The sequence below is a fragment of the Spea bombifrons genome, chromosome 5 (assembly GCF_027358695.1).
Source record: "Spea bombifrons isolate aSpeBom1 chromosome 5, aSpeBom1.2.pri, whole genome shotgun sequence".
NCBI classification, from domain to species: Eukaryota; Metazoa; Chordata; class Amphibia; order Anura; family Pelobatidae; genus Spea; species Spea bombifrons.
In genome coordinates this window covers 5,439,518-5,583,696 of record NC_071091.1, presented here as the reverse complement: position 1 = coordinate 5,583,696, position 144,179 = coordinate 5,439,518, and the positions used below count along the sequence as shown (strand labels likewise).

Below are 144,179 nucleotides of genomic sequence, written 5' to 3'. Positions count from 1 at the left end.
GGTGGCCTGTCAGAAGATGGTGAACGGTTACGCCACGACGGAAGAGCTTGCTGGCAAAGCTGCCATATTAGGGGGCCATGGTATGAACCTCCGAGCTCAGACTTGGACATTAAACCTTCCGACTAGGTTTTGGATATAGGATAGTGAATGCCCGATGTTTTGGGAGTTGGGAATGCAGATCCGGTAATGTTTTCCCATTTCCATTTTATTCCAGTTACCAAAGCTCTGGGACCCAAACAATTTCAGCTGCCTTTCCGAGCCCAGGATGATTTATTAGCGAGAGCCATGACTCAGGGGCCAAAATCCGTGGATGTCCCCGCGTCGTTACCCACCCCACCCCACAACAATCAGGAGGAGTTAAGGTGCAGTAATTCCTGCTATACTCATGGTGGATCGGATTGAATGGGCTTTTGTAAAGCAAGCTTTTGTATTGAAAGGTGGTCCGCTAACATGCCTTCTTGGGGTCTTCCAGGGTTCAGGATCACTGTGATGCCAGGGACAGCCCTGACAGCTTTGTACCCTCCTCATCGCCTGAGAGTGTGGTCGGGATGGAAATCAGCCGGTACCCGGACCTGTCGCTAGTGAAGGAAGAGCCCCCGGACCCAGCGCCGTCTCCCATCATTCCGATGCTGCCGAGCAGCACAGGGAAAGGTAACGCCGTCTGTGTAAATACACGTTGGGCTTTATTCACTAAAATGGGAGTTCCCAGGAGAGTGCAATCATTTCAGCTCCGGCGCTGGGCTTCTCCATGATTGTGCCCTTATAATGCAGAGTTAAAGCCGTGAGATTTCCTGACAGCCGCCTCCATTCATTAAGTTATACGTGGATAATTTCAGTGGATAATTTCAGTGGATAATTTGTCCCCAGGAGGGTTTGCCTTTTTTTTTTGTAACGTGTAACTTATTCTTCTCTCGCTATAGGCTCAGAGGCCAGAATGAAGAGAGAGCCCCCGTCAGGGCCGCTGTTTTTTGGCTCTCAGTTTGTCCCGGCGCCGAATGGGCCGAAGTCCGGTCTGATCTCTGTAGCGATCACTCTGCACCCCGCGGCGGCCGAGGTACGCGACAATCGAGAGCTTTTCCCGGGGGTTTTAAACCCTTCCGTTGCTTAAACCAATTCTTCGTGGTGTATTTATTCCCAACGTGCCGTTTGCGTTTACCCTGCAGAATATCAGCGGCGTCGTGGCCGCGTTTGCCGACCTTCTCCAAGTTCGAATGCCCTCCAGCTATGAGGTCAGCAGTGCCCCGGAGGCGCCGTCGGTCATCCTGATGAACGGCCACCGAATTAACGCCGGCATGGACTACAGACAGCTATTAATGCAGCGCCATAAAGCAGGAGCCATTCCGCCAGCCAGGTTAATCGGCTCATACGGAGTGAAGCCACCGAATCTGCCATTCATACCAACGGACAACGGTACGTCGTCTCTGCCGTGCCGTACTCCTCTGTGTTTAACCCATTTAATATTATTTACAGATAGAAGTAAGCAATGTGTAGGTGTTAGCTGCCCCCATGGTGAGTGGCTTCATATCTTAACGTCCTGTTCTGAGGATCTGCGTGATTATTCCTCCCCATTAAGTTATTTCTCCTGTTTTTGGTTCGGGGAGGTTTGGTAAGGGTAGGAGAGGGAGAAGGCGAGATCTCAGGGGCAGGAAAGTGATCGGATAATGTTACTGATGCCACGGGCGCGATTTGGGTTAATTCAGAGGGAATTTCTCAAGCCAAGCCGTTGGCATCTAGCTGCACAGACGTGAACTTGCTGAATTCAGCTTAAAGCGCGTTCCCGGTGGAGTCTTTTGGGTCTCGGCCGGGTCTTTGTACGTCTGTAGCTGACGAATACGCAGGTTTTTGCCTCCTCTTTAATGAAATCTTCTTCTTTAATGAAACTTAATTGAGTTATTAAGTTTTGTGTCTGTTTTCTCAGGGGTCCCAGGATACAAACTTCACAATCCGAGTATGAGGGATCCTCCTGTGCGCAAAGATTCCTGGTGTAGTCACTGCAAGGTAGTGGTTCTGGGAAGTGGTGTTAGAAAATCACTCAAAGACCTGAGTTTTCTGAAACAGGTACACAGCGTTCACCGGACACGGCAAAAAATCGTTTGAACTAAAAGTATCTAGTTTAGATGTCTCATGCTGGCCCAAAATAATTGCTCTTATCGTTCCATTAATAAAATGTTCTGAAAGCGTGTTTTGTGGTCTTTAAGTAGTTAAACCGATGTGTGATAGACAGGCGTGTGTTGTATTGTTAGTTTAATAAGAATACACACATATGTTGTCCTCAGGAGTTTCTTCAGAGTCCAGGAATGATGAACGGAGAAATGGTCTTCTGTAGCAACAACTGCTTCCTGATGTATTCTGCCGCGCAAGCAAAACACGGGGAGAGCAAGGTAAGAGAAGCCCTCTGCGGACGACCCCAAAGCTGTGTGAGATGCTCTGCGCGTGCTGCGCTCGGGTTTGGGGGGTATTTAATGTAAAGTATTTTGAAGACTCATGGGTTTGCGTAACGGTTTCAATGAGTCCTCCAGCCATAAAAACCCAGTTTAATTGTTTGTCGACTTGCTTCTTTAGGATCACTCCGTAACGCTGCCATCTTTAAAAGAGGCCCATCCGAAATCATGTCATCAGTACAGCAACAATACTTCCACCCTGGACGTCCACTGCCTGCCTCTGCTGCAAGACAAAAACTCCCCTCCGTCGTCACCCCCCATATCCTTCCCGCCCGCCGCCTTCGAGACGGCCAAGGTAGAGGCGAAGCCCGACGAGTTAAAAGTCACCGTGAAGTTAAAGCCCCGGCCGAGGGCCATTCACGGCGGGCTGGACGATTCTCGACCCTCCGGTAAGAAATGGAAAGGAATGAGGTGGAAGAAGTGGAACATTCAGATCGTTATCCCCAAAATGCCTTTCAAGACTCAATGTGAGGATGACATCGACGAATTCTTGAGGAGAATGGGAACATCGCTGCGGCCGGACCCCCTGCCCAAAGACTTTAGGAAATGTTGCTTCTGCCATGAAGAAGGCGACGGAGTCACAGATGGACCGGCGAGGCTTCTCAACCTGGACCTGGACCTTTGGGTCCATCTAAACTGTGCTCTTTGGTCCACCGAGGTCTACGAGACACAGGCTGGTGCCTTAATAAACGTGGAGCTGGCATTGAGACGAGGTCTGCAGATGAAATGTGTGTTTTGTCACAAATTCGGAGCCACCAGCGGTTGTCACAGGTTAAGGTGCACCAATATTTATCACTTCACCTGTGCGATAAAAGCACAATGCATGTTTTTTAAGGACAAGACTATGCTTTGCCCCATGCACAAGCCAAAGGGAGCACACGAGCAAGAACTTACTTATTTTGCGGTCTTTCGAAGAGTTTACGTTCAGCGGGACGAGGTACGGCAGATCGCGAGCATCGTGCAGCGCGGGGAGCGGGACCACACGTTCCGCGTGGGGAGCCTGATCTTCCACGCCATCGGTCAGCTGCTCCCGCAGCAAATGCAGGACTTCCACTCGGCGGCGTCGCTCTACCCGGTGGGCTACGAGGCCAGCAGGTTATACTGGAGCACGCGCTACGCCAACAAGCGCTGCCGCTACCTCTGCTCTATTGAGGAAAAGGACAGCCTTCCTCTGTTTGTCGTCAGAGTCGTCGAACCCGGTCATGAAGACATGCTGCTCACGGACTCTACGCCCAAAGGTGAGGAGACGGCGGCGGCCATGTTTCTAGAGGCTGTTCACGGGGTTTGTCTTCTTTTCCCATCGGATAAATCGGTTAACCTGTAGATCACGGCACAGCTCTGAGTGCTTTGCAGGCGTCACGTTTCGTGGTGTTCGCCGTGCGGCTGTGAAAAGCGCCTGTTGTGTAAAATGTTCCTCTTTCATGCGGTTTTTGTGTTTTCCTTCGCTGTAGGTGTTTGGGACAAGGTTCTGGAGCCCGTCGCAAACTGCAGGAAAGGTTCTGAAATTCTAAGGCTGTTCCCGGTGTATCTGAAAGGAGAAGATCTGTTCGGTCTGACCGTCTCGGCTGTCACGCGGATAGCAGAATCTGTACGCTCTCATACTTCACGTTAACGCTCGGAAACAAAACTTTTCTTTAGTATTTTTTTCTCTCCTTTCTCCTCTCCATAACCTCTGGATCAAAGATTTTATTTTAAGATCCTTTGGTTATTTTGTTTCTCTGGTTTATTGTTGAATTTAGCTCTTTTCCTTGTAGAACTGTTTTTTTTATTTTTATTATTTGTTTTCTCAATTGTTGTCTTTGATTGTGCAGCTACCTGGCGTGGAAGCCTGCGAGAACTACACCTTCAGGTATGGCCGGAACCCGCTGATGGAGCTCCCCTTGGCCATCAACCCCACTGGATGCTCTCGCTCAGAACCCAAAATGAATTCCCATGTCAAGAGGTTTGTGTTAAGGTATTTTAATTTAATTTCACATTGTACAGCTCACGGATTCTGGCAACTCTAGCTTTACATGTGCTCGTGCGTTGCTTACAAACCCTCCGTACAGGCCCCGTACCCCGCACAGGCCCCATGTCTGTCTGCTTTAGCCTGCTTCGTGTTTGTGCAGCCAACATCTCTAAACAGAAGACACCTTTTGGTTTTCTTTCTTGTCTTGTTATTTTCTGCGTGGCGATGCGGGGTCCCTCAGGCCGCACACTCTCAACAGCACCAGCACGTCCAAATCCTTCCAGAGCACAGTAACCGGCGAGCTGAACGCGCCCTACAGCAAGCAGTTCGTCCATTCCAAATCCTCTCAGTACCGGAAGATGAAGACTGAATGGAAATCCAACGTGTACCTGGCCAGGTCCCGGATTCAGGTCAGTGGCTTCACAATCGGGCCGACTCTCTCCTGCCGATCCAGAAGCATAACTTTTGTGTAAAGGTCCCCTCCTTAGATTGCGTCACTGACCCGACTTACAGCAGGAGCTTTCGTTGCGTTCGATGTATCTGTTGCTGTAATACTTCTCGTCTTTCAGGGTCTTGGGTTATACGCTGCTAGAGACATTGAAAAGCACACTATGGTCATTGAATACATTGGAACCATAATACGCAATGAAGTAGCCAACCGGAAAGAGAAGTCATACGAGTCGCAGGTACGGCGGCTGCGCGATTATCGGACAACCACGTCCTTGAGATCTTAAGCGCTATCCCCTGTAATTCTGTGTTTTGTTTCGTATGTTGTGTTCCAGAATCGTGGTGTGTATATGTTCCGCTTAGACAACGATCACGTCATCGATGCCACGCTGACTGGGGGACCTGCAAGGTACGCAAATCAACCAAATCGCATGTATGGAGTTAAATGATTCAGAGTATTCGCTTCTCTTTGTAGGGGACTCAGCTGTGGCCCCGAGCTTCTCTGCCCATCACCTACCGGTACTTAGTGTTACCAGACGGTGGTTCCTCGGTGTAACTGTAAATCCTTTCTTTCAGGTACATCAATCACTCGTGTGCTCCTAACTGTGTGGCTGAGGTGGTCACGTTTGAGAAGGGACATAAGATAATAATCAGCTCCAACCGGAGGATCCAGAAGGGTGAAGAGGTACGTCTGCATTCAGTCAGAGCGAAGGAGAGATCTCGAACACTCTACTGTAGTATTATTTATTGTTTTATATAGCGCCATCAAATTCTGTAGTGCTGTACAATGGGTAGACAGGACATAACAAGTAGAATGTAACGTAACAGTTTGACTAACAGAGACAACAGGTGAGGAGGGCCCGGCTCAAAGGAGCTTACAGTCTAGAGATTGAGATGGAGCCAGTTTATAGAGTTCCCTGGGGATGTATGTTACCCGGCTGCTCGGAGGGCGCAGAGTATATAACGCAGCGTATAACGCGTATCCCTACGTTCTTTTTACAGCTCTGTTACGACTATAAGTTTGATTTTGAAGACGACCAGCACAAGATTCCGTGCCATTGCGGTGCCGTTAACTGTCGCAAGTGGATGAACTGAACGCTACTCCGAGGTTTTACTTGTCCCTGATATGTGACGCAGCGTGCAGACAAAATATTCAAGGAGGGCGCCGGAAAAGGTTGGCTTTTCAGGAAAGCCCCGGGCGGTCCGTCGGTCCAAGAGTCCTGCGCCTGTACTTAGAGCTCACGGAGGCAAAAAGTTCTACTGGTTCGAGAAAACAAAGCAGGTGGTTATTACGTGAATGTAAGACTGAAATCACCAGCGGAGTGAGATGCTCAAGGTGCTGGACACAGCCTTATTTGAGAAAAAAAAAAAGGGGCAGGTCCTCTAATTTAAATAAAAAAAAAAAGAAAGAAATAAAAATAATTCAAAAAATACCTAATTAAATGTAGACACCACTGAACAAGGAATGTACTGAAATGAATTCCCTAGGGATAGCGCTAAGGGAAAAAAGTAACTTGCACTAAAATACATTTAAATACTTGATTCCATGAGTCAGTTTATTGTAGTTTTTTTTTTTCTTGTTTTTGTTTGTTTTTTTTTTATTTCTGTAAAATAAGAGAAACTTTTTGTATTTATTATTGGATAACTGAATGAAGCTATTTTTTAAAAGAAAAAAAAAAAATTAGAAGAAAGCCGAGCTGCTGCTGTTCCTGCAGAATTAACAAACCATGTTACTTTGTACAGACTTGTAAATATTTTGCATATAAGAACAGTATAAAAAAAAAAATAAAAAATAAAAAAAAAACATAAAAAAATTAGTGATTGACCAAATGCAGCCAGACTCTGCCGCGGTTTGGGTGCTACTTTTGAAACTATGATGGGGATGTTACAAAATGACCTTTAAAATATTTGCAGTTTTAGGTAGCGATTAATTACCGAATTATTGAATAAAAAAAATATATATATTTTTGGACAGGGTTAACTGTGGTCTTTCTGTTGAAAACGTACTGGATAAAATGCGTGCGTGTTTTTTTTGTTGTTTTTTTCGCCCTACAGCATAACATTAAATGCTAATAAATTTAGATTTTTTTTATCGAAATCTCATCATTTTGTAACATCCCTGTTTCTCAAAGTCAGGTTTTTTTGTGCTTATAATTTTGTGATAACTGTGAATAATTGCTCAGACTACCCAGACGAGGGCTGATCCTTTTCCTTTATTTCTCTTTATTTTTTATTTTTTTTCAGAGTGGAAAATTTAGTAGTCAAAATAGGTCATCATTTAGCTTGTATCATTTAACGCAATGATAAAAAAAAAAACTTATAGAATGGGAAAATATAGCATTTGCTTTAGGTTTAAATAAAATGTTGAAAAAATATTAAAAGGATAATTTACAATTAGATGTAAAAACGCTTGTAATTGCAGGAATTATGCCTATAAGGATTGGAAAATCTAATTTAAGAGTTTGTAAGGATTTTTTGTTTACATTTCTTTAAGTAAAAAAAATTATATATTGTTTTGTGCTTTGCTTGTAGAGACACAATAGCATTTTTTTTTCCTTTTTCTTTTTTTTTTTTAACACTTAAAATTCCGGTACTGACACTTCACATGCTGAGTATAAAACAAAGCTTTCGGTGTGCACAATGGAAACGGCTGTATGCTCTTGAAATATTCAGTCGCACAGTCTTGTAATGTATATGGCATGATGTATTTTTTATCTTACAGAAGAAATCAATTGTATATATTTTTTTCTCTTGATAAACAGCTGTATGTTTCTTGAATATTTTTTCTTCTTGTAAAATACCCCGACATCTTACCAGTATTTGTCCTACGGTTCTTTTTTTTTTCTGTCCTGTAAAATAGTATCTAATGTTGGCAACAGAAAGATTTTTTTTTTTTTTGAGTATAAAGAGTGTTATGGTTTTTTTTTTTTTGTTTTTTTTTGGAATTTGTGGAAAACAGATTTAGAAGATCAGCATTTACAAATAAAAATATTTTACAACTATAACAAGTATTTGAATTTTTCTTTTATATTTAATGTATAAAAAAAATTTATTAAAAAAATCCACCAGAATTAAAAGTTCAAAGACAATTGGAAATCATTTTTTTTCAGCTATTCAACACAATACGTTATGAGGAATTTCTGTCTCTCCACTCTGCAACTTGATGATATTTGGTGATTTATTCATTAACCCCCAGATTTTACATGCCATGCGATCACCAGACTTTTGTTCGGGGTGATTTGTAGTGAATGTCCAAGGCTGAGATTCTCTGGGTTTAGTTTAATTTAAATAAAATCTCCCCTTTTCCAGCTGTTAATGCACCTTCCATTTTTACAAATGTGTTGTAATACTTTATACACAAACGTGAAAATCGTGCAAGAATGAACGTCTCATTAGTTACAATCTACAGTTTCGGCCCCACAGCGTAATTCACTCACTAGCGTGATACTGTTAATTTTTGTTAATATGGCGCTTGTTAATTTCGTGTCGCTGTTAAAAAAAATTTATAAAATTTGTGTACTAATTAACGCTGTGTACTAATTAACGATATTAGAAACACACACACGATATTCAGGGACAGAAGGAGAAGGGGGGTCCTGCTCTTGTGAGATCACAATCCATTAGAAGGTTGAGGGGAAGCGATCCTTCCCGGCTCAATTACAACTCGGTGTTTAGTGAATAAACTCCATAGTGGTTCAATAATACTGGTGATCATATCTCTGAACTTTGATGGAGTATAGATTTTGGTCCTTACTGTTCATTTCTGTTGCTATTAAATTGCGAGGTTAATCTTTAAACGTGTTCCAGTTCTGAAGCTTCATATTAGGTAAAATCCGAACGTCCTCAGATGCATAACCTTTTAGTATGTTTTATGGAGGAAATTCCTGCTAAGGCCACTTTCCTGCATTTCATTGATTTCTGTTAATTCTTGGAGAGCGCTGCAGCTGTCCGATTATCGAATGCGATGTCTGAAAAGTTATGTTATTGGGTGGCTCAGAACACGCGTCGTACTAGAGATTACTGCGTTTGACTGGTCTGCTGTCTACTGGCTTTTCTTATACTCTAATGGATTGGTTAATACAGGGCAGTAGTAGTCTCTGAGTTTCATTAGCGCAATACGGAGTCTAGTGAAGGGTATGATACTGTTTATTGGGCCGCGATACGAGGTTGTAGAGGCACAGCCTCGGCAGTTTCTTCTTCACACCTGTTTTTCTTATTAATGTAGCAACTTTTCAGCTGCCGCATCTTCAACAACTGATGGAGAAAGAATCCTCGGAACTGCTGTCTACAATATACTGATCATGGTTCCTCATGCTAGAGAACTAAACGTGTTGGGATTGTCCGTTAATACCACTGCTCCGAACCGAACTACTGTTTCAATGCTTTATGGGCTAGCTACCCAATAACCATACCCACACGTAGGGCAAGATGTTATTTTTAAGCCAGTCCCCTGAAAGACTATTTTTGGTAAATGAACAGTACGGTTTTTTTTTTCTTTTTTTGGAGGGGGGGGAAACCATTGTTGTCTTCAACGAACTTTAAAACAGAATGCCGTCCCCGCACCGTGATAAGCGCCGCCGTTCCATTAGTTTAGCATAATTCTGATGCTGTTTTTTTTTTTTTTTGTTTGTTTTTTTAACTAAAACATGATTCAATAGTGCCCAACACCCCTGATCGTTTTTTTGGTCAAACGTTCAGGGTAAAAGTAAACAAGAATGCTGCATTTCTGGCAGTAATAGGCTGTCATCGTGTAACAATGCATACAGCAGGGCGGTAATAAGAAAAGAGGCAGGGATTTATTTGCCGTCCTGACTCGTACAAACTTTTTTTTTTTTTAAATTAAAGGTTTAAGAAAAAAAATTTTTTGGGGGGGGTGCGTCAAACAAATTAAGGTACAAGCTGTATAAAGAATATACCGGTATTAAGTGCTTCTAAATGCAATTAGTATAATACTGGTATCTGATGAGATGAATAATAAGGAAGAGGAGAAGGAATGTAAGTCTACCAGCATCATTCCGATTCTCTATACTACACAAGGTTTATTTTGTAATTAAATTTGACAATTTTGTGCGGATTTCCGATAACGAGGGGGACTCCCAGCGACACAAACGAGAAAACGGCAAAATCTCCAAAACGTCATTAAGATTTGTTAATTCATTTGCTACATTTTGGCGCTCTTTGATGAGGTTATAGGGGAAGGGACTGTGTAGGAGGTTACATATAAATGACTGACAGGTAGAAGAAGCCAATAAATCGGGGATGGTCCAACAACATGTGGAGAGACTGATGGTGTTAGATACTATAGTTCACCTTACTGGTTCACTAGGACTGCAGCAAATTTTTTTTTTTTTTTTTTTTTTTAAGAAACTATTTCTTTTTGGGCCCTTTTTCAATGTAAAAATAAACTTAGGAGCCAATTTAAATATTTCCCCCCTTTAAGTTGTGCCTTAGTACCAGCAAATACTGCTCCTGAATTGGGTTTATGAAAAACCACGCAAAACTTCTAAATTCTGAAGGGGTAGAGACTACAGAGGATTTGGGATCCTAAACACCACCACCCTGTCACTATATATTGTTACTGAAATGGGAAAGGATGGGATTTTTTTTTTCATGCAAAATATAAAATAAAATAACCAATAATATTTAGAATTTTTATTACAAATCTTAAGCAGTGACAAAAAAAGTAAATCAATCCATACATGTGTATTAAGTAGCAAATTTATAAACTTTCATTTACAGCTTTATTTGCCAATCTGCAAGAATAATTAATTCCATTTTCTCGACTCATCACCCGTAAACAATTAGGCAGCTTTGCTTTTTATTAAGTTCTAAAATAGGGAGGGATCAGTGAATGAGGCCCGATTCAAATTTCCCAAATATGTGAACATTACGGAGAACATCTGCTCTGTGAAAAAAAAAAATGTAGAGGTTTTTTCAGAACTTCCTAACTTATTCTACATCCAGAGCAAGAGATCGGACTAAAGCCAACCCGCGAGCATCATGGCAGCTACTGTAGTGTCCCAGGGAGCCAGATTTACGGCCCCGTAGTACTATAGAGGTTTCTCCCAACTTCCCAGAGCCAAATCTCCCCCTTGTGCCCAAAAAACAAAAGTCTTAAAACGAGCAAACTTACGCTAAATGTAGCCGTGTAACATGAGATGAATCACAGATTCAAGATAAATAAAAATATAAGTATTATATAACACTGGCATGCCAGACCCCCAGTAGGTTTCCTTTGAACATTGTATTGAAAGTAACATTTTGCTCCAGAACAGCTAAAAATGGTTTTAAAATATAAATGAATATGTAACAGGATCTAAAAGAAATGGATTTATCGACTTAAGTTTTTTTTTTTTTTTTTTTTTTTTTTTTTTATAAGACAGGCTACAAGGTAAAATTATAACAAATTAAAATGCTCAAATTATGACATAAAATTCTTTACATTCATGTAAGGATTAAAAAGCAAATACGTCGAAGAACTCCTCTGTACGTCTGCATGTCAAGTATTTGACAAGATGGAGAAATTTAAAATAGCAGCTGGGACTGATCGTGCCGGGAAGGTTTGGCGTCAGAATCCGTTAGCTTCATGTACGGAGCTCGACCTCAGCTACGGAAATCCCACCGCTGAGCCGGAGAGCCGTCGCAGATAGCCATGGACACGTAGCCCTTGTGGCTTGTCGGGTCGATGATCTTCAAACATTGCCCAACAGACACTTGGTACAGACGGTAGCTTTTCTGGGGTGAAAAAAAAATGTTAAAAATGGAGGCCGTTTGTTCAAAGTTTGACTCAATTCAAAAAACTAACAAAAACAAAAATCATACGGGGTGCTAACAAAGTGCAAATCCATCAAACCATTAAGCAAACATACAGGATTGCAGCATAAGACGGTACCGATTGGTTCTCATTTACATTTAAATATAAAAAGTTCAATAGTTTTTTTTTCCCTTGGTCTCGTAGAATAACTAATCCCACCGACGCCAGCCACCGACGGTCTCAATATAAAGGTTAAAATCACTACCCGTTTTGGTCATTCTTGCTTTCCCAAACCTTTTCTCCCCATGAAAAACGAGAGAAATAGAATTTGGCGCTTTGGGTCAGAAAGAACTTACCCCCAGCACCCACTGCTGCGACCCCCCGGAGCCGTGGCATTTCATAAGACGAGGAGGATCCGAGGATCGGGTCTCTGACATATCCAGGCAAAGCAAGTTACTCAGAACGAGTTCGTTTTCTTCGTTATACGTCCAGATCTAACGGCAGCAACGAAAAAAAATGATGCGAGCATTAAGTCAGAGAAGGGAATTACATCATCATCTCTTTCTCTGTTAGGAACAGGTATTCACAGTCACGGAAACAACGCCGGAGGAGAGATTGTTCTACCCGCCGTCACCGACTATCCTCTAACAGACGTACTTATCGGATACTCCTAGCATACGATTTCCAAAATTTTGATGCAGTCTTCGGTTTTTCTATCATAAAACCCAATTCCTTAAGCGCTTGAAGCCCGTTCAGATATCCAGGGAAGGCAACAACGGATTATGTGAACACCGTGCTAGCCAGGAAAAGACTAATGAGGCCGATTAATCAATTAGTGGTCAGTGTGGTCAGGAAGGCTGACATGAGCGAGGAGTGCAGGGTAACCTGCGAGCTTTCCTCTGCTATAGAGAACAGATATACTTCATCTCTTATTGTTTTCAGAACGCCTGGACGAGCAGATCTGACTGTTTAGCGAGTTAATCTGCGGGACACCGTGTTTTCTTCCTATAGCCTTCACGCCGACGATACGTCAAAGTCCCGCTGCTACGCTTGAACCGTATAAAAGTCCTCGCTAGACCCCGACAGCCGGCTCACAGCCCTCACGGTGCCACAAACTCATCAAACGATAGCCCTTCCTAAATATTCACCTGGACAAGACGCTGATGCCTGCTCTGACGGACGACCATCGCTAAAGTTTCTTACCCTCCAACTTTACAAAATAAAAATAAAAACTATTTCCAATAAACATTAAACAATAAAAACAAAAACACACTCGACTAGTGTTGGTGTTGAGCGAGGGTTTTAAGAAATTGTATCAATCGACAAACACCATTCAGGGATTGAGGGACCCTACCTGGTCGGAATCGCTGAAATCGCATTCTTTCACCACCACCAGCCCCGCTTTCTGGCTCGGATGACCCTGCGCAGCCAGGCACTTGTTGGTCAGCACGTTGATCAGCTGAAAAGGAACAGACATTTGTGACTCGGCAGGCGGATTCAGATGGGATCGGTGAAACCCTCATCAGCTAAATTAAGTAGCGAATTGGACCGCATTTCCACTACTAAATCACGTGGTTTAATGCTTTCGTGGGTTACATTCAAACGCGTTGGTGCCGTACATTTGTACTTTTGAATTTTTTTTTTTTTTTCTGTGATAAATAATAAAACGTGAAGAATGATCTTCCCCCGTGAAGCCAAACCGGTATTTGTTACCAATCCCCTTCAATCTTTAGTCATTATCCTCTCTCTAAATCCAGCAGTCCAAGACTATTTACCTCCAATGTATCACTAAATTTATAAAAACTATACTTTTTGCCTTAATCACCGACAGTCTGTGTAATGATTTTGGAGACATTAGAGGTTAGAAAGCACTATTTTATCTCAAGTGAGCCGAGGTATGTGGCAGAATGTGGCATAATTAGCATTATCTAATCGATTCCAGCTTTAAGGCAAACCCTCCAACCCTCCATCACATGCAACGATAACAGACAGGTACGTTTTTGCTTTTCGTGGTGTCACCTCCTAGAAATGCATTGGTGTGGAATCGACAGAAAGCCCCCGTATGCATCGGCCCTCTGCCCCCCACCAGCTATTTTCTGCACGGGAGATGTGTTCAGCAGGATGTGCAGATCATATACTTGGCACTGGTCCCCTCCAGCGGAGGCTCGGTGGGATTTGTTCAGAGCCCCAATAAAACAAGTGCATTGATTAGCATCCACTGTAGGCCACCCATGCTTCAATTAGCTGGCACGCAAAGTGTTAACCACTGCCAATATATTCCTTCAGCAAAGAGGAGGAGCCAACCTATAGGGAATTAGCATCTCGGTGACACTTTATTAACAAATAATTATTTCCATATATTGGGTATTTTCATTCTCTCTCCTGAGGGGGCTGCAGCTCCTGCTGGTAACTCTCAAGGATCTCCACAGAACCACCATGTGTCACGTTACTGACGTTATCAGTCCCAGCATATTCATTTTCCTACATTTGAGAGACTCGGGTAACAGTGAAGCGAGCTAGATCAGCTTTACTGGTCCCAGTTTAAGAGCAGTCTGGTGGACGATACAGAAAACCTGTTTATGTTGGAAAACTGCAACATTGTGGATGATCCTGCAGATTATTATTATTATTTACATCATTAATAAACATTTAAGTTCAGTAAGACACATTCGTGAAAACAGTTTCAGTTATTCTCCCCGCATCTCTTACCCTCCCGCGCTGGATGATTTTGGGTCTTTTGGCTCCTCTGTTGACAAAGACCGGCGGCTGGGCCTTTGCGTTTGGTCCAGAGACTTGCATCTCAGGGTATATATTGTCCAAATACCACTTGAAGGACTTGCATTTTAACCTGTTCCTCAAAGCCACTCTCTCACTTATATCGCCATAATCTCTGTTCCTAAGTTCTGGTCTAAGTGCGAAATATTGTTCCTGTGAAGCAGAAAAAAAAACAAAAATAAATAAAAAAAATACGATTTGCCCCAAACTATGCATGCAACGACACTACAGGACGATTCATGACTCTCACCTTATATTCATCCATCCACACGTGCGCCAGACGCAGAGAATTGTGCGCCATTGTGTCCTGGCCCCCCGGTGAGCCATAAGGACGTCTTTTACGGAAGATATGGCCGACCCTGGAGCACGGGACGATCAGCAGGCTGCCCCCGCACATCCAGATCTGAAACAAAGCGCACCGTTGGTGTAATTACTGCCAAAGTTTCCCAATAAACTGATGAATAATTATTTTTGCCCCGCAATAATACATCTGGTCTCTCTGGAGGTACCTAAACCCAAAACGCTTGCCAGTTTTCTCTGGTTAATCTTGGGCTGTAACTTAGTGACCGTTTGTGAATAAAATCCTAAATCCTGTAGTTTTATTTTAGATTAATACCTGTCGGGAACCCGACGACTGCCGTATTATCACTAATTACACCCAATTATAAAACATGCAGACTGAAGCCACGTTTACCCGGAACGATATCTCCAGGTTCTCTCCTCCCCAGATGTCCATGCCGCTGTCATACTGCCCCAGGGTATTAAAGTATTCTCTGTGCATTGCAAAAAGACCCCCAGCCATAGTCGGAGACCTGAAATAAAACAAATTCATTGTTATTATGTAAACGGGGAGGGGTGGACACAGCGCAGGTTTTCCCAGGTGATTTACGTCGCTTATATACCGTCAGTGTTCATAGTCTGATATCGTTCATATTGATTCGTCTAAACACTCCCAGGAAGGCTCCCAGCATTTTGTTAAAAGACACTGGTATCCCAGGTTGTAAGAATTCAGCCTCAGGATAAGTCACGATGATCCCAGAGAAAATCAAATTCCTTTTTTAAAAAGATTTTTTTTGCCCCTTTGGGAAAATATTGGATCAAAATTTAATTTTTGCCCTAATCTGGATCAGCAGATATAAAGTACAGTGAAGGGGGAAATACAGGAGAGCTTCGGCAGCAGGTGTTCAACCAGCTGTATGTGAAAATGGTATTCTATGGGATCAGTCAACAGAGAATACGTTCCACAAACATTAATACAAATTAGGGGTTTTTAATTGGCTGAAAAAAAAACACATATACACACACACCACATTCAAAAGTTTGGGGTCAGTTAGACTTAACGTGGATCAGCGAACACAACGTGCCATTGAAACACAGGGGTGATGGGAGTGATAAAGGGCCATTGGAACACAGGGGTGATGGGAGTGATAAAGGGCCATTGGAGCACAGGAGTGATGAAGGGCCATTGGAACACAGGAGTGATGGGAGTGATAAAGGGCCATTGGGACACAGGAGTGATGGGAGTGATAAAGGGCCTCTGTACGCCTATGAAGAGATTCCATTAATATCAGCCATTTCCAGCTACAATAGTCATTTACAACATTAACCCCGTCTGCGCTGGATTTCTGATCCATTTCATGTTATTTTAATGGACAAAATTAGCTTTCTTTTAAAAACAAGGGAATTTTAAATTGACCCCAAACTTTTGATTGACAGTGTAAATGTGTGTAATATTATACATCGTTGGTGGACGTGGTATATCTCCACACAGCATATGCATGCGTCAGCTACCCAGTGTAACCTGTCTTTCATTAATGTTCTTCAAGCGAACAATTTAAGAAAAAAAAGGCACATTTGAAAGATTAATGAGAAATTGGAGAGATTTATACACAACCTTATCCTATAAAGAAAAGAATTTTATTTAAATCACTTTCGCTCTGCGACACCGAAGCTTACACGACTGCCAACAGAAGCACATTTTTCCAGAAATCCGTCCAGCTCGTAGCTTCAGAACACTATTCCTTTCTCTTAGGAAAAAAAATAGGCTCTTAGATTCCGGGAGAAGCCAAATGGCATTCGCGCCATACATTAACGTTGCCAGAACACACTGCCGGAAGAGCCGAGTATACCCCGCCGGCTTTCCGTCTGTCTGAAGAGTACACCCGTTACCGAGAAGGAATCGCTTAATTAATGTTCTGCGGAGTAAAATAAATACCCCACACACACAATTTTCCATATTTTAAACGGCCATTTAGGTGAGGCTACAAAGCAGTGGCGGCTACTTCCATTCAGCCAATGTGAGTGGTTGAGGTTTATAGGATTTGCACTCCAGCAGCTAAAGCCAGTTTCGTATGACTGCCAACGCAAGCCACCGTACGTACACACACACACACACTGATTATAAACTTTACACCATTCAGACCCACCATGTGGACTAAAGTCTTGGAAGCATATCCAACAGTCTGGCAGTCCACACATCTGCGGACCCCAAACCACGGAGCGATCCCACCTGGCCTACGAACAGTCCTATGGAGTCTAATTAACAGAGGCAGTCAAGCCAGGAGGGAAACATTTAGCCAACAATACTTATAGCTCTAAATCGGCTTTAGAAAGACGGAAGAATAGTAAATTTGGGCTCACTGAACATTAAGGTCTGCTGTTTCTGGTGCCTGAATAATTCTAGGGATGTCTTTTCTTATATTTTATTTACACCCGGGATATAACGGACAGAGGCACGGTTTGGATCTACAGACACCTATCGCCATTCTATATGATGCATTCATACTCTTTCACCTTCTAAAAGCACAACACTCACCGATATTTAAATAACTCCCATCACCCACACTCCAGACACAAATCACAAGGGGTCAGGTGGAGAAAAACATAAAACAACAACTCTGCTTGCAGGACATCTCGGGTAGCCTTATTTTTAGCTTCACTATTTTAAGATGACCATCAGGGATAATAGATACAGTCTCACTTATGGATATTTATTGCACACTAGTTAAATCACGTGATAATAGTTTCACAGCACGTGCCAACCATAACACAGCTCCATTACCTAAAAGGCGTAGTGAATCCCTCAGGTCCTTCTAATTCCACCAAGGGAACAGGGTCCCACTTGAAGTGCAGCCCCCAGTTAAAGCCCCCGCGCACAACAGGTGAGGAGCTGTAAATTAACGTGTCGGCGCTGATGATGTCGATGACTGGACACACCACGTTCTTTCGGTTCTCCTTGATGGGAGTGAGAAGAGGTTGCAGCCACATCTCATTCACCTCGCAGTGACTGTCCAGGAACACCAGCACATCGCCTGCGAGGACGGCAAAACAGTGAGACCTACACTTACACCGTAACAAAACTGAGAACCAGAACAAGATCCCGATTACAGCAAAAGAACCACCTTTCCCGATACTACGTTAAATATGCAGAACCAGTAAACATTTATCCACGGTGTCGGCAGATTTCAATAACCAATACAGGGATTACCGGTTCATTGGAAGAGAAAGGGTTAATACATTGTAAAGGGGACGGTATGCGAGTTCCAGGTAGAGCAGTAGCTCTGCTTTGATTAAATAATCTTTGAAACCTAAATGTCTTCAAAACTTAAGCACAGAATGAAAGATAAAAAGCATAAACCCTAATGCTGGCAGATGTTGTGTGATCCATGTTCATTCCTGGGAAGATTCGTGTATAGCCATACATTGCACACGTGAATAATATCATGTATGCACGTATAATCTCACCCGTGGCGTGAGATGCCCCAACCATCCTGCCGCGAATCAGCCCCTCTCGTTGCTTGTTCCGCACAAGCTTCACCTTTTTGGGGAGGTTCTCTTCAATGTAATCATCTAAATCTTTCTTTAAGTCATCTAAACAAACAAAAAAACAGCAAAAAACTTTTACAAGCTGCACAATTGTATCAATAGTACTAATGTTCATGAGAATTAAATACCTTCCATGCGGGGATCTCACAACATGCCTTTCACCAGATCACCTGTACGTCTATTATACATATACACACACACCCCTCTTCCGGTCGGCCTGTTCGGCTGTAGCCCCCGTTAAAAGGTACGATCGTGCCACCCACCCAGGTCGCTGTTATCATCCACCAGAATGATCTCCTGCAGCAGGTCGCCCGGGCTGCGGTCCAACACGCTGTGGACGGTCCGTAACAAAGCAGAAAAAGCTTCGTTGTAAAAGCAGATGACGACGCTCGCGAGGGGCAGATCCCGAGGGTACGTTTTCTTTACACACCTGCCAAAAAAACCAAAACGCACGGCAGCAGAGCGTCAGGTCGCGGTGACACACGGTGACCGGATGTAGGATTTATCTTTGTATTTTAAAATACAGACAATCGGAACGAGGGTTCTGATTCCATACCATTAACACACCTGTGTTAAAGGTACATAACAGGTATAGCATATGAAGCTGCGATTCCTCGAACCGATATCGTTTAATAACCAAGTCCCCGTCTGCCTCTATCACCCCGTGAAGACTCAGAGCCACGACCGTATAATAAAGAGTCACTCACTTTGAATCCCTTGTGTCGGGCACGTCGCGGTGGTAGCCAAGTCGATTGCTGATTAGCATGTTAAAGGCGTGTTTCTGATATCCCGTGTCACGCACATCCTGGTCTCTCTCGCTGAATATCATGCCTACAACACAGAGGTTTCATTAACTCAGCCAGGTCTAAAGTCATTTAATAAATAAATTATATGACAGCGAAGCAACTCAAAAACCAACAGATCCACTAAGTATCAACCCAAATCGATTCAAAATTAAAGTCAATAATGCACATATTTAACGGAGCAGAAAAGTATCCGGCGAATTATCTGTGAGGGACAACCATTGATAAAATAATTCAATATTCTATACATGGATACAAGAAAAATGGGTTATTTTACATAAATGTATCACAGCAGACAGTTCATGCAAAAGAGGCAGGAAAAAAATAAATAAAAAAACGATGACGTTTGAGCTTCTTCCATGTAACAAAGTATTTAACGTCCTCGTATTCCAGCGTCGACACTATCAATAAATACGATTACCGAGCCAGATAATGCAAAAGAGACCAATGAACTTTCCACAAGACAACACGGGAGAATCCGGTGCCGGGGATTAACCCCACTTTATACGCGCTACTGGATGCTATTTTCAGCAAAGATATAAAACTTTCAATTATAAAATTATTTCTATAGATAATTTATTAGTGGTATGAATTACCCTGTGGAACTCAAACAATAATATATATATATATAATTTACGGTAGATGGTAGAAGGGTCCCCTACAGGGTTTAAATAACCCCTGGATCACGTGCATTGGATCTCGGGCCCCCACGCGGGACACAATACACGCTTGTGCTACGTTATTAAACAGTCAGGAGAGCCAAGAAAAGGATTGTAAACAATCCGCGCAAATTCCTGCTAGGAGGAGATTCAGCGAATCATTAAAGCCCCGCCGAGTCCAGACCCCAACTCTCTGCTACGCTCCAGTGTCTAGATTGCTAGCTGCGTGGGCCAGGATATCCAATTTACTGTTACATAATAATAAAGTGTTTAGGACGCCGAAGGAAAATATCGTTAACGTTAGGAAAACGGAGACATATTGGAGCCGCCAAATGCCCTTCTGTACCAAATGTTAAAAACGTCTATTAAAAGCCTTTAATAACATTAATGACACAAACAGCAGCTCGAGTGACGTACACGCTTCGTATAAAAATATACACAACGCAAAATCTGCCGGCCGACCCACTCCTCGCCCCCGTCTAGTCGCCAGTTATTCCTGCCATAGAGACTCAGACCTTAATCGGTCGCTGGTCCCGTCTTAGATTCGAGATATCCATAGCCTCGACCACTTTCCCACCACCCTCTCATTGCATCTAAGCCTCCGACGCTCTAATTCGAGATTCCGACCTCTCAGACCATCTTTTTAGTTTTTTTTACCCATTTCGGGAGAGAAATCCAGACTGTTTTCGCCTTGATCTCCGACGTGATTCCCCAAGCGATCGTCCTCGTGGATCTTCTGAGCTTTGTCGCCGGCGATGAGCGACTCGCGGGAGAAGCGGGGATAGATCTTTTTCGGGTATGGTTTATAGGGCTCGAGCCCCTTGATGGGCACATGTCTGGCGCCTTGGCTTTCTTCGCTAAAGTTGAAATAGATAAAGAGCAGAAGCGTCCAGGTCACAGAGGTGAAGAGGCAACCATAACAGAAACAGCGAAGCGCGGCGCTTCCCATTGTAGCCCTAGCATCGTCGAGGATCCATTCTCAAGTCCCTGCGGAGAGAGAGGGGTTAAAAAAAATATATATATAGATTATATATATATATACACACACACACACACACACACACACACACACACACACACACACACACACACCTATCAGACCTCACAGGGGGGAGCGGGTTCAAAAATGGAAAAGCCACCTGGCAACTTCATGGTTAAAATTAAATGAGGGTCCAAAGCAGAGGGAAAGTTAAAATTCCCCACTGGGGCTTATGGGGTTAATGCATTTTACAGCCCTCGGTGCCTGCAGGGGTTAAAGTCTAAACAATGCAAGTTGCAGCATTCTGACACTCTGCATTTAACCCCTTCAGCTGATGGCAGCATTTAAGTTAAATCTTCAGGCTTTAAGCGCAAAAGAATTAACCCCACGGGTCACCCACAATCTGAGCCACGCGTGACAGGAGCCGGCCGGGCACGGCTGCAATGAGGCGGCCCCCACAGAGAGGACGGACTGCAGCTCCCTGACCGCCAGCGGCTTAACCGGGGGCCCCCAGAATGCCGGAGCCACACCGGGCCCCCGCGGGCACAGCTTACCTGGTCCCTTAGTAGACTGTTCTGAGGAAAGAGTACACGCAGCTCCGCCCTCCCATTGACGTACAGACCAGACCCCGCCCTCTGCGCGATGTTGACAAGCTCGCGACCCCAGCTATGTGTATGAAGCGTGGAACGTCATAAGTGGGCGCGGCTTGTGGCGGTGGGCGCGCTTGGTGATGTCACGCTAGTATCAAACGGGGTATGCGCTCGAGTGAGTGAGTGGGTCGGTAGTCGGCCGGGAGACGTAAACGGAATGCTAAAGGTGTGATTGCCTTTTACAAAATGGCCCCCGAAACACCCTAATTGTTAAAGGGCTGTGCGGGCGCAGGTTCTCCAAAGCCAGACGTTCTGGGGCCCCTGATTCGGGACTGTCACTCAGCATTGTTCAGGCCCCTCACTCCACCCCGGCATCCCACAGTTTGTCCAGGGCCCTGTCACAGAGCTGTGTGGAAGTGGGGTAGGAGGACAGTGAGCACCTGAAGCCCCACCAGGTTAATATTGACCTTCCTTGCAATCTGTAACGTTTGTTCCCAGTACATTCCGTGCGAATCTGTTTCCACGTCCCTTTTTCGGCAAAAAAAGGACCTCCAGCGACAAATCAGAAACGTCGGGGCCCCTAGGCGGAGCAGACAGGCTGCGGATAGGATGCATATAGATGTATAGATATGCTTTTAACCTATTTCTAAACGAATCTGAATACTGCGGGTGAGCAGATTTTATGTGTTTACCACGCAGGTAAATTGTGTTTGTGAGCAGAATTGGTTTCTTCTGGTACCACATTACATTACATTTGTGTGTGTGTGTGTATATATATATATATATATAGCTCCAACAGATTCCGTAGCGCTTTAGAATCCCAAACTGGTACAAAAGGAGAAGAGGGCGCTGCTCTTGGGAGCTTACAATCTATTCGGTTGGGGGGAAGGTGAAACAGGAGAGGACGGCTTGGAAGGGGATGAGTTGGTCGGTCCGGATCAGCTGTCGAGGTTGTTTCAGATGGTTTGATTAGGATGCTGGCTGAGGGTTTTTGAAGGAAAGGTTCTACGCTTCTGGATAAAGGTGGGTTTTGAAAGTTGCGTACGGGAGAGAGAGAGTCTGATGGAACGGGGAAGGGAATCCCAGAGAAGGAGTGCAGCGCGGGTGAAATCCTGAATACGGGAGTGAGGAGAGGTAATGATGGTAGAAGAGAGTGGTTGGGGGGGTATCTGGATAAGAGGGTAGAGAGAGATAGGGGGACAGAGTTTTTAAGGGCTCTGTAGGTCAGAAGGTTACATTCTGGGGGGTTTGTAGAAGTATTATTAAACGCTCATCTACAGACACCAGACAAGCCAGAAGGTTTGTTTTTCGTTCACGGTGCTGCCACAACCATGAGGGATTCTGGGTAGGTGCATGCAAATAAGGTTAACAATTATCACCTTTGCCTCTTAAGCGGAAGGGTTTCCATCACCTTTACCCACCATAACTTATGTACTGGGGGTATGGAGAGTCAGTGGAGCGATTGGCACAGAGGAGCAGCAGATGAGGAACGGTGACAGAGATTAATCTAGCGGCGGTGTTGAGGACGGATTGGAGCGATGATAGGCGGGAGAGGGGGAGACGAGTTAGTAGGGAGTTGCAATAATCCAGTTGGGATATCACCAGGGAGTGGATTTGTATTTTGGTCGTTTCTTGCATGCGATAGAGTCTGATCTGTCTAATGGAGACACATTCTAATATGGGTTTTCAGGGGTTAACAGACTGTATGAGCAGATATCAAGGTTATGGCCTTTTAACAGTTATTTGTTAAGAGACTGCAAGGAGGTAAAAAGAAATTCAGCCGCATCAGACATTTAAACCGTGACTCCTGTGCACTGCCGGACAGCATGTAGAATGTATATGGATTGCTCCGTTTATTTATAGCAGTCTATGGACTCAGGGCTCAGCTACTCTAGTCAAAACTGACCTAGAACGTATTGGCAACCCTAATCAAGAAGGAGTCATACTAACCAGCTGTCTTAATCTGGTTGTCTATTCCAATCAATGTCCGAACAGACTGTATTAACAACGCTCATGTCTTTTGGGTAAAGCAATATTCCAAAGTTCTGGTGCAGAGTGTGATGTTGCATCACCGGCGCCCGCTGATGATGTCACTGCCCTGACAGTGAAGGGCAAAAAGTTAAAGGGTATCTTCAAAGGAGAGTGTCTGCGTGTGCTTTCTGTGTATCGCAGTCCTGCTAAGCGGTCCAAAAAATAAACAGCTGGATCTGCCTGAGTACGAGGGTCACGGTTCAGCTGCAAGCCTGGCCTTCCGTAACAAGGACCCACCATCCTGTCACTGATTATGGCATTCTCCCCAGCAATGAAAAACCAATCAGGGGTTAATTTATGACCGTGTTTAACTTTTAATTATTTAGGGGTTGGTAATAGCTTATTTTTTTGGGTTAAGTTGTTTAGAAATTAAGCTGTCTCTGTTAACATGGTACCTACAGTGAAACATTCAATAATAGTGCAACTTAGTATTTTAGTAACTTTGTATCAGTTTGTTTTACTTTCTGCCCCCTTTGCAAAGAGGAATATTCGTATATTGTATTTGAAATGTTGGAAATATATCTATTAGAGGCTAAACTTATATGCATCCATTGTGAACCACTTGGGGTTTATCTGCTAAATGTTGGGTTTATGTTCCTTCGCTCTACTATACAGGCACATCCCCGACAAGCCTCTGCTGCAGGAAGCATTTATCTGGCCCTGTAACATGGATAGTTAAGTCAGTGAGATATCGCCAAGCTCTCCTTATAGATTAAACTATGCATCATACGGGGTCGGCTCAACTCTTCATGCTTGAGAAACAAAACACATAATGTATAGTGAAATGAGAGCGTTAAGTCTCCCTTTAGTGAATAAACCCCATGGAGTCTGCCCATTCTGTAACATTCAGCATCCAAGAGAATGCGGGAAAAAGTATAAAACCACATATATACCCTCTATGTAGGTGCAGACAACACCCCCATTGTCTTTAGGATTGTGTTAACCCTTCGTGTGTGCACTGACCTATGTATTGAAACAAGATGATGAGAGGTTGTAGACATTTAGCATGTTTAATGTGGCCCCGTTCACCTAACAAAGGTTTTTTTTTCCTGCGGTCACAGATGGGGTCGGTTCGGTGGCCTCAAAGGATACTTCTGGGTTATCAAAAGGTACTGGAAGATTGAAGCTAAATCCGTAGGGTGGAGACAACCAAGCTTGGGAGCAAATAAGGAAACGAAACGCGCTGGCTCAGTCTTCACGGCGCCAAAAGCATAACGGGGACTTTCTACAAGGGGATTGCACAATATTTATCCGTCGGTTGTGACGACCGTCTATGTAGCAACAACCGAATGGTTCTCGTTGGTGCAGTAATTTGATTTAAAGCCACATGCTCAGACTCGGGGGGGGGGGGGGGCATTCCTGAAAGATCCCACAAATTGTCATTGGACGTGAAAGACGGCCGGATACTCGATCTATTCTTTTAAAGGAAGCCGAGAGCAAATAAAGTCAATTCATGTTAACGAGGAACGATTGAGCCGGGCCCTCCTTACGTCTTGTTTCTGTAAGTCAAATTGTTATGTTATCTGCTACTTGTTATGTCTTATTTAGCCGTGGTACAGCGCTGCTGAATTTGATGGCGCTATAGAAATCAATAGACAGAGCAGTGCCCCACGTTACAAATATCAACTCCTATCAACCCGCTGAACTCATTCACAGCGTGTTAACCCGACGTGCAGGGCTGGCCCAAGGCAAAATGCCACCCCCCCCTATCTACCCTTCCTCTCCCTCCGTCCCTGCCTCCCCCCCCCGTACTTACCTTTCAGCAGTCCTGCGGCGAGTCTCCCTGTTCGGTCTCGGTGCCGGCTTGTAATGCTGAGCGCCGGAAATCTCAGCATTACAAGCCGGCACCGAGACCGAACAGGGAGACTCGCCGCAGAGGAGAGAGGGGCGCTGAGCGGGTACTAACAGCATGGTAAGCGAAAACCACTCGGCGCCCCTTTCTCTCTCTTTCGCTTAAAAAAAAAAAAAAAAAAAAGGGCTTGGGGGCGGCGAAGTGCCGCCCCTTCAAAAGGGCCGCCTGGAGCGGTTGCCCCACTCGGCTCCATTGTCGGGCCGGCCCTGCCGACGTGCATGAGAACAAAAGGTAAAGTAGTAAAAGTCTGAGGACTTGGTTACTTTTGGTGTATAATAATACATAAAAATGTCTCCCTTATGTTCTTTTTCTGTAGAAAGTGCTATAATTAGAATTATTGTTATTGCTCAATCCGACAGCTTCCCCAAAAACATAGTTTCAACCCTTATGTTTCCAGATAAGACATGGAGTATTTTTCTCACTAAATCCGTGAAGCTGAGCAGCTGCTTTAAAATACGGGAAGCTCGGATCTGTAGAACAGCTGCGAGCTTCAACCACTGGCGTAACTACAGGGGCCGCGGCTGCGATGGGGCCCGTAACTCTAGGGGGCCCGGTAAGTCCCCTTGTTCTTTTGTCCTCGTATCGTTTCAAAATAGTTTAGAAACGTTGCTTCTTTCTAAAGTATTTTGATCCAGCCCGGGGAGACAGAAGCGTATCAGGGTCACATGACGTCACGTGACCCCGGGGTGAAACAGATAGCAAGCTGCGAACACGCCTGTGTAATTGTGTGTGTAATTTGTGTTAGCATGTCTGCATATGTGTGCCAGAGAGTATGTTGTAAGGGGGAGGCACAGACAAGTTGTTTGGGGGGCAGTGATGGCACATACCAGCTGTTGAGGGGGCAGTCTCTGTAGAGACTGTTCGAGTAGTTACAGCCATGGTGTAAGATTTAACCGGGAATCAGGTGATCGAGAATTTATGTTTCTCCTGCGCCGTATAATAGATTACTAGATCTGGTATTTTTGGTTAACATACTAGTTATACTAGTGAGTGCAATTAATGTTTGTCTAAGTGGAACAGCAGTTCTAACGTTAAATGTCTCATGAAAGCTGCTTGAACTCCAACCCAGGTGAATAATGCATGAAATAAATGATACTTTGCGCATGTAACCATGGCACTTTTCAGTATTGCTGTATCTGTGCCGTCCACATTACCAGGTACTGGGATAATATGAAGCACCAAACCCCCCCATTTTTTATATATTTTACTTATGTTAAAGCGATGCCCCGGGGTGGGCTTTTGTCTGCATGCCAGCTTAAACCTTTTCTGAGTAGTCCTACAGACACCCAAAATGAGCCAGAATGCCCAGAGCTCCAACCAATGAGCCAGCCCTGAACATCAGCCTGGAAGCAGCAACACACGATGAGGAAGACTGACCCAGCAAGTTCAGGACAATTTGCAGCTATGGTATTTTTCTTAGATTAATCTTTAGCTGATATAGCCCGGGGCCAGTAGATTAATATTAATTATTAACTTTTCTCTCTTCCATTTTAAAAATGTTACAATGCAATTCACATTTTTCATTGATATTAAACAGTTTTGGATAATCTGCCACCGCATTAACATCTTACAAAACACATTTTACAGATTTCTGTGTAATGATTGGATGTTGGAGATGCCAAGAACCCGTTTTTTGTATTTAAGTTTATTATACAAAACTGGTTATGATAAAACAGACATCAACCTGTTTTAGCAGGAATACAAAGATCAGTAATATTGGTACAGATAGACGATAAGCAGTACTGCGACGCAGCGCAGGGCAATACACGTTACAGTACGACTTCAGTTTACGGAAAGCTCAGTAGAAGCAGTGTACACTTACATTCCCAGATGTGGCACATATGGTTAGCACTTAGTGGAACATAACCTGGGGAAATGGGGGGGGGGGCCGAGGAGAACGGGGCTAGTCTTCAGCCTCTAGACTGTCCTTGAGAGAGTAGTCTCTCAGCAGGCTGTGGATAAGCCTGCGGCAGTCACGGACTGTGACCTGCTCCCTCCTCAGCACCAGGCGGTTCCTGGCAAACCATAAAGCGTCCTTTACGCAGCACATGAGGCGCCAAGCATCCTCAATGGCGGTCTCCGTGTGCGTCCCTGGAAAAAGTCCGTAAAGTACCGAATGGAAGGACAGGTACTTTCTCTCGATAGAGTCCTTGAGATCCAGCTCCAGGGCTCTGAACAAGGCCTGTGCAAACGGGCACTGCCAGAACAAGTGGAGGGAAGTCTCCTCCTCCACAATGCACTGTGGGCAGTGTCTATATCTGCACAGCCCCCTGGCATGCATAAATGTCCTTAGGGGGAGGCCTCCCTGAATGGCCATCCATGCAATGTCTTTGTGCCTGTTGGTTAGCCTGCTCGACGACACGTTAGCCCAGACAGTCTTGGCTGTGGCGTCGGGGAGCCCTGGAATGTTCTCGATAGTGTCCTTGGCTCTGATGAGCTTGTGGATCACACGGGGTAACCACAAGTCTGGTTTAACTCCCTCCAGTTGGTGCTCCCTTACAAATTTGCCCAGGTCCGAGTAGAACCAGGGCATGGTCCAATTGTAAGGGATGGAGCTGTCCCACTTTTCCCACTTGAGCTGCCTCCACAGGGGCAGCAGGAAGAAGCGAGACATGGAGTTTCCAGCAGAGCCTTTCACTACGTCTCTGAGAGTCCTGCGCACGCAGTTGCACACAAAGAAGGTCCTCAGCATGGTAGGGATGTCAGGCACTCCTTTGCCTCCCTTGCCGGGTTCCTTGTACATCACTGCGCGCTTTACTCTGTCCATTTTGGAGCTCCAGATGAAGTGGAAAACTGCTCGGTTGATGGCTCGGTGAATGGTGACCAGCAAGGGCCACGCCTGAGCCACGTACTGCAGCACGGGAAGAATCTCGTTGCGCAGCACCAGCACTTTCCCTTCGATGGTAAGGTCTCTGAGGCTCCACAGCCCAAATTTCTGCTTTACCTTGTTGAGTCTCTCCTCCCAGCTTTTCAGGGCCGCGCCGTCTCTGCCGAACCAGACTCCCAGGATCTTTAGGAAGTCGGTTTTGACGGGAAACGGGATCGGCTCAGAAGTCAGGTCCCACTGCCCGAACAGCATGGTCTCCGACTTCCCGCAGTTGACCTTTGCGCCTGAAGTTCGGCTGAAGTCCTCGCACGTCTGGACGAGCGCTCTCACCGACCGGCGATCCGCGCAGAAGATGGTCACGTCGTCCATGTAGAGCAAGCACTTTATCTCATTCTTGTCTCTGCCCGGCGCGGTGATCCCTCTGATCTCTGGATTTCGTCTGATGCACTCGGCGAAGAGCTCTATGCAACAGACAAAAAGAAGAGGTGAAAGAGGGCAGCCTTGTCTGACCCCAGATGCCAAGAACCCGTTGGCAGTTGTGACCCCTGTGACTGTTGGGTCGTGCCCTCCAGGAATGACCTGGGACTGTGGCAGCTGCCCCTTTTGCCCCACGTTAAACACGGCCCTGCACTCAGGAAACTCTCCGCTTCAGAGACAGCCTAGAACTGAAGTTCAGGGCAAATTTCTAAAGGAATCAACATCTCCAGACTTAACGATTCTACAAAGGGGGTAGTAGAAGTATTATTACACACTCATCTACAGACACCAGACGAGCCAGAAGGGTTGTTTTTCCCTCAGAAATCTCATGGTGCTACCACAACCACAAGGGATTCTGGGTAGGCACATGCAAATAAGGTCAACAATTATCACCTTTTGCCTCTATATCCGCTTTATACATGGATCCCCTGAAAGTAATCGCCCGCTGTACAGGACAGCCTTTAGACAAAACTCGGGTGAGAGCTGGTTCTCCTGGAGCTACTGTGTTCATTGCGAAGAACTCCACAGCCTCTGATGTGTTTGAAATATTGCCATCTGCACAGACATATGGGAATGAACTTTCTGCTGGAATTATGTGTTTTTTTTATTGTATCCAAAAAAAAAAAGAACTTTTGCCCTTTTGCAGCTGCTAACGCTTTCCCGAGCTTGAAAATAATCTTCAATCCAGGAGGATAAAAATAACCAAAAACTGTGCTTTTCCTTTGCCGTCGGTTCAATCAGTCATTCAGCCTGCTCTACCTGCGCTAATTAACGCGGAAGACCCAAATAACAGAACGGATAAAAGTGTATCAGATTACCCCAGAGTTATTTTAATTTCTCAGAGGCCCCTGTCTTTTCGAGAGAGTCATTTCTAGTTGGCAGTCAGCTGGAGAAAGCGGAGATCTTTGCTGACACAGACAGCGCTCCCTCCCACCGTGTGCCATATGGGTCCCGCCACCTGACCGCCATTAAATAATGAGCCCTTTTCTCCTGGAACTTACCTGTTTTAACCCTGAAAAATATTGGTCTGGAGTACATAACATGCAAAAAATCCTCTGATTCCATGTGTTGTTATCAATATTGAATTTATATTAAAATACATATATTTTAATCTAAATACCAGAAATCAGTGGCATAACTACCTGCTACCGCTTGTTCCCGTCTCTTTGTGCCGCTCCAAAATTGTTCAGGTCAGAAGGGCTCTTTCTAAATAATTTTAAACCGGCACGAGAAGACAGGAACTGAAAGCTGCAGAAGAGGTAAGAGGGTGCAGGAGGAAGGGGGTATGTATGTTTGCGTGTATGTAAGCATGAATGTCTATGTATAGATCAATGTGAATGAATGAATGTATGTGTATGCATCAGTGTGTGTGTGTGAAAGCATTTGTGTGTTAGTGTAGATGTGTATGTAAGTCTGAGATGGAGTGTGGGTTGTATGAGTGTGTGTTAGAATAAGTGTGTACGTGTGTGTTAGTGAGTAAGTGAATGTGTAAGCATGTCTATGTGTGTTAGCATATATAACTTTGTGTGTGTTTACTAGTGTGTGTTGAAGAGGGCAAGGGGTAAGCAAGGCACAAACAAGCTATTTGACGGTGCAAATAAGCTGTTTGGGGGCACTGACAAGCTGGGGGCAAAGGTGGTATAGGCAGGCTGTTTGGGGGTTAGGATGGTGCTGATAAGCTGTTCGGGGCAAAGGGGAACTGACAAGCTACTTGAGGGCAATGGTGGCACTATGGGACATGTTGCTTGGCGAAGTTGGGGGCCCCAGGGCAATTTTCGCACTGGGCCCCTGTGGCTTTTATTACCTCCCTGTTAGAAATATACATAATTATTTAGCACAACTACAAACTTACAGGGCCGTATTTCTGAAACACAGACAGAAATGGTTATTTGTAAATGGTATAAAAAATAAGGTGAGAATTAATTACGTGAACCAAATAACAATAGATGTACAAAACAAACTGTACAAAACAGGTAAGAAAAAGGCCTAAACACCTAAATTTCAGAGACGTAAAATAGGCTCCTGCGGAGCAGAGGGGCCCTAGCTCTCACGGGTCTTTGGCACCTTGGTCCATTTGCCAAAATGTAATCTAATCTGATTTCACACATGCACGGCGCCATATTCCAAGGAGCTGCCATTTAAATCCAAAACAGGATTATAAATTGTAATTTTTTTGTACTCCGCTGCTGCTAAAGGCAACGCAGAGAAGGGGCCATATCCCCATGATTTTGGTGGAAGGGGTGATATTAAACATACAAGATGTCACCTGGCTGAGCAAACTGCAGCGGGAGACGGACAAATATAATCGGAATATGCTCGTTTCTGCTGCCACCCAGAGGCACTTGCTTGTAACTACAGTAATTAATGTTTCTACATAAATTATTATTTATTGATTTATATAGTGCCGTCAATGAGTAAACAGGAGGTAACAAGTAGTGGATAACATAACGATTTGGGTCAAATATAGTATATTTGGAGATGAGTGAGGAGTCGCTTTGAAGAGCTTTAAAAGTGATTAAAGAGTCAGGATTTTGAAATGATTGGTAACAAAATTCAATGTTTATGGACACCAGACCTAAATGAAAAAAAATGTTTTGAGAAACATATATATATATATTTATTTTTTTTTACCGTTACCATACAGTGCTTCAATTTTCAAAATAAGGACAATAAGACCCAACCATACACGAGAGATTTTTTTGAGTCATTCAAGGAAAACAATCGCACCTTTCTTAAACCCGAAAATATTTTCTGCATCATTTTTAGGTAAAATCTCTTTCGTTAGGGGGATCCCTTTAACTGCTAATGATGTCGTATGATATGGATATCGATAAACTTTTTTTGTTTACAACATACAACTATAGCTTGGCTTCCTTCTCATCCCACCTATTGTATTGTGGGTCTGAATACCTGTGACTCAATGTGTCAGTTCTGTGCAGTTATATCATAGAGCCGATCAAACTGAGATGCCCGTATTTTACATAAATAACAAACTCATTGCTCATTCCTGGTAATAAATAATTACACAATTCTTTCGCAACAGATGTCATTGCTGCCAGCACCAAAGTATCCACTTTGCAAAGTTTGAATTAATTCACACAAAAGAAATAGTGTTAGGGTTAGGGTGTCCGTGAACACAGACGTGGGGTAAGATAGTCCATTGCGTTTAGATCAGTTATCTCTCAAATAATTATCAACCAGCTACAGAATAATAAATCAGTTGAATGGCTATATGTGGTATTGTTTCCTTTGTCCCTGTCATTCCCAATATCCAGGAGACATGACAATAGCAATTCATTCAATGGCCTCTAGATGGCAGCAAATTCAAATAAAATAATTATTCATAGAACCATAGAATTTGAGGGGCAGAGAAGCCGTCTAACCCGCCCATCGTTCCCGCTGTAAAGACTTAAAATTTACCCAAACACAGTCCCACATTATTCGATATCCGAAGTTCCAGAGCTGGACAAATCCGTCGGAGACATTTTACTTTTCAGAAGCCAGGAAGGGCGTTAAACACAAACAGCAATCTAAAATAGCACAAAATTAGCATCAGCAATTATTTTAGGATCCACCGCTTCACGGTTTTTGGGTCTGCACCAGGCAGTCAATTGCGATAAAATATCCCACACAAGGAATCTTCACCGATACAACATTCTATATACGGTATATTCCTAACCAATTGTACAGCACTGGGGCTGTTTCCGGTACAGTTTCTTAAGAAACTTAATAGAAAATGCACATTTTCACATCTATGACGTTCTTTTTGGAACCCTGGTTCACTTGGTTTTGAGGGCGGCAACTCCCATCACCCTCATCATCACGGGGGGGGTGAAGGAAGATTGGGGGTCAGTTTAGAAGCCGATGGGGGGGTCCTCTACACTACAGAAATAATTTCACAGTAACACTAAATAAAGCACACAGATTTCTGCCTTGTACAGCGTACATGTTTAGCATTCTGAGCCCAGTTTGGCACTCTTAGGGTTAAAGAGAGGGGGCAGCAGGACCAGAATTACACTCATGGTAACCTTAGGTACAAAGACCACTTGTATTACCATGCGCTATAGGGGGGCATATACAGAAAATGGACAAACCCTGGACAGGAGTGGACACTCCACCTTTAACCCCATCTAATAAGCCTCCCGTGGCTCTAAGAACACGGTGTTCCATGTACCTAATCTGCCTAGTGGCTAATCCAGTAATACATATTTTACATACTAATTAAAGATGCCATTCCACCTACTTATATTTAACACTATTATTACTAAATGCAGCATTCAGGTTTTACTTGTCATGTGACCAAAAAGCTGAAAAGGCTTCTTAAAAGTTTCTGTGTTGTTTTTATATGATGGGCTAATAATGTATTGTCTAAATGGAACAACGCCTTTAATTGGTAGTATGTTTGAACAATCCTAACTTTTTCTTAGTGATTTTTGTTTCATTTAAATTCCACTAAACCCTAAAAAATGGAATCAATTGTTATATCACTGACCGGAACATTAAAAGTGAACCCTTATGGGGATGCCATTTACAGGGGGTATAAATCCCACGTCCCCGAAGAGAAGGACAGGATCTCTAAAAGTATAAGAAAAGCTCATTATTATACTACTGGAGCGTTTCAAAAATAAAGATTAGTTACATCTAAAAGGGACACTCCAGACACTTCACACTTTAATGCATATGATAGCTAAGAGGTCCCTTTAAATTGACATAGTGTCCCCTTTAAATGCATGGGGGGGTTGTGCAGAATCCCCCCATATGTATTTGCCCCTTTCATGACCACCAGTGCTGTCTCTGCAAATCCCAGAGGGGGCGGTCTAACGAGACCCCCATGCGCCTGCATCAACAGCGCTCCTGTTGGTCGTCTGCGACATTTTACTTCTATCCCTTTAAAACAATGTTGTTGAACGCTACGTTCCGTTCGGAATGTTGCCATCTGCAGCAGATATTACACATTTATGCTAATCTCCAGTTAATGATTTTCTGCTTTACTTTAAGCCGCCTTTGTCAATGTTTATTTTAAGGAGCTGATTTAAGGCATGTTGACTAATTAGAAAGTGTGCAGAGGTAGTAAACAGAGATTAGAACCCCTTCAACATATTACACTTTGGAATATAATCAGGTGATAGGAGCTCCCGCTTTGCAAAATTTTTCCAATCTGTCAGCCGCATCGATGAGTCTCTTGGAGAGTTTTATATTCCAGGACAGTGACGGGGAAAGTTTTTGGGGTCTGAATGGCCAATTTTCCGCTTGAAACCAAGTTGCAGACCTCAAAGTGCCGGCCCCTGGGTTAGTGCAGTGTTTTCACCTTCCAGAAAACCACAAAGACACTCACACACATACTCACTCACACACACATACTCACACACACATATACTCACACACATACTCACACACACACATACTCACACACATACTCACACATAAATAGTCACACGCACACATACTCACACACACACATACATACTCACACACGCACACATACTCACACACACACATACATACTCACACACACATACATACTCACACACGCACACATACTCACACACGCACACATACTCACACACGCACACATACTCACACACACATACATACTCACAAACACACACACATATACATCACACAGCTTGGCATATACAGCTTATTAAGGAAAGAGAGTTTTTCTTTATCTCTCCATTTTCTTAATATCTCTCGCTATCTCTCATCTTTCTCCCCGTCTCTTACCTTTCTTAATCCCTGTGGTGCTCCTACAGACCTCTTTTTCAGTGCTCCATCGCGGTGCACGCGGCTTCATGATGTCATATCCTCAGCATCAAGCACGAGGGAGGTTTGTACGAATAGACTTCGCGCTCCCTTTATTTTGGGCCAATTGAGTCGTCAACCTGGTTCAACATGATTTTTAGCCTCTTCATGACCGATGACATCAGGTACGCCATGGAACGTCTAGAGCACCAATGACGTGTCTGGTATGTCATCTGTAAAATATGGTCCTGCGTTGCAGCTATTGTGCTGATCTCAAGGTCACCTCTGTAGCAGACTCATTACCGGAGTGGTCACTCTACAACAGATCGCTTCTGTGCATGTGATCGCTCCTACAGCCAATCACATGCATGGATACAGTTAAAGAGAATGGTAAGAAATAGCAATTCCCTGGGTCTCAAGACCAAAATTGAAAAATAAAAAATGCATTTTAATTTTTTTTTTCTTATTTTTACCTGACCCTAAGGGGTTAAATTTGTTTCTATGTAATTTTAATATATATTGGGTAGTTAATGTGATAGAGGTTATTTTGGGGGTTTTTTGTTTCCACTTTTACAAGCTCTGGGTAATTTATATAGCTGTTTATAAAATGTGTAAAATGTGGATAAATCTTTTTTTAATTCTATTTTTTTTTTCATAAAAAAAACCCCAAACAATGTCATATATATATAAATATGGTTTCAAAAAAATGTCCCTAATTGTTCTGATATAATTTGTGCGGGTAAACAAGCAGTAAGTGCATCGCATTACAATCTTGACTTAGGGGGTGTGGTCAGAGGCGTGGCTAGGAGGCAGCTGGCCGACATCACCGCATTCCCACCGATGCCCGGCAGCGTTCTATGTGCCAAGAAGAAATTTTGCATGGAGCCGTGTTTAGGTGACTTGCAGGCCTGTAAAGCCATTTTTATACACATTATCGGGGCTTTCAGGGCCGAAGCACCCTGCGATACCCTCATACCCAGCAAACATTCTGACCTCCTAGAAAAAAAAGGACATGGGGGATTTGAGATCCAAAAAGGGACTGTCCCTCCCAAAACAGGGAAACTTGGGAAGTATTGAACTGCAAATAAAACATACGAAAAAGCTTCAGTCGCCCCCCCCTCCCCCGCTGTTATATGTTACGGGTAATTCATCCTCCCAGCTACCGAGATCCAAGCACGGCGCCGAGAATTGTGTCATTAGTGCTATTGTTGTTTAACGCTCTCTGGGATTGGGTTCCGCTTCTCTGCGGTTTATCTGCCAATAATCTGAAAAAAAAGGAGATCATCGCTGAGAATACAAAATCAACATCGAATGGACGGGGCCCGAAACAAAGCTAATGGTTTAATCCCAGGCCATTATAATCCAAGCCACTCTCAGCGATGAGCGGAACACACCGGAACGAGCCGCACCGATCGTCGTTTTATTAGGATATGAAATGAGGTTTTCGGCAGGCCAACAAATACAGAATGTTTGGCGTTCTAATCACGCGCTTTCTAAATGTGGCAGGAGGATTGATTGTAACTCTAAAAACCTGAATGCTCGGTCGGTAGTAAAGGCTACAACCCCCCCCACACCTCTCTCATCTCTCTGGGCCTTATGTTCGTCCTCGCCCCGTTCCCTTTGTAAGGCATATTACACCTTAAGATTGTAAGCTTGCGAGCCGAGCCTCTCCACCTAATATATTGGTTTGTCTTGGTCTGACGGCTCTCGTCTCGTCAGGCCCCTTGAATATATATATATTGTAAAAACCGCTATATAAATAAAAAATAATAATAAGTGCGTAATGTGGGGTCAAAATTATGTACAGAGAACCCTCCATTTTTATTAAGGGAATGGTAAAGATGCATTTTTAAATAAAACAAAATGTATTTTCACATCATATTCTGCAAAGTAATAATTTCTCATTTCTTGTCAGACGCTGAGAGCCAAGGCTTTAGTTTCTTGTGCTGCCCCAGGGCCTGAGTAAAATCATGTGCCCGCTAATTTAACTTACCCCACCCCTTCCTGTCAAGGCCACACCTCTTCCACGCTTTCCTCTGTAAACTGCACCCCATATCTTTTGCCCCCTTCCTCTTTAGGCTCCACCTCTTCCTCTCAGATAACAAGTGCCCAGACAGCTTAACAGTGCCATCTTTCTCCCCAAACAGCTGAACGGTGCCAACTTTGTCCCCAAACAGCTTAACAGTGCCCAGACAGTTGTGAGTAGCCTTGTGTTTAACCACGTTCTATAAACGATATGGTCCTTTAAAAGCTTTGTCTTTGTCTTAGATTAAAAACTGTTACCATGGAAACTGCCATCTACACAAAGCTACCAGTATCATTTATCTATTCATGCACAGGGATGGGGGTGTTTTTGTTGGTTTTGTTTCAGGATACACTCCTAAATGGTTACTGACCTAATCAGCACGGCGGTTCCTCAGTGTTTGAACGCTTTGGTATATAATGGAAGTCTTGCGCGAGCAATCAAACAACGCATGGGACCTTGAGGAATGCGCTGGTGATTGGGTAAGTGATAGGGTGAGCACAACGGCCATGTTTTTAAGGCCAACTGTGGAAGGTGTAACTGGGTTATTGATTCTCCTAGGAGGGAGAGCGGCAGGGAGAGCAAGTGTGTGACTATGTATGAGTAAATGTATGGAGTTAGAGTGAGTGTGTGACTATGTATGCGTAAATGTATGGAGTTAGAGTGAGTGTGTGACTATGTATGCGTAAATGTATGGAGTTAGAGTGAGTGTGTGACTATGTATGCGTAAATGTATGGAGTTAGAGTGAGTGTGTGACTATGTATGCGTAAATGTATGGAGTTAGAGTGAGTGTGCCACTATGTATGCATAGATGTATGGTGTTAGAGTGCGTGTGTGACTATGTATGCGTAAATGTATGGAGTTAGAGTGAGTGTGTGACTATGTATGCATAAATGTATGGAGTTAGAGTGAGTGTGTGACTATGTATGCATAAATGTATGGAGTTAGAGTGAGTGTGTGGTGTGGAGAGTTTTTGCATATATGTAAGCGTATAGTCTCAGAGTAAGTGTGTGTGTGTGCACGTGTATTAGTGTATGGTGTTAGTTTGTGTGTGCTGGTATATTATTATAATTTATTAATTATTATAGCGCCATCATATTCTGCAGCGCTGTACAATGAGATGATGTTAGCATGTGTGCATGTTACTGTATAGTGGTAGAATGTGTGTCAGTGTCTGAGTGTGTTACTAAATAGAGTGTGCAATCCGTAACGTGTGCCTGAATACATTTGTATCCTTTGGAATTACTCAGGTAAATGTTGCAAAGCTGCAACTCCTATGATCCGCAGCCCAGCTTAGGCCACTTAAGGGCTTGCGTAGCACCATGGGATTTCTAGAGCGGATGTGTGTACCAACGTCATGGAACAAGGATACTAGGACTATTGTTATTTATGTATTGGCTGGTTTGTGTATGTAATCATTAATTAAAGGGGGACATCCACTGATATTTTTATTACTAGGATCAGATAAAAATACATTTGAAAAAAATATTGCACTATTTTCTTTTTTAAAACACTTCTAGATTCTCCCCCAGAATATAATGTTTTCAGGCAGCTGCATATTAGCCATTTTTATGAGTTCTCACTCTGTTATCTGAGCCCCGATCTACTAAACACCCTTATACTGCCTGTGGGAGACAATAGAATGGCTTAGTCTTAATCGCCAGCCAGCAGGGCCGGCCGAAGACTTAACGCCGCCTGGGGCGAAGTTTAAAACGCCGCCCCCCTCCCCCCGCCGACGCCGGGGGGGGCGGCGGCATTTTAAACTTCGCCGACGCCATTATCTACCCCCGCCCCCCCCGGTACTTACCTTTAAACAGTCCTGCGGCGAGTCTCCCTGCTCTGCCACGGTGCCGGCTTGTAATGCTGAGCGCCGGAAATTGACGTCACTTCCGGCGCTCTGCATTACAAACCGGGACCGAACAGGGAGACTCGCCGCAGAGGAGAGAGAGAGAGGGGCGCTGAGCGGGTAAGCGAAAACCACTCGGTGCCCCTCTCTCTCTCCTCCGCTTCAAAAAAAAAAACAAAAAAAAAGCGCTTGGGGCGGCAAAGTGCCGCCCCTTCTAAAGTGCCGCCTGGGGCAATTGCCCCAGTCTGCCCCATTATAGGGCCGGCCCTGCCAGCCAGACTCTCTGATTAATAAAAGTCTATGGAGGAACGGACTTCATTAGCATCGTCATAAAGCATCAGCTCAGTGTGGTGTTTGAGCCGGGAAAGTCACCCAAAATATCACATGACTGACAGCAACGGCGGCTCCAGGTCTTTTTAGGGGGGGGGGTTATATTACTGTATACAGTGCTGGGGGATATTACTGTATACAGTGCCGGGGGTTATTACTGTATACAGCGCTGGGGGTTATTGCTGTATACAGTGCTGGGGGTGATTACTGTATACAGCACTGGGGTTATTACTGTATACAGCGCTGGGGGTTAGATTACTGTATACAGCTCTGGGGTTATATTACTGTATACAGCGCTGGGGGTTATATTACTGTATACAGTGCTGGGGGGTTATATTACTGTATACAGCGCTGGGGGTTATATTACTGTATAAAGCGCTGGGGGTTATATTACTGTATACAGCGCTGGGGGTTATATTACTGTATACAGCGCTGGGGTTATATTACTGTATACAGCGCTGGGGGTTATATTACTGTATACAGTGCTGGGGGTTATATTACTGTATACAGCGCTGGGGGTTATATTACTGTATACAGCGCTGGGGGTTATATTACTGTATACAGCGCTGGGGTTATTACTGTATACAGCACTTTAATAATTATTTTTATTCTGCATGTTTTTCCCAGGGATGCCAACAGACCGGATCTCTCTAAAGGAATAAATGTGTGAAATATTTGTAATTATTATTTTGAAGGACTTGCCGATCTGTAATAAACATGTTCCCCGGCCCGTTCACGCTGTGTTCTTATATGTATCTTCTGCATTTTCTGCTCCAGAGATGCTGAAAGCCTGAGAATTTGTTCGCGGGGTAAATTGACTTGTTTTGACGGTTTCGGGCCCGGCGTGCTTTGTTGTAGTTTACTGACCTGTGCACGATTTAACAACGCGATTAAACATCTGTTCCACGTTCACTGATTTTGCTGTTGGAATTCTGCCCTGCAGGTTTTTCTTCACAATGGGAAATTGCCCCATCCCATGAAAAATAAACATCTCGCTATAATCCAGACACATCAAAACTATTTGGGTAAGATGGGAACGGAAGAAATCAAACACAGTTCAGGCTGTGTGGAAAAGAGCTACTGCGTAGAATGGTAGTAGTAAGTACGTGGTATTGCATTCCAGCAGAGGTAGCTCCAGTTTGCTTTAATAATATGCTGATCCTTTTCTTTCTATTTAAACAGTCTACATTGTCTCGAATGATTTGGTAATAAAGTTGTTGGTACATATCGCACTTTGCGTAGTATACTGTTTCGTTGTGATGTCATATTGTTATGTTTTACACGCTTATCTCCTTTCTCCACGCGGTTGCAGGGAAATGACTCTCTTTATTATCACTTAAAACAATAGTCCAATTTGTTTGCTGTAAGGGGCCTAGTAAGAAGCCTTGCCGGAACTTCATTACTGAGTTGCCGGCGGCGTGACATGCCGCCGGCAGATCTTGTCAGGAGGCAACGCCAGAAGTGCTTGCATTTCTTTGACAGAATTAATAGGTCCTGGCCTTGTTCTCAGTTTAGGAATAAGGTAAGGCTGTGTTAAGATAAGACTGTCCGGTGAATATTGAACTCCTTATGGACATACATTAAGTACTCTCCCTATTCTTCCTACCTCTTCCTTTATCTCTCCTCCTTTTTCATTATCCCCCCCTTTCTCTTAGCTCTCTTCCTTTTTCTCTTTATCTCTCCCCTCTCTCTCCATCTCTTTTTATCTCTCTTCTCCTCTTTCCCTTTATCACTCTTCTTTCTCTATTTCTCCCCCTCTTTCTCTCTCCCCTTTCTTACTATCTGTCCCCTTTTTCTCTCTCTCTACCCTTTCGCTCTCCCCTTTTCTACTATCTCTCCCCTTTCTCTTACCTTTTTTTCTCTCCCCTTTTCTTTCTTCTAAACATAACGGTCCTATAGTAGCAGCAAAAACCCTGTTCCCTCACGGCGTGTGCAGCTTCAGCGCTAAATGCTTGGATATGGCATCATATCCTGGGATTCCGCATCAACCTCCGGCACGCAGACGTCTGTAGACCCCCTTCTCTTTGGGCTTGTTAAAGGGAGATCCATGATCTACTCAAACGGCCCTGCTCCTCCAGAGGCGAGCGGTCCAGTCTTATTTCTTTCATTACTATGAACTTTGTAAATGAGCCGATCCTGAGACCCTTAAAATATGAACCATTTAATGGCTCATTGTGATGGCTCTAAGAGTGGTACTAATGGAAACCTTGACCTACTTAATTGAGTCACCTGCACTCAAGCAGGGATATCAACTATAACATATGGTAGCAAAAGCACAAATTGGGAGTCTTATATACAATGACAGCGGGGGAGGGGATAGAAAGCAGTCAGTTACAGACTGTGTGATCTTGACAACCTGTCCCTTTACCCGGAGACCTTAAAGTTGGGGTAAAAATCCCTGGGATTTAACATGTTTAGTCATTTCTCTATGCATGAAATGGCCAGCTCAGCTTTTCCTGTAGGGGTAGCTCACATAGGATGGCTTTTATCAATACCCACCTATTAGCGATACTAGAAAATATACAAACCCCATTCAGTTAATGACAGTAAAAATGTATGTTGTAGATCTTTGGTTGCGTGCTGTCCTGTGTCCTGGCCACGTCTGTGAAACTATAAGCTTCTCAGGGAGTGAAACGGATTATTAAGCCATTAACCGGCAAAAGTCAATAGAACAGAAGAAGAACATGAAGAACACTATGTTGATACTTAACATTCCGTGTTCCAGAGTCCACATGTTCCCCCAGGAGACCCGTGTCTCAAAAGCCGACAGATTAACGGAACATCTTACTGACCAATCCCCCCTGTCCCTTACCTAAATGCATATTAAAGTCATTATTTAGTACATTATTACGCATGCTTTACTTTTTAACCAATAATGGATAATGTGCATGATAGTAATAGCTTAAGGAGGACAACACACGTGCACTTTCTGATGAAGCATACTTGAGTATGCCTTTCTTGCTAGGTAATCATTCATGGGCGGAGACGATTGTTAAATATATAGAGATGATTCTGACAAACCTCCTTATATATGTGCATTTAACAAAAACCCATGGAACTCAGCAGACATTATTATTATTATTTATATAGCGCCATCACATTCCGTAGCGCTGTACATTAGGCTTTTATATAGTGTACCTTTACACTGTATCATTCCATTGGGGGTTATGAATAGCCATTCTGGTACAAAGTAGTCTCATCACCATAAAAAAAAAATCATTTATTTTCACTCGCTTTTCAATCTTTGCACCAGGATCTCATATATATATATCTATTTATGTATTTATATATATGTTTAAACCCTGGCTACGTGTTAATGTCGTCTAACAGTACATAGTCCATATTGCAAGCATGCGCAAAGTCTATCGAGGACTCTGTCCATGGTACTTACAGGCATGGTGGAACATGCAATAAACACAATGTACTTTCTGTTCCATTTAAATGAATGGTAATGGTTCTTGAGCCCTTTTCTGTGAATTTAAATGAACGTACACACATATATATATGTAATTACATGTGGACGGTAGACAAAGTAGTTGGCCATGGAAACTTTGTGCAGCAGATGAAAGACGCATCATGCTTACTTCCCTTCGCGAATGGAAGATGTCCAGCGGTGCCATCAGCTCGGCATAGGCAGAAAACAGTGGGACCCTGAAAGCAGTACGCCCATCTACTGTCCGGTGAAGCCAGGTCCGAAGTGGTCTTCATGGAACGCTTGCAAGGCCAAGCGACGCGGCTGTTCACAAGGAACGCAGGAACCGGGGTGCAGAAAAATGGCAGCAGATCTTCTGAACTTGACGAGTCAACATTTGAAATATTTGGCTGTGGCAGAAGGCAGTTCGTTTGCCGAAGGCCTGGAGCGCGGTACAAGAAGAGTGTTTGCAGGGAACAGCGAAGCATGGTGGAGGTTCTGCAGATTGAGTTGGGGATTTGGTCAGAATTAATGGTCTCTTGGATGTAATACCAGCAAAGAGGCATCTGATCGTCCCAAATGCATGTCACTAGCATGACAACCCCAAACATACAGCCAGAGCCACTAAGAACTAACTCCAGCATAAAGAAGAACAAGGAGTCGTGGAAGTGATTTTGTGGCCCCCAGCCTGATCTCAACATCATCGATTTTGTCTGAGATTACATGAAGAGAGAAAAAGAGGCACCTAAATCCACAAAAGAACCGTGGTTAGTTCTCCAAGATGTTTGGATGGCCCTCCATACCTTTTTTTCTGTAGTTCCAGATTATGTCGTTTTAATTTATTGTACAGCACTGTGGAATGTGATGGTGCTATATAAATCAATAAATAGTAATACTAACATTTAGGGGTTTTATGAAACATTTGCACCAATATATACAAACCCAGCCACTTCTGTACATATCACGCAGCGGAAAATGCTGTTTCTACAGCATCAGGCTTTGCAGGTAGTCTTTATGTAGGTTCACCGTGAGACATCGGCACCGTAAACTGGCGCAGTTACAACCGTAACGTGCAACAATTTATATTCAACATAAAGCACCAGCCTTACACCGCTAAGTGGATTAATGGGTTAAAGATAGGGTGATCAGCTGAGATTTGGAAAACTGATCTGACAGCGCCTGTCATTACTATCCGCGTCTAGCGCCACCTACTGTTCATAATACCGCCCTGCACCCAAATGGTTAAAGAGAATTGCGCAACTAGTGACTGCCTCGCAAACATATTTTTTTTGTCGTTAATGTAAATAAGTGATATATAGATAATATATTTTATATGTATTTGGTTTTACACACATACGTGTCTATATAACACATATACATGTGTCAGCGGTGTATATAACACGTTTAAAGAAATCCAGGGGCTATATAAAGAAATAAGGCGTGTATATAACACATACATAAATCAGGGGTGTATCTAACATGTATAAGGATATCAGGGGGTGTATATCACGATCACTTCGTTTGCAGTGTTCTTACGTAGGTTCAGCAGGAACAGTCCATCGGTTGCTATGGTGATTGCTCCACATTTAGGACTTTGCAACTTGCCCTCTACACATCGCTCCCATTATGTAGCTGGCTCTATACGTTTGTCTTCTCATATATATGGGCAGCTATATGGGCTGTGACGCTACGCAGCAGCCTTTGCTGTCAGTTTCTTGGGTAGCTGGGTAGGGCGGGGGTGCTGATTAACCCTTTACTGGTGCCCCCAACACACACAAACTCCCTGCTATTAAAATGCAGGGTAACGCGTGGCCGGGAGGGGGGGGGGCTGCCGATTAACCCCTTGTTTTCTGGGCTATGGATAATGCTGTGTGATGCCTATTAGAACGCAGTGTAATGGATTGTCTGGGGGCTGCTGATTCATCCCTGGCAGTGCGATGATGCCAGTGTACCCCCCCCCATCCCCTGCTGTTGGAAGTGCCCATTGTGCTGCTGTGATTATTACACGAAAGTTGTGTTGACTTCCTGTTTCGGGGCTGGCTCCTGGCTGATCTGCGTGTTTTGGCTTCTCAGATGTCGGGGAGAACGCGTGGGCGCCTCCCCTCACACGGGGGGCGGATTTGGGGATTTGCGAGGCTGTTCACTATGTGCGCTGCCGCCGCGTACACATCGCGAGTGTCACTCCTGAGCTGATTAGCCCCGATCCCTCCGGGCTGCGGATCTCACGGCGCACGGCGAGCTCCTTCTACTGCCCCGGCGGCTGCCAACATGCCCCTGCCCTCCGGCACTGGGAAGCCTCGGACCTCCCCGCTGCACGGTGTGACATTCAACTAATCACCCCCCACCGTGGCTTCTGTCTCTGCCCCACTTGGCACGTACTGCACCCCCTACCCTCTCCTGGGCAGAACTCCCCACCCCAACTGGGGCAGGAAGGAACCCAGGAAGTTTATGAAGGTTCTATTCTGAGATCTTTGACTTCAAAGTATGGGAAGCACAGCCATGGACACAAAGAAGAAGAAAGAGGCTTCCAAGAAGAGCAGCAGCCAGAAGAAGAGGATGCTCAGGGTCCACATTCCTGTGAGTGGCACTTGTGTGTGTGAGTGTGTGAGCTGTGCACCTCTGGAGCTGCCCCTGGGCTCCTCTCCCACATTGGGCTCTCACTTGCCCCTCTGTTGTGATACACTATCCACCCCACGTGCTCAAGGCGTTGGTCTACTGATCAATGGCAACAATGTACCCGTGTAACCCATGGTTTGCCACAGCAGTGGCTTTTTTCCCCCTGCCCTCTTGACTTAAAGGGGTTAAATTAGAAGCAGTTGGTTATATTTCTTGTTTTGTGCTTCTCAGAGCTGCGGCTTGTTCTCTATGCCCATGTGGGCTAACAGTGTCACACCCCCTACTGAAAGAGTTAACACACATAGTGAACCCCCTGTTTCGAAGACCCCTATGTGTCGGTCGGTGCCTTTTTTTCGTGGAACTGCTTGCTACTCCTGGGATTATTTATTGATTTATATAGCGCCATCATATTCCGCAGCGCTGTACAATAGGACATAACAAGTAGTGCATCACATAACAATATGGACTTACAGAAACAAAAAGGCCTCGCTCCAAGGAGCTTACACTCTATGGAGACAGCCAGGGTTGCTTGGCATTATCTGGCCCTTTGTTCCTCCCCAGCCAGGAGGTACCCTGTTTCCTACGCTGTGGTTTGGCTCACCTCTGTTCCTATTAAAGGCACCCTCCAGCCATTATATACGCGTTAATGCATATGGAAGATGAGCGGTCCCTTTACATCTTCATTGACCCCAATGCATCTGCCTGCATGTGATATACTTACTCCCGGTCAGCTGCGAGCGGGGGTCTGTCCAGCCCCTGTGTGCCAAAATTGCTCTTATTGATTACAATGTGAGCACTTTTTTGCCACTGGTTATCTGCTTTAAGCAACCAATCACTGGCAAGAATCGTTGGACCACAGAGGAGCGGGGCAGCTGCAGCTTCTACTCCAGATGTTTTAGAAGAATGCATATTTAAGTACTCGCATAGGGCGAGGGTTACTCACGCAGTCATTTAACATGCATTCTTCTATAGCAGGGGTGTCAGAGACATTAAACTGTCCCTTTAGGCTGGAGAACGTATATATACCTCATAATGTACGCTGTGCATCCATCTGTCCATCCCTGTAAATACTACATTGAGTAAGGAGCAACTGTTACTGGCGGGGACCTTGTCTGAGTAAATACAATTAATTCCAACTTAACGCAGCGCTTAGTTTGTGAATTAACAACTAAACTGTGAGCATAAGAGGCTTCCTTAAATACCCCGCCAGGGGGGAAATTATTTTCAATTTATGCTAAACCCAGTTTAGGTTTGTTGGCTTCCTACAAATATATTTCTACTCTATTATTATTTATTCTTTTATATAGCACCATCATATTCCCCAGCGCTGTACAAAGGTAAGGAGGGGCCGGCTCAAAAGAGCTGACAGTCTAGAGCGCTACGCAATGACACAGTGAACCCCAGGCCCAGCCGCCGGTCATCAGATTGTGACACGGCGGTCTGTTGTCACAAAATAGGATTTTTGTTCGGGATTGTTACTTAGTGTAAAAACATTATGAGTCAACAGGTGATGTCATAACCGTGGAGTACATGCCTGGCCCTGCGCATCAGAGTGTTGGGATGGATACACTTGTGGCGGGCAAATTACTTAAAAATGTGTCAAATCCACACACAACCTACTCAGCAGGAAAAGAGCATTTTTGATCCATACATTTGCTTAGAAACAGAATTTGCCAGCAGATCGGCCCCATTCGGCCCCTTTCTCCTGCTGTAAAGACTCAAACCTTAATCAGTCGTTGGTCTCTTCGTAGATGCAGGAGCCGTATGTCTATCCTGTGTATGTATTAGCCTCTGCCACTTCTGCTGGGAAACTGTTCCACATATCTACCACCCTCTTATTTTCCTGCACTTTTCCTGAGGTTTAGGTGCAGCCCCTGTTTAGTCTATCCACCGCCATAGGTAAGCGACATGGAATCGCGTCTTCAGTTTGATCTCCTGGCCAGAGCGGGAACTCGTTTTTTGGTAGACGTTTCTAGACACAGAATGTCTTCCTTTACTGCCGCACACAGCCGGGGTAAGCTGTAGGTAGCTGCTACAACTCCCATTATCCTCTATACCCAACATTTATCAGCGGGAGAGCTGCCTCGGTCCTGTTCATTACCCTGAACTGTTGAGAAAAAGGAGAAGAAGAAAAAAAACTCAGAGAGGAAAATAAACATTTCAAAAATTCACTGGTTTGGAAAAAAAAAAAATTCTGGCAGCCAAACAGGCGAAGCTGAAATCAACATTCGTTTAAAATAATCCTCTGCGTGAAGCAGACCGACGCTCAAAACTGGGCTCTAGAACCAGCTGCTGGACTCCAATCCCCATCATCCTCATCTAACCTAGAATTCTGTTAAAAACCTCAACCATTATCTGGATGGCAACAGAGGAACATTACAGGTGCAGCCTTTGACCTGTTGTTATGTTGCTGTCGGTATGGCTGAGGGTGATGGGAAGTGTAGTCCAGCCCCAGGTCACGGAGTGGCAGCCCTGGCATTGCGGGTGGCTTGCGCTGCGTCATTAGGGGCATTCCTTAGTCACCGGCTGGCAGCGGGGTAACAAGCTGTTTGGAACCCAGTCTGATGACTCAGTTCTGCGCCTGCGCACTGCCGTGTGTGTGTGCGAGGAGGAAGGAGAGCGGGGCGCTGGGTTCTTCTCCTCCTCCGAAAATTAACCCGCGAAACACCGGAGAAAGCGCTCAGTATTATTTTCTCTTGACATAAAATAGGAACCCTCTCTCTCCCCTACTTCCTCCAGCACTGCATTGGTTAATGCCATGGCAACGAATACTGCTCTTCCTTAATCACGCCGGGAACGGCTGCAATTATGTAACTAACAAGTGGGCTCTAGATTCTTAACCCTCTCGTTGCCGGTACAGGCAGCTTTCCAGGCTTTTGCCCGCACTTGCAGGCTCCAGGCCCTGGCGGTTGTCACCGTAATTGCCTGAAATATGGCCTTTAATTGCCCCGTCTGCGGAGTGTCGGGCTTTAACCGATAGGTTTGTGCCAAGCGCCGCTGGTTGCATCGTCCACCGTGTAGCGGTTCCATCGCCGCGCATGCGCACAAAGTTTTCGAGCGTTTTTGGAGAATGTCCCTGCCTGCTGCATTATATCCGTTTATACGGGATATCAGCTTCTCGGTTTGCGAATAAAGCGGTTACAATTAATGGATATCCTTTGTTTGGATTCTTTTTGTAGTTCATTTTAAAATCTTCTTAAAAACATTGTTTTTGGTCCCATCCCGACTCCTTATCATACTGGCCGTGGGAAACAATAGAATGGCTCGGTCTTAATCTCCCACACAGATACTCTAATGGGGTTATATTACGGTATACAGCGCTGGGGGGTTATATTACTGTATACAGCGCTGGGGGTTATTACTGTATACAGCGCTGGGGGGTTATATTACTGTATACAGCGCTGGGGGTTATTACTGTATACAGCTCTGGGGGGTTATATTACTGTATACAGCGCTGGGGGTTATATTACCGTATACTGTGCTGGGGGTTATATTACTGTATACAGCGCTGGGGGGTTATATTACTGTATACAGCGCTGGGGGTTATATTACTGTATACAGTGCTGGGGGTTATATTACTGAATGCAGTGCTGGGGGTTATATTACTGTATACAGCGCTGGGGGGTTATATTACTGTATACAGCGCTGGGGGTTATATTACCGTATACTGTGCTGGGGGTTATATTACTGTATACAGCGCTGGGGGGTTATATTACTGTATACAGTGCTGGGGGTTATATTACTGTATGCAGCGCTGGGGGTTATATTACTGTATACAGTGCTGGGGGTTATATTTCTGTATACTGCGCTGGGGGTTATATTACTGTATACAGCGCTGGGGGTTATTACTGTATACAGCTCTGGGGATTATATTACTGTATACAGTGCTGGGGTTATATTACTGTATACAGCACTGGGGGGTTATTATTGTATACAGCACTGGGGGTTATATTAATGTATACAGCACTGGGGGGTTATTACTGTATACAGCGCTGGGGGGTTATTACTGTATACAGCTCTGGGCTTATGCTCAAGGACAAAAATATTTTTTCTATGGGACTTCCCAACAAAACCTGCCAAATTTTAAGGATCCTGTGCCCCGAAATTGAAGATTGTGTGATGTCACACTCACTCACTCAGCGATATGCCTTTTGACCATTTAGAGCACCATTTACATCCCTTTTCTGCATTCATGATCCCTAATCTGGGTACTAGCTGTGCAAAAGTCTCCAAAAATGGGCCATGATGACGGCGTAGGTACTGTTCCAGGAAACTCGGGAGCAGCTACTGTATGTATCGTCTCTATGAAAAACGCTATAAAGAATCGTCCATTTGCTTTCGCTGGCACAGTCAGTACCTTGTTTAATATTACATCATATTAAAAATTAAAAATACCCTTTTTCTTATCATAGCCAGACCATTAAACATTCAAATCATAGATTTTGTATCATAAGTAGCATCCGAAGTCACGGTTACAACTAATACCTGCTCCAAATATAAAAGATATATAAACTATATGCGAAAGTTTTTTAATAAAGTAATATACATGTAGGAAATCTGGATAAATGCTTCTTGTGTGCTGACGTAGGCCAGCGGTTCCCAGTCCGGTATGTTTGCCGGTTTAGATATTTCGATGGGATTAAAGCAGGGGCGTCCAACCTGCGGCCCTCCAGCTGCTGCAGGACTACATCGCCCATCCTCCTCAGCCAGCCCCTTAGCTGAAAGAGCATTATGGGAGATGTAGTCCTGCAGCTGCTGGAGGGCCGCAGGTTGGACGCCCCTGGATTAAAGGGTTACATCAATACCTGATTAATTTCTGAAGTTGTTAGTATTTAGCGAAAAATCTTGGGGTCAGCTTTGAAACCTTGGGTTGTTTGGCCGGAGACATTCTTAAAGGGACACTCTAGACATCACATGCTCTTTAATGCATATGATAACTGAGTGGTTGCACAGAATCCCACCCTAAACTCCAACCCTATATGCATTTGCCCCTTTTTCCAGTCCCTCGGCTCTAGCACTGGCACACCGAGCGCTCAGGAATGGGGAATCGAACGAGCGCTCCCCGTACCCAAGCGCTCCCTTTGATCTCAGCCAATCAGTTGCCTGAAACCTCAGAAGGCGGAGGGGGCATTCCGCTGCAGCTTCTCCTGAAGGTACGTGAGTGTCCCTGTAACTAGAGACAGTTCTCTGAGATGAACTGAAATAGGACACAGGCCTAATACATCGTCCTACTTTTAGATGTGGCCGACCTGGACAGGCCTGTCTGTGTTCTTGAAACATTTACTTTGGGCAGGAGGCCAGGCTTGTTTTCTCAGGCATACGCCCTGTATTAATACGCCAACCTCCTCATTTCCCCAGGAGAACACCATAAATTAAGCAAGAGATTGCAAAGGCTAAACTTTATTGGCCAAGTAGGATTATAAAAAGACATTTTAAAAGAGGACACTCATAAAAAAAGGTACTGTACGTACTGCAATGCCCAGGCAGAATAAAACTGTTGACACATTGTATCTTGCTTGATAACAGAAGTCACCAAGCCCTGAGCCATTGGGAAGGATGATGATTCGTCCCAAATGCATTATATTACATTTATCAACATTAAACTGCAGCTGTACATTCCACCTTTTGATGAAGATATACCTTACATGATGGAAGTTCTAGCCGGCAGCATACTTACTTACCTTAGTTTACTGTTGCCAGTTTATACGCAACATTTTGAAGATGCGCTAAAAACATGTAATTTATGGCTGTTTGGCGCTGAATGAGTTAACAGTGCCTGTAGAACATTGATGATTTTGGTGCCGATATGGTGCTGATTCTTCCAACAGGAGGTGATTTTATTGCGTAAACGACCTTCCTCTTCCTCCAAGCGATTATTTATTAAAAAGGAAAATGTTGAGCTGCGCTCGGTGAAACCTCAAAAATATACGAGCATTAACTCTTTCAGTAACAGGGAAACCACAGTACATCGTGTTTAGTGACATATATATATAAATATATATAAGATCATCCTTAAAAAATAAAGTAAATAGTTTTTATCGTGCCTAAGGATATTTTTTTCATACAAGATAAAGTGAAAACAAATGAGGTGAATCCGGTGTTCTTTTTACATCTATGAAGTCTTTTACACCATGGTATGGCCCAGACCAAGCCATGAAGGACATGCACACATTTACATATTCTCACACTCACCCATACTTACACTTATACATGTAGACACTAACACATGCAAACTCACTCCATGCATCACACACACTTCTACATTTAGGACCCCCTCCCAGGTGACCCCATGAGCCTCCTCCTTTGGGGTCCAGCAACTGTTTTGAACTGAGAGCCAGTCCATCCCTCTGACTGCCTGCATTCACGTGGTGAGTTTGGAGCCACCAACCTAATTAAGTTTTAGTCATTTAAGTTGAAAAAAGACCTAAGTCCATCAAGTCCAACCCTTCTACCGATCCTTCCTGCTTTTGCCCAAAAGAAGGCAAAAAAACAACCTAATTAAGCTACTTAATTGATTAAGAAGCTCTAAAATAAATGTTTATTCTATCATTTATAGCCCTGTATGTTCTGCTTTTTTATCTGGTGTATCTGATAGAACCTCCTCTCTCGTCGGTGGATTCCGTAGCTTTACTGCCCTCACTGTAAAGAATCCCTTCCTTTGTTGTGAATGAAATCTCCGCTCTTCCCGTCTCAGAGGGCGACCTCTCGTTCTTTGTACATTTCTGTTAATGAAGAGCTCTTTATGTCGGCCCCGCACATATTTATACAAAATAATGAATGAAGATAATTACATTTGCTAATTTGGCAGAAAAAACAGCACCAGAGTAAATGAGTTTAGAAAGACAGAATCTCAGCGTCCCTGCTCTATCATTATTCTGACAAAATACAGAGATTGCAGCTTTTTTAAGAGGTAACTCATCAAGCCACCAAAGGATAGTGGGAGTTATAGTGCAACAATTCCTAGAGTGCCAAGTTCCAATCCATATTCTAAACCGCAATTAAAATATCTTTTTTTTTTGGTGCCGTGAAACAAAATTCAGTTTCCTAAAATTCACACCGATTCCCAGTCAGAGATTTGTGCGTTTATTTTGGTTCTGATTAAAATTGCCAATTGTTTCTCAGTGGGAATTTAATTTCTAGATTATTTTCGGCTCTTCTTGCAATTACTCTGATTGTTCCTTCCTTCGTCCTTAAAGTGACAGTTAAGTCGAAGTTATGGAAATTTGCAGCTTTGGACTTGGAAATTCTGGTTGTTTATTAACTCTTTATTTGCCTGCACCTTGTCAAGGTGCCGCGCATGGAAAGGGGATATTGCGTATTGTCTCTATGTGAGAGGAGACTGGAGGTGAAAATTTTTAAATGAAAATGTCATTTGGTTGACATCAGTAGTCCTTTAAAGTTTTTAGTGGCATTATTTAAGATATATATGTTAATATAAATTATTGTAATCCAGGGTCGGACTAGGGATACAAATCAGTCGTGGCACTTTAAGGCCAGGAGCCAATAAATAACATATGTCTAGTCTTTGGCAGCCACACGGATTCGGCCTGCGGCTGGCCACTTAAAGACCGTATGCCGTACGAGTGGCAGTGAAAGGAGGTCATCGGTGCCATCTGGCGCTGGACCACCAGGCGTTTACCCAGTCTGACAGATGGCTGGTCCTGGTCTGTTGTCATCTAAATCACTTCTTTAATGACACTTGGCTCAGAGAGGTTGGTTCAATAAAATTACAGTTGCCTTCCTAGGACAACTTGGTTGTTGCCAACCGGTTGCCTTGATGATGAAATCTGGTTGCAGTCCTGGGAATTTGTGCTGAACACCACGGCATCTCTAGAGGTTGTAGTACAGAAAGGCATTGCCGTATACTTACCGCCATTCCACCGAGAACCGTTCGGCTTGTTCGGTATACGCAGATCAGAAACGTTCCGCTCGACTCTACTTACTCTTCATCTGCTTTTAAATCGGTTGAAATGTTCTTAATAAACAGCTGTCACCTGGAAATGTCATTATCTGCTGCCTCGGCTCTCGTGATGCGCTTTTTGAACCATAATTAAAATCTCTATAATAGAACAATCTCCCTCGAAAGTGTTTTTCTCAGTTTTCAAAACTCAGTTACTCTGTGAATAGTAATTACTGAGACCGGAGTCATATATTTTATACAGGTTTAGGACCTTTTGTGGATTACTCATGCTTTTTTTGTTTATTAAAATAGGGTGACCACTTTAATGGTGGGCACTTGCAATGGCAATAAAGAGGGCTGTGTTGGTGTCAGGACTCCAGGACTCCAGTGCTGACACCAACGTCCTTTTGTCCCCAGCGCCCTTCTTGGATAGTCCCCCGATGCTCTCGGGCAATGCTCCTCCAAAGTAGCCGGTCCAGAGTCCGCTGCCTGGCATCGCAGCAGACCGTGCCCCAGCCACAGGCGTGATTGTGACATGACTGACCCCGGCTGATCCGTATAACCTTTCCTAACCTCGTCTTCACCCTGAACTCCCTATATCAGCTCCGACTCTTCATTTGCTGATTACCCTCTTTTGGTGTAACACCCCTGTGCTGTTTCAGTGAATTTATTCATTTTGATCTGGCTACTCCTGACCATGCTATCCATTATACATTTTGGCCTGACGTTACCTGTCTAATATCGACCCGGCTGCGTTTTGACCTCGTGTACCGTCTAGGGATTCGGTTGCTCTTTCTGGTGCCTGACCTCTCTGGGGACACCTATCCACCCAGCTGCATTCATAACACATGTGATTCCTTCACACATACATACTAGTACACGCTTCTATTATTGAAGGTACACTCTAGCCTCATATGCATGTTAATGTGAATGATGTCTGCGTTACCTTATAATTAAACATTTTTTTAATTGTTTTTTTTTACCCAAATTCATAGAGGAAGTCATCAGAATCCTTGGCCCCTGCGCACATGCGCATTCTGCGCTGACATGACAGTGTCTGCCGTCCTGGTATAAAAAGTTGCCATGCAGTTGTTGCAGGGCATGCTAATGATGCACATACACCATAACGTGACTTTTGTTGCTACGTGTTCCCTATTTATACTGTTATGGACCCTCAATGTACCCAGCTGTATGAGTATCCTCCTGATCACATATTTATCGGGGATTGAGTTCTTTGGTTTCAGACTTTGCCTGCCGCCGGCCCTGACCTTATCCAGATTATCCACATTACCCTTTTTAACTTTGCTTTGGACTTCATGGTGCATATGATTGCTTGAGTGTTGCTTTAAGCAGCATACAAAGTAGCTGGGGTAGGCATAGAAGCTGACAATCTACCAATGGGGATTCATTTGGTTTATGGTGGATGATGAGGGTGGGAGTTCAACAACAGATGTAGAGGCCAAGCTTGTCGCTATATCTTTATTAAATCTCCATTGCTTAATTTTTATTAATTCCTTACTAATGGAGTTTACCTAACATGAACTTCCAAGACATGTGCATTTTTGACATGATGTCTTCTGTGAACTGAAGGAGGTGTTTTCTTGGAACGGATTAGAGTCGAGTGAAATTATAATTGAACATATTCTCATGACTCATGGGAACAGAAACTTGTCACTGTTGCTTGGATCCTCTTTATGCCAGTTTTACTTATTATCCAGGGAGGAAAAAAGCTTAATCAGAAGTAATGATATTGTTTTATTTTAAACGTAAATGAACAATATGTACTCTGTGTGTGTATATATATATATATATATATATATATATATATATACATACATACATATATATATATATATATATATATATATATATACCTCCTGCTAGAACAAAAAAAATAACATATATTTTTTTCTAGCATACATATATATATATATATAGTAGCAGGAGGTATCTGTCGGTATTTGCCAGGTGTGCCAGTTGGCCAGTTCAGTCCTGTTGTTGTCTTGCACTAACTCATTAGTGTTAATAGCCTTGCAAAGGTCCGGCACAGTCTCCTAAAACAATGCACGTAGAGTGCAGGAATTGGAGAACTTCTTTCTCGGGTTGACATCGGGATTCCAATACATTATTTATTAAAGGGTCTTGGGAAACGAAGGAACATTTCCATGAAACGCCTTGCCTTTGGTAGACGCAGATGTGATGCCGGAGCAAAAAAATTAAACAAGAAAAAAATGTGATATAGAATATTATGGATAACCGAAAGTTTCTAGGTTGGAAAAAGTAGTCTCCTAATGCACTAATACCGTCAGGCCAGGTAGCTGCTAATACCGTCAGGCCAGCTAGCTGCTAATAGCGGCAGGCCAGCTAGCTGCTAAAACCGTCAGGCCAGCTAGCTGCTAAAACCGTCAGGCCAGCTAGCTGCTAAAACCGTCAGGCCAGCTAGCTGCTAAAACAGTCAGGCCAGCTAGCTGCTAATACCGTCGGGCCAGGTAATAGATACTAAAACTGATAGTCTGTCCCTTGGAGTAACTTCACCAGATGTTGGTTATCACAATTATCAGCTAGCCTTTGGAAACCAAAAACTGGCAGAGAATCATAGTTCAACAACAAGCGTCTCTCCCAAGAGTCCATGTCTCCTCCCCTGATGGGTATGAGGGTATCGCAGGGTTCTACTGCCCTAAAAGTCACAATAATGTATTGGGAGGCCGACAACAGCTGGGTAGATACTTGTTCAGAATGTTATAATAAAAAGGCATGTTACAGATGAGGACGTTTACGACATGTAGGTAACTCTGGGGGCGTTCAGCGAAACCTCCCGTTGAAACCAGTTTAACCAGCTCGATATTTCATCTGCCTGGATAAATGCTGCTAACCCAGTAAGGGCAGAAGGTGTGTGCCGCTGGTTGCATATCAGAAATGTAAACCATCGCTTATCCTCACCACCGCTTCTTCCTGGTTCCATGTGAAAGCCTTAAATCCCTTCCCATTCTATTTATTTTCTAGAGGAACCACAATTAGTTAATATGGTATATATGTAATATTACACCTCGATATCTCCTCCAGTCTTGGAGCTAATAATAGACTGCATTTCTTCCAGACGTCCAAGCACACGCATGTGCGCCCGGCGCCCGCCCATACATGTTGTGTAAATCCTAGTTTTAAATAATAAACCCTGAATCTAAAGGGTTTTAAAAAACGCCGGCGTTGGGTTAGGATTAACCCCTTAATGACAAAGCCTGTACATGTACGGGTTCAAAATGCATTGTTTTCAATGGGTTTAGGGACCGCCCATTGTCCTTAAGGAGTTAAGGATTATTAAACCTTTAATATCCCCAAATTCTATATGAAAGTTTTCCTCTGATGATAAAAGTCTGATTATTTAGGATCCGCGATGAAGGGTATTTCAGTGCCAATTGGATATTCGTGGCAGCTGGCAAATAACTGGGGGAAAACATAAGCGCGCGATGAACGTGTCCTTCTCATAGATTGAAAGGGGTGTAATTTCAGAAGAGAGGGCGAAGGATCAGCCCCTCCGTTTAATAAAATGTAATTGACGGTAAAAGTAATTATGATATTTCCGCAGATGTTGTTAAAATGGCATTTGTATCCCGCGTATAAATATCCATCGAGTCTTCCGCTGGTAGGGAACACCAAAGCTTGCAAGACACATGATACAAGCGGAGATCTTAACATTAATTAAAGCGAATCTAAAGACAGTAAGAAGATGAGACGGCAGGAAGAGAACATGCAGGAGATTAGAATTAGCAGAGAGAGAGCGAGGAAGGCGGCGGGTCCTCAGACTGACGGGGGGGTACGGGACCCAGTGTAAGAGACAGACGAAACAGGAGGGCAGACATTAGGGACCCATGGCAGCCGTGTCTTGGGACCCCTCAACAGCAACCTACAACCACCATAGTTTGGAGGTCTTTGCAGCCATCGGCATAGACGTCTCGCCCGGTAACATAGTAATTTAGGTTAAAAAAAAGACCCAAGTCCATCAAGTCCTACCCTTCTACTGACCCTTCCTGCTTCTTGTATCCAGAAGCTCTAAAATAGTAACGTTTATTCTATCATTTATAGCCCAGTATGTTCTGCTTCCTCTGTCGTGGTCTGTGCATCACCGGCCGGTATGGAGCGCTTCAATACGACATTACGAGTTCTTGGAGAGATCTATGCCGGTTGAGCATAAGATACATTAGGATACAATCAGGCTTTATTTATAAAGACAGCTCTGGACGGAATAAAGAAACATTCATGATCGAAAGGGAGCCGGAAATACCGAAAACCATAGAAGGCTTATAAAGGCTTCTCTTTGATCTCTCCAATGGACCTATTTATGCTATGGAGGCTCAGCCGGCTCAGCAAAGCCTCCATATACTTCATTAAAAGACACAGCATGTCGGTATAAGATCTCCTGTCCCAGCTCTCCTTTCCTTAAAGCTGTGCAGTGCCTTTTATTGTATTTGGAATGGCGACCACGGAGGGGGCTTCTGATGGCGCTGACCTAGGTCGGGCCAAGGGCGGCCAGAAAGGTAAATAGAGCACTGCGTGCAATGCTTAATGTTTGAGTCAAGCATATGCAACTGGCAAGATCAACCAGGTGGTCCCTGTTGGCAGTCATTCAACGGGAGTTAGATGCATCATGAGGAAGATAAGGACCAACGACTTATTAAGGTTCGAGTCTTTACAGGACTCGAGCAGATTTCTATGTTTCTAAACGAGCCTCTGCATTTTTTATAAAGCTCCCACCAAGAGATGGATTCAAATCACTGAGCACTTGAGAAAAGCAGGGGGCCGTATACATGTACCTGCTCTAGGGCTCCCCCTGCTGGTGCTCCTCCCAAGCCATCCCTCTATGGCACAGATCAGTTTTCATTCTCTACTTTTAGTGATGAGATATAGTCGGTGACAGCAGGGTCATCTCCTGCATGAAGTGCTTAGTTGACCTTGGATAATGCATAAGTAATGTGGGAACATTTCCTAATAATCACCTGGCTGATTAAACTATGCATTATGCAGGGCCAGCTTGAGAAATGTACCAGGGATGACCTTCCATCACGCATAAAAATTCTTTAAAAATGCATTAAAACCTCAACATCCCTGGACTCCCTGAGGTTTGGGTCTCAGTTTTAACCGCCCATACATCCCATGTAGTTATTCCATTGCCCATCGGGCCTGGCTGAGGGCGATGTGAGTAGCGAGAGAACCACCTTGAAAAACAACCATTTATAAAAGCATAAAGCCTTGGAAACGTTCCATGATTCTGTTTTACTTTATCTTTTTTCCCTTTTTTTGCAATAGTTTATTTAACGTAACCTTGTGCGGCTTCGCTGTCGTTTTCAGATATACATTTCTGTTAACGTAATTGTAAAAAATTCAGCTCTTACATTTTTTACATAAATACACGAAAATGTCAAGGATGGTGGCTGCAGACTTTTATTTCGTTACATTCTCACCTGGGGTTTTTTTAATATGTTTTTTTTTTTGCATTAGCTGTTTGTTCAAAGGCTTCGACAGATTGAAGGGAACATTTTTGCTGTTCTGCGCACGTCTTTGTTGCGCTGTATAATGCGGCGATACAATAGTCTGGAGGCACGACTACTGCTAAAAAAAAAAAAAAGACCTTGACATAGAATTCGCCAGCGGATCAGACTTATTCGGCCCCATCTAGTCTGCTGTAAAGGTCTTAATCTTTCCCTGATCTTCTCATAGAATCAGGAGCCCTATGCCTATCCCTTGGATGTTTAAATTCTCCCAATATATTAGCCTCCACCACTTCTGCTGGGGTGCTGTTCCACGTATCTACCACCCTCTGAGTAAAATAGAACTTTCTTACATTCCATCTAAGCCTCTGGCTCTCTAGTGTTAGACTATAACCTTCTATTTCTCCTCCTATCAATTGAGCTTCCCCCTGTACTTAAATCCCTCTTTCTAATATATTAATATCCTTCTGGAGATGGGGGTCTCCAGAACTGCCCCCAATACTCTAGATGAGGCCTGACCAGACATCTGTAACGTGCCAGAAACAGCCCCGTCTTCCTGCTACTAATCCTGCAGGGGGGTTGTTAAGCTGAGAGGGTGGTAGATAAATGGAACAGCCTCCCATCAGATGCGGCAGAGGTTAATACAGTGGGCGAATTGAAACGTGAATGGGATAGACATACGGCTCCTGAATCTAAGACAAGATCAGGGACACAAAATGCCGTAGCCACAGAACTCCCTGCTTCTGCCCCATCTATGCACACATTTGCCAGTAATCAGAAGAATCAGACTTAAATCCAGGTGGAAGGACTGCCCCAGATAATACAGGACTGTTGGCAGAGATTAGAGGGTCTGAAGGTGCTGTGACTATCTTATGTACTCCCTAATGGAGCCGAGATCTGCCTCTGTTGACAAAAAACATTCCCCTACCCTGACAGAGCACCCTCGTCTTGTTTGCCATATTATCTTCCAGCTTGCCATTAAGTACTCGGGTGGGCAAGCGCCCCACGGCATCGGTGCGGCCACGCTCTGCGAGGATTTATCAAAAGCATGGTGGGGTCCGGAAATATTTCAGGGGCGAGCATCTCTAAGTAGTTGATTCTACTAATGATCTTTGCCACGTGGCAACCCAATTATTATATTATTATTATTATTTGTTTTATATATATATCACCATCATATTCCATAGCGCTGTACAATTATTACACAACATTATATGAATGTTATGAATAGGATAAGAAAAACCCAGTTTGAAACAATTCTTAGTAATGGAGCCACAAGGACTATCACCGATTAGATACCGGGAGTTAAATAGTTTATGGTCAATTATTATTATTATTTATTGTTTTATATAGCGCCATCAAATTCTGTAGCATCAATAATAATAATAGTCCTAAAGCGAGGCCAGTATCCGAGTTATTCTGTACAGAGCCCCGTCGCTCACAGATCAGCATTTTCTAACATACATGAGCTTGGAATTAGTAGCCCGACGGGCAAGTTAGAACTCGCCCGGCATCTGAGTTATTTTACCGATTACTCTCCAGCTGTTTGAGGCGTGATATTCATTGTTACGTTGTAATAAATGTATGTTCTAAATAATATTGTGATCAGTAATATAGCACAGAAAAAAATAAGCAAAAAAAGTCAATCTTTTATAGATAATGTGTATTTTATGGGAGCGGCGAGTGTAACTTTCCAAAGTTTTCAGTATCTGCGTGGTTATTCCTCCCCGTTACATTACTCCTCCTCTTTAGCGGCCGTTCATTGGTTCTGACAGCCGTTGTAGGAGGGGTTAGGAGAAGGGAAGTCATTAGTAAAGCTTTTTAGTTAATATACCAGTAAACTTTTTATTCAAAGGGAGGCTGGGGAGGTCCATTTTTTTTTTACGTAAAATATGATTTATTTTTAAATGGTTTATTTATGGCCTTTATTGTGATATTAAAGAAAAAAAACCTATATATTAAATATAAAAATACAAAAATTGTATTTTATTGAATCAATTTTTTTCTAGAAACGAGAATTTATCTGTGCTTTTAATACGATAATAGAAATTTTTTAAAAAAACGAAATGATTGTTGAAACAATCCTTCATTTCTGGTGTCCCCGTATGCAAATGAACCACTGCAGAGAAGAAATGTCATTTGCATGCGGGTACAATCTCCTGTTCCATGTGGAGCTAATGAGACCAAAGGATGTCAGCGCCGGTGGAAGCAGACAGAGGCGTAATAAGTAGATAAAGCCTATTAAAAAATAAAAGATTTAGGACTCTGAACCTTGTTCCAAACAACAGCAAATAAATGATGGTAGTAAATCTGTTATTTTCCTTCTTTCTAGTAAATAATTAATGATAATTATTACTAAAATAAATAATAGTAATAATTTCTTTGAAATACAGGAGATATTAATCATTTGGAAGTCAGTCCTTATCACCAAGAATACAGGCTTTCAGGATCTCATCTCCTTGAAATGCTGATCCTAAAATGTCCAAAGCTAGAAAACCGAGTTCTGAGTGCTTATTATTTATTGTTTAATTAAGCGCCATCATATTCTGTAGCGCTGTACAATGGGCAAACAGGACATAACAAGTTGTATATGAAAAACATCAGACAAGGAGGAGCTTACAAGTGTTCCTCTTTGTAACCCAAATCCCTGTACCCCTCTTTCCTTCCCTGATGTCCCGCTTTCCTCCCCATGTCCCTCTTTCCTCCTCTGATGTCCCTCTTTCCTCCTCTGATGTCCCTCTTTCCTCCCCTGATGTCCCTCTTTCCTCCCCTGATGTCCCTCTTTCCTCCCCATCTCTTTCCTCCTCTGATGTCCCTCTTTCCTCCCCTGCTGTCCCTCTTTCCTCCCCTTCTGTCCCTCTTTTCTAGGAGGGTTGTACAGCCCTAAAAGCCCCAATAATGTGTATAGGAACAGCAGTAAGTGCCAAAATATACTTGATTCACTTTTGATGAATCAATAAACATATAAAACACCCATAAGTAATGGGTAATTAATTATTATACTTTATAGGCCCAGATTTTTTTCATTTTGTTTTTAGTCCGTTAGTTTTTTCGGACAGTGAATTTCATTCTCTGCCCTTTCCAGTTGGAGCTGATACTGGGAAGAAGCAGACGAAGAAACGAGGCAGAAGAATAAGATGGAAGAGTGTGACAGAGAGCGAGTGCGAGCGTTAGAGCAACGAAAACAATGAAATGCTTCATTTTCCATTGTTTCGTTGGGGTCTCTCCTCATTTTTGGACATTTGTAAAAATGAACAAAATTGCTAGGTTAAAAAGCACAATATAGACAGTTTTGTAGACTGATTGATGTCAAGTTCCTTTAGACTGAAAATGCCTGTAAGTGTCACAGCTTTTAACGTCACTAAATTATTTATTAAAACTACCGATAGTTTGTGCATTCAGTCTGTCATTCAGCGTAATTGATTTGGAGAAATTTGTTTAAAATTTCACTTCCTTTGAGAGAGAAGGCGGAAGTTTGCTTGTTTTTTTTTAAAGGGGAAAGTTATATTTATCTCCTTGAACATGACATCCAGCACTGTTTACAGTAATATAACCCCCCACGCTGTATACAGTAATATAACCCCCCAGCAATGTATACAGTAATATAACCCCCAGTGCTGTATACAGTAATATAACCCCCCCAGTGCTGTATACAGTAATATAACCCCCCCAGCGCTGTATACTGTAATATAACCCCCCCCCAGTGCTATATACAGTAACAGGGCCGGCCTTAGGGGTGTGCGACCTGTGCGGCCGCAAAGGGCGCCATGGCAACATGGGCGCCTGCCCGGGACTTAAATTAAAGCATCGTTTTTTTGTTTTGTTTATTTTTTTAACTTTATTTAACATCCTCCATATTAAAGTTTTTTTTAAACTTTATTTAACATGGAGGATGTTAAATAAAGTTAAAACAAACAAAAAAACGATGCAGGGGCACCGAGTTGTCGCTCGTGAAGTTTTGCAGCAACCGCTCGGCACCCCTCACTCTCCGTGAATCCGTCGCGGTGCCGGCGTTTCATGCTGTGAAGTGCGCACCGCGGCAGATCGGGAAGACGGACGCCTCCCGCTCCCACCGCAAGACTCCGACAACGAGGTAAGTAAGGATAGGGAGAAGGGGCAGAGGACGGGCATTGAGAAGGGGCGGGGGGGAGGCAGTGAGAAGGGGAAGAGTGGGGGGGCAGTGAGAAGGGGATGGGGGGGCGCCAGAGGAATAGTCCGCACAGGGCGCCAGAACTCTTAAGGCCGTCTCTGTACAGTAATAACCACCAGTGCTATATACAGTTATTGCACCTCAGTGATGTATACAGTAATAACCCCCAGCGCTGTATACAGTAATATAACCCCCCAGTGCTGTATACAGTAATTACCCCCAGCGCTATATACAGTAATAACTCCCTCGCTGTATACAGTAATATAACCCCCAGCGCTGTATACAGTAATATAACCCCCAGTGCTGTATACAGTAATAACCCCCAGCGCTGTATACAGTAATATAACCCCCCCAGTGCTGTATACAGTAATAACCCCCAGCGCTATATACAGTAATAACCCCCAGCGCTGTATACAGTAATAACCCCTAGCGCTGTATACAATAATATAACCCCCAGCGCTGTATACAGTAATATAACCCCCAGCGCTGTATACAGTAATAACCCCCAGCGCTGTATACAATAATATAACCCCCAGCGCTGTATACAGTAATATAACCCCCCAGCGCTGTATACCGTAATATAACCCCCCAGTGCTGTATACAGTAATATAACCCCCCAGCGCTGTATACAGTAATAATCCCTGCCAGCGCTGTATACAGTAATATAACCCCCCAGCGCTGTATACAGTAATATAACCCCCCAGCGCTGTATACAGTAATATAACCCCCCAGTGCTGTATACAGTAATATAACCCCCCAGTGCTGTATACAGTAATATAACCCCCCAGCGCTGTATACAGTAATAATCCCTGCCAGCGCTGTATACAGTAATATAACCCCCCCAGCGCTGTATACAGTAATATAACCCCCAGCGCTGTATACAGTAATATAACCCCCAGCCCTGTATACAGTAATATAACCCCTACATTCTACTATAAGGTGTCTAATATTTTCAGCTGTCTGATATTACTCTATATGGATGTATTTATTACACTGGTTCTGTTGGCTGCCCAATGCTATATATTTTTTTCCCAGCCCTGGGTAATGCGATTCTCCTTCCTTCTGCGTTTTGCTGGAAATGTATCCCCAAGGGCAAAACACTTTTTGTTAATTTTGAAGATAAACATAAAAACAGTTAATATCACAAGCAATTGAAATTTACAACATAGCTCCAAAAATCCATATCTATAATCAAGGTAAATAATTAACTGGCCATTCAGATCATTAGCCGGTCACCGCTGGTGTAAATTTCCCTGCAGGCAAAGTTCTCGATAGCATGATTAATAAGTTACTGTATATAAAGTGTTTGGCTGTAATACCGCTGCAGAAGGGAAACGTGCTTTCCGCCCAAACTGTAACAATGTAGCCTTTACGGGATGCGGTTTTTTGTTATTAATGCACTTTACTGACCCAAAGCAATGGAAAATCACACCAACGCTTGGAAACAGTTAATTCCTCTGTGTGCTAGAACTCAAAGGGTTAATGCACTTGGGTCACTAGAATGCTTCTTTTCAATTCAGTAATTGGGGGGTTAATAATTAATTCTTTGGTTATAAGAGGATATAGATGTAAGCTCCCTTCAGCAGGACCCTGTTGTTTCTTTATGTCTAATTGTTATGTTATATACGACTTGTTATGTCCTGTTTACCCATTGTACAGCGCTACGGAATATGATGGCGCTATAAAACTATATAAAAGTTTTGCTTGTGCCAACCACCCCTCCTCGGAGACTTCAGTGAGTGTCCTCTTCGGAAGAGACCCTGGACGGTCCAGCCCTTCCTCGACTTCAACCTGGGAGGGAAGGAAGAGTCTCCATATCCCCGTAGAGGGTGAGTGTAGCCTCAGAAGAAGAAGATTGAGGACCTGGTTTCCCTCTCCCCCTAAACCACTTGGAGCACCTGCCGTCATTTTCTTCTCTTCACAGCGACGGAGCATTAAGCACCCTTCGTATCTCCGGCGGGCTGCCCAGGGGCTCGTAACTCCCAGACGCTTCTAGAACGGAAGCAAGAAATGATGGTGACTCCTACGAGATCTCAGCCAGGCTCTGAAGGATATCTCGGGCTCCCATAGGCGCGCACAACAAGTCCTAGCATCCTTTAAAGAAAAATAAATATGTCTTACGGATGGGAAGTGGACGGGTTTATGGTGTTTAGGTGGTGGGGTGAGATGGAACCAGCTGGCTCCTTGCTTTCTTTCTCCTCGCCAACTCATTTCTATAGGTATTGGGGGGATAAATGAATGTGGAGCTCCAGCTGGTTCTGGTGGAGGGGCCGGCTCATGCTCGCCAATCTGGCCCATACCCCACCCCCTATGCATGGCTAACCCCACCCCCCAGCTCAGTCCCTCCCACTTCCCTCCGTGATGTAACCGACGCTCACAGTTTGTTTCCCTCTTGTGAGCGTTTGTCTGCGGCGGGAAGAAAGCAGAACTCTCCGCAGGCCGCGCTCGGCGTGAAGTTACACAATATTATCTGTGGAGAACAAGAAACTACAGTTTAACTGTTTAGCCGCCAAGCTTCCTTGCTAAATACTTCACAATATTGCGTTTCTGTGCAAGTTCAGCTCTTTATAGAGCTTTTTACTCCCGAGACTGTCCTACAGCCTTAAAGGAACAGCGCTTTCTTAATGGCTCACCTTGATTCTAACCCCAAAAACGCTCCATGGGACGGGGCTAAGAAGAGTCGCCTTGTCATCAGGGTACTTGAGTGTCTGTCCTCGCGCAGGATTTTCCATACAATCAGCTATTTATGTTAATCATATGGGTAAAGTTGGCTCGCGCCGGAGCTGGGATGCAGTCCTTGCAGAACGTTTAAAACAGGACAGTCAACATCCTCATGCGTTTCCCTGTAAATGTGCCGTATGCAGTTATTTGACAGCAAACCTTCTGTCTGTCTGTCTTTAACCTAGATCAGGGGCGTCCAACCTGCGGCCCTCCAGCTGCTGCAGGACTACATCTCCCATAATGCTCTTTCAGCTAAGGGGTTGGCTGAGGAGGATGGGAGATGTAGTCCTGCAGCAGCTGGGGGGGGGCCGCAGGTTGGACACCCTTGACCTAGATGATTACTCATGGGCTATTACATCATGACTCCAACTCTCCCACTTTGCACAAGACAGTCCCAATTTTGCCGCTCTATCCCCCTGAGCTTTACCAGTGTCCAGCTTTTCAGGACAGAGGTAGAGCTCAGTGCATTCCCGCGGTCCCGACTTCATTCTCTGGTGTCTGGGACTCCGGGGAGTGCATACTCCTCGGTTTCATTAGACCCCTGTCTCATTTCACCTCTTCCCTCGCTTGCCCCTACTATGTCAGGAAGCATACTTAGGTACACCGGATAGCGTGTGACAGCTGCCCCATAGATCAGCGGGACTTCACTTTGCATTTATGTGCAGCCACGTACAACTATGAGAGTCCAAGTGCCTTTTGGAGTATACTAGTGGAGCGGTCAGCTGCTATTTATGTGTATATGTATATATTCTCAGATATAGAACCTGTTCACCTTATAGTTAAGCAGGCTTCCTGCATAGAAACAGGTAAACGAAGCAAAAGTCCAACTCCAGCATCACGCCAAAGCATGCATCTGAAAATGAAGCAAACATGAATATATAATAATATATAATAATATATAATAATATATCCTGAATATTCACTCCATTAGTAGCACCTTGGTAGACGTTCCTTGGGCAGCAGTTGGGGCGAGTCGTTTTGGGGACTTGTTGACTGCTCCTTTCGGGTTGGATGGAGGGGCCTTTGGTGAGCAGCAATTTGCTTTCTCAGAATCAGACGATGGGTCTGGCCGTTGACTGGGTAATTCTGTGACATCCGGGGTCCTTTTTTTCCGCGTCCTCTGTGTTTCGGGGCCAAAGTTGCCGTTTCCGCTTGGACCATAGTTCTTTTACAGAATTTTAGCAACCTACCTACAGGATGCGACCCATCGCAAAGTCTCAACTTCTGCTTCCACATAACGTGGGAAATTTCCATTTGTGTTTTGTTTGCGAGCGGTAATTCCATAAAGCATGCGGCCGTCCTTAATCTGGATTATATCGTTAGGACAAGAGAGTCAGGCTCCGGTTACGGTTCATGTGGTTTCCTAATTACGCATTAGAGGAGCCATCAGAAGAGTCGCTAAGTGGATGTGGACATGTAAAGCAAATAATAATAAATTACGGATGATTTCATATCAAGACGAGATGCCTTTTGTAAGCAAAAAAAAAATGTCTTTAAAGGTGCTGTCCCACTTTCTCTGCTGAATTTAAGACTTTTGTAACCAAAACGCAACATTAGACACATTATTCTGAGCACGGTTAAATGTCCAAAACCCTTCCCAGAAACAATGATGTGATCATGTAATATTTGAACTTATTGACTTTTTTGTCATGTGACAGGAAATTTTTTTTTTTTTTTTTTACTGTAGAAACGGAATTTCGAGAATTTCTGGGTCATACCATCCACGGTGCTTACAAATTTTAGCATATTTTAAATAGATAAATCCTAACACTTTATGGGAATTCTAGACCATAAGGAGAGACTTTCTGCCACTTAACCCATTGAGCATCAGAGTACTAAAGACCTCCCTAACGTATCGCTCACCAAGTTACTTCCACTCCGTAAACCGAAAGTTTAGGAATACCTACGTCTGTCATTACCTTCTTCACGTGGCTTTCTTCAAAATAGCGGCAGTGAGTATTTTTGCTGAATGAAAACACGTAACTGTTCTATTTTCACGTGCTTTATTTACAGTATCATCAGCGATCTATTTACTGTATAGACAAAAACGGATAAAACACCCGCAGGGAGAGTAAAGCTGCAGCGTCACAATGAATGGAAGCGGGGATGGCTGACTGATTGGCAGGCCTTCGGGGTACGGCCGCGTTCCCTGAACCCAATAGCGGTAGGGTTTGTAGCCCCCGCGTCTTTCTGGCACGCAAATTATTATTTATTCGTTTATATAGCGCCATCATGGTCCGCAGCGATGTACAGAGCAGGAGGTGAACGCAGCGATGGGCCGGCCGAGCAGAAAATAATAATGTTTATGGATATAAGTACTGGCAGAAAGGAGGAGAAGGTATAGGAAAGATGAGCTAGATGGGAGAAAGGGAAGAAAATAACCTTTAAGTGCGTAAGACGGTGCGAGCGCCCCTTTAAATCAGCAAGAATTCATGAAACACAGGTGAGTTGGTGCTTTATGCAAAATAAACTTTCCAGGGCTGGCCCTTCGTTGTGCATAGTGAAACTCATGTCCGGAAAGCGTCGCCTTTAGTGAAAACAGACCTTGGTTTGCTTTACAGACCCCTAAAATAAAAAAGAGGTGTCTCTGTCCCTTTAAATCCTTTCCACGCAGGGATCCGTGTCAGCTCCCTCAGATGGCTCGGCGGCAGTAAGGGGTTAACCCGACGGCTGCTGTGTACATGTAACAGGATCTGGAGGAGCTGTGATACATTTTTGGCATGAGGCGGAGAGGAGCTGCCGCCCGTAATGTCTCAGGACACTCGAGCTCTCCGCTTCCCTCGCGCAGTACTGTACTTCGTATCGGGAACTCGGGAAAACGCGCTGATCCCACCTGTTACATCTGCCGGTACCAGACGGGTTCCGAGGCGGGGGGCTGCCGGACCGGGGGGCTCCTCCTAACCCATGTCTATGGAGATCTCACAGCGAGCCGCAGGACATTTCAGATCCGTAAGTCAATGATTCGCCTGGGCGAGTAGTTTTGGAAATAGCGGATGGCTTTGACAGACAGTTACCCGTCATTAGGGAACGTAGGGAACGGGTAATTAACTTCCCCGTAGCCACATAGTGTTGGGGTGGCCAGAAGGATTAGTTATGCATCGAGCAGTCGTAGTACATACTGGCTCCCAGCCCTGTGCAGGTGGTAAGAAGTGTAATGCAATGGCACTCACAGTTTAAAGGGACTTGCTGTCCAGTTGGAGGCATAGAAGAGGTGCGTGTGTCGCATGTAAAGCCCCTACCGTGATATTTCTTGTTAAACATTTTAATAATAATAATAATATAAGCCATTATTATGCGCTTTCGCTGCTTGTTTAGGGAACTGTTTGCGTTAAACTGATGGAATGGCGCATGTTTGATGGAATGGCGCATGTTTGATGGAATGGCGCATGGGATCTCTCTGGGTTTTGCCCGGAGACTCCGGGGGAAAGCGTTGCTTCTCCGGGATCTCACCGGAAAGCTCCAGGTCGCGGGAGCAGCATTGTGACACAGCCCACTCCCCGCCAACACCCCCCTTAAATAGCGGCATCAGCGGGGCTGCCCACCGACGTCAGCGGGGCTTCCTGCCGGCATCCCGCAAGGGGGGCTCGGGGTAGCCGGAGCTGTAAAGTTCCCAGGTATGCTTATGACCTGCCCCTGGGAAGCCTGCCACAGGAGGCCGGGGTGTATCTATTTTAGGTAAATTAACTCTCAAAATGTAGATGAATAAAATGAAATATATCCTTAGTCTCAGAAATGTTTTTTTTCCGGGGTCCACAAAAAAACTCCAGAATATATTTATTCATTTTATTTTGGTTCTAAATGGAACGTATCATTCTGGGTCATTATTATTAATAATAATAATACTGATAATATGATAAAATACAGCTTACACATATTTGCACCTTGACGCCTAGTCCTAGTGGAGCCGTGCTTCTTGGCAGCTATCTTGATGCCCCCTCATCTCATCATCACTCTTAAATGTATTTGGTTCAGATCCTCTGACCATTCTATACGCCCTTCATTCTCATCCACGTTCCGTTTCTCATTCATTTCGTCAGCGCCTCTGCCCATATTGCTCTTAATCTTCCCAGTTGGGTTTCCAGAGCAACCAATGAAGAGCCAACGCGGGGCAGATCATGGAAGCCAGGAGCCACTTGGCACGTTCACCAAGGACTCCCTCTCGTGGCATAACACTAGTTTGTCCTAGAAGTTCTCCTTGTCCAACACTGCCCATTAGTGACTCCAGATCTAAAGTGGTTTATAAGAGAGACATTTTGCTAAAATGGTTGTTTTTAATTCGTATAGTGAATAAGTGGAAAGGAATGCCGGATGGCGTGGATGTCACTGTGTCTGGAGGTCACTAATATCTGAATTAGCGTGAGTTTTTTTTAAATCAACAGCCTTGAATGAGCAAAGCCCCGTTTGTCCCTGAAATGCCATATTTAACAAAACATGTAGAAAAAAAAGTGATAATAAGTCAAATTATCCGTACAGCACCGCACTTTATGTGAATAACGTGATTTATGGAGCATTACTGACAACAGGCAAAAATTTGGGGGTATATCCACTAAACCCTAGATTACCACATCAGCCATTTTTTTCCAGGACGTTCATTCCACGTATTTCTGACCGACGCGTAAAGTGCTGCCTCGGGGTACTGAGCCACTGAACCTGGCTCTGCCACTATCTGCCAAACCCCGTAACTCCAGGCAAATGCACGGCCGGCTATCTCCATGACTTAATCCCACAAAACCATAATCCCTGCTCATACCATGGAATGTTGTTTAATCAAACATTTCTGGTTTAATGTCCCCCGGATACAAAACTAGGGCAACAAAAGATCAAAAAAGCCATTTAATAATTTTTTTGAATGCTTTCCAATTAGAATAAATGCTGGGCTTTAATAATTATTCTAGCGGCCTTCTGGGTCAGAACGCGGAGCCTCCAGAAAGGAAAATATTAAGTTTAATAATTAATTCGTAATAAACTGGTTTTCCACACAAATAGTTCTTGTAGAACGTGATATGAAAGCCCCCCTGGGGTTACGGGGGGGCAGGGTCCCTTTAAAGCCGGTTGTTCTTATCTATGAGACCCTGTCTGTCTACTGACACAAGACCCTTACTATTACACTACACGCTTTAAACTTCATCCGAGCCAAACCTCAATAAACATAACAGACCTCTCGTTGAGCCAGCTGACACTCTACAGACGAGGGGTTAACGCAATCCTATCGACAAAAAAACAACCGATATGAATTAAAGGTGCTGTTCCACATCTTACGCTTTCTAATAGACCAAGCAAGTGAACCATAGCAGATCTGTCATTTTAGAAAACCTTTAAGAAGCTTTTTCAGTTTCTATGGCAACAGCCTATCATTGCTAGCTTTTTGTGTCACGTGACAATTAAGTGTTGCCAGAAAAAAAAAATCTGAACAAGGCAAAGTTTTACTTGTTTTAGGAATTATTTGAGTGGGGGGGGTGGACATTTAGTTCTAACAGCCGTTTAATATGTTTGTTTGCATGTATGTCTCGTATGTAGTGTCTCGGTTTGGTTGTTTTTCCGTCTATAGGGTTCGTTGCGTTGTCACCGGGTGTTCTGATGTTGTCCACAACAAAGTAGCAGATTTAACATACCGTATTTTGGTGTGAACGTTATCTTTTCTCTCCGAAGGCCATAAAGAGCCGCAGGTTTTATCTGAACGTTCCGGCTGTATAATTGTATTATCTGTTCCTGCTACAATGTTTATTGGAGACGGACTGTGAATAACAACCCATTATGAGTCTAACATTGAGGCGGCCTTCTAGTGTCCATGACGATATGGTGGTCTTTGAAGCCCCCATGACCACACCGATCCGAGCACTTAAAAAAACCACAATATACCAAAAAGGCTCTAAATGCACCCCGGAAAAAAGTTATTCTCAATTGCAGCTTTGAGTGACTATCGGAAATAATAACAATAATAATAATTAATATTATTATTATTATTATTATATTTTACATAATATAATATTCAGGGTATAAGAAGTAAGTAAAAAGGACACATAAGTAGTTAGATCCCCGTGCTATCGGTTTATATAGATATTGATTACGTTATTAAGAAGGCGTTATGGATAATATTATGGATAGAAACGGTTATATTATTTTCTGCACTCGTTCTAATGGAAAGACCGACGTTCATCTGTAACATATGAGAACCCTGGAAGGCATATTAGCTTCACCGATCTCTTATGGCATTCAATCTCACTTGCATTTTTTTTGGATTATGCATCATGAATAATAGGAATATTAAAAAAATATATTAAAAAATGCGGGGAAAAGAGAAAATACAACTTTGTTTTCGTATATATTTTAGCAGAGGTTCTGGAATTCGCTTTCAAAGACACAGAAATTGTATTTGTTTAATAAACTTGGAATCTTCACAAACTGGAAGATCAGCCACTTGATCAGTTAAGGAGATTGCCACAACAATCGGGGGGAAAGGGGGATTTTCTGCCCCCCAGGCCTTTAGGCTTTGCCCAAGGATGACAAATGATTGATGATTTACTGAGTTATTTGTGTATAAATAGGGAGAATACCAGATCTACAGAATAATAAAGTCTTCCAACGCACTGTGAAGTAGAGACACAGATAGTGATCTGCCTTTATTGAACCAATTTACATCTTTATTCTTTTACTGTGATAAGGCTGTTCCGGGTATCTACTACGCTTTTCATAAAGTAGAATTTTATCACCCCCCAAGCCTTCCGTCCTATTTAAATCATGTCCTCTAGCCCAGCCAGTACTCATTTTATTAAAAATCCTTCCTTTGTGGACTTTTTTAAATCGTTTGATAGATTTGATTGGTTTCTATTATGTACCCCTCTCCCTTTCCTATTTCTAAGCCTCCTCATTTTTTCCTGTTACTGTATTGACACTAATATATAGAATATAGAATGTATAGAATATATAATATTCTAAACGGCATCCGTTAAAGTTCCTTTAGGTCTGCTTTGTGTGCTAAATGCGTTATCTTACACTTTACTACGTTAAACGTACCCCTTTCTGGAGTATCGACTCTGTTATCAATCTTTGTGTCACCGGTTAACGTGGCATCATACACAGACTATAGGCCAAGTAGGACCAAGATGGAAACACCAGTGCTATAGCCTAGAGTAACAGAAAAACGCCGTCAGAAAACCAAGTCAAAGGACCAAAACTTTAAACTTTACCGGTGTCAAGTTATAATATTACAAAGGAGAAGCCGACCTTGGTGTCCTTGAAGTTACTTTTTGCTTCAACTTCCCCAAACTCCCAGTCCGACATCTAGAAGGAACAAATTCACCAGCCTTTCGGAAGTGTACACCGCTTTCACAACAGAGCGCTGACAGATTAAGAACTTCTTACAGTTTATATATTTTTATATTTGAGAAGGACAGTGAGCGGCCGCGCAGCGTGTGTACAACGCGTGACATTGCAGTAACTCGACAGTAACTCGAATGATTTTTCTCAGGTGTCATTGAAGGGAAAGTTGCCCTTCCAAGAGTCTAAAAACACTTTATTTTTAACAGGCGCAGCCTGGCCCACAGCCAGAACTTAAAGCCGCTGTTTGTTTTTATCGGGACAAAGTTCAGAATTCTAATGCAAACAGCCTATTGCCGCGGCATACTTAAAGGGAGCGTTTCCTAATACCATGTTTCCTAATCTTTGATGTCCCCCATGACAGTCCGCTGTACAACATATGGGGAAACGGCCGCTATCCCATCATGTTTACCGCGCCCCGCGCTGGCCTGAGCTCACCCCAGCCAGCGGCTTTAGGCTCGATGCGGTAGACCTCGCTGCACTCCAAACCCTGACAATTTCAGTAAAAGTCTCATTGCTTGGAACAATATTTTTGTGCCGTAAGAACTTTTTGGGAGCCCAAAGGTACTGCAGACCAAATCCCTTCCTATTTTTGCCAACCTCTAAATCACCTGATTATAAGCAGGGACATGGGTAAAGAGGAAATGCAGACAGACACCAAGCAAAGGAGACCGCAGAACAACCTTACATCAGGAACCAGTAATCTATGAGTAAATACAAACAAAAGACTAGAAAAGGGACAAACAGAGTAAAGAAAAGGAACGCTATAGAAGAGAAGAGCCACGAAGAGAAGGTGAGTGAGAGAGGCTGGGGAATACGCACAAGGCAGGGAAGAAGGATCGGGGAGGTCAACCTGAGGTTGGGTACCAAGCAGCTTTAGGGTCACCAAAAAATTACAGACGAGAGCCTTTGAGGTTACAACATGTAGATACAAAGTAACAGGGGGAGCCTGGCGCTCATCCTGACCAGCAAAGAAGTGCAATGAGGCTGACGAGGAACAATGGCTACCGAGCTTCTACAATGGAGGCTTTTGGCCAAACATTTGCATAAAGGATTATTGGCTGTTTACTGTCCAAGATTCACAATGCGTTGGGTTTAGAGCAGTTCTTATATCGCGCTGAAGAGAGCTAAGCAGGTCAAATCAGTCTGCAGGAGACTAGGACTCTCGGCTCATGCGCCCCAACCCTGTGCTGTGCTTTAAGGCAGTACTTGTATGCAAATGAGGAATCCCATATGCAAATGACAATCCATGTAACCATTGCTAATGAACAAAAAAGTGACATACCCTGTGTTTTCGTGCTTGTGTCTTATTCTTAGACATGCCTGCATTGACATAACTCTGTCTTATTTAGTAAAATATATATATATATATATTAATCAAAATAGGCCTTTTTGGCCCTCTAAATACCCAAGAACTCTAAGATTAAGGAGACCGTGAAAGGCTGCTCCGTTGGGGGCAGCGGAAGACAAGACGGAGAGAAACACCGCCATAGGTACCAATTCGGATTTGAGAATGGATTATACCGAGTCCAAAGTTAATGATAAATGAACGACGCTGAACCTGAAGCTCCGCAGAGAACCGTACACGCTTACTACGCGTGTTTACATCAAAATATATTTACTCAAAAATAAAAAGTCCATCCGCTGCCGTGTTTGGCGACACGGGATTATACTACTCGATGATACAATTTGTGAACTTCATGACCTTACTATACCTCTGGCAACACAAATTGCCAAACAATTGTGTCTCTACAAACTTGGCAGCGCAACCAACCCTAATCTTCTGATGAGTATCTGAGGGAGTTTTTTCTTCTGGTTCCGTATAAATACGATGTCTTTTCGAGGTCATGTCATAAATAGACATGTTTCCCTTAGAGTGTTTCGATGCAAGCGAACATTGTGTCCTCAGCGCCATACGTACCTCCAAACAACGCTCTGTAATAATTAACCATAGACGTGGGACGGCACTTTTTCCCCGCTAATGAAAAGAAAACAAATTCCGTGTGTTTTATTAGATCTAATTAGCATTGTGACGGGTCCCGATCAGACAGATATTAATGAAATGATGGTTATTTCTCTTCCAGGACCTCAGCTCCTTTGCTATGCCATTTTTGGATGGAGACCTGGAAAGTTCAGACAAAAATGTCCAAAGAAAGGTTGGTTATTTTAACAATGCCCTTTATTTATAAATTATTTAAACATATATCTGTATCGTACACACAGCAGGGGCATCCCACTAAACCGGAAGACTCTCTAATCGAACGCCTATGACAAATAATTTGCCACAGGAAGCACTCCCTGCCTACTCTACAGACAGGAAGTGCCGATGGAACAAACCACCCGAGGCGGGGGGGGGGGTGTCACAGAAACTTATTATAACCTACAGAACGGGGCTCAGCCGGGGCATTGAATGGGGGAAGGGACAGCAGTGTAGGGGCCCCTGAGGATACTTATCCCTTGGGCAGCTGGCAATTATTTGAGTATTTAAGGCATTTATAATATGAATAATCCATTTATTTACACAATTTATTTATAAAGCCGTTCCCTGCTGTTTCTATACACATTATCAGGGATCAGTGGAAAACCGACTCCAAGAATCCTCCGATGTCCTCGAATTTCAGTTCAGAGAAATAAAATACATATTCCGGGTATACACAACAAGGAACACACAACAGATCCCCGCCAATAACCACACTAACAAGGCTCTCCAAAATAAAGTCACACCGCCAGCCGGTGGGAGATCCGGAACGCGCGTTTGTCTTCCAGAAACATCATCTGTAGTACTGTTTAATGCCTTAACCCCTTCCGGAAACGACGCTTTAAACCTTTGAATGCCATGGTCAGGGCACCATTTCCCCTGCTTAGATCCCTGACTCCTTTTTAAGGTGAACTCTTAAACGTGATTGTAGATGATTATAAGAAAAATGGATGTAGTCGAGGTGGTCCAAGAGAAGATGGAGTCTTTAGTTGAAGTTGATACGCTTTATTGGGTCAACGTAGAAAAAGAGACAAAGTTACCTAAGCGTTCAGGACCTCCGACGTATCTTCTTTAGATAGATGGTAAATGATATGGACAATAAGTTAAAATCCTCTGTGCTGTACAACAGAAAGACACAAGTTAGAAATTGTTGACTTGTGGAACAACAGTAAAGGATCCGTATGTCCTGTCTGCTTCCAAAACTCAATATTTAATGTTTTTTTGTGAAGTGTCCCTTTAAGTGCGCTCTTTTTTGGCAGACAGAAGAGTGCAGCAGCACCGGCAGCCCTTCGAAAAGCTTCTTCCCCAGAGGTCTTCAAAACCGACCATCCAGTCCTTTGTCAGCACCGGTTAGGTCAAAGTGCAGCCCCGGGTCGCCGAAAACTGTGTTTCCATTCCCACATCAAGAGTCACCTCCTCGCTCGCCTCGACGGATGAGCTTCAGCGGCATCTTCAGGTCCTCCTCCAAAGACTCTTCATCCCCCGGTTCACACGCATCTACCTCGCCTGGTGGCATCAAGTTCTTCACAAGGTCAAGAAAAGGTAAGGGATGGCTCGTTGTGCAAACATCAATGGGTTTGAGACTTAAGAGGCGGGTTTCGGGAAAGTTGTCCAAGACTACGAACTTAGGAGATGGATGCTCCATTTCTTTCTGTGTGATGTCACCGAACATCATCATTCTTATTGGAATTCGGCGGGTGACTCCAAAACACCAATTTAACAACATTTTACGTAATTGAAGTATTATTTCTAGGAAAGGTTTTGGGTATTTGATATTACCAGTGCTAGATTTAGTTTCAAAAGTGTTACATTTTGCAGCGTACGTGGAACAGAACCTTTAAAACATCCCCAGTGCAAGCGATAGGTTTGAATGGGTGGTTATGGTTTCTATCCAGTCTCAAAATAATGATTTTCAAACTAAAAAAATCACCAAAAAAATTGGGTTTTTTTTCAAATACAAAGATGTTTGTTGACTGTTGTGCCAGCCGGTTTAGTTGTTGTTTGGTTGGGACGCTGACCCGCTCCGGTTTGCTGGGTCAGCAGCACTTTCAGTGGAATAGCAGAAACGGAACAGATCTCTGGAACCTAATACCCAATGAATGGGACAGCCAGCCAGCACATTCCCCCGGCACCTATTTATACCAGCAGAATGAAAATAACTTCCAGTTTGCCCAGCTTTTACTCTACTGGTTTCACAGACCAATACAACTGGACTCCCTAAGTCCTCTTTCCAAGCAATGTCTGCACACAGAGCGTGTCTGCGCATGAAAGATACGTTTTATACAGAATGGTTTATACCTTTGGTTTCTGTAAGTCCAAATTATTATGTGACGCGCTACTTGTTATGTCCTGTTTACTCAATGTACAGGACCGTGTAGGGGGCGCTCTAATGCGGGTGTGCATGGCACCCAGGAACCTCGGTAACCGAGTTGCCCCTTGGGGTCACGTAATTTGTTTTGCATGACCTCTCTGTCGTAGGGCAGCGGCAGCACGGGAGCTTGAATGGAGAGCTCAGCACAACGTAAGGGGACAAGAGAGTGAACGTGTGTATGTGTGTATGGGTGTGTAAGTGTATGGGATTAGAGTGTGTGTGTGTGTCTCAGCGTATGGTGTTGGTGTAAGCCTGTGTTAGTGTATGGTGTTAGCATGTATGTGTCTGTATGTTAGTGTATGGTGTTAGCATGTATGTTAGTGTATGGTGATAGCATGTATGTTAGTGTATTGTGTTAGCATTGATATGTCTTGTTAGTAGATCGTGTTAGCATGCGCATGTGTCAGCATATGGTGTTAGAGTGTCAGAGGTGAGCTGAGGGTTAGTGGTGGGAGGGAGACAGTGTGTATAAATGTAAGTGTATGGAGTTAAAGTGAGTTGGTGTTAATGCAGACTTGCATATCACGCTTTATGACCGTATATTACATAGCCTGCAACTACATCAAAGTACCCCAATTTAGGCAAATCCTTTTTAATCCCATCATGGCTCTTTGTTTTAGGAGCTTTATGTGACTCTGTAGCCTATTGGTAGCTATTAATATACTAGAGAAATATTATATATGAATATACTTAGACATAATATAATTTATAAATCAAGGATTTGGGTCCCAACAAGAGACTATACCCCCAGAACAGTGACACTTGGGAGATATGTTATCAAAACAGCCCTGCATGGCCCAAAATTAAATATTGTGAATATATGAAATCTTCCATTATTATTTGGCATTAAGCATGCATAATTACATGGATTATTTCTAACGTGTAAATCGCGCTGGGGCGTCAGGGGCTATAGGTCTTTGGAAATTAAATCGAGAGCTTTTTTTTTTTTCACACTAATCGGATATTCAGATTAATCGGATTTAACTTCATTTTTTTAGATTTAGGCTCAGCTTTAGAGAAGATGTTATCTTAATTAAAGAAAGCATGAGCTGGGGCTTTCAGGTTCCCATGGTTACTGTGAACGCTATGAGAGTGTGAAAGGGGGCCTCGGTGGTTGTGTATGACCCTATAATTAGACCTGGGAACTTAGCCCTTGGTATGGTGGGGCTAGCTTCACATAGAGGCAGGGCTAGTCCTAAATTGTTTTGAGTAGGCGGTTAAGTGGGCGGTGAGGGGGCGTGGTTTAACACCACTCCCCCAGCCTGGAGAAAAAAGTAAGCGACCTGGAGATCAGGAAAGAAGTGCTTAACCCGGAGACTTCGGGTCAAACCTGGAGCGTCTATATTGCTTTAACGTGTCCTTCTAACCAAGCAACGTCCTAATCAAATCAAAACGGCTGTGTACCTCCAATAATTTAGTATTAACTAAAATATATATATATATATATATATACCATAGATCAGGGGTGTCCAACCTGCGGCCCTCCAGCTGCTGCGGACTACATTTCCCATACTCCTCAGCCAGCTCTTAGCTGAAAGAGCATTATGGGAGATGTAGTCCTGCAGCAGCTGGAGGACCGCAGGTTGGACGCCCCTAAGCTTAGCTATACATTTTAAGTCTGCATGATCACTTCATTTATGTTAACGAACAGAGTACAAAACACTTTTCAAATGGCTTAGCATTTATTTATCATATCTTATGATTAATATGGAGGATAATGTTCTATAACTGGCGCGTGACTCAGGTTGGGGGCAACTTTTATTCCCTCTTGATTATGATAATGATAAGATATGCTTTATTAGGGTTGTAGGTTGTTGCTCCACTTCCAACCACAGTTCATGTCCTGATCTGTCCTCCTTTTAACTCGTAGGCTCCGCGTCATCCAAGAACCTGTGCTTTATTATTTAGGCTCTTATTTTGTCAACATCTCAAAGATAAATAATTCACGGGACGCTTTGCTGCTTGTTATACTTCACCTGAGATGGTCGCATTTCTGGATCCAACTCAGGTGATGTAAAAACAGATAAGAATAATTATTTATCATAGATAGCTAGAAAAACTCCGGGAAAAAAGATATTTGTGTCAAATTTGCACCGTGTTTGGGATAGTTTAATTAAAATATAGGCATTGTTAGGTTTATGTCAAAAAACTGGAAAAACTTCAGATATAGAGTTTTGTTTTTTGTAATGAAAGCTTTAGAAATGAAAATGAAATGACATCTGCTAACAGTTAGTCGCTTAACATTCTATAGAGCACAATTAATGTTTCTTTAAGTGGAACAGCAGCTTTAAACGTTGCTTTAACGTTGAGATAGGGATAGCAGTAAAGAACCAATTGGTCCGGCTGATATAAATTATGAAGAGCCAATCCCAGTGAGCTTCTGCTGTAGCGAGAGCTTGGCTGGCCCTGTATAATGTATAGCTAAATCATTGAGGTTTCTTCAGTCCTCTCGCCTGTTGAGTTTCTCAGTATACAGGGCCAGCTCAGCCCCCTTTTGTCCTGTTATTTTGTAAATAAACCCCCCAAAAATATCAGTCATTTTAACTATTAAAATATTGAAACATTTGGGATGTTTGTAGATGCCGCCAGATGGGGTTTTTACTTGACCTGCTCCTCTCAGTCTGCGTTTTTCTTTCAATGCTGGATGTATTAGATGTTGGTGGCCACTGAGCAGAGAATGACACAGTCCCATTCTTTTATCCAGTCCCATTCTACATCCCATTCTTTCACCCAGTCCCGTTCTACATCCCATTCTTTCACCCAGTCCTGTTCTACATCCCATTCTTTCACCCAGTCCCATTCTACATCCCATTCTTTCACCCAGTCCCGTTCTACATCCCATTCTTTCACCCAGTCCTGTTCTACATCCCATTCTTTCACCCAGTCCCATTCTACATCCCATTCTTTCAGCCAGTCCTGTTCTACATACCGTTCTTCCACCCAGTCCTGTTCTTCATCCCGTTCTTCCACCCAGTCCCGTTCTACATCCCATTCTTTCACCCAGTCCTGTTCTACATCCCATTCTTTCACCCAGTCCCATTCTTTCAGCCAGTCCTGTTCTACATAGCGTTCTTCCACCCAGTCCCATTCTACATAGCGTTCTTTCGCCCAGTCCCCACTATCGCTCCAGCTACAGCTAGCTTGTTTTAGTCACCTGTATTGTTACCATTGCATCCTCCTCATTCATACTCATCAGCTATATTGTTTTTATGTGATTAAAACTCCAGAGTAAAGAATAAAGTGACAGACTTTCTAATATGTATTTGCTCAACATAAATGAATATTAATTACTGAGCTGATTTTTTTGTAAAAAAAATTGCCTGCTGTTCCAGAAAAGCTGTTCTTCCACCGAATACTGATGAATGTCCAACACCTTACATATTTAATCAGGTAAAAATGTTGCTCCATTCTTATTTTTTGCTTGGAACACTTAATTACCATGTGATGCAAAGGAAGAAGCTGATAGGTTGCTGCAACAGAATCTAAAAAAAAAGCTTTATAAAAGTGTCTGTGTGGTTTTTATGGGGTTAAACCTTCTGAATCTTCAAAGGTTTATTTAAACACTAGGCCCTCATAAATAAATGAGTTTCTCGCACTCCTGCAGGACCGTATAGAGATTGATGTACGGGAAATAGTTTGAATGATGGGAATAAACCGGGTTGCACATGTTAGCAATTAGTATTTTTAGTTCGGCTGTTACAGGGGATGGAATCTTTCAGCAGTTCCTGTTTACAAGTTGTTCTCTTTTACATTTCAGTTTCCCATCTGCCTTCTTCTCAGTAATTTCGATGTTTGGTTTTTATTCTTACAGTAACCCTCTCCTAGCCATGTTGCAGCTTAAGGCATTTTTAATCGCTGCAATATAAATTGCATCTCCAATTTACTATACAATTAACTGTTAATTGTACTGCTATTCATTTAATAAAACTGTTTGCAGGCTGCTGCCATTTGCTCACGCTCCTCTCCTTATCATACTGCCTGTGATAAATGATACGCCGGCTCGGTCTTAATCTCCCAGTCGGACTCTCTGATTAATGAAAGTCTATGGAGGGACGGACTTCATTAGCATTGCCATAAAGCATCAGCTCAGTGTGGTGTTTGAGCCGGGAAAGTCACCCAAAATATCACATGACTGACGGCGGCTCCAGGTCTGCAGATAAAGGGAGTTTATTGGAACAAAATGAGATAAAAAACAGATTTTTGTTACCAACCAACATTACTGTATACAGCGCTGGGGGTTATTACTGTATACAGCGCTGGGGGTTATTACTGTATACAGGGCTGGGGGGTTATATTACTGTATACAGCGCTGGGGGGGTTATATTACTGTATACAGCGCTGGGGGTTATATTACTGTATACAGGGCTGGGGGTTATATTACTGTATACAGCGCTGCGGGGTTATATTACTGTATACAGTGCTGGGGGTTATATTACCGTATACAGTGCTGGGGGTTATATTACTGTATACAGCGCTGGGGGTTATTACTGTATACAGCGCTGAGGGTTATTACTGTATACAGCGCTGGGGATTATATTACTGTATACAGCACTGGGGGTTATTACTGTATACAGCGCTGGGGGGGATGATACTGTATACAGCACTGGGGGGGATGATACTGTATACAGCGCTGGGGGTTATATTACTTTATACAGTGCTGGGGGTTATATTACTGTATACAGCGCTGGGGGTTATATTACTGTATACAGCGCTGGGGGTTATATTACTGTATACAGTGCTGAGGGAACTCAGAATGTTTGCTGGGTATGAGGGTATCACGGGGTTCTACAGCCCTAAAAGCCCCGATAATGTGTGTAAAACAACAAGAAATGGTTTTATACATTAATCTGTGCCAATAATCAATTATTCATATAAATCTCCTAAACAGTTACATAAATAATTTTAACGAGGTTACATACAAAGTTTCAGTAAATCTCTGCCCCTTAACCTCACCTCTAAACACAGCGTCTAAAACAAAAGTCATTTGAAATGCTGTAAGATTTGTATAGATTATTACATATCCATAGGCGCCAATCTATTGGTTTATTTAGTGATCGCGCTTCACAGACCCCCACCTCCCCAGCCATGTAAAACAACCACGAAATCACAAACTGAGCTGATGTCTCAAAAATGAGTACAATGAACGTGAATTTAAATCAAGATTCTTTATATCTCATCAAACCACAGCGGAATTCACATATAAGATAATTCTAACGTATAGGATTTGGGGAAAGTGACAGTCGGGGGGGGGGTCTCCTGTTATCATGGCTATGGTTGTAAAGTTGGATGGCATTAAATTATTTGGTGTTTATTAGAATATTTTATTTTTTTATTTATAAATCCATTTCTGCCGCACCATGAAGCGGGCGCACCCCATAGTACAGACTGATGAGTGTAAGAGTGTGTGAATGGGGGATGGGGGGCGATTATAGCCAAGAAGCAGTTAAAATGATTTGCTGTTAAGGAGCTCCGAGCTGCTTTTTTTTTTCTGGTTTTTTGGGCCCGTCTCTCATGTTTTGCCAGCTTTCCGGGATTATTGTTTTTTAATGAAGTATACAGATTTAGCTTGTAGGACAGGAGAGGCTTCTGTCCTCCTCGGCACGCCTGCAATCTCAGAACAGCAACGCTGCCTTCTGGAGCAGTTTGCGGGTCATCATTTAAAGGGAATTACCACGACGCCGTCCGGTCTGACTCCAGATTAAAATATTGGGTCGAAGGGCACATACCTATACATGGGGACTCTAATGGGCTGGGGTTCAAATATTAACCCTTTAATAGCCACTATAACATTTCTTAAGAAAGCCACAGCTTGTCAGCGAGTAAAGATATTGCGAATGGGCTCACCTGTATTCAAGCATAGATTTTTAGCTGTGATACGGCAGTGAGGAAAGCACTGGTTGGGATGCTCAGTTACCATTACTGGGACGCTCCGGCCATCACGTGCATTTTAATGCGGTGCCCCCTTATAAATACATACGGGGGAATTCTTTATGTGACAGAGCCGACATCTGATCAATTTCCAGTCCTGAAGTTCTTTCCCCCCCAAACCCCCAACCCCAACAAACGCTACCTGGGACAGCATATTAGTAGTAGGGAAGAGATAACTCAATATACTAAATAAATAGCTTATGTGAAGCCTATATACTGTATAGAACTATACATTCGGAAATGGTGGCAAATTAACGGATAATAGTGATATGATTATTATTATTATTTATTGTTTTATAGCGCCATCAAATTCTGTAGCGCTGTACAATGGGTAGACAGGACATAACAAGTAATATATAACATAATAATTTGACTTACAGAGACAACAGGTGAGGAGGGCCCTGCACACAGGAGCTTACAGTCTAGATCTTAAATGCTAGGAGGGAATTGTATGCTGTAGAATATAAATACCCTGGGGGGCAGTATTTACGTGTGATGTCAGCAATGAGTGAAATGTATCGGGGGAAATGTGTTTTGGGGGAGGCTTATGCCTCCCTATTATTTAGGGTAAGGCTATGAAATGTAGCACCAAGCACTCTCTCTCACATCTACCCTGCCTGGGGCAGCAGACCAGCTGTGATGAGATATTCATAGGTTTGCTGCTACTTAAGTACATTGATGAGGACTTTCAGCAGCCAGAGATCTTAGTGCATAATGTGAAATAGCTGGAGAGAAAACACTCTAAATGAAACAAATGTCCGTGATGTAGCCGCGTCCCGTCGCTGAGAGTCGGTGTGTCCGTACGCACCAGTATGAGCGTTATGTGTTATGAGGCTTTTCTTTCTCGGTTTTAATGAATGTATAACTGTCGTTCGGAATGTTTAATGAGTAACTAATGAATTCAGCCAAAAGCAAAGTGATTTAAATAACCATTTGCTGCTGAGTTGTAGTCTGAGTTGTAGTCTGCGCAGTTCCTAAATGACCACTAGAGGGCAGTACAGCCGCGCTTCTTATTCTTCAGCATATATTTCCCATGCATTTAAAAAAAAGGAAACTGCAAGGGTTGGGAAATCCCAAACAGCCACCAAATACATGTTAAAATCACATGTCTTACTACATGTTAAAGTACAGTACATGCGACGGGACACGACCAGATTGCTTGCCTCAAAATCCATGTTTTTATTTGAAAGAGTGTGTTTAGAGGTTAGAGGGGCTATGGGACCCTTTCTATGGGACTTTGGGATCTGATTTCTGCCATTATATGCACTTTAATGCAGAATGCCCCCCATAAGTAACAAAGACATTTACGGGACAATCCATTTTGTAAAGTTATTATATGCAAATTTATTTAGGGCTATAGAACGCTGTGATGATAATGTAGCACGCTCATACCCACCAAACATTCTGAGAGAGGAACGGGGAAATTGGGGTCTCAAACGGGGAGACACTATTGAAAAGTGTTTATTAGCCCCCATATGCTCACAGAAGGGGGTCATATTTGTCGGATTTGGCCACTCTGTATGCTAAGTGATTGGCAAATTGGGACATTTGTTGGAACAGCCAGGATATATGTCAAGCCGTCAGGACTGTCCTGGTAATTTTGGGACTTCAAATAGGAGAAATCAGCAGGATTTCAGGACAGTTTTTTCTCCTTTGGCCGTGGACTTCCCAGAAGAGCTTACAATTAAGCGCATCATCTATAATTCTGTGTGCTATTTGCAAACCCCCCCCCCATCATATGTAAAAATGATTATTTTATTTGTGTCTGAGAACCAAAAGTACTTTAACCTTTTTTTTCCCATAGGGAGAAGCAGCTGTTTTTTTTTTTTTTAATCTTTGTTTAAAAATATAAACCTGGTTGCGGCCGGGATGCTGAAATTGCAACCTAACCTTTAAAACTGCAAACAGAAGCGGGTTGGCAGCGCATGAAAGGTGGGCTGTGACCTGGCGTGTTATTTCACCCCTGCGTTGGACAGAACATTTTATTCAATCGGAGATAGCCGTCCCGTTCAACCGGTCGAAAGCCAAGCCAGGTGGGCCTCCAGGTATGTAGGGGGGGCAACAAAGCCATTCCGCGTGGTCACAGAGATTTGGGGGGGGGGCAAGTTAAATGCTTGTACAAACAGGAGGCAGGACAGGGTCCGGGGTATTCCCGGGAAATAAAAGCTCATCCACAGACCTTTCCATAAACTTCCATAGGTGGAAACCCAGCGTCTGTGGCAGGAGTACTGGAAAGGAAAGTAGCACGTGGGGCATTTATTGAGATTCCCAGTTTCTGTTGCCCCCTGTACTTTGACACGGTAATCGAAGACCCTCCACTATTCTGCGGTTGGAGCGTCTGCTGTTTATGCCCCCAATGCCGTGGTCCAAAAAGGGGGTATCCATTGTATTTTTTTCCTGGAGGTTTGGGACGAGGGGGATTTGTGGCTTAATAAAACCCTGGACCTTTTTTTTGTATTTTTTTACTTATTTATTGTGCAGATGCCCACAGGGGCAAAAAAAAATCATTAATATTTAATATATTAATATTTCTATGCTGTGTCCCCCACAGAAAAAAAGTCAAAAAAGTCTTACTGTTTTATTTAGAATATAAGATACCCCTGAATAAATCATCCATAAATCTTTGAAAAAGAAAAAAAATATTTCCCAAACATTTGGGGGGGGGTATAAGAAATGTATCCGTCATGATATATGTGTGCCTGATATTCTACAGCATACAATATATGTCTTAAAGAAACAAACTGCTGCGTTTCAGGGCTGAGTAACTGTAACTATTCACATATACTTGTTCTGCAACTCACATCACCCTCAGCAAATTATAACCAGGCTAGCTAGGCTAGAATGAGTCCTTTAACAATTGTTAAAGATACGGCATTGCTTCATAACATATATTTCTTACGTTTTAAATAAGATTATATAAGATATCGCATGAATCATCGTACATAACGTGGCGTAGAACGTATGGTTTGGCGCTAAGACTTTTCCCCCCCCGAATCATTTTGTGGTTTCTTGTGATATAGAATGTGCAGTAAAGGAATGTTGCGAGGTTCGAATTGTCTCAGCTGGTAAAAAAATGTCCCGGGCTCCGTGCCAGCGGTCGGTATCTCGCGTTCTGCTAACATCCAAGGAAGGGAATGCAGTCACACATGTAGACTGTGTGCTGGAACACGCACACGGGACTAATGCAGGGGGGGGTGTCCTTATAATAATTAGGGCGCATATAGTATGGGCAAGGAAAGTGATTGAGCAATTTATGAATGTCAGCTCTGCAGCCCACTCCCTTATTTAAAAGAAGTTACATGTTGCTACTATGTTATAATGCGTAATGCGGGTCACTTGCCCCATGGAATTTTGCCCCAGCAGATATGTGGGCCTATGGGCTTATCTGCAATCAATTCATCTAAATATCTGTTGAGGGCTACCGGATTGGAAGATTTGGCTGGGGTTTTATATGTTGGGGGGGTTCAGGACCAGGACCCTATGTGTGTGTTTTGTACCTTTTTGTACTCTTCTGTAAGCGTGCGCTGGGTTAAAGATGTGAGCCCTGGGGCATTTGTGTTCTAAAATTATTTGGTGGGGGGGGCTATATTATTGTGGCATTCGGTGGACTTGAGTCCTCAGGCTGACATTTAATGTTTAAAACCTGTCCAGATCCAGTTATGGACCTATAAACTTGGCCAATCTTTCAAAATGACGGCTTTCATCATATTAATTAAAAAAAGAAGAAAAAAAAACGTTTTAATGATGTATAAAAGTGTAACGCCCCGTATTATCACTAGATGGCAGCACAAGCAGCGCTACGGCCGGCAGACTGATACGGGCCGGCAGCGAGATGATACGGAGAGAGAATTAGGAAAGCATGATTCATTCACACAACACTCACAGATACTTACACCCTGTCTCAATAACCCGATAGTAACCCAGATGTTAAATGGTTAATTTGTTCCATTAAAGACAGATATGTGCAAGAATGAAGCATTAGAAGCTTCATTCCTGGTACCGTGGAACGGCCCCAAAACAATCTCAGAAATAATTCCTTATTCCTGCTGGATTTAGTCTCATTCATAATTTAGCTGGAAACGTTTATTGTCACGTGAAACAAAAGCAGACGCTGATAGGCTGTTGCCATAGAAAGCAAAAAATGGCTTCTTAAAGGTTGCTATACCTGGCTGGATGTAAATATTGCGGAAAGCCATTGAAGAAAATCTTTGCATTTTCCTGCATAATCGCCAACAGTCCTGTATCGGACAGGCCAGTCCCGAATTTTGATCCCTGTCCTGCTTCCCGTTTTTTATTCTTCACTTCTTTGGGATGCTCCGTAAGCCGTAATGCCAGCCATCTACATGACCACAATATAGCAGCGCCATAGCCGTCCATCCGCGCATGTATCTTTGCTGGAATTGGTAAGCGAGTACAGTACTAGACACACCGTGGGGGACATGGCCCCTAAAGATGCATTTTTTCTATTGTTGTGGGCTTGCTGGTTTTCCTCCCCTTTTATATTTACCTTGGGTTTAATCAGGGTTACTGTTGGGAGGTGATGATGGTAATGTGATGATATATGATAATAATGATTATAGGATGACGAGGAGAGCGCAGATATTCTTTAGGTTCGGGTGCTAAACTTGCACTTTGGAGTATTTGTGTGACATAATGTATGTAGTTATAATAAGATGCCGAAGCCCCCCATAAATGGTCGTTTCCTGCCTTCTGGGTGGGGTCCGGGAGAGCGTGCGCGTGGCTGTAAATCACCATCAGCTTATACAATGGGCCGCTGTTTACTATTAATGTTATTTTATATACTACTTTTCCTGTTTACCCTTTGTACAGCGCTGCGGAATATGATGGCGCTATATATATACACCGATCAGCCACAACATTATGGCCGCCTGCCTAATATTGTGTAGGTCTCCCTTTTGCGGCCAAAACAGCCCGTTGAGGCTCGGACCCCACTAGACCCCTGAAGCTACGCTGTGGTATCCGGCACCGAGACGTTAGCATCAGATCCTGTTAGTTTGTGAGGTGCGGCCCCCATGGACGTGTCCAGGTGCCGCGTGTTCTCCAGCGACGCACCCGACCATCCACGTGATGTAAAAGAAAACGTGATTCATCAGACCGGCCGCCCTCTTCCATCGCTCCGGGGTCCGGTTCTTCTGCTCACAAGCCCATTGTAGATGCTTTTTGCAGCTGACGGGGGGCACTGTGGGCACCCTGACTGCTCTGCGGCCCCCAAACGCAACAAACTGCGACGCTCTGCGTGTTCTGACTCCTTTCTATCAGAACCGGCAGTCACCCTTTTAGCAATTTGAGCTCCAGTCGCTCGTCTGTTGGATTTCACCCCACGGCCCCCCCACGTGCATCAATGAGCCTCGCCCCCCCCATGACCCGGTCACCCCTTTTCCTTCCTTGGATTTCTTTTGACAGGTACCGACCCCTGCATACCGAGACCCCCGAAAGAGCTGCAGTTTTGGGGGTGGTCTGACCCAGTCATCTCGCCGTCACAATCTGACCCTTGTTAGTCACTCAGATCCTTTCGCTGCCCATTTTTCCTGCTTCTAACATCAACTTTGAGGACGAAATGTTCGCTCGCTGCCTAACGTATCCCCCCAATGACAGGCGCCACGATAACAAGATTATCAGCGTTATTCACTTCACCTGTCAGGGGTCAGAATGTAATGGCTGATCGATGTATATATAAAAATAAATAATAATAATAAATGTGTAACAATCACCTGGAAACATTCCAACGGCTTTGAAAAGTAAGATTTAATGACGACACTTTTTTCGCCCCAACGGGGGGGATTTCCGGGTTCTGCAGCAGCCGGAGCCCTGAATGTATTTTATTTTACCGGAATCCGTGCCACCTTATGACATAAATGCATGCAGGAGACTGGATTTAATTCAGGGAAATCATACTGGGGAGGACTAAGGGATCCATTCCAGAATCATCAGAACTCTTCTCCACCAAGACCACGCCATCCACGGCTCAACCCTGAACCATGGAGCTGACATATGATGGAGTTTGAAGGTACAACTCCCTAAAAACCTCGTTACGTATTGATTATTATAGCGCCATCATATTCCGCAGCGCAGTACAATGAGTGAATGGTATGGAAGAAGTAACGCATCACAACTTGGCTTTACCGAAAGAAAAGGTGAAGAGCGGCCGGCGCAAAGGAGCTTACAATCTAAAAGGATCAAACAATAAATAACCGACAATCGAGGAATCAGCTTCGTGCCTCCGTAATCCCGGAGTTTATCCCGGAGGGACCCAAATAAAATATACAATTCCTTTAACGTTTTTGTTGGTTTTATTCCCAAACAGGTGGGGGGATTCCGTTGTATCAGCCTTGGGGTCTCCCTGGAATTTTTGGGTTGAATGATAGAAATAAGGGGTTGGGGGGGGACCAAGAGGTTAGCTTTGACTCGGAGCCTGATGCTTCTGGCTGGCTAAAGGTGATGAGGTTTGTTGTCTAAGCATCTGGATGACGTCGGTGTTCTGGGGGTTAAAGAAGGAAAAAGGATTGTCATCGCTCACGAGCTGCGGTCGCCAGTACGTCACGGGTCACAAAGAGCCGGTTTTCCATTCGGAGTCGTCACGTTTTTTTTTTTGGACGCGTGGATCTGTCACCCGGGGGCACTTGACGTTCATCCGCAGCCAGACTCTGCAAAGGCCCCCGAGCACGAGTCCAAATAGCTGCGTGATGTCATAATGAGAATGTGCTCCGACCAATCGGTGCCAAGAATTGTCTGGACCAGGGGGGCGGTGTCCATTTACAGTCCGTTTAAAGAGACACCGTGCAGCCGCGCACATGACGGCCGCTCCTCTCCCGAGACCCCCCGGTGCGGGCTTTTATAAAAGGAGAGAACTTTCCCGGGCGAGACGACCCTGCGCGGTATCCACAGCCGGCTTCGCCACTTAACGAGAAGAATGCGCGCTAAAGATCTGCGGAGAGATCGCGATGCAGACTCCCCGTGAGACCGGGCGGCGCTTGCAATCCCAGTAGTTAATTCGGCAAGGAGTCGGTACCAGCTCCGCCGCCCGGCAGGTGTTTCTTTTGCTCGCTCCGGCCGGGAGTTTTTCTTTTGACCTTTTTCGGGTATTTCGTTTCTTTTTCGGTTATTCTGGGAATGGCAGAACTCTGGTGAAGTCGCATTGCCGGCTGCATCTAATGAAGCGCTTTGGCAGCCTGCGAGGCAGCAAGAAACGGAAAGATCACGGCAGAGGCGGCGAGAGGCGGCAGTCCGAGCCCCATGGACTACTCGGTATGGAGCTGCTGTGTTTAGAAATGTCTATAGATCTTTGGATACTTGCCAAGTGCCTCAGATTTCCACTTACAGTCTTTATTTATTACATTGTCCAAGCAGGCAACTAAATGCCCCACTGCCCTAAAAAGGGTTAATGCAGGATTTTTAGAAAGCCGAGGAAGACCCTCATAGTTGTGCATGACATGGCAAGTGATTAAAGGGTTAATAGACCGTTTTATCCCCGCTGGATCCATTTGCTATTCTTCTGTGTAATTCTATGAAGTGTTTCGGCCGGGAATGTCGGTTCCGCTGGGGTTGGCTCCGCTCTCTCCGTTGTACTGCGCTGCGGAGTATGATGGCGCTATGGGAATAAGTCCTATAATAATATCCAGCGCGCAGGGCAGCGGCAGGTGGCGTTGTGAATTTACAGAGGCAAATACCTCTGGGTTTTGCATATGTCTATATTTTGTTACTTTTCCTGAATTCACCATGAATGCAAAGTTATTTAAATGCCTTCGCTGCGCTTCCTACTTGCAGGTTTAAGTAAATTTACCTCCAAGTCAGAGTGTTAGCTCTTTAGCCCAAGCTTCCTCTTTCCCTATAACTAAAGTACCTGTTCTGTGATCTTTTCTTTGCATCTTAACGCAGTAGAGGCTTCATTCGGATTACAGTTTGGCTCGTACCGAAATTCGTTTTGGTTCTATGAATGGTGATGGATATTCCTACTGGCACGGAAGAAGAGCGGATCAGACCCGTTCGGCCCCATCTAATCAAACACTCAAACCTTAATCAGGATTTAGGATCCCGCTTCCTTGCTGGGAGGCTGTTCCATTTATCTACCACATTAACGATTCTAAGGACTTTAAGCCACCTGAGCTGCTAAGATGTGTTATGCATGTAACTGTTCTAATGTAAAGAAATGTATTAACCCTTTACTGGCAATCCTGCATCATGGTCATCATCAATTGGTCAAAAATATTTCATTGTCTGATTAAATTGGAAAAACACACAAAAGGCATTAAGCGTATGTAGTTTAGTTGACTTTAGTAAATCTTAAGTGAAATAATAATTCCCTTGGGATGGTCTTTCGGAGCCTGTGAGTGAGGTGAAGGGAGGTGACGTCGGGACAAGCGGGTCATATGGGCTCAAAAAAGCACAAGATGGGGTCCTAGAGGGGAAATAGCCCCAAAATAACGCCAAAAATATACAGTGAGACCAAAAAAGTCCATCTTAGAAGATAACTGCAGGTACTTTGGACAGACACCCCACTAGGCAGTGTGTAATCCATATTGATTTTATATATATGTACAGGTCAGAGGCTCTTATGTAATGTAATGAAGTGTTTACTGAGAGAGTGGTAGAGAAATGGAACAGCTTCCCAGCAGAATACAGCAAGGGGATTTAAACATGCGCAGGATCGGCATATGGCTCCTGAAGACACGACCAACGACTGATTTAGGGTTGAGTCTTTAGATCAGGGATAATGGGCAGATGTTTTAAAGGGGCTTCTCGCTTCAGAGCCTCTTGAAATTGTTAACCATGAATGACTGGGACAGAATTTATTGGTGATGTCATGGTTGGGAAGAGTTGTGACATCACGCTCTATAACATAATATGGTGCTGTGACATTACATCATGTTCTACCGTTGTAGATCTCCTGACCTGCGTTGCTCCTAAGCTAATGTCGGCTTCTTTAAACATAGTGACGCAATCGTAAAGTTACTAATTCTGATAATCCTTATTAATTTGATGATAACCCCCCCCCGAACTGATCTTTATACGGAGTCGCTGTGTTTTGTAGACAGAGTTGTTGGTGGTTGTTTCATGAATGGCATATTTTTATTGAAACGGATGGTTGCTGTTGGTTACGGATAATTGTTGGCCGTACAGTTGTTGGCCCTCCAAGGTTCCGTAAGCTGTGATATCCGGCTAACAGACCCGTTACAATGGCTGCAGTCCCTCTCTGCGGAGAAACCAGTAACCTCTACGGAGCACCAATTACTGCGTTACCCGCTCTCCCAGTTTGTTAACGCTCTCGGTCACCATGGGGAAATTAACCCATTCATGGGCGTTAAATGAAAGGCAGTTAACCTCGCGTGGTGCTAGCAGCAGAGTGAAGTAAATTGTAAGGTTTTAATGCTTATTATATATATAATAACCTCAGAGAATGTTAGAAGCGCCAGATGTGATGTCATACCCGGCGTGTACAAGGCAGTCGGCAGGCGCGTGTTACAGGTACACAGAAAACAGGACTGTTCTGTAGAACAAAGACGCAGAGAACCTCCAAGGTCATTGAGACTTTCGTACACGTGCCGTATTTATGATCTTGTCTGTGTCGGGACATCTCTTGGCAGACAAAGGAACCGTGTTGTTGTTGTTTTTTTATCTGTAAGAACGAGCTCTGGTTCTTTATTATTGTGATCGGTGTTCCTTGAAATTATAGGGACCAGCGGAACGGACACAACGCTTCTCCTGTGCATTATACTTCTCTCTCTCCATGATGGGAGTTGTAGTACACATCCACTAGATTGCCTAAAGATGAAGTACCATGGTCCACTGAATTATCACATAGTTGCCAACAAGTCGCCATCCTGCTTTTGAGGATCTGCAACTCTCATGACGCTTAACCAGCCAGGTGACGTAAGGCACCCTGCAATGTGTGTGGACTGGAGAGAGGCGGATGGTTAAACTCGGGGAAACGTATGCAGCCAACCTAGTGAGAATCCATCAATCATAGGTCGAAATCAGGGCACCCCACGTCAGGATCTCCTGGATGGACAGAGGCGGCATTAGTCCGGGGGTCTGGGAAAACTACAGGACCCAAAGCAGGAACAGTCAATTAGATACTGTGTTGGGTGACAACATGGGTCTTTTTAGGGGCAATTAACCAGGGAATATATTGCCAGATGCTGGATAATGTCCCGATTTCCCCCCAAAAATGGTCCAGGTTTTATGAATGTCTCTTATGGAGCAGAACGGGTTAATTCTAAAATCCTGCCCTGTTGGTGTGGCTTGAGAACCAGGTTGGAAATCACGGAGTTAAAACATTAGCATGTAATATGTATCCATATCCTGCACTTTGCCTCCCCTGCTGTATTGAAACAAGTGTTCACGCATTTCAAAGTAATCACATTTTCTACCGCCCGGTGACGCATGTTTTTATGTCACAAGGTGAATTTTTGAGCCGCAGGCCAACTCTGTCCAAACACCGATCAAAGTTTAGGAAACTTTTATCCCCACCCGGGACTCACGGCAGAGGGGCTCAGTTTGTGTCGGCGAGGAGTAGCTACAGCAACGCTAAGATCAGCTCCTATACTAAAAATAGTTCACCTTTAACACGTTACGGAACATTAGCGGGAAGTGTCCCGCCGCGGCCCTGGCTAATGAATATCACACCTCGGCTTCAGCGGCCCGCACGTGTTTGTAAATACAGCGCGTGGATCCACCGCCTCGGACTTACAGCCCAGTGGTGCTGACCAGCGTGTATATAATGATTAAGAACATTTAAGTGAACGGGAACTGAATATGATTGGTCAGCTACTGCGCCACCAATTGCCACCATTCTCTGGGGCCCCAGCATGCGACTCCATGATCTACCTGTCTTAAACCTGGGGGTCATAGAATGGTCTGGAACCCCGGCAGCCTGAATGGCCAGCTCTACGTTCCCTAGCAGTCGGTTCGAGCTCTTACTATCCCTTTAAAGTTCTGAGAAGTTGGAGGAACCGGATATCGGTTTTCTGACACCTCTTACTACAGCGTAGTGAATCCCAGCATCAGCCAGGAGGCTGCCGTCACCCCTTCCAAGTTTATTTCTAGCCGCGCCGCAGGTGGCCCTCGGAAATGCCCCCTGTCCCTGTGTGAACAGCTGATTTAACTTGGGTGGGAGCGGAAAGAAAGCGGTATTTTCGAGAGTCTTCCAGTTCATGTGAGATGTGATTCATTTGGACTGGGTTTGTGCCGAGACCTTAGTGGTTTTATTTATAGACCAGATATCACGTGGGGTTCTCTGGGCAGTTGGCTACTTGCATATAACACTCATCCGAAGCTTCCAGTACAGAGGAAACTCAACGCATGAGTAGGATCTTCTGACCACCAGTGCTGGGTGGCTTAATGGACGTTACGATCAGATGACCTTTCTAAATGGTGTCCATTCTTTCCAAAATGCCTACTTGTAATATTGCTTCTTTGAGCCAAAACTAAGGTCCGATGTTTTTATTATTGATCATTTAGCGTCTTCACTAAAGGACCGTTGAGCCCAAATGGAACCTCGAGAAGAATTCTCGTCTCATCGTTGGGCTCCTGTCCTGTGGCTGCAGAGTTTGCCTCCAAAACCCAAGGGGTATGAGGGTATCTCGGATCTTCGCCTTCTCAGTCTCTTCCTGACATTTTACCTTATAGCCAACCAGCTCAGTAGCTACACTTCGGGTTTAAAGGTGCTGTTCCACTTGAACAAATCATTTATCACTAAGGAGGGGTGTCACATAACAATTTGGACTTTTGGAAACTCTTCAAATGATCTTTTCTTGAAGATCTGTTTTATTCTTTTCTTTGATGGTCTAAAAGCATAAAACACAAACCTTCAATTTCTATGGCAACAGCCTCTTGGTATCTGTCTCTTTGGCCAGTCATTACGCCTGTATGTGTCCAATCTTTGTTTCCATGTGCGTTATTAGTTCCAGTATCTTATGATGTATGGTTTCTATTGCCTTGCCGTTTATGTTCCATAGCTAAATTGTCTGCTTGAGCTCAGGTGACATTGTTAAAAGTCTTAGTGCACTTAACGCCTTGATTCGCAGACACTTCTGGTACCGAAAATGTACTTTGACTTTACTACTGAAAAGTGACTGCAATTTAATAACGCATTAAACCGGCAGAAGCAATCATCTGTAGATGTCCCTAATTGTCTCATCAAGTTTTTTTTTTTTTTCTACGTGCCGGCCACACATCCGTTATCTGGGGATACGAGCGAGAGCTGAAATTGGAAACCTGATTATCAACAGAACAGACTATAGTGTTGAATAATTACATTTAAACTCCCTCCTCCTGCTGGCCTAAGGCAGTCATTAAACGGGACCATCCGATGAGCGGCAGCTGCTATAACACTCAGCCAGCCGTACTCTGCCTGGGAATAATGAGAGCTAAGAGTAAAAGTTGTATTAAGTGCACCTAACAAAATTTTTGTGTTGACTGACTAAGTGTCCAACATTCAAACCCAAACCCCCGATGCCCCTCTTTTCTAGGAGCTCGGAATGTTTGCTGGGTATGAGGGTATCTCAGGGTTCTAGAGCCCTAAAAGCCCAATAATGTGTATAGAAACAGCAGAAAGTTTGGCCACGAACTCAGATAAGAAGTCACAGAGAAGCCCTGCTCCTCGGGTACACCCTGGGTACCGTGTCCCTCTCTGGCCACTCCAAGCTCACCTGAACGCAGGGACTACGAACCTGGCAGGTTCTCCCCCGGACAATCCCATCATTAATTCAGTTTCTCCTTATCCGGCTCTTACAGTCTTAGATTTTGAAATCTCTACTTGTGTTTTGTTGTTAATTGTGTCCATTTACCACCGGAAAACTAGATTTTGTGCTCCGATGAGCGGATCGGTGATGCTGTGTAGTACTGCGTTGCTATTTATGAGAAGTTTTGGCACAGCGAGAAAGGGTGATTAAAAAATAATGACTTTGCGGTGACTTTTCTAGCACTAAAACATTTTGAGTCGTAACGGAAATCAATAGGGAGAAATACAAAACAGGCAATTAGGGCTGGCAGACGCTGCTTGTTTTCAACCCATTACGAGAATCCTTTTTATTTATTGGGGGGGGGATATCACTGCACTGCAGGCTTCTTGGAGGGCGCATAGAACCAGCTGGGCAACAAGCCTCACTATATATATATACATACATACATACGGTTCTTTATTAGGCCCCAAACGACTTACTCTGCGCACCCCGGAGCTTTACAGCCCTTTCTGTGGAGTCTCTTCTTTATTTGACCCCACAAATCATAATAAGAGGCCGTAGGGCGGTGATAACCATGCAAGGGCCTCAAAAATGACCAAAATGTGTTTATACATAGAGATGCGTAAATACATCCAATTTTGCTTAACCCTTTCCTTGCCAAGGATCTTTAGTGCCTTACATCGAAAATACGATTTTTGCCGGGTTTTTTACTGTATGAGGGTTTCATTAAGATTCCTCTTTTCCCTGTTATATATTATATACATCATTTGCAGTTCTTAAAAAATACTTTCAGATATGTTTTAGCTCTGTTGAATTATTAACGCATTCACCATCAGTAATACTATAATCTGTTTTATTGTCTGCTGAGCGGCTGCCTCGTGATTTGTTAGTGTGGTTTCTTCCATTAAGATGCGTCTCATAAATCCACTTATTCGCAACTGATGACAGCAAGGCTAAGATGGGTTGTTTCCATTAATGTGTTCAAAGTTTACCCAACTTTAATGTTTAAAGTATCTCTGGTCAATCGTGATGGGAGCCGTAAGGCGTCAACACCTCTGCCACCAAAACAACCAAATCTTCTGTGATGTGCCACGTGTAACCCTCACCCGTTCCAAAACATGAAGCCACACCACCAGAAGGGGAGCTTCATGTAGGCTACACCCCAGGAAGTTCCTAGGTATGCTAAAGAGGAAGTTGGAAGGAGGGTTTGCAGGAGAGCTGCAGTTTCATTTCAGTGGAGTTAAACATTTCATCTCCCTGTTGTCTCTCTAGGAAACGCCGCCATTCATTGGACCCAAATCGTTCTCTCCCTCCCAGCCCTAAATGACTTTATAAAATGTGTAAATAAAGTACAGTCTTCTTCTAAATATTTTAGCCAGTTAATGACATAACCTGATGCTCTAATATGCATTTCATAAAGAGCATTATTATCTACTCGCCCCCCACATTCAGAATTAAATGGAACAGGACATTCATGTAAATCGGGTCACGATGGAAGGTATCTGATGTCAAACCTGGGTAGAAATCCAAGGATCCTGTAAATGATGGCTCTTGAGCATTTTCTTTAATTATTTTTTGGGGTAAATTGTATAACCTTTGATTTTTGTGATGTCTGTTTCTGACTCATACATCAGTGAATTTAAATGGATATCCAAAAGCTATAATCCGAACCTAAAATGCGCACAAACGTGCCTTGTTAGCAAATTAAAGATTAGACGTCTTCCCGCAGACTGTAATTTACGCCGGGCATTTCTAACTATACGCTATATATTACGGCCAGGCCAAAGGAACCGAGTAACGTTACTTTTCTCTAGAATAAAGGCTTTGATTATTCAGACGTTTTCTGTTTTACTGAACAGGCTGTAGGAATCCCAGTTTAACCCTTTTAGGACCACAAGATTGCACAAGATGGCAACTCAGGGGTTAAATTGATGTTTAAAATGACCTTTGTGGCGTTTTTGTGTTTAAACAATTCTAATCCATTTAGACATTTAAAAAAAAAAAAAAAAAAAAGTTTATTGGCCTCTGCGGTTTATTCACTTAGTGTTTTATTAGCTGGTAGACTTTTATAATGTATACTTAAATACGTTCAAGATATCTCCCTGGATTAACTATGCATTATACGGGGTCAGATGAAATGTTTAGCTCAAGCTCCTGGTTTATGAATGCGCCTGACAATGCATAGCGAAGTTAGGGCTTTATTCACTAAAGGGAAAGCAGCCAGGAGGGTTGTGGTTTCAACATCCTTGTATCACAATTCATTATGAATGGCCAATACGGGCAGGGTTCTCCAGTAAGAAGGTCTGTATAATGTATAATTCAATGTGTGAGGGTCCTGAAGAAATCTTACAGGTTTAACTATACATTATACAGGGCCAGCCAAGCTCTTCCTGCAGCACAGGAAAGGGTCTCCTTTAACACATACTCTCTCTAACACACATACACATTCATACTTACACATACACTCTTTATTCAATTCTGGCGGTGAGCAGACCTGCTTTTACCACGGGGTCATGTAACCCCGCGTGACCCCGTTGCGTTCCATCCCAACCCCAGGGCCTGTCCAAAATGCCGACTCCTTCTGAACGATTTTGGACCGGCCTGGGGGCCAGCCCGCCGCTGAAGGTCATTACTAAATCTTCTTTGGAAGTTGTGAATATACACACATACTAACTTATTATTCTTTCTCTGGAAATGTCCCGAACGTGTTCTGGTTCCATATAATAACGAGATGACAGATTGAAAACCGTTAAAAGTTTTAATAGGAGTATTGAGTTTGTGTTGCTGGGAGAACAGACGCACCTCGTTTAACAGAGATCTCATTGTACCTGCAGGAATGTGAATGCTCCGGAGGACTTTCTCAATGCATGCTCTGTGCCGACTACTAACATCAATCCGGGCAATCACATTAGGGCAAGTATATGGAACGGGCCCATTCATCCCACTGTCCCTTAATGTACAGCGCTATATAAAACAATAAATAATAAGGGCTCACCTAATCTGGGTCCTGGGCCCTGGGCTGAGCTGGCCCCAGATAATGTATAGTTAAATCCGTGCGATCATCTTGTTCCTATTAATTATGCATGGCTACTTTGTCTCTTCTTGCAGGAGAAAGTTACCATGGCTGACTCTTAGTAACGTTTTTAATTCTTAGTAATGTTTTTAATTCTACAGCACATAAGCACTTAACGGTTAAATGGATAAAACCTTTGTGTAAAACCCTAGCCAGTTATTCCTTTTAGATAAGGAGACCTCCCAACATCTTAGATGGCAGGAAAGATGACAAAGCGTGAAACATAATTCTAAAAACCAATGTTTTCTGTCAATTCTCAAAATAAAACGCATAAACAAAGCAAACATTCTAAGCTTCTAGAAAAGCTTCAGGGGAGAAGAGAGGCGCGTGGGGATTTAGGTCCCGTAAAAGGACTGGCTAATCTACACAGGGACACATGGGAGGTATGGAGTTGTATGTGAATGTATAGAGCCCACGTACAGCAGGGTAGGACTTTACATGCAGGAGTTAGTAGCGTGTGAAACATACGTGTCCTGCACGAAAGGCGGATAAAGCAACCCGGGTAACGTATCAGGAAGGGGTTGTCTGCGCTGGTTCGGATCCCATTCACCCGCCGATACGTTGAAACGTGAGCTTGGGTTTTAATGATACCTTTTATTAAAGAGCAGCACCATTCATCGTGTCACGCTTTCCTCGCATCACATGTAACACATGACATGAAATCGCAGGCTTCCCCGGCCAGCTGCAGATTTTCCTGGCTCCGACACAGCCAAGCTTGTCACACATTGATACCAAAGCCGCTCGCTCTCGGTCATCTTGTACACTTTGCACTTACCATATGTGGCGTCAAACTGAACGGGGCCAAATACTGTAGGTTTAAAGCGACAAAGCGGTTCTATTTCCCTCCCAATCTGCAAGCCACACGCGGAGAGGGGCCGCCGGGCAGCCAGGCTGCTGGGAGACTCGCAATTAGTATGGATAATATGAAACCCGATCAATAAAGTAAGAAGCTACTGCATAATCCCAAGTGTCTCTAATTAGCAGGGCCAATGCCTCCATGGGACCCAAATCCTTGTGTCCCTTTTTTCCCTCCCCTGATGGCCCTGTTTTATAGAACTCAGGATGTTAGAGGGTATTGCTGGGTTCTACAGCCTTAAGAGTCACACTAATATTTATAAATTAAATTGCGTAAATAAAATACATTCTTTCTCAGTTACATTAAAGGGAAGCTCTAGCTATCACATGCATATGCTGAGTGTGGCCTTTACATTATCACCCCCCCCCCTTCCCCGGTCCAAATGCATGGGGGGGGCTATGTGTCCCTTTAATAGCTATCACTAAGTCGCAAAAGTTCTAGCCACTCCCCCTGAACACACCCTTTAAAATAGACGAGTCCCTCTGAAATGTTGGCAAGTGTGGCTTCTGATGCGCCTGTCGGGCACCCAACTTCCCCCGCTCCTGGATCCTGATTCTGGCATCTGTGACCGACAGTTAGGGTTTATAAACGAATGAATCTCTCACGGTTGCTATTGGCCTAGGCACTGGAGATCTTACTGCTGCGATACAGGGGCTGTTGGGAATATTACGGAACCATTTGGATAGTCGGTCTGAGACAGGAAAACGCTTCTGGTCTACATACAGGAGAAATGTTTTGATTAAAACGGAGTCTTTGGCGATACTTCTAAAAAGTTTCCTAAATCCTAGACAATCCTCAACTATTTAACACCAAACTTGTGTCATTATTCATCAAGATAAAATCTTTGGAATCCTTGGGAAGAGGATTTAGTAAACGCGTAAGCTGTTTAACCTCTTTTATGGTCCCTGAGAATAGTTTACCTGCCATATACATTTTAGTTTTCTGTATTTATGGTCATAGTAGTGATGATTGGTTACCACTTAGTATCTAAATCCATACCTGACAAGTGTCTCTATTTAGTAGGGCTTACCTCGCTTAGGAACCCAGTTCTATGCCTCCCAACATTTCAGCTGTCCCAATTTGGGAAAGAGGTGTGGCTTGATGTATGGGGTGGATTTGGAAATGGGCGTGGCCAGGGAGTGGCTGTGACAGTAGCAATTTTACAGCTCCCTGGGTCGTTCAGTCCTCTTAGGACTTACCAAGAAGCCCATTAGAACGTACAGGTACGTCCTGACTTTGTTGCAGCAGCAGGGAGATCTGTCTGTTGGCAGCCTGTGGGCAGAAGCTAGCATCGCCGACTGATCATGTGTAACAGTGCTCGCCACGAGTGCCGGTACACTATCATTCACCGAATGGCAGATCACTACCCCCCAAACCCTTTAAGGCAAAAAAAAAAAAAAAAAGTGTAATATAGGGTAATATGAAAGGCATGGATGTGGTTCTCTGGACATGTTGGGTATGACTATAATCAGATGTTACCAAACATAAATTGGGTTATTATTCAGCTGTGGTGCTAAGTATTTTTTTTTTTTTTATGTTTTATATATTTCTATGATTTTTTAAAAAGAAGGCCCTACTTTTGAACAAAGTGATGTATAATTTCTCCGCGTTCAAATATGGAAAAGGGGAACTGTGCTTTAAAAAACTGATATTTTGGTTATGAAAACCCCCGGGAAGTTTTTTTTATTACCCATGGAATTAAGAAAAAAAATAAGGGGCATTTAGTCATACATGCTTCATTTCCCGTGGATGTCCAGCCAACAGCTGAAGTGCAGCGGACACAAGCAAGATCCATAAAGACTCGGTCGGATGATTTTGATGTTGAAGAACTTCACGGGCTGCACAGAGCCCTGACCTCAACCCCATCCAACACCTTGGGGATGAACTGGAACGGAGATTGCGAGCCGGGCGTCTCGTCCAACATCAGTGTCTGACCTCACAGACGCTCTACTGGATGAACGGGCAAAAATCCCACATAAACCCCCCAAAATCTTGTGGAAAGCCTCCCCAGAAGAGAGGAAGCTGTTATGGCTGCAAAGGGGGGACCAGCTTCATATTAATGTCTATATATTTAGAATGTGATGTCATCAAAGCCCCTGTTGGTGTAATGTCCCAATACTTGTCTATATATTGTATATGTTATGTATACATTTTTCTTTAACCCACTTATGTATTTAGGGGTTGTGTACAAAAAAATAAGCATTTAAAAAAGGATCTTATATCAGCAGAGCCAACCGAGCCACTTTTTATACACAACGTGCTTTGTATCAATCTGCATGTTATGAATAAGATATCATAAAATCAGCCCATGTTGGTGGATGGATTCCTATGCTCCAGGACTATGCCAGGAGAAGCTTTTACACAAAGAAATGCCTCTATTTGGTGACATACATTGAGATCTGTACATATTTAAAAGGCCACGACCGAGCAGCCTATAAATCAGGAGGTTCAGCGAGACATCATACGTCATAACTCCGAGGAGAATTAATTCCCGCCTGTAAACACATTTGCCTCGTCTGGGGAAACGCTGCCTCAAATTAGTCTTCATTCTAAACACAGAGCGATGGGTTAAGCTGAATAGCCGTGTTTGGACACATACCTGGGATTATTAAAACCATGGGAATCTTTTACATTAACCCTTTGATCTCCCAATTTATCTAATGGCCGAAGAGGAACACTATTTTTTTGGGGGGGGGTCATGGCTGGGGGGGGGCTTGTTGTTTGTATTGCTGTGAGTGATGCGGTTATGAGTACCCACTTAGGGGAGCATTTGGTCTCTTTACTTTAAAAGGAAGGCAAAGGATGTTGGGAAATAAACAATAAACACTATTTGCATTGCCACAAAAAACCCCAAATATATCAAAACAATATACGTTTTGCGAGACCATTTCCTTAAAGGGGCAGTGTTGACTAATGTCTTCAGGGATCAGTAAAACAATATTTTTCATAGCTATTACTGTCTCCCTGTAATTGGAATCTTTAAATAAGATCATAATACAAGGTACGGCTTTTTAAGAACACCGGGATTGAAACAATTTGACAGATTATTTGGCCCATCTGGTCTGCCCATTTTTCCTACTGTAAAGATTCAGCCGTTGGTCTCGTCTTAGATTCAGAATAGCTTTATGTCTCAGCCCTGCAATTTTAAATTCCCTCACTGTATTAGTCTCTGCCACTTCTGCTGGGCGGCTGTTCCATTTATCTACCATTCTCTTCCTGTCTCCCATTCCATCTAAGCCTCTGACCCTCTAGTTTTAGATTATGGCCTCTGGTGCTAACTTTCCTCCTCCTTTGAAATAATCTTCCCTCTGGTACTTTGCTAAATCCCTTAAAGTATTTAGATATTTCTATCACATCCTCTCTCGTCTTTCCTCCCAGCCGGACATATTGAACGGCTCGTTTGACCCTCTGTCTGATATCATTTGTGGACAAAACCACCCCCGACTGATCCCGTCCCAATGAAGTGAGTGCTGCGCGTTCACACTGCAGCATCTCTGCCCGTATGTTTCTCAAACGATTCACGCTCTCTCCGCTAACATAAAACAGCCTAGAGGAGGAGAATGTTTTTATGGCATTTTCTGCGTCCAGGAGACATTAAAATAAATAGCACTGAACGCAGAGCTGCTGAGCGTGACGTGCTCTGTTAAAGGTCTAAATGTCAGCTCCGTGAGTAAGAGTTTGGTTTCTCCCGGGAGCCGGATCCAGCCGGTAGGATGGAAAGCCGTGAACCATCTCGGGGCACTGGTGTAAGACTCTGTTAAAGCAGCAGTAACATCTTAAAATACGATTTCCTTATTAAAGAAACGGTGGTGTATAAGTTTAACTATTTATTACTATTAAAATGATACCTTGCTGTATCCAGTACCATAGATGGTGTTTTGTAAATTGGACAAAGGGTTCCAGGACGCCTTTGGATGCTCACACAATGTGATTTATAAAGGCCATCTGCAGAAACAACAGAAAAACAAGGAAAAGTACATTAATGTATCGATAGTATCGCTTCAACCGCTTACAGGTGTAACGCTGCCGCATCCAGTCCTATTTCTGTATTGTCTGCATAATGCACATACAGCATTCCCTCATACTGGATTATCACATAACAATTTTCACTTACAAAAACAAACAGTGGAGAGGACCCGGCTTATTATCTAGAAGGAACACAAAGTATGTTTGTTACTAAACACAGCCTTATTTAACAAAACACGTTTTAAAAAAAAAAACCCCTGCTTATTATGAGTTCTTCCTTAATTAACAGAAGTTCCGTTTCTTATGCTGGGAGGAATTTTTTTTTTAAGATTTAACCATTTACCTGAGCGAGAAACATTCATTAAAAGGCCCAAAGGGCTTATTTATGATAAGCAGGTGAATTGTTTATGTAGAAATCAGATAATACCAGTTTACAGTCCGGGTGTTTCTGATTCCACTTTATTCTGCGTATTATTAAGCTTGTACGTTTTCTTTGTGACATCGTTAGTTCTGCTCCGCCGGTCGGGAAGACATTTTTTTTTTCAGCTCTTACTGTGGGAAATTTACCAGTTTATAAGCTTAGTTTTTACATTCTGGGACAGACCGTGCTTTATGGATACATCACACATTTTCATTCTGTGGTTTCAGACTCGTTGGGCGAAGCCTAGAAAATTCCCAGCGATGGGTATAATATTAAACAAAGGTGCTTTCTGTGCAACACTGTAACTGCGCTATGCTACATTTACATGGACAGCATGTGATAAGTGTTTCTTTAAAAGCCCTGGATAAATGCCCTTCTTACACAGTGAGATTATATATATATACATACATATATATACATATACACATATACATATATACACACACACACACTCCGGAGGGTTATCAATTAATTGCAAGCTTCTGTAATCAATTGCGGTTTTTTTTGCTTATCAGTGAAAAATGTTAAAAACTTTTGCCGTGTCATTTATATTTAATGTATGCGACATTTTGAATCTAATTTACATTTAAGTTTTAGATGTATTAAGGGAACAGATCTCAGAATTTGTACGAAAGTTATCCCTTCAGTCATCAGCAAGGTTTCCCGGCGTCACTGCAGTCTAAAATGTATTTTTAAGCCTAATATTTTTCCGTGTTTGACGTAGTGATTGCTATTTATGTAACTTTGTAAGGCAGTTCCTAGAAAAGAGGGACAGGAGGATTTAGGTCCCCCACAGAGGTAGTGGCAAAACTAAACCGGGACACTTGGTAGGTATGATATTAATTAGGTAAGGACAACCCTAACTTGTGCCTTCCTATCCCGGCCGCTGCGTGTAAAACGTGAAATGTTAATCCATGCAAGGTCTGTGGAAATCGCCGGAGCCGGGAATCTTGCGATAACAGTAGAGCCGTCATCCCCATAAAGAGTACAGCCAATAAAATGAAGGAAAAGGCATTAATGTCACTTGTTTTGATGGAACACGTGACCTGCGCATGGATGTCTGGTACATTTAATTAGCATGTTCAGCTTGTGAAATCAGAAAACTTTTAACTTGATATATGACGGCCTCCTAAAGAGAGCGCCCAGGATTTACAAACAGGCACAGTTTACGAGCTATTCAGGGGGACTGAAGGGGTTAAAGATTGAAGTACCATTAAAGTCCCACCACGGCCTCTTTGCAATGACAGATGCATTACATTACATTTCAGCCTCCAGATTTCAAGATCTGAATTGCCAAAAACATGGGTAGGATAGAGATGGGGTACTGGGGGGGTGCTGGGTAAACAATTACCACTTCTGCTGGGGAGCTGTTCCACTTATTTACCCCTCTCATAGTAAATTAAAACTTCATTACATCTAAGCCTCTGATCCTCTAGTGTCTGCTTATGGCTCCTTTCCTCCAAGCTATATACATCTTAGTCTTTACTGATATTTTTATCATTTAAACTGTTCAGCATCTTAGTCGCCGACCTCTACGCTCTCCACAATGTCTCAATATCCTTCTGGAGATGGGGGTCTTCAGAACTGCCCCCAACATTCTAGATGAGGTCTGACCAGAGATCTGTAAAGTGACAGAACCATCTCCCTCGTCCTGCTACTAATGCGTCTCGCCGTACAACCCAGCGCCCTGCTTGCTTTTTCTGACTGCCTGCTTACCTTCACGTCATCGGAAGTCCCTCTCTTTATTTCTCGCTGACAGCTCATTGTCCCCAATGCCAATTTCTACATCCGACTATTGCCAAGATATGAAGTTATTTGTCCTCATCTAAGCATCTGTTACATATCGAAATTAAACTGCTTAACCTCATTAACCAGGAGTAAATTAACAGCGTAGGGGAAAAAAATCCATTATTTTAATGTTATTCTTTCTAGCGTAATCTGCATTTGTTGTTGTTACTGGGGTTTTAGGACTTGTCTCAGAATTTGCAAACTAGAAGTAAACTAATCATCTAATTATCTCCTTGAGCTTTAAAACAAATAGTCAAAGGGCTAAAACTAGAAATGTGAGTTGTCGTGCTAAAAAATGCAACCTTGAATGTTTCATGTAAAAAAAAAAATGCAATAATAGAGGCAGCCTGCAGGATACAAGCACGGCTTCGATGTCATCGTTGGTCTTATTTTTCCACAGTAAAGTACCTCAAAAACAAATTGTTATTGATCGCCGTTTCAAAGCTCGCACATGAGGGATATGCTTGTTTTATTCAAAGTGAAGTCTTCTCATTATATGGAGTTCCATTACATGGTGCTAACCTTCTGGGAAGGCTGTGATGATGTGAGTGTTTTGTCTACACATTTCGTGACATGTAGGACCTGAAACATCACGATGTGTCATTCTCTCCACAGCCTCAGGACTCTCCTCTTCCCCGTCCACCCCCACGCAAGTGACCAAGCAGCCCAGCTTTCCCCTGGAATCCTACAAACATGAGCCAGAACGGTTAGAAGCCCGATTACGCTCGTTCTCCTCCCCGCCGGACACAGGACAGAGGTTTTCATTGCCCCACGTGTCGATGACTGTGACAAAATCCTCTTTAGCGACATCATCACCCAGCACTACCTCAAAAACAGTAAGTAATTTAAGACTTGTGTCCTGGGGACTGCTATTTGACCGTATTGCTTGTTACTCCACCACCGGCGGGAGTTTTCTTCTCACGTCGGTATAATTTTTACATTGAAATCTAAACTATGTTCTTTTTATTCCTGCACTAAAGTATGCTAAAGATTCCTGCTACAAAATAGAGCTATGCGCTGTATTCGATATGTCAAATTCATTGTTAATGAATAAGGTAACTTATAGAAAGCCCTATAAAGAGGTGATTATATATCAAAGTAATAACTTAAAATGTGAAAAGGTTATTTAGGGTTGTAATGGCATCGCTTGGTTTTATCACCTGAAGCAATACTTACAGGTGAAGCAAACCACATTTGCATAAATGGTACCTGTGGTTATAAATGTAATTTAGCTGCTTCCTAAAGATGATTATTTAGATGGTATATTTATAGAGCGCCAGCATATTCCATAGTGCTATTATTACATTGACCTCCAGTTCTGTAAACTGAAAAATACCTGAAAACATCCACTAGAGGGAGACAGAACTCCAGACAGAGGAGTCTTTCCAGGTAGTTTGACGCAGGATCCTCATCTAATGATAGGAGAATGATCTGCATTCTATACAAACCCAGCGCCGAGGTACCAGTAAATGGCTTTATTCACTAATCCTCAAGTCTAGTAGAAGCCAAACTGGTGTAAAAACGTAAAGTGTCAGTGAAAGGAGAGCTCTGTAAGTTCTAAGAAGTTGAGCATTTCCGAGGAACTGAGATAGCGAAGAAAACCTACTAAACTCCTTAAAAAAAAAACAGCCCGAGGTGAAAATATTCTCAAACCAACCACAATTATGTACATTTCCGTGCACCTTCATACCTAATTGTAACAAATTAAACTGACAGATAGTTTGGGTTATTAAGACTTTTTCCGATAAAGTGAACCCATTGGGTTAAAAAAAGGAACTACCTGCCAGAAATTATTTGTTGTTTTATATAGCGCTATCATATTCTGTAGCGCTGCACAGTGAGTAGACAGGACATAGCAAATAGTGTATAAAATAACAATTTGGCTTACAGAAACATCAGGTAAGAAGGGCCCGGCTCAAAAGAGCTTACAATCTAGAGTGAAAAGGACAATTGCAGCTCACCAAGGCAAACCTGGCCGTCTATAGTGTTTCTATTGATAGTGTTAGGGTCCGGTTACAATAGACGATGAAAATTTCAACTGAAAAGCCCACTGCGGCTGGGCCAACAAACTCTAGGTTGGTTCACTAAAGGACCTAAGAGCATAAGGGGTCACGCCAAGAAATCTGTGCGCGTATAATAAGAGACCCCAGTCATTTATAAGGAAAAATGTATGCGTCAGTTATTTACCATTTATATTATTTTTATATTTAAAAAAAAAAAAGAGAAAGTGGTCAATTTAAAGGGCATTTTAATCTGATTATCCTTTATTAGGGGCCAAAACAGTCCACGGCGCAGTACAATTTAAATATGGGGTGATTAACAAATACTACAGGGGCTGAGGACACTACCTGTGATCTGCTATCTGGCCTTATGGCTCTGTTATACAGAGTTCCTGGCCTAAAAAGGAAATAAATGGGTTAAAATGCAGGTGATAATGTAACGATATCTCTCCATCTGCTGAATACATTCTTAAATTAGCAATGACCTGATATAAAGTTGTTGTTGCTGCAGGTATGCCCAAAGAGCCCCTTTAATTATGGATGCTCCTAATAATAGTAATACCCACCCCCAGAAAGCAGATGGGTTAGATACATTTCTATGCCGTTCTGTGTTTATATTGTAGCTCATACCCTTAGGGCACGTCATTGTAATTATATTGTGGATAATAATTACCTCACGCGCTGTGGGGCATTAAGTCCTATTTGTGTCCGAGGGGTCTATCAGGGAAACGGTTTGAATTTACCATAAGCACTGTATACACCGCACCCGTAGCAGAGAAGGGGTTAATGTCCCTCATTGCGATTCGTGTTGCCTGTCAGCCTCAGACGGTGTGGCCCCCGGGCCCCTCAGACATCCCCCGTCTGCACAGTGACAGCCGCCAGCAGTGTCTGCGCGCCTTAAGAAGGGGGCGGATACTGCTCACCCCGCTGTCTACTGTTGGCCAGGGCTTCCGCCTCACCTGCCAATCAGGGAAGCCCTCTCACCCAGGTTGTCCAATGCGCTGCGGCGTGGGAGTGCTGAGCCCCGCCCCCTTCGGCTGGCCAGAGCCGGTGCTGTGTGTGCAGGGAGAAGCAGCCCGGTGAGTGGTGGCGCCCCGTGCCCGGTCCCCTCCATGCTCACTGCTCTCTCTGTGTCCTCTCCCCACACAGGCTCAAGGCAACGCGGAAGGGATGCTGGAGAAGCTGGAGCTGGACGAGGAAGGTAGGACTACAGCCCGCAGACACTGCCTGCGCCGCCTGTCACCTGCTGCCTCATCACTGGGGCCGGCCTGCGCCTAACTTGTCAAGCAGGAGGTGCAGGATGTCTCAGTGGGTCAGACTGGCCAGGCCTGAATATTGAAATTTTATATATATATATGTGTGCATGCAGGGGCTTAGCTTATGGGAACCCCCTGCTTGTAAACAGGGCCTTCTGAGAGGGGATACGGCAACAATAAAGAGATTACCCGCAGTTATACATACATAAACTTCTACATGTCTCTGACATGCTTTAATAGGGGCTTGTGTGGGTTACATGCATGCATGCATGGGTTACATGTATCTATATATACACTAATTACACGTATAATTATTTTAGTTACAGCTGTTTGGAACGTTCTGTTTATATGTATCTATGTTATTAACCTGTGGGATTCTGCGATTCCTGTAAATCACAGATATATATATATCTATGAGTGTCTCTCCCTCCTTAGACTCTTCGGCCCCCCGGCCCGGGCCCCGTTGCTGTCAGGCGGGCTCTCCGCTGGGTGATCTTGGCACGCTCAGACTCGGGACACCCTTTCCCAAAGTCAGCAGCAGCTGTCACCAGCGCTGCCAGCTCGGCCGTTTATAACCGGACACCTCGAAATTCTGGGCCGGGCTCACGCAAGTGGGGCACGGCGTTGTAACGGTTAAACCTATGATGGATGTGGGTCACATGAAGTAATGGCTGGGCGTACGCCTGCCCAAAGAGCTTGCAGTCTAAACGGAGATATATTATCCAACCGTCTCCCCTTTTCTAATTAGCAGTGTATGTGTTTTGGGACGTGGTTACAAACCCCCGTGACCCTCATGAATCGCTTGTCCGAGTGATGAGATTTGCAGTCCACGAATATCCGGGGGACTCTTATCTATCCCGGTGTCCAATGCGTGTTTCCCTGACAGACAGAATGACCGCCAAATGTGCAATTAGTCGGTCCTTGGCTTGTCTTAATTGATTTTTTAGCGCAGTGATGTCATTGACGTGTCAGAGTGAGGATTTACCGCTCCGACCGGCCCCAAGCGTCGCGTAAAGTTACCGCCGTAGCTATTTTAGTTCTGTCTTTTACCTGTAATGTTGCTGTTTTTAAAGAGGCTGTGAATGTATCTGCGGGGAATTACCAGTTTGTGAAAGGGGGTGGTCACGCGGGGGGTCTTCGTGTGCCGCAGGACCCGTGTCGTTAAACGGCACGCTGTTGGAAGAGTATATTGTTGGCTTGTAATGTCTGCTCGCAGTAAGGATCTACGTCTTGGCTTCATGCCTTCTGCCAATCACAATCTTCAGAACTAAATATGGATTCTGCCTCTGCTGGGGTTTTTTTTAAATTGAAAATATCAGTCAGTTTTCCTCGAAATGCACCTGGGGCGCTCGGATCGCTTGGTGCTCTTTAAAACTATGAACTGACTTCTTAAGCACGTCTTGAATGTGACCTTCTGATCACCGGGACGGCAGATCTCCGATGTGTAAGCATCTAATTTTATTACAGACTCGCAGGCTGTGTTTGGTTCATATAAAATCCAGATTCCGGGGCCGATTGTGATGTAGTGGACGCGGGGAGGCTTGTACCGAAAGCTGATGTGCTTCCAGTTAACTCGAAGCCTAGATAACGTTTTCTGCTCACGGACGTCCTGCATCATGGATATCCAGCAATCTCGTTTCCTCGGGAGAGAATATTATGTAAAAATAAAAATGAATACGTAAAAATAAGACAGTTCTGTGTGTCTGTGAATATTATATATATTGTCAAGTTGCGCGTGTGTGTTGCTTTTCCGTGAGATGTGAGGACCTGGCGTATAATGAAGTATTTATTATTATTATTATTAGCATTTATATTATAATAATAAAAATAATTTAGCTTTTGTCCGCTTTTTTGATAAATAAAAAAAAAAAATACCATCTTTAGGAGCTCCTGGGCTGATGTGTTGTATAAGAAACCTGCGGTCTCGGAGGTGAGACGGGGATTGTTTTGCTCGCTTGACCGCATTCTTAACCGTCGGAAAAAATTCCTCCTTAAAAAATAAATAAATAAAACCAGAAGCGCTGGAATAGTTCAGAATCCCCCGGCATATAATGACTGTGCCGCGCATGCTGGAACCTGAATTGGCAAGTAGGACAGAGATTTCTTATTCTATAGGTATTTATGCCTTTGAGTTACATTTGAAAAATAGAGGGTCTTCTTGATTTACATGCCTTCCCTTTGCCCCTCTTTCCTCCCCTGATTGCCCCTCTTTTTCTAGGAGGTTAGAGTGTTTGCTGGGTATGAGGGGATCGCAGGGTTCCACAGCCCTAAAAGCCCCGATAATGTGTATAGAAACAGCAGCTGGGTTTAACAAATAAATGAATTGGCCGTACATGAGACAAACGAAAAGTCGTTTTGTTTTCAAGGAAAATGTGATATTTTTTATTTCTTTTTGCTGTGTTTGTTGGTCCCTGTGTTCGTATTTAGATTAGATCTGTTTAATGGGAAGATAAGCCGTTGTGAAACCTCCGAGCAGGAGGAGATCTTCCTTTAACTCGGCGGGTAAATAACTCCGGGGGCTTATTTAGTAAACGGTGAGAAACGGTGCGTGCGTTCTGTAGGTGTTCTAAAAGCAGGGAGCCTATAAAACGGGGCAGTTTAATGCGGATGATAGCCGCGCAGTCCCTCCATGTTTTTTGTGGTGTCCTCTTTGCAAATGCATGGGGGGGGATTTCTGCAGACTCGGTTCCTCTTCTTACACGAAGCGTCTGTATCCATGCGGTGCGGTCACGTTCTTACTGTCCATGGAGGATCCATCAGGGTTTATGGACGACGCCGGACACTGACGGCAGCCAATCGGATATCTGCTAATTGAATGCAGTGATTGGTTGGAGTATCACAGAGCGTGTGCGGGAAGCATACTTAGGTATGCTTTCTGTTTTCAGTAGAGTAAATGAGCCAAAGGTTTCTTTTTAAGGATGCCTGGACTGGTTTGCATGCAATTAAAAATGCACTCTAATACGCATTGAACGAACAGGGAACAGCTGTTTTAATGTCTGAGCTATAGGTGGATCTATAGGGTATTGTAAAAACGTCCGGTGAGCTATAAAATGAATCGCCTATAATGGTAACCCGCTCGTTTCATGTGCAGTGCTTCCCCACGTTCTCTTGTTTTGTAGTACGCCTGAGATCCACCTCCCAGCAAAGAGTTTTCTTGTTTTTTTAGCACTATGTACTAAACATGCCGGAGACCGGATTTATCAGCCATAACTCGGCACGTTGTCTTTCTGTTCACTAGCCAGCGAGCTTTAACAGGTTTTATGGCGTTCTGGTGACTTTCATCCAGATGTTTCTTTTGTCATTGTGAGGTTTTTGTATTTTTTTTTTTTTATTATTTTTTTTTAAAGAGTTTCTGAATGTATATGGGCTCGCGTATATTACATCCCTCAACCCATTGAAGGCGTCTTGGCTGGCATGAAATTACTCCAAAGCTACGATTGCCGGTTAACGTTATCTGTACCCGTGAGCTGCCGGCTGCTGCCAGCCACTAATTACCTGCTTATTTTAATTGTATATGGGGCTGGGGAGATCCCAAGAGGCAGGTAGCCATGGCTTCCAAAACGATGCTTTTGGCATTTAACTTATCTACAAATATATATATTATATCTTCCCTGCAGTACTTTGTTAAATGCTTTATATATTTAAATGTTTCTATTGTATCCGCTCTCCTCCGAGACGGACATATTGAGATCCTTTAGTCTTTCCTGATCATTTCCATTAACAGCGCTGCCGTCACAGGAGCTGCCAGGCCACAGATGCAGAAAAAGACCTTGTTGTGCCAGCTGACCGTGGGAATTCTAGCTCCGTAGCAGTTGGTTACCTTTCAGAAACATAGCAGTTTAATGTGCGCGGGCGGCTTTCCTCGCCCCGGGGTTATAGAGCCCCGAGCACCGGTTTGTCTGGCTGTGAGCTATAATGAGATGATGGCTAAGCGTGTTACTAAGCAGGTGATAACGAGCGTTTCGGAAAGGGCGCAGACAACCAACTCCCCACCCAAGCCGTGCCGCGGTTCCCGTTAGACTCAATTCAACTACTTTGTCGGTAAACATATTATATATAAAATACTTATATCGCCTGTACAGAGCCGTATGCGCAGTCCCTCTAATATTAACGATCCGGGTTATGCTGCAGGGCTTAGCAAAGGAGGTGAGAAATCAGGGACCATAGAAACGTATTTCCTTACGAGCCTGAAAAACCCTGTTATTATTTTTTTCCTCCAATTTCAGGATGCATTATCCGGGACTGCGTTTAGCCGCGCGGTCCGTGACGCACGCACAGAACGTGCGAAAATTCGTCCCCAAATAGAAAGTGTTATCGGAGGGTGATGTTGGCTCTACCGTTGAGGCAGTAAATACGGTTATATTCCTGAAACCATTCCAGGCAAACGGTGTATTTCTTTAAAAAGGAAATAAATCATTAAAAAAAGGCTTCCTATTTATAGTGCAGCCCAAAGAGCGCAGGTTCACTTTATCTCTAGCCAGTGTATGGGTCAAGTCAGGGGTTTAGTTTAGATGGGTATGATAGAATGGGTATGATAGAATTCCCAGGTTCTTTTGGGGGGAAAAGGGAAATATTATTAACAATTTAACCCTTTTATGTCTGCATAAGTGTCTTTAAACATACAGAAACTGAAATGAAGTAAAATATAAACGATAAAGAAAATCCACGTTCCTAGACGTTGCTGCGAAGGTTTGTACTCTGATGGCTTCATGGAGCAGCGGAGTGTGTGTTTCATTTAATAATCATACCACATGTCTGGAGATATGTTTGGCCCGACGTATCTCCAGCTTGGAACATAGTTGGGGGGGGGGGGGTAAATGCATATTAGGGATTCTATTACACTTGTAACAGGGGCCGTGTGTAAGTTTAAAGGGACCTCCCAGCTGTTGTATGCATTAAAGCGGACGTTCCCTTTTTAAAAAAGGCGCTTCATAGGTTCTGTCTGACTCTGGGCTGGTGGCCCCCAGCTGCCGGGTCCCAAACTGATCCTTACTGGCACTTGTCTGTGGCACTGCCACCTTAGCCGGCTGAACAGGATGGCGATGGAATGAACATAAAGGAGCACAAAAGGCAATCGTTTGGCTATAGGAGCATCCCGCTATGCTGCGCTGGGATGCAGAGCCGTGAAGAAGCAGCGCATCGATCGGTGCCGTAAATCCTCCGAGCTGCGCTGTCTGGTTGGGAAGCGATCTCCGGGGCGGTGCGGACCGTACTGCAGATGATTGTTCAGCCACGGCCGTGATGTATGGAGCTGGCACGGAAGACGTTTCATTTCTCAGCCTATATTTAGTGCTCTGATTTATCATTTTTTCCTCCCCCTGTTGTCTGTGTGAGGCTCCTCTGCTCCCTTACGGTACGGAACATCCAAGCTTCGGCCCGCAGTGTTCTTTCATGCCTGCTTTATCTTATACTTCCCCGTTCAGCCCCTTTCCTTGTTGTATAAAGCAGTAGCGGCCCCCGTGTTTCATGCATCCATTATCCCCCCCCCCCCAATATAATATCTGTGCTCCTGGTCTGCTTTAAAAATTGTTCATGCAACATATACTTCTGTTTTATGGCAACGGAACCACTTTAAGCGAGTCTCCTCCGGTCGCCTCCTCCTTCCTTTCTTTTTCCTACCTTGTCTTTTGTGTTCCTTTAACCTCCATAAACCCTTAAAATCCCCCAAAATACATAGAATTTAACAGCAGATCAGACCCATTCGGCCCAATCTAGTCGCCCATTTTTCCTGCTGTAAAGACCTTAATCAGTTGTTGGCCTCGGGATGCCTATCCCACGCATGTCTAAATACCCTCACTGTATTAGCATCTACCACTTCTGGTGGGAGGCTGGTCCATTTACCTACCACCCCATCTGTAAAGTAATACCTGGATACGTTCTGGAGACCTAATTGTAGGGTCCAGAACAGTAAATAATCTATTCATTGGTAAATTTCACCTTGTTTCCCATTTACCGGCAAACACCCATCACACGTCATGTAGTCGCGGTTCCCTTCATGACTGCCGAGCCATCGCTATCAGTCCCCAATACCTGCCATGTATCGCCTGGCATGCATCGAGGTAATAACTGTTTCTGGGGATTGGTTCTGTATCACGGACCGGCGGACGCTGCGAAGAAAGGAGAGTAAATTCCGTAGAGCACGGTGGAGAATTTCCCGCCGACAGATCCTTATTAAGCAGATGGCCGCCTCGCTCGGATGCCGTTCTGTGACAGCTTGACTCGATGCTAAGCGTTCTGTGTGCGGCGTCCCCGTTGGAAACTATTAGCGCCGGGTGCTTTGGAATACACTTCATTCTAACGGTTACTTTATTATAGCGGCAGTAACATAAAATAGAATTTACGGCTGCTGTGATTTATAGAGGGGCGTCCCCATCAGGGCTGGTGTGAATCCACAAAATACCATTTTTTTGGTTATGGTTTCTGAGAGATTTGGTCTAAAGGTTTACCTCAGCTGGGAAACCTGCGATCTGTGACACAGCTACCGATATCTAATCAATGTCCTGTCTGAACGTTATTACCTTTGTTCCTTTCACCCTCCACTTACAAAGGCTGCCTGTATTCTTTTCTTTCTTTTTTTTTTTTCTTGCTTCTTTTAATATGTAGATTTATTGGTTTATTTTGATTCTATATAATATATATTCATCATAAATGGAACTTTAAAGTGATCTGGAACAATTAAATAGGCTTTGGGGGCACAATTGGCACAGGCAAGCTGTTTGGGGGCACAGGCAATCTGGGGCCACAGGTGGCACAGGCAATCTGTTTGGGGGCACAGGTGGCACTGTAGGGCATGTTGCTTGGCGAAGTAGGTTTGTGGTTTCTAGTTATGATGGATCATAAGACTTTGCAACATCACGCTTGCCAACATATCCAATCCCTCAACCCCCACAACGAAATCTGAAATGATAATAGTGGACATTTAAATTTAATATTTTTAAGGGAAATCTATAAAACCAAGGACTTTTCCAACTTTCCCTTCCGGCGGCGACTGCTTGCAGTCTTTATACATACAATATAGACACTGACACAGAAGTTGGGGGCGATCGGAGTAGAATAACAGTGCTGAATACTCGACATAACGCGATCACCCAAAGATTACTATCGGAATAATTCCGAATATATTATCGTCACCGCCCGGGCTCTCCTACTGTTAATGATTTACCGCCGTCACGTCTTAAGAAGCGGTTATCCATCACAAAGGCTGCCGTCCTGCTTGCCGGAGCTGGTTTGCACCAGCGTCGAGCTCCTGGTTTAAAGCAGATCTGTCCCTATTTCCAAACGAGCGATGAATATCGTATACGGTAACCGCGTACGGAGGGTCTCCGATATCGATGTAGGAGGGAGCCGGTGGGCGCGTTGCTTTGGGCCGTTCTGGCGGTGGGAAGCGGTGAGTTCTGGCCATGCCGTCCCTGCGCCCGAGGCTTCAGAGGGTAAAATGCTTTAATGATTAAACTGTAGGAATAAACAAGGGGGGTAGTAGAGGCACAGAGCAGAATCCCAGCTTCTTTATCAGGCCCTTATTATGCTGCGAGGGCCACAACAATGTTAAGCGGTGACGGGTGTTTTTTCGGCAGCGCTTCTAGCTTGACAGATCCAGAGCCGGCCAATTGTACTTTGTCTGTCTGACAAGTTATGGGCTGATCCCATCCTCCACGGCAGATCATCCAGGTCAGACCACATGGCCAAAGATGGCCCACTAGGGCGTCAGTCACCCCAACATTTTAATCATTGTAATTTTAGTTTTTTTTTGTTTTGTTTGTTTTAACCAAAATAGGATTCATTTTTCCAAGTCTTTGCCTTTTCAACCTGCAGCCAGGTGAGGAAGGTTTATTTGGACATTTGAATCTGTTACCACAATACCATCCGTAGGGGGATTCATGGGTGGATGTGAGCTCCAGGACCGACTAATGTGAGGATATTTTGTCCCCACAGCTGTCGAAGAATCAGAAAGTGACATCTACATGCGCTTCATGAAATCGCACAAGTGTTACGACATCGTCCCGACCAGCTCCAAACTTGTTGTGTTTGACACAACGTTACAAGTGAGTACGGATTTTATTTTCTTGTATGGTCGCTCTCCTTTGCCGTAGCTGCAACAGCTGGTTGTCCTCTGTGCTCGGCTAGTCATGTCTGTGGTTGTCGCCGATGGATGTGATAAAATGTAGCAGAAATCCCGAACCGGCATCTGCCAGAAGATTACCGTTATTTGTATTTGCCTCCGTGTGCTGGTACTCCTTGGTTAATAACGCTCCGTTTTCCCGGCTAGCTGCCACTTGCTCAGTTAATTATCATCTGTCCACCGGTTTATTTAATATTCTTGTAATACCCGGCTCTCTCTTTGCTCCGTGTCTGGGAAGCTCTCCTTCCCCAGCACCGCTCCCTTCTGTTTATTCAGCTTTCCACCTGCCTTTCTAAGTAATGCAGAACCGCATGTACCCTGTGGTACAGGGCTGGCTCCATATCGGTTTTCCTTTGAATCTGTCAAACATCTGTTCGTTCCATAGATTCTCTCCTGTGTCTCCAGCCTTGCGCATAGCTGTGTTTTGATTGGTGCTCACTTTGGTGATAGTCCTGCCCCCAAGGATCTAACCACATAAATTATACAGTACATACATTTGTTTGGTGTTATATTGCCTTCCCTGTACTGTATTCGCTTTATGAACTCCATGCCTTACGTCTTATTATGTGAATGGCGTGTGTTGCTAATGCACTAATTTTATTATCTCCTCCAGGTAAAAAAAGCCTTTTTTGCATTAGTGGCGAATGGCGTCCGAGCTGCTCCTCTGTGGGAAACGAAAAATCAGAGTTTTGTAGGTAAGCACCGTGCATAAATTATAACAATATAATCCATATCCGCATAATCATATATGCAGTGAATAACTTCATTAAACAGGTTACTGCTGGACTACAATTCCCATCATTCCAGACATGTCTATATAGATTACGCATAGAGATCTGCACCAATCGAAGGCCTAGCTTGTGTCCTCAACCTTTTGAATGAGAAGTAAAAAGACTGATGTAGAACAGGCCAAGCTTTTGTATTCTTCGCTCGGGACATTATATCTGTGGCCCCATCTGCTGACTCTAAGGACCCCAAAGTTGCAGGCTCTTGGGATCTGTTCTCCTCGGCATGGGGGTGGGAAAGAAGAAAGCCGCCCGGATCTGTATTTAGTATAAGTTCTCCCTTCCATCTAAGTGGCAGCTAATTTTATACTTCAGCGCACATCTACCGGGAGAGTAAATTACCGCCATGGAGACGCTCTTTAAACACAGCTCTGATCTGATCTGGAATGTGGGCTTGGAGAACGGCTTGGAAAAAAGATGATTAAAAGAGAAAAAAAAAAGTTAAATTGCCGGAGGGTTCCACATGTCTAAGAAACGCGGTGCGTCCCTCGGTCCTCTGGCACCAAAAAGGTTAAAAAGCTGTTGCCAAGCTCACTATCAACACTACCGGGTGTAAACTTACCCTTGGGGCATTTCTGAAGCAAGATATTTAACTGTTTGGCTGCCATGCAGTTTGTGTGTTGGTGTCTTTCAGACGCTGCATCAGATTAATACTAATTTATTTATTATAAATATATAGCACTCCAGCTATTGAACTGCACTTCCCATGACCCTCATCCAGAAAAAAAAAAAACAAGCACTTGCTAAGCATTGTGGGAATTGTAGTTCTATGGCAGCAGCAGAAAGCCGTTAGCTGCCCATTCCCTACATACAGATAAGCCGTAAAAATGTATATATTGTATAGTCCTATGTGTCGTGATATCATAATAATCCTAAAGCATCCTTTCTGATTGATTCATTCATTCACTCTGTTCCCAGGTATGTTAACAATTACAGATTTCATAAATATTTTGCATCGATACTACAAATCCCCGATGGTAAGTAGCAAAATGCGGCAATCATTTCATTCAAATTTTAACTTCTTTCTATACTCTTGGTTATACTCTGCTCCTTGTGGATCGCGTGCATAACAACTAAAATACTGTATATCTATGGGGTCCTAGAACCCGATGATACCAACATTCACTGCCGTTCAAAAGTGTTTCTAACCATCAATTAGCCTTTAAAACTTGGATCGGTGAACACAACGTGCCATTGGAGCACAGGAGTGATGGGAGTGATAAAGGGCCATTGGAGCACAGGGGTGATGGGAGTGATAAAGAGCCATTGGAGCACAGGAGTGATGGGAGTGATAAAGGGCCATTGGAACACAGGAGTGATGGGAGTGATAAAGGGCCATTGGAACACAGGAGTGATGGGAGTGATAAACGGCCTCTGTACGCCTATGAAGGGATTCCATTGAAAATCAGCCGTTTCCAACTACAATAGTCATATTTAACATTAACCCCCCCTGCGCTGGATTTCTGATCCATTTCATGTTATTTTAATGCTCACAAACAAGAAATTAGTAACTTTTGAACGGTAGCGTATGAATATACTGTATTGTATGCGTGAGGTCTGACAAGCTTAAATATTTCTCGGCATTCTGTAGGATTTATAATTTGTCGTTGTATTCACTGATTACAGGTACAGATTTATGAACTAGAAGAACACAAGATAGAAACCTGGAGGGGTAGGCATTTATCGTTAAATTATACACCAACTCCAATTATTTATATATATTTTTAGTGTAAGAAAAGCAAATTCATCATATCTAATTTTGGGCTGAAATCTATTTTTTGTGGTTTACATTCATTTAGAATTTGTTTATAAAGGCAAAATTAGAAACATAGAATTTGACAGCAGATAAGATTAATATTGGGCCATCTAGTCTGCCCGTTTTTCCTGTCCTGAAGCCGGCCCCATAGTGGGGATAGCTTTATTTCTGTCCTGTATGTATTTAAAATCCCTCACTTTATTTGCCTCAACCACTTCTGCTGGGAGACTCTTCCATTTATCTAAGACTTTCTCAGTAAAATAAAACTTCCTAACATTACTTGTGGGAAAGCTTTAGGGCATTTAGCAGAACTGGAAACGCTGCAGTAAGGCTAGGTTTCCACTTGGGTTTTTTTTAGCTAAAAACGCCTATAAAAACGCCAATAGCGCCACCTGGCGTTTTTTTGTGAAAAACGCATGCAGCCAGATGTTAGCTGTAATTCAATGGGAAATCGCAAAATGCCATTTCCACTTGGCGTTTTTCTGTTTGGCGTTTTTTCAGTCCTCTTTGGCGTTTTTCTGCTTTTTTGGGCTCTGTGGCAGTTTTTCAAAACTGCAGCATGTTGACACTCTGGCGTTTTTTGCAAGAAATCTTGGCTTTTTTTCTCCAATAGAAGTCTATGGGAGAGAAAAAACGCCATGAAAAAGCCATGTGGGTTTATTGCCTTGGCGTTTTTTATGGCGTTTTTTCCACAGTTACAATGCAGAGGATGGACCCAGTATCTGTGTGTCCTACGAGAAATAGGCTGAAAACAAACAGTTTCACACAAAACAAAGTCCTGGACTGGTTCATATTGAATTTTACACCATTTGGAACAAACATGCCATTACAAACAAACATACGCGACCAGATCCTGCGTGCCAAAAGCAACAGCAAACAATTTGCACCATCATTTGGGGCCAATCTTCCCAGAGGAGCAGACATTCGGAATAAAGCATGCCTTACAAACCACAGAAAAGAGACAAAAGGGTCTACCAAGTAAATGACATCAGGAGAGGGCAGATACTTGCCATTTATCCTAATCCCTTTTAGCTGGGTGAAACTTCTAACTTGTAAAGGCTGGAAAAACTGCCTAAGGTCAAAAAAAGCAATTTCCACAGAAAGGCTAAAACGCCAGAAAAAACTGCAGAAAAAACGCCAAAACGCAGGTAAATGCAGCGGCAGTTTTCTTGGCAGTTTTCCTGGCGTTTTTCATCAAGAAAAAAACGCCGGACAAAAACCCAAGTGGAAACCTAGCCTTAGTGTTCAGCAGAGGGAATTTTTTTTATTATTTTTTATGATTTTTTGCGGTTTCTGTCATTGGATATTCCGCTCGCCGTTCTCCAGCTGATTGGCTGACATTCTCTGCTCTGGTTTCTTACAGAACTGTATCTGCAAGAAACATTTAAACCTTTGGTGAACATCACTCCGGATGCAAGGTAAGGTTTCACTGGGATGAAATGTCGTCTCATCAAGGGGGGGGGTCTCTTTTCTCAGGAGCCAATAAGCTGCCGAATAATAAGCATCGCTGTGAGCCGCTATTCACCGCGATCTAACGTTTTGGGCGCAGGATACAATGTTGCGTCGTGGTCCGTTCTATGAGGTGTCGGAGATGACTCCGTTGAAACATTGTTATTATCGTGAATCTGTTAATCTTGCCAGACAGCCCCTACTGGCCCGAAAACCTGATTCTTTCGTTTACCCGCCATAAATTACCGGAGGCAGATTAACGCCGTGGAACTCGTAACGTGGGTTTCCATAGCCTGCGGCTGTCTGACGGTTCCAGTACATTTAAGATGATAAATCTTTACCGGCTTAGATCGAGCGAGTACCTGTGACGGGGGAAAGCTTGGTCCTCTGGGTTTAAGGCCAAGTGGGGGTTCATGAAGCCCGAAATACAATTTTGGAGCCCCCAGGGTCCCTCCACGTGTTTGTGTGTGGGGGGGGATTCTCGCTTAATAGGTTTGAGGGTAAGAACCCGGCACTTATTTTTGCTATTCTTCCACTTAAATTTGTCCTGGCCTATGGCTGCCGATGCGGAGGAAGAAGAATTTTGATAACCACTTGGAACGCTTGTCACCTTTTCTTTACCAACGCAGGGAGCTCGGTTAACCCCCGGGCTTCATAAAAATAACAATAAAAAAATATTTATATGGTTCCTAAAACGTAGAGGTTATACCCTGGTATCATTTGTTAATTTAATAGTGCCGGCCCGTGACTTTTAATGCCTTTTAGAGGTGCTTTTCCACTTTAGGGGGAACATTTTATCCTTCCCTTTGGAGGATTAATCATAAAAAAAGTCATGCAACATTTTACATGAGTGATGAACTGGTTCTGGGAAGTCATTAGGAGTCTTCTACTGCTAGATTTCCTTATGAACGTGTTAACTGCGGCAGGGCAGGTGGAACACCCCCTTTAATATTATTATTATCTTTTATTTATATAGCGCCAACAATCTACGCAGCGCTTCTTACAATACATATATATATTTATTTATATTCAAGGGTTCTGACAAGATGAGAATTGACAGACCAAGACAAACGGATACATTAGGTGGAGAGGCTCGGCTCGCAAGCATACAATCTTTTAAATCGAAGCTCCTTTAGTAGTGGCTGCAGTGCAGATCTGGGTGGGGGGTGAAATAAAGGACTGTATTGATGGCTAATGTATTTTATTTCTTTACGCAGCCTTTATGATGCAGTGTACTCACTGATAAAAAACAAAATCCACAGACTGCCTGTTATCGACCCGGTCAGTGGAAACGCACTTTATATTCTCACCCACAAGAGAATCCTCAAGTTCCTTCAGCTTTTTGTGAGTAACAATGTTTTTTGTTATAGTTTATAAATCAATGAAAATAAGATCAAGATTTAAAGCTGAATCAGCATCTAACTATAGATTATTTTTTAAAATATCTGTCCTTATCCTATTAGTTACACTACCGTTCAAAAGTTTGGGGTCACTTAGAAAGAAAAGAAATTTCTGTCCATTAAAATAGAAATCCAGCACAGGCGGAGTTAATGTGGTAAATGACTAGCTGGAAAAGGCTGATTTTGAAATGGAATCTCTTCATAAGGGTACAGAGGCCCTTTATCACTCCCATCACTCCTGTGTTCCAATGGCCCTTTATCACTCCCATCACTCCTGTGTCCCAATGGCCCTTTATCACTCCATCACTCCTGTGTCCCAATGGCCCTTTATCACTCCCATCACTCCTGTGTCCCAATGGCCCTTTATCACTCCCATCACTCCTGTGTTCCAATGGGCTGTTGTGTTCGCTGATCCAAGTGTAAAAGCCAAATTGATGGTTAGAAAACCTTTTGTAATTATGTTACAGCCAGAAATGTCCTTTTTTTTTTATTATTATTTTTTTTTTGGGGGGGGGTGAGTGACCCTAAACTTTTGAACCTTTGACAAAAGAAAAAAGAATCCTATGCGATTCTGGTCTGGCTGCTATTCTGGACCAAATCAAAGAGCCGCTTAAGAAGTTCTGTTGCTTGAATACAGTGAAGCGAATGTTCCACCTGATTTGTAACAAATGCTGACATTGAGGAACATTTAGAATTGGGGTTTGTGATCTCAGTAGTAGCCATAGAATTAGCCGGCAGATCAGCCCTATGCAGTCGCCCGTTTTTCCAGGCGTAAAGACTCAAACCTTAATAAGACGTCGGTCTCTTATTAGATTCAGGAGCCAGATGTCTATCCCGCGCATTCCTTTACCTGTTAACCTCTACCACATCTGCCGTGAGGCTGTTCTATTTAACTACCACCCTCTCGGTAAAGTGAAACTTCCCTACATTACATCTCAGCCCCTGACGCTCTAGTTCTGCTCGTTATAACATTTTGCCAATAAAACCCTTAAACCTCTTTTACAAATGGGTTCATTTTTAAAAACTCCAATATCCATCGGTTCTCTGCCTTCTGAAACGTTGCACCGACCGTCCCTTTAAAGTTACTTCCGCGGGGTATGTAATCGCCCCTTTACCGCTTGAGCTTGCTGAACACGGTGGCAGCGTAACTTTTATATGGTTGTTTTCCTGCCGTCTGCTGAGACTTCCAATCACGGCGTCTTATCTTCAGTCTCGTTTATGGCATTTGGATCCGGATAAAGGTCCCGGAGACGTCTGAAGGCTGATACCCCCCCCCCCCCATAACACGATGCGCTGTCATATTTCTTGTCTGCAGCTGATAGCCCTGCGTTATAAATCAAGGCCTTGGAGATTACCGCGGGGCAGTAAACTACATCCCAGCAGCCACCTGTAACCCATATTACCCCCGGACAGGCGGCTGGGAGCGGCGAAACGACCAGCTGGGCCTCTGCCTTCCGCTCCCCGGCTAATTAGGTCGCGCGTTGTGATGTCATAAAAGATCAGGTTATTAACCTGCTTTTATTCAGGACAAGGAGGAAATTAAATACACCATCCGGGAGCATTAAATAAACCTTCTCTTCTCCCTGCAGGTCATCCAGCGTTTATTTCTAGCACGGTATACTTCATAGGAGTCGCGTTTATTAATAATCCCAACGTGTGTGTTCCGTGCTTGTAGAATTTAAGACAAATGTATAGATCAAAAGAACAATGGGTTTTAACATAGTTTGTGACCTGCTAATGCATCTGTATATGCAAATTAAGCTGAGTTAATTTGCATATGTGACTGCATATTCCTGTTGAGACAAAAACATCTATTCTATTCGTCAGTTCGTAGGAGTCCATCAAAAATTTGGGAGCTGTCCTGACCCTTTAGATTAAAACGTAAGCCTCCCATTGGCTGCGCATGTATATCTTTTATATATCATATGAATTGGCTTCCTTTTTTTTTTTTTTGTAGGTGTCGGAGATGCCGAAGCCGGCCTTCATGAAGCAGAACTTGGAGGAGCTGGGAATAGGAACGTACCACAACATTGCCTTCATTCATCCGCACACTCCCATCATCAAGGCTTTGAATATATTTGTGGAAAGAAGAGTGTCTGCGTTACCCGTTGTGGACGAGTCCGGTACGGACCCCCTATAGCCATGTTTCGTTTACATTTCAGAGCCTATGGGTACCGAGGGGAGCCCCATGAAAATAAAAGTATGGGTTTCATGAATATTCCGTGGTACTTAAAGGTGCTGTTCCACCGAGACTGAATATTTATTGTACTCTCCAGTGTGTTAAAAAAAACCTTAGCAAATCTCTAATTTTATTACTTCCACTAAAGATTTTATTATTAATCAAATAAATTAATAACATATTTGTCAATGCGATGCATAAAATAAGTTTAATGGCCGCGTCTGTTGGCCGTCCCTGAAAATGTCCTCATTAAGAGCCGTTTGTCCATTACTTGCAAATAACTAATTACTAATATTCTACATTTTCTCTTTTTTTTAGGAAAAGTTGTAGATATTTATTCCAAGTTTGATGTAATTGTAAGTATCTTCATTCTGATTAGTGTGTGCTATTAACTAACGATCGTTAGTGTAGGTAACGTGCTGACGGCTCCAAGGAAACTCACCTTTAAACTAAAAAAACACAGGCCACGTCTTTCACGTCTACAGATAAACACCGCTGATAGACGGCTGCGACGGAGACCTTTCCCTCCAGTTTAACCCCAGCATATAACTCGTATCGGTCTACTCACAGGGTCCATTTTTAACTATGTGAAAAAAAAATATCCACTGTGGGTGGTGGTTAAGCGGGGCAGCCTCGCAGCAGAAGTGGTAGGGATTATCCCCAGTCGTGTATATGTGCGTGTGGATAGGCGTATGTCTATCCTGAATCTCGGACAAGATAAAGGGCTGAATAAAGTGTAAGGTTTTTTTTTATAGACTATAGATTTTTTTTCAGACTAGATGGGCTGAAAGGTTTGTATTTATTCTAAATAGAGTGTCAGCTGTGAAGCTGCAGCTTTACACCCCTCACATGAAGCCGATTCTTTGTGTTATTTCCTGATTCTTGCAGCCGAGAATTTAGTGGGTGTTTTTTTTCCCACATTGGCAAGTGTGAAGCTGTAACATCCACGCAATTTCCTTAACCCCTTCTTCACCGGGAATTCTTTAGCTTTTTCTGTTTTTTTTTATTTTTATTTTTTTTACCAAATCTTTTGTTCACACACACACACACCCTTTTCCATATTTAGCGCGCCCGCATAATTTTACTAAGGATTTCCCCCTGCGAGTATTGAATAATACGCCTGCATGCATCGGTTGTTTCATTATATAAGGGAGCAAATTTCTTTATTACATACTTCACTAGCAATAGCAGCCGTATTAACATTATTCCTCCCCATTAAGTTATCATTTGCCTCTTTAGTAACTTTATTGTTGGGGATTTTTTGGAAGTAAAGGGGGAATTAAAAAGCCGAGTTATTGGAGGTTCCATTGCCTGCCATGTAGTCACATTTTTTTAAATATTTTTTTTTATTTTTTTTTTTATCAATTGTGGTATTTTGTACCAATTAATAAACGATAATACTTTTGATTGACAGACGCCTCATTAATTTTCAGAACCTTGCTGCTGAAAAGACGTACAATAATCTAGACATCACCGTGACGCAGGCGCTCGAGCACCGCTCGCAGTACTTTGAAGGTGTGGTGAAATGTAGTAAGTCGGAAACACTGGAGACTATTGTGGACCGAATAGTGAAAGCCGAGGTAAGGCGTTAGAAACCACGGAGACGGCTTAGCCGTTCCACGTACTCCGCTCAACCGAAAACTTCCAAAATCTAATTTAGAACCATCATTCCTGGTGTTTTTTGCTTTACCATTTTTTTCTGGGAATGCTTAATTGTCATGTGACACGCAAAAAGCAGGCTCTGATAGGTTACTGCCATATAAGCTGAAAAAGTTTGTGATTTTAAAATCAGTGTTTTATTGTCCTGCTCTTTTCAACCACCAGATGGCGCTATAATATTTTACTCAACCACAGCCCCTCCGCTCCTATCTTTCTGTTAGTCTGTATAATCCTTTGTACGATTTTGCAGCATCTGTTGGTGCTATTTAAACAAACATGATATTAATAACTTGTTCTCTCTACCTATGCTGCACCATGAAAGTGTAAAAAATATATAAACGTGTGTTTTTTGTTTGTTCCTTTGAATACCCCGCACACTGGGTGCTGTTGCACAGTAAGAGCGCATGTAGGGTTGGCTCTGCTGTCCGGCCAGTAGCAGGAGGGGCCGGTGGCAGTGTGTGTGACCGTAGAGCCACAGATCTCTGTTCATGCGCTTCTTCTCGTGACTCCGCAGTGTCTGATGGTATTGCCAGGCTGTACCCTCTACCTGCTCCTTCACAACTGCGGCAAAGAGCCAGCGCAGGGGTACAAACTCCACTGCCACCTGCAGGACAGATGCAGAACTGCGGGACTCTTTGGGTCCCCGCGCTTTAATTAAAGGGTCCTGTCTAGGCACAGATGATGGCGATAACTGGCCAGGCATCAGCATATTCTCCCTATCTCTCCAACTATCCAAATGCCGCTGGTCTCTTCCTCCTTCACATTCGATCGCCCCGGCGGGTGGGTGCAGATCTAATTTCCGCTGACTCTTAATTAAAGCCGCGCTCTGCAGCTAATGAATGACTATTTTTAGCTAGGTTTCCACCTGTTCATTAAGCTGTGAATATTATAACGAACCTATATACCTCCTGAGGTTAATTTAATTTTGTTAAATTGGGAAAATGAATGTTTCACAAAGACCCCAAAAGCCGTAGAAGGAACAGTCTCTAGTCCCTAAATTCTGCACTTTTATTTTTAGTGCATGTTGGAGTTATTGCATTTTATTGCATGCTAATTGGATAATGCATTGTTTAGTTACTGGAGTTAGTTGTGGCTCCCTGAAAGCAGCCATTAGTATGTGAAGCTCTTGCACGTGCTCAGTAGCACTTCCATAGCAGCCAATCCGATGAATGACCACAAATCGGGTAGCAAACATGATGCTGGCCGCTGCCATTGGCTTGAACGGGAGTTGTACTGAGCATGTGCGGGAAGCATACGGAGGTATGACCCCTGCTTGCAGCTGGGGGAGGAGAAAGGAAAAACTCCAATAACCAATGAATTCATCCACTCATATGATGGCTGGAGTGTCCCTTTAACGCGAGATGATCGCCATCCATGCTCCATCTCTTAGTCTTCGGGTATGATGGCACCTCGTGTGTTATTGACCCATCGCAAGGTTCACGTGTCTTACAGGCTTCTTGCGTAGATATGTACCTGGCTTGCTTTTTATTTGTTTCTGTTTTTAACCCTTGCGGTTCTTCCTGTTACAGGTGCACAGACTGGTAGTTGTAAATGAAGCAGATAGCATTGTGGGAATTATATCTCTGTCTGATATTCTTCAAGCCTTGGTGCTCTCTCCAGCAGGTACCGTCCAACAGTATTACATTAACGCTACGTTAGAGATCTCCGTTAGTCTGGGATGATGTATACGGGTGGAACAGACCTTAGACACACCCCTGGGTGGGAGGCTAAGTGTAAGCTGGGATTGGTACGTTCCTTTAGTACCGGATCCTTGCCAGTTCTAATTGGTGTTGCTAGAGATGCTTTTGTAATAATTCTATAGCTAATACTACTAATTACTAACATGACCTCTGTTTCGTTACAGGTACCAAAAGAAGGGAGAGCGAGGTGGAATGACCGACATGAATGCAGAATCCAAAATGTGGTGTTTTGTTTTGTTTTTTTATTTTGTTGGTTTTTGGTCGAACTTGAATGATGGTTTATGTGTCAAACCTTTTGCCTCTGAAACGCCGACTGCACACAGATGATCAAGGAACGGGTTTTCGGGCTACGTGTACCGTGAGTCGGTGGTGGGCAGCCCTCTTCCTCATTTTACTGGGTTATTGTTACCCGGCAGAATGTGGGTTAAACAGGAGTAAAGGAAAAAAGACGAGGTGTCGCTGAAAAAGGTTAATATAAACTTTTTGGGGGGTTTTCCCCTCTCTCGCACATATCAGAACTGAGGTTTCATTGCCGCTGATACTTTCCTTGTCTACGTATATAAGATAATTTTTGCCCGTGGTGTGTTCTGATTATAAATGGCCCGAGATTTTGGGGTGAACTTGCCTTTGTCTGCGATGAATACAATATGAATGCACTGTACTGAATGTGAAAGGTATCTTAACCCTTTGAGATCTGCAGGGGAAGGGGAGCTAACTTCCTTCCAGCACTCAAAAGGTTGATTAGCCTTTAACACTTTTGTGGCTGGACTAGAATACATGACCAGTGTCCGGCCTGGCAACCAAAGTGTTAAATGTGATGTCACAAGAAAGGAAAAAATATCCTCCAAGTTAGCCGCGGTCCCCGCGTGCCTCTCGGGATCACATAAAATGGTTTAAGACGGCAACGGTTAAAAATATCGAATCTTCTCGTAATTGAAGCGTGAGCTGCGGGGACGTGGCGCGCCTGCGTGGCAGCGGGCTGCTGGGTTGTGGCTCGCTTTATGGTGAACGTTTTATAAAAGAGACACTCGCTACGGAGTGAGACTACGCTACGTATGTGACAGACGGGTGACGCGCTAACCTTGGAATTGCCGAGAAGGTCATCAACCCGCTTTGACAGAGTCCGGACGTACAAGACGCTGAACAAGAATCATCTTTATTTATTTTTACTCAGTCCAAAAAAAAAAAAAAAAGATACAAACAAAAAAAAACATTTTTTACACCAATCTGGTGAACAGTAAATCTTTTCACCGTTTCATTAATAAACTGTTGATTGTTCTGGAACAACCTGCAAAAGTTTCTTTTTTTTTTTTTCTTTTAAACAAAAAAGCCCCGCCCTCGGAACTATCCAATCGCTTGCTTTGATCATTGATAATCTGTACTGTATTGTAAATAAGCTGTTTCTATGGAAACCAAGTGCCAGAGATTCTGTTTGTGTGAAAGAAACTGTAAAATGATCTTTGTAACACTGCAATTTATTTTATTTTTTTTGTAAACTATTTGATTTTGATGTCATTTGCATAAAGCGAACGGCAACGAGAAGCGACGTCCGGCATGAAAGCGGCAGGCGCTTTAAGATGTGATAAAGAACGTGTTATTAAAGTAGGGTTGGCTCGGCGATCAAAGGTTATTTAGTGTGACCGATCTGCTAAACGGAAAGCCATGTAACAGCGCTACGGAATCTGCTGGCACTATATAAATAAATGTAATGAATAGCCAACCGAATGCCTGTGATCAGCGTGAAGTTCTATACAGTCCCCGGCTCATGAGGTTAATTTTAACCCCTTAAGGACAGTGGGCTGTCCTTAAACCCTTTAAAACCAATGCATTGTGAGCCCATACGTGTACAGGCTTTGTCGTGAAGGGGTTAAGGATTTGGTGAAAAGACGGACTGTTACTTTAATTCTCCTTGAGCATTAAAATTGGCAAAGAGAAAAAAAATATCCAAATTATTTCTGGATTACAGCTAAAATAAAAAAAATTAAGTGTCCATCACGGTCAACGAAGGCAAGGGGAAAATCTTAACAGTATAAAACATAAATAACCATTTTTGATTAACGAAGCTTTAAAGCGCTTCCATACCCATTCGGCGTAAGATGTAGATGCTGTAGAGCGGTCTTTGTAAATGCATTAAATGCCCTTGCGATGCCTCTTGCTGGAGTCGCTTGTATATACCCGGGCACTGGGTTTACCCTGCCCGGTGCAGGCACGGTAGCTGATGCCAGAGTCAGTGAGGGGGAGTCCTTTGATCTCCTGGGAGAGGTGGTAACGTCAGGCTTCCCTTGCCCTACCCACGGGACTAGCCACCCCCCTATGCCAGTTAGCCCAGCCTCTGAGGAGCAGTAAAGGGTCGCTTGTGTTACAGATATAATGCCAGGGCTCTAAAAAAGACACATTAAAAAGGATGGCTTTTTCTCAGATCCAACATGAAGTCTTTAAGGTGCACGGCAGCGAATCTTAGAAAGGGTCTAGCGTCCCGGCAGCCTCGCCAACGCAGTGCATATTACTTTTTAAGTACTTTTAATATGTATTATTCAGCCTGCAGGAAACAATTGGCTTAACTTGGCTTAGCTCTGGATCTGCAGCCAGCAATGACCCCCCAATAGTCCCCACGGGGAGCGCTTTCCGCCAAATGCATCTCATGCAAGTCAACTAGAAAATAAGCAAATGCAGATGTGGGGGCTGTACAGAATGTGCAAGAGGGGGCCACACGAAAAAGTGCATACGATGGGTGGAAGGGTCTTCCCAATAAGAAGTGCGTCCGATAAAACGTGATAATGTACAGCACAAAAAGCTGCAGTGTCGGCAATGTAAATTAATGCCCCAGATAAATGAATGCCCCATATCAGACCTCTCTATCGACGGCTTATTGTTTGCAAAGTAACAAAAGGAATCAAAATAAATCCCAGCTAAGCCTGTGACTGAGGATATGGGGCATTTCCATTATATATATATATATACCGAGTGAAATTATATATGCTGTGGCACCCGCTCTAAGGAGCCCTCGCTCTGATGCATCATTACAGGTCCCAGGGGTGACTTCTTTGCCGCACCAGTTTACGGTAACTGGTTTGCGACTCGTCACGGTAAATACATGCTCTGGAGAATGCGGTCGGGCAGCAACTGCGGAAGAGAATAAGAGATCAGAGACTGAAAACCTAGGAGCGGATGTGAGAAATAATAACTGTAAAGTGTGGTGGATACATGGAATATGCGTCCAACTACAGCGGTAGAAATGCAGGCGTCCCCGCTGTGAATACAGTGTAATCGGTTATCGTTATCTATGCCTGAGTAACGGCGTGCTGGCGGAGCAAAGCAGCGCTGCAGAGAGTTTCACACAGAAATACTTTGCAGAGCATGGGGAGTCTGGGGTTAAAACAACATATTTCAGATAAAATATCCAGGCATGAAACTGTTTTATTTAGAGACGATATCAAGGTTCAGATAGGGTTCTGAAATTTCAGGGAATTGATTATCGCCGACCGATAATATGCCGTCAGTTCGAAAAGTGGTCTTATCGTCATAGCAACCGTTGCAATTATTCTGCCGATCCCATTGGTAACAGGTCCTCGTAAACTCTGCATCAGAATCGCTTTTTTTGTACATTTTGTCCATTCTGTTGCTTTTGCGTATCTGCCGTTGTTGGAATTCCTTTTAATTAAACCTCTGGCATAGATCGCCTTCTGTCTCCCCCTAAGGTGGGGGGTCCGTGGGGCAAATGCGACCCCTTTAGCTCTGTAGAGGACACCGAAATCATACACATAATCGCAATGAAATTCAACAAGCCCCCTTAAGCTGAGAACTAACCAAAAAGTGTGAAAGACGCTAAAGCCAAAAGAAAAGGAATCCCCCTACATAACCGGAAGCGTGCGAGGAGTGTATATATATATATATTGTGGGCAAATTGTATTAACAGTATTACATATTTATAAAATATTTATTCTTATTACAAATGCAATGCGCATGTACAGCATTCTACTAATAAACCGAAACAATCGTGTATAAAAAAAAAAAGAAATAAATCCAAAACTAGCACTTTAAATGATATTGTATAAATTCCGATTGTTGCATATTATTAATATCCGTTCGGGGGTTCCGACAGAACAGCGTCATAAAGCTAAATGTATCTAAACGTTCAAATACAAAATGCAGGAGAAATCAAACGGATTTGGTTACACTTGTTAATATTGTTAATTGGTGGATTTAAAATTATACATATATATATAAAAATAAAAGGTGTTTTTTTTTTGCCAGAAATGGTTAAACGCGGCTGTTAATTCTTTCATTTTCTTCTGTAAAGCTTTTACATTTTAGCTTTCTTGCAGAAAATATTCACATAACTTTGTTTTTTTTTAAATACACGTTTATTGTCCATTTTGAAGAATAAAGGGGGGTACAGAAAAAAAGGGGGGCAATAGTATACCAAACGCATATGACCATGACTGAGGCGTAAAGAAAGACAGAAGAGAGAGAGAGGAAGAAAGGTAGGATGGGGATGGGGGGGTACATTACCAAATGATCAAATCATGCCCCTGCCCTGGGAGGGGGCATAAAGCCAGCTGGGCATTTACGGGTAAAGGTGCCCCTCTGTGAAATGATTAGAGAGAGGCTTTCAGGTCATCAGACTAATAAAAAACCAACGTGTTTCGTGACAACAAAGGAAGGGATTCTTTACCGTGAGGGCAGTAAAGGTACGGAATCCACTGCCGAGAGCAGATACAGATACACCGGATGCCTTCAAAAAGAGTCAAAAGCAGAACATTCAGGGCTATAAATTATAGAATAAACATCCATATTTTAGAGCTTCTTGATCAGAGGAGGAATCTGGTCAAGAAGGAATTTTAACCCCCTAAGTGGCAAGATTCAGAAAATAGCACAATTTAAAGCAGGAGGGATCGGTGGAAGGGTCGGACTTGATGGATTAAGGGCCGTTAACACTGTAGTGGGCTGTGCCGAGTCAGCAATGTAAAATACGTCAAAACGGTGTTTTCCTCTTTGTTTTGACATGTTTTTGTGGATATTTTTGGACATCCATGAGAAAATCACCAGGTTGCAAACTCGTTCCAGCCGTCATCACCTGGGAACTTCTCAGGGCCTCGGTCTAACGCGGATCATCTGTCTGAACAAACATCGTGTACAACGTGAGGCAATATGGTAACCATGGTAATAACACCCCATTGTATAGTGCTGCAGAATATGATGGCGCTATATAAAACAATAATAATGGGGTCCTCTCATTATAATTGTAGATACTGAACTTTAAACAGTGGGGGAGGGGTTTGAGTGGGGGGGCACATAGTGGGCTGTAAACATGCCATATAAACAATACATAAGCAGATTTGTCAATTTGGGGGCTTTTAGGAACACCTTTATTTTTGCATTCTCTCCCCCTCCCCCTCTTTAGCTCACGCAGCGATTTTACATTCTGCCCCCACTGTTCTCAGTAATATGCAAACTTTGCGCCGTTTAACGCTTCAACTCTAACGATGCTGATCATGGCAGCCACTTCACGTGCAGCATGCTAGGCTGGGCATCATGGGAGTTGTAGTAGTACGTCCGTCAGTACCCTGAACGCTGTGACGTCACCACATCACAACACACCAAACCCCCACAACAAAACCAGCTGAGCACCGGGGTCACGCACTATCACGCATTACGTAACCAACGTAACATGAATCACCACGAACGCGAACTGAACGCCTACGGCGAGCTCTAAACAATAGAGCTCATCACCTGCTGCCATGGATACGGTGTCATATACCTTATGGAGTTCTGTAAAAGCGTCCGTGTGTCAAATTACAGAATGTATGTAAGATTACGGAACACTATGGTCCATAGTTTCTCTCTTTCAGAGAATAATGCATGGCGAGTGGTGGAAAGCAGTGGGTTCTGGGAGTTCTGAATGCCAAAGTCTAAATATATGTTTTGTGGTACGTAACAGAAGCCATTTAGCTGGGGCCAGTTACAAGTGCTTAGTTAGCTTCCGGTCATTGGGACACAGCGGCCTTATCGGTGTATTGTGTCTCCGTTGTTTTGATCTCAACTCTGGATTCTGACGCTCGCCCCCGTGTCCAGAGCATTCTCCGCCCCTGTGATACCTGGTATTCCCACCCCTTTTTATCGGAAAGGCACAGCATTCGGCCAATCAGAGTTCGAAACATGGCGGAAGCCACGCCCTTTGCCGCAAGAGCCGTCCTATGGAATAGCGGCGCGCCTCGGTCGGATTGACAGGCGGTGAAGTGACGCAGCGAGATTCGCCAAGCGGAGGGAAAAACCACAGAGCTCGGCAGCGCGGAGAGGAAGAGGCGGGGAGCGCGTTGTGACGCCGGACAGGAGGAGGGCTCAAAGCGGTGTGTGTGGAAGTGGGGTTCCGGCTCCCGCTCTTTATTGCAACGAATTGTCTTTCAGTGGATGTGGCGCCTTCGGGTCTCAACACAGATACAAAAGTGGAGTCCCCAAGGATGCCGCAGCCCAAGTCGCGGAAGATCGCTATCCTTGGATACCGGTCTGTGGGTGAGTACGGAGCAGGGCGACCTCACATCGGCGACATACCCCCGTGGTGGGCTTCCTTCAATCCGGCACTGGCGCTCAAGGTGCCCTGCGTAGGCCTGCTAAACCCAGCCGGTACCTGACCACGAAAGGGTTAAACCCACGCGTGTGACGGATCTCCGGGATTGCCTTAAGGGTGAAAGCCCTGCGTCTGACGTGGGGTTAAAGCGCTGCTTGCGATCCCTTATACGCATCATTCCCCCTGGAGGTTAAAGGGTTAAATATCCACCCTGTCATCGGTCCCTCTGCTGGCACCCAGTGCCTGGCTCTGAAAGGGTTAAACACGTACTTACCCTGGTGTGCTGGGCCCGTTTCGGTCGCTGTGCACACAGTGCCTGCTCCTGATGGGGTTAATTATTGTACACGTGACTTTAATGCACCCTTACTATGCCAGCACATGGTGCATAGATGGTTAAATGCCCCTGGTGTACATGTAGTAATGTAGATGCAGGGCTTGTGCCCAGGACCTTAGGGGTGCTGATCATATATCGCACTGGTTGGGTTGGAAGGGGTTAACAGGGCAGCTGTTACCCAGATGGGTTCGGGGGGGTATTTATCTGCTCTGGGAAGGGGTTTTGCTTTTTGAGCATGTCTGCACGCCTGTCAGTACTTTATCTGGTGAGTCCACCTGTGGTCAAGCAGTGAGATTCCTGTGAGGGGGGCGCGTGGGGTATGAAGCGTGTAATGGGGTCTCGCACAGGTGGGGGTATTCTTGGTGCTTTTTGAGGGGTTTCCATTCTGATGTGTCTCGTGGGATTTCTAGAATGTGGATACGGGGCGACCCCTGTATGTAAAAGTTCAGTTATTTCCATTTTCTGGTAACGCTAACACCGTTCCCTACTGTGGGGGGCTTCTGGTGTCTGAGCGGGTCGGGCCGGTTCTCTGATCCGCGTGGGGTTTTCTGGGAAGCCGCGCTGCGTACACCTACGCTTATGCCGAGTATCCTTCCCTCTGTGAATCCGCGTGAGAATTTGGCTCCTGGGGTAATCACAGTGCGGCCCCGGGGTGACTCCAGAATACAAGTGGAGAGGCGGAAGAGTTAATGGTGCATTAAACACGATTGGCCACTATTAACAATAAAATCTATTTTTTTCCGACCAGTACGTCGCTGATATTTGTAAAGCGGTTTTCCGTGTTTTTTTCGGGCTTATTTGTTGGGGTTTTGATTTTCAGCCCTAAACCCCACGCATTTACACTGGAAACTCACTAATAAGTCTCTGTTTATTAAAGCACTATTGAGTGCATCTCGTGACTGTCTTAGGGGAAGCCAGATTTTTACTGACAAGTGGTGGATAAATGGAACAACCTCCCAGCAGAAGTGGTAGAGGGTAATACAGTGAGGGCATTAAACATGCATGGGACAGACATACGGCTCCTGAAGCTAAAACGAGACTGATGAAGATCTGAGTCTTTACAGCAGGAGAGACGGGCGACTGGACGGGGGCCGATCAGGTCTTTGGGTTTCTTAGTATGTTCGGTTCTAGTTTCGTCGGACTCTCTGAATGTGGAGGGACTGTTAGAAGCGCTGCCTGTATTGTCTGTGCTTTATTAATAATATCCTTTAAAACTATGTAGCCTCAGAGGTCTCTAATTGGTATATGTGGCTGCATTACATTAATTGCTCTCAATAATAATGTATATTTGGGTAAATGATTCTGTTATGGGCTCTGTCTACAGCTTCGAGATCATCTCAAAGCCCTTATTATGCAGATATAGAACTGTCTGTGGGATGGACGGCCCCGGACCGCCTCGTTTCTCATTCACGCGCCTCGTTTCTCATTCACGCGCCTCGTTTCTCATTCACGCGCCTCGTTTCTCATTCACGCGCCTCGTATCACATTCAGGTTTTTAGCTGCATCCCTTGGATGAAGCATATGATTGCCTGTTACTATGGCAACCTTTCTCTTAAGATATTTCCTGACTTTTAAATCAACTTTCTTCGTACTTTCGGTGATAATGACTCGCCGGCTCTGCAAACGCTTTGCAGGGGAGACCACCAGGGGGGGGGGGAAGAATCCAGTTCTCTAACGGTTTACAGCTTACCGGAAAAAAGCATTGTCTGTCAGAAAACATCCGTGTGCACGGAGACCGACACGCCAGAGGTCAGTATCCGCACAGAATTACAGCCTTTTCACTATTCCTATAGATTACTCCTCACAAATATCTTACTATACACTTTTGCCCAATAATGCTTTCAGGCAGCTGCGTATCAGCCGTTTGGGTGTCAGATAGAGCGAGAACTCATACCAATCTACTAAACACCCCGACTCCTTTTACTGCCTGTGGGGAAACAGTAGAATGGCTCAGTCTTAATCACAAAGCAGGACTCTTGGACAAATGAAAGTCTATGGAGGAACAGACTTCATTAGCATTGCCATAAAGCAACAGCTCAGTGTGGTGTTTGAGCTGGGAAAGAATATAAACATTGGAACAGATGTATTAGGCGACCGACATCCCATACTAACAGTAAGGGCAAACTTCTAAATAAGGTGCAGTCACCATGGAAACCGAGTGTTCTGATTCTTACAAATTTGTTTCAAGCATTTTTTTTGCATTTTTTCCCAGCGTTTTTTTTTTACACCCCCCTGCCCTTAGATGAAGTGCTTCTGTTTTCATATGGTAAATATGACGTGGTAATTGTGTAAACCTTTTACTACTTTTACATATACTATGAAACCATAGCAACCGATTTCAGCGTGACTTTAACCTGTTGCTCCCTGAGGGCAGTGCATCTCGGCTCCGTCGTTTGCCCGAAGCCCCCTGTAAAGCCCGCCGTGACGTTTCAGGTCACTCTGCTGATTGCGATCTGGAAACATCGGCTGCGACCGGCCCGCCGGCGCTATTCACGGCTCTCTCTGGACAGACAATGCTGAAGGTTCCCACGTATTCTGATACGCGAGCGGAAAATGAGCAGCGAAAGCCGTTTCACACGAGCGTCAGCGATTGGCTATCCATTTTTTAACCCCTTAAATGGAATCCTCGTCCATTCCCCGGGCCTCTGCTTGTGATGCGTTATACAGGATCGTTTGAAACTCTTCTATTGCGACTTGGCTGATGAGTGACGCCTTAACGAGTATTTCGGTAATTACAGCCACAGAGAAGCCTTAATGATGATAACCAGAGATCGGAGCCTAGAATCTGCCAGCGGATCGGCCCCATTCGGCCCCCGTATAGTCTCTTGTTTCTCCTGCTGTAAAGACTAACCTCAGTCGTTGGTCTCGTCTTGCTTGGATTCAGGAGCGCATTGTGCCCTATCTATATACCGTATATACTATGTATGTATATGTATATATAAAAGCACTTTTACTCCAACATGGCGAGTAAGCCGCGGGTCAGTGAACAAATTATTCCTTTACGCAACTACCGACCTACCTGCCGTAATCCAGGCAGTCCCAGCAGAAGTCAACTCCTTGGAAAATGTTGCCGTGCGGTCGCCGTGTACCCAGAGAACCCGTTTATAACAGAATCCGCCTTAATTAATCACACGGTGTCCTGATCGTACGTGAATCATATAGAAACCAGGTCAAATCTAGTGTTCTGTTTCTGGCGGAAGTCAGTTCCATGTATCTACTACCTTTTAACCTATAATTTGATCACATAACACCCCCGCCCTAACCATGCCTTTTCTTAAACGCTTCAGTTGCTTGTCAGCTTCACGTAGCGCTCTTTGGGTTCTCATGTGCGTAGATCTTGCCGGGGTTAATTTTTTAACCTGTGCTCTTCCAGTTTAATCTAAACGACTTGTTCACCCTGCTGGGAATTGCGATGCGCGGCAACAATTGGCATTTCCAGCCCCTTCCTCTTGCGGAACAAAAGGCTGCTTTACCATTTTAGAAAATCTAACGGGGAGGAATAAATCCAGCTGTACAATCTGCACACGCTAGTGTTCAAAAGTTTGGGGTCACTCAGCGTTTTCCTTGTTTCTGAAAGAAAAGCACATTCTGTCCGTTAAAATAACACGAAATGGATCAGAACAGCTCAGCGCGTGCCGCGTTATGATGTCAGAGGCCGCGGTATTACACGTACGATGTCTTTTTTTTTTTTTGTTATGGCCGCCGTTTCTTGCTCTCAGAGCCTGACATTTGACGTAAACCGTAATAACTTAAAATCGAGTTCCCGGGATCCCGGCTCCGTACGAAAGAAAACCGAAAATATTCCAATTTGTTTTTATATAAAACCTTCACTTTTACCCCGCAATGACCCGTCTTCATGAGATTCGTTGCATGCTTCTGATTAGTATTCCTCCAGCCCCATTCCTGGAGGCGAAGGGTTAAACAACTGGACGGAGGGTCCAGCTCCTGCGTCAACTACCGCTATTTTTACTTTCCTTATGTTATTCTATCATTAGCCCCCCCCCCACTTGCATGTTATTTCAGTGGAAAGTCACAATACACAGGAATGTTGGCAGGTGCTGTTCCTACCGAACACAATCGGAGACTGTTTGCCGTCTGGTCTGTCCGTTTCTCCTGCTGTAAAGACTTGGATTTTAATCGCGTCTAAGATTCAGGAGCCGTATGTCTGTCCTGCGCATGTTTAATTACCCTCACTGTATTACCCTCTACCACTTCTGCTGGGAAGCTGTTCAACATAACTACTACCCACCAAAAGGAGCATATGGTATCATAGGGATCTCACAGCATCCGCAGGTTTTCCTTCTGTTACTGAATGTCCCGTAACGACTGGCTTAGTAGATTTGGGGCTCCTGCACCGTATCTGTGGTTTAGTAAGACAAAGTATGAGTGGAGACTCAACAGAGCCGGATATCGGGAAGCCTCCTGTCTGCGTTACCCGGGGCCGCGGGGGTCGGAGCCGATGTTTATCTCGCGATGTCCTGGAACACTCTGTGACTCCCGTCCTGACGTTATTCCTCCTCTGTGCTCCAGAAACTATTTCCCAAGAGGCGTCCGGTCACATCCAGCGTCCTGCGCGGTGCAGGGACTGCCAGTCGTGTCACAGCGTTCTCAGCATGTGTTCCCGTCGGAGCCAGAAGAAGTTACTTAGAACACTTTGCACAAAGCCTGTCGGCCCCTAATTGTTTGGACTCCAGCCATTTCTAGCAGAATATGTTTTCAGGCAGCTGCATATCATTTCTCGCTCTGTTATCTGATCCCCGATCTACTTAACACCCCGACTCCTTATCATATAATAGAATGACTCAGTCTTAATCACCCAGCTGGACTCTGATTAATGAAAGTCTATGGAGGAACGGACTTCATTAGCATTGCCATAAAGCATCAGCTCAGTGTGGTGCCTGAGCCGGGGAAAGTCACCCAAAATATCACATGACTGACAGCAACAGCGGCTCCAGGTCTGCAGATAAAGGGAGTTTATTGGGATAACCAGATTTTTGTCATCAACGGACATTTCTGTATACAGGGTGTGTATATGTATATATATATATATATATATATATATATATATATATATATATTACTATATTACTGTATACAGCGCGGGGGGGGGGATGTGTTGTATAAACTCTCCCTGTTAATGCGTGTTATTAGCATTTTATTGCCGGTGACGGGTTGTCTGAAACGTGCGCCGTCTCTGCTCGCGGCTCCTGCCGCTTCTTGGTGACGCCGGGTGATGAGGCGGATCGTCTCCCCGTCTGTTGGATTCCGGATTGGACGTTTATTTTAGGAAGCTCCGCCCTTGTGACTAAAAAGCTTTTTGTGTTGTGGAAGGTGTGGAGCCCAAATAAAGCGACCCCCCCCCCCTTGCCTTCTGTCCCTCTGTGTGGCTGTTCCATGTTCTGTATTTCGGAAGCCGTTGGCACCCCCTCTAACGCTCCCACGTCCCTTTACTTTGTCGCGGGGGTTTCGGGGGGCTGCTGTTTCTGTGTCCGGTGATTAGGGTTTGGGAAGCAGGGAGAGGTAATGAAAACCTGGATATTAACTCCCCGGCGGAGGGCTTTCATCAATGAAACATTGGAAGGGAGAATGGTGGGAAACACAAAAGGGGGGACACCGTCCGGCAGCGCTGGCATGTATTATGTTCTCTGTATACCGGCCCCGTCAGTGTAGTCGGCTGCTCCCTGCTTTACTTGCAACTACTCTGTGCAGATGTTGCTCGCCCCCCCCCCCCCCCGCACGCGATATACTCTGAGGGTCCGATTCCAACGGGAAAGCTTTCCTGGAATTGATTGGCAGCTTCAATTAATTAATTGGTGCAAATCAGGTTCTTTTTGCGTTTTTTCCCATTAAAACTAACCATATCTTTATTTTTTATTTTTTTTATAGGAAAATCTTCTTTGACGATTCAGTTCGTTGAAGGGCAGTTCGTTGACTCGTACGACCCGACCATAGAAAACAGTAAGTCCCCAAAGTCGTGTGGAGCGTGGGAAGCAGCTTGGGTGCATGCGCGTGAGAGTAATAAATCCATCTGCACCACCTACCCGTGAGAATGGGAATGCCCGTTGCCGTTTACGGGTATTTTCACGGAGCCTAAACAGTCGCGGATGTCTAACGATCGGCCAAGATTTGTGGGATTTCCGTTCTAAGCTTCTGGAATGTGTAGGTTTTCAGCATTGCTTACATTCCAGGCGCTAAATCCGCGTCTCGCCTGTCGGGGAAAGTCGGCAGAACGCACCCCCAAGCGAATGCTGACAGCGTTTAATAAGTGCCTGGACTGCGTGGGTTAATCAAACGTCCGGGGTGGGGGGGCATATTTACAAAGGTGGTTACACGGCACGGATGCCCTGCGACGTTTGGTTTCAGTCCCGGGTGCTTGGTGTGTTTGGGGAATGCCTTTACTGCCCAGCGACGGATGCTTTTAGAGTTGTGATGTTGCGGTGCGTTCCCGCAGACGCCTCACGCCTGCTGCGAGCATCGGATATAATTTATACATCTTTCAGAGTCCTGCCAAAGAACAGCTCAGTTACAGTGACCCCAGGCGGCCATTTTTACTTGTGTCTCTAGGGAGATTAACTTTAGCCGGAGGCGCAGTCGCTGCTCGTTAAAGGGCCCTAAATCGCTGGATTATTGGAAGAACCGTCGTCGTGTTCTTCATTGGATTAATGCCTCCGAAGGGTTAACGCTGTGCGGCGGAGCGCGCAGCGTATGTCGGAGTTGTAGTATTGACACTTGAGTAATAAATGGCAGATGTTGGCGAGTAACGAGCTCAATAAACCTTTCGGTTGCTATTCAGGGCTAACCTTTGAGCCACCTGGCTGCTCTCCGAACGCGGCAATCCACGCGGTCCAAAGGTCGGCTCGGTCCCTGGCCTGTAGCAAACAGATGGGGAATATGGCCGCTTCCACCGGCGCGTTAAGGGTTAAGCAGGGGTTTGGCTGGATGGCTCTGGCAGCCGTGACCTGCGATGGCTTTTTGTAATACCCGGCGCTTATATTTATTTCTGCCTCGTTTATCCCCTTTTGCCTAAATGTAGGGTTTAAGCGGGCGAGTGAAAGGGCGTAACGGCATTTATTACACCGCGCTTTATTCTTTATAGCCTTCACCAAGCTGATCTCCGTGAACGGACAGGACTATCACCTGCAGCTGGTGGATACGGCCGGACAGGTGAGCGCCGATCAGGCTTTTAAATCCAGCGTGGCGGCGCATGCTGTGCCAGCGATGCGTAATGAGAATAATAATCATGGGGTTCTCTTTCTCCCCCCTCCAGGACGAGTTCTCCATATTCCCGCAGACCTACTCCATAGACATTAATGGATATATCCTGGTTTATTCCGTCACGTCCAGCAAAAGGTAAATGTCTTATCCGCCGATTATCGGTTAATATGTCTGTTTCTGCGCAGTCGTTGCCTAGATCTGGATAAGCGGCAGTAATAATGCTTCATGGCTGTAAAGATGTTACCCTATCGCCTGTATCACCCTAAACGTCGCCCCGCAGAGGGTGCGGATCCCGGATGATTTCCTGGTAGTCACCTGTCATTCTGCTTTACTTTTTTTGGCAGTTTTGAAGTGATTAAAGTGATCCACGAGAAATTGCTGGACATGGTGGGGAAAGTACAGTAAGTAGCGCATTGTATTTCCTTCATGCGTTCAAAAGCCTCTTTTCTTCCCAAAACCCGTAAGCACGTTAACCCCTGAATCACATCCCGTTCTTGCTTTTCCTAGAGTACCAATAATGCTGGTTGGAAACAAGAAGGATTTGCATATGGAAAGGTCTGTGTTTCATTCTGACCGTTACTCACCCGGTTTCTGTATATAAAGTATGTGGAGCAGGGGTGTATGTGGAGTGGGGTGTATGTGGCGCGGGTGGGGTGTATGTGGCGCGGGTGGGGTGTATGTGGCGCGCAGTATATGGAGTATTAGCGATTAGCCGGATTGGGGTAAAGGTGTCGTCTCTCGCGCAGGGTGATCAGCTACGAGGAAGGGAAAGCTTTGGCTGAATCCTGGAACGCGGCCTTCCTGGAATCTTCTGCTAAAGAGAATCAGGTACGTCACGGCCATGTGTTTTGGGGGTATTTCTCTGTAATTTCAGTTGCTAGGGTGTGAGCCGCGTATTGGGGGCTTGTAGCCCTCGCCCACGTTTACCAGTAGCGGTTTCTGCATTTATGAAGTGGGAATCACAGTCCCTGCGTGCCGCTGCCAGGCTCCCTGCGCCCTCCTCTGCTGCGGATCCCGTTCCGTGTGAAGGCTTATCCTGCCAACTAGATTATTCAGAATACATTTAAAGAAAAGCAAAAACAAGCAGGACTGAAACGCGTTACCGATACGGTCTAATGTCGGGCGTTGATACCCTCAGTCAGCGCAGCAAAGGTTTATGTCTCTCGGCCAGCCTGCTTTTTAAACAGGAACGTGGAATTTTCATGGAACGTCTGCCCCGTTCAGCCGTCTAGTCTGCCAGTTTAAATTCCCTAACGGTATTAACCTCTACCACTTCTGCTGGGGGACCGTTCCATGTACCCACCACCCTCTCGGTCAATGTTTTCTTTGTTCTTTTTGTGCTCGTGCGGTTATGTTCCCGTCTCCCCCGCGGGTTCCATCGCTTATCTCTGCCTCTTCCCTGCAGACGGCCGTTGACGTTTTTAAGAGGATAATCGTGGAAGCGGAGAAGATCGACGGCGGATGTTCACAAGGGAAGTCCTCGTGCTCCGTGATGTAACGGCGGGGAGGACGCGGGCGCCGGGAATATCTTCTACTTGAATAAGCAAACTGCCTGTTCGATTTCACAGTTAGGCTCCTGCTCTTAACCCTTTACCTGCCGGAGGGCCTGACATTAAACCGGCAAGCCCCTCCGGGCAGGGAGAGCGTTAAGCGAATGAGAAAGTTATGGGTGGTCTCAGCCTTTTTTTCTTTTCTGATTATGCCGATTTCCCCTCCCCCTCCCCTCTTACCATCTTCATAAACTCTCAATCTGTATAATCTATTTCTTCATATTACGCCCCAGACTTTTACCGGCATTAATTTTTTTTTTTCTCAGTGTAGTTTTGTTTCTAACGTAATCATCTAAATAACGCATATTGTTACATTTATTCTTTACTTAACCCGGCTTCAATGTCAGTGTTTCTCATTGTTCCATGTAAACTTGTAAATAAAGCAGCAGCTGACCTTACTTCCCAACCTTTTCTCCCCCGTAGTTATTTCGCGGGTGTAGTTAAAGCAGGTTTGTATGTACAAGGGAGGAATAAATGCAGCCGTGCTTTTATTTATGTAGCACCAGTAGATTCAACGGCACTGTTACAATGTTGGGGGTTTATGCCGACGTATTAAGTGTTTGGATTTCATCTCGTGGTTTGAGAACAGCTGACGGGAAAGAAACTCACTAAAAATGACCAACATTGTTAAAATGTATCTGTCCCTGGGGGCTATTATTCCGGGTTTTTATTCCAGCCGTTCCGTGGTGTATTACGGGGTAAATGTAACTTACTGACGATTAAATATTGGGCAAAACTACAATGACGGAGGCATTCATATATAACCAGCGACCGGACCCCTTCATCCTGGCGGGAGGCCGGAAAATGTGTTTCAGGCAAATGCCTGAAAGATGGATGTCTCGATGGATCGTTGGGAATGAAATGAACTCCAATGAGCCGGCTTGGCGGATCTGCTGAAAAAGATTGCCTGCTAAAAAAAAGTTTGTTACAAAAAATCTATTTAAATATTTCGGTTTTATTTTATTTTTTTACATTTTTGTTTTGGGGGGTCTTACGCACTCTGCCTGCCTTTACACGGATTGGAAGACGTTCCCCGCATGGTATTCATCGTAATAGGATATTATGCGTTTAGATAATCTTCCCCCAGCACGGAGTCCGGACTGCACCTGAATAAACCTCATTTGGGTAAATTCTTTCAAAATAAGTCTATTCCGCGGTTTGGAGGGAAGGAGCTTCGC

At 44.0% G+C, this 144,179-nt stretch overlaps 4 protein-coding genes and 1 long non-coding RNA gene across 15 annotated transcripts in view; 4 read left to right on the top strand and 1 right to left on the bottom strand.

The window, feature by feature from the left end:
- The window catches only part of KMT2C (lysine methyltransferase 2C), a 79,471-nt gene extending 71,627 nt beyond the window's left edge, over window positions 1-7,844 (top strand). For 6 of the 9 annotated variants that reach the window (XM_053468330.1, XM_053468326.1, XM_053468327.1 and 3 more), the window contains 15 exons: window positions 1-80; window positions 215-362; window positions 473-651; window positions 921-1,054; window positions 1,164-1,410; window positions 1,919-2,058; window positions 2,277-2,381; window positions 2,563-3,679; window positions 3,893-4,029; window positions 4,253-4,395; window positions 4,631-4,799; window positions 4,959-5,075; window positions 5,172-5,245; window positions 5,413-5,521; window positions 5,839-7,844. The exon at window positions 1-80 is cut by the window's left edge and continues 59 nt beyond it. In XM_053468330.1, the coding sequence (XP_053324305.1) occupies window positions 1-80; window positions 215-362; window positions 473-651; window positions 921-1,054; window positions 1,164-1,410; window positions 1,919-2,058; window positions 2,277-2,381; window positions 2,563-3,679; window positions 3,893-4,029; window positions 4,253-4,395; window positions 4,631-4,799; window positions 4,959-5,075; window positions 5,172-5,245; window positions 5,413-5,521; window positions 5,839-5,931 (2,992 nt within the window). In that variant the 3' untranslated portion in view covers window positions 5,932-7,844. The remainder of the gene's footprint in view (window positions 81-214; window positions 363-472; window positions 652-920; window positions 1,055-1,163; window positions 1,411-1,918; window positions 2,059-2,276; window positions 2,382-2,562; window positions 3,680-3,892; window positions 4,030-4,252; window positions 4,396-4,630; window positions 4,800-4,958; window positions 5,076-5,171; window positions 5,246-5,412; window positions 5,522-5,838) is intronic. The other 3 variants (XM_053468332.1, XM_053468325.1, XM_053468329.1) reach the window with 2 other exon arrangements.
- A 3,357-nt stretch (window positions 7,845-11,201) lies between these two features.
- On the bottom strand, window positions 11,202-21,315 carry GALNT11 (polypeptide N-acetylgalactosaminyltransferase 11). Its single transcript, XM_053466771.1, has 12 exons — window positions 21,186-21,315; window positions 20,310-20,639; window positions 18,898-19,021; window positions 18,454-18,620; window positions 18,110-18,235; window positions 17,427-17,676; window positions 15,060-15,177; window positions 14,616-14,768; window positions 14,300-14,518; window positions 12,945-13,049; window positions 11,947-12,084; window positions 11,202-11,571 (listed from the first exon to the last, which is right to left on the bottom strand). The coding sequence occupies exons 2-12, from the start codon at window positions 20,599-20,601 to the stop codon at window positions 11,440-11,442; spliced, it is 1,824 nt and encodes a 607-aa protein (XP_053322746.1). The 5' UTR covers window positions 20,602-20,639; window positions 21,186-21,315; the 3' UTR covers window positions 11,202-11,439.
- A 324-nt stretch (window positions 21,316-21,639) lies between these two features.
- On the top strand, window positions 21,640-24,719 carry LOC128497473 (uncharacterized). Its single transcript, XR_008354317.1, has 2 exons — window positions 21,640-21,718; window positions 24,314-24,719. It is a non-coding gene; the product is annotated as an uncharacterized LOC128497473 (long non-coding RNA).
- A 19,149-nt stretch (window positions 24,720-43,868) lies between these two features.
- PRKAG2 (protein kinase AMP-activated non-catalytic subunit gamma 2) lies at window positions 43,869-128,072 on the top strand. 3 transcript variants are annotated; one of them, XM_053468308.1, is made up of 16 exons: window positions 43,869-44,339; window positions 74,034-74,105; window positions 75,187-75,469; window positions 105,647-105,867; window positions 108,181-108,232; window positions 116,220-116,329; window positions 117,020-117,101; window positions 118,110-118,168; window positions 118,818-118,863; window positions 120,311-120,365; window positions 121,614-121,740; window positions 123,754-123,919; window positions 124,294-124,331; window positions 125,409-125,555; window positions 127,164-127,257; window positions 127,499-128,072. In XM_053468308.1, exons 1-16 carry the CDS (start codon window positions 44,247-44,249, stop codon window positions 127,528-127,530), a joined length of 1,677 nt encoding a protein of 558 aa, XP_053324283.1. In that variant the 5' UTR covers window positions 43,869-44,246; the 3' UTR covers window positions 127,531-128,072. The 3 variants fall into 3 exon arrangements, with proteins under 3 accessions (XP_053324283.1, XP_053324284.1, XP_053324285.1); XM_053468309.1 differs by lacking the exon at window positions 43,869-44,339 and adding an exon at window positions 67,391-67,581; XM_053468310.1 differs by lacking the exons at window positions 43,869-44,339; window positions 74,034-74,105; window positions 75,187-75,469 and adding an exon at window positions 89,364-89,492.
- Window positions 128,073-133,552: 5,480 nt separating this feature from the next.
- Window positions 133,553-143,407, top strand: RHEB (Ras homolog, mTORC1 binding). Its single transcript, XM_053468311.1, has 8 exons — window positions 133,553-133,847; window positions 140,123-140,194; window positions 141,333-141,400; window positions 141,504-141,586; window positions 141,796-141,852; window positions 141,959-142,006; window positions 142,198-142,279; window positions 142,857-143,407. Exons 1-8 carry the CDS (start codon window positions 133,796-133,798, stop codon window positions 142,947-142,949), a joined length of 555 nt encoding a protein of 184 aa, XP_053324286.1. The 5' UTR covers window positions 133,553-133,795; the 3' UTR covers window positions 142,950-143,407.
- Window positions 143,408-144,179: the final 772 nt, after the last annotated feature.

What these genes read in the sequence shown, in the direction of transcription:
- GALNT11 (XM_053466771.1), bottom strand. Translation starts at nt 20,601, where the DNA reads ATGGGAAGCGCCGCGCTTCGCTGTTTCTGTTATGGTTGCCTCTTCACC. An exon ending in TGTGGATGGATGAATATAAG is followed by an intron (nt 14,519 to 14,615) that starts GTGAGAGTCATG and finishes TCTGCTTCACAG; the next exon opens with GAACAATATTTCGCACTTAG. An exon ending in ATTTCAGCGATTCCGACCAG is followed by an intron (nt 12,085 to 12,944) that starts GTAGGGTCCCTC and finishes TGCTGCCGTTAG; the next exon opens with ATCTGGACGTATAACGAAGA.
- PRKAG2 (XM_053468308.1), top strand. Translation starts at nt 44,247, where the DNA reads ATGGGAAGCACAGCCATGGACACAAAGAAGAAGAAAGAGGCTTCCAAG. An exon ending in CAAGATAGAAACCTGGAGGG is followed by an intron (nt 118,864 to 120,310) that starts GTAGGCATTTAT and finishes GGTTTCTTACAG; the next exon opens with AACTGTATCTGCAAGAAACA. An exon ending in ATTCCAAGTTTGATGTAATT is followed by an intron (nt 124,332 to 125,408) that starts GTAAGTATCTTC and finishes ATTAATTTTCAG; the next exon opens with AACCTTGCTGCTGAAAAGAC.
- RHEB (XM_053468311.1), top strand. Translation starts at nt 133,796, where the DNA reads ATGCCGCAGCCCAAGTCGCGGAAGATCGCTATCCTTGGATACCGGTCT. An exon ending in CCTTGGATACCGGTCTGTGG is followed by an intron (nt 133,848 to 140,122) that starts GTGAGTACGGAG and finishes TTTTTTTTATAG; the next exon opens with GAAAATCTTCTTTGACGATT. An exon ending in AAGGATTTGCATATGGAAAG is followed by an intron (nt 142,007 to 142,197) that starts GTCTGTGTTTCA and finishes TCTCTCGCGCAG; the next exon opens with GGTGATCAGCTACGAGGAAG.